Here is a 144179-nt window from a genome sequence, read left to right as displayed (position 1 = left end):
GCCATGTTTGCTGCAGTCTGAAGAAACTAAAAAGTAACGAACGCCACAGAGGACCGTTAGCAGAACCGTTAAAGAATTTGGCTAACGATCCCAAACATGGATTGATTTTGAGAACCGGTTCTAAAACAGAACCGGTTCTCGATGCCCATCCCTAGTAAGTAATGAGTGCGCATATGTAGGAAATGATTATCGGACTCAGGGATGAAAGGCTGGCGTGAGGGGTATGGTCTTCCTGTCTGAACTTACACGAAGCTTCATCACTATGAGAGCGGAACATGTAAACACGTGTTATTGTGTTCATAACATTATTGTCCTTCCTGTTCTGATTCAACAGCGGCGGGACTCAAGAGCTGATTGGCCCGAGTTGCGTAATTATTGCCCTAAGTTGAAAACGCCCCAAAAGCGGCGCCCGTAAAAATGACGCGTCTATCGCAGCCACACACGTCTGTACGTTGACTTTTCGTGGGATTCGGTCAAGTGATAAAATTGCGTTGCTTTTGGTGTGAACGCACCTTTAGGGCAGTTCAGGCAGAGGAAGTATTTGGTAGGTTAGAAAAGCATTGTGACATAGCAATGTGAAAACACAACGTACCAACATAATGTAACAACGTAACGAGCACTAATGAATTACAACTGCCTTTAGCATACTTTCTTACGCCCGTTACACAGCATGACAAAAAAATGACACCAAAATACAAAAAAACTTTCTTGCAAATATTATGTCGCGGGATTTTTCATTAGAAGTAGTGGATCAGGTTTGTGCCTTCAGTGTCAGGGTTGGAAGGAGTGATAGAGTTTGCTTTCTTGGTTCTTGGTACTTTGTAGCCTCTTGGTTGTTGTTTCATTTTTCATGATCCATTGATTTTTCTGTTCAAAGTGACAACGCTCAGAAATACATATACCTACAAGCGGATTAATCGCACAAGGAAAAAGTTTACCAACCATTGAGGGAACGAGTTCCTGGAATCAAATGTGGGCGCCACGAGTTCAATAGCTGACGGTAGATGCAACTTTCACGTACGTCAGTGACGAGCGTCGTCACCAGAAGGATTGCTACAAGAAACACAACAACAGCGAGCTCAGTTTCACAGCTGGATCTTGATGGATCGTGGAGGTCTCCATCGTGGAATATGCCTACTATGAACTATTCATACACTCTGTCATATTCATTGAATGTATTTAAACTCTAAATCTGTCCTTCTGTACACATCACATCTATTGCACCTGTCCATCCTGGAGAGGGATCCTCCTCTGTTGCTCTCCTGAAGGTTTCTTCCCTTTTTTTCCCCCCCTGAAGGGTTATTTGGGAGTTTTTCCTGATCCGATGTGAGGTTCTGGGACAGGGATGTCTATGTGTACAGATTGTAAAGCACTCTGAGGCAAATTTGTAATTTGTGAAATTGGGCTATACAAATAAACTGAATTGAATTGATCTCGTATCAGCCAGAAATTTAAGAAATGAAACAACAGAGAATGTTTGCAACAACCAACATGTCCAGGCCAGACATCATTTGCATTTGGGGAGAGGGGAGGTCGTTTAGAAGGAGCTGGGGTCAGGAGTTAGAAAAAACAAAAGATTTCTCAGGGTGAAATTAGCCCAGACGACAGGTCAACTAGCTGACAGTTTAGCCAGATTAGCCACCACTTTAAAGTGAAAGTCACCATACATGTAATGTTGCTAAGACTCCATCATTGGGCAACTAAACCCTATGGTAGGCCACAGTGGAACCAGGAAGTAGACTTGTAAACCAGGGTGAATTTTGACGACAGACATTTTGGGTCATACCATGACTGTTGGCCTTAATATTCTCTTGACCTTTGAGTATCGGAGAACACTTCCTCTTTCATTTGTTCTCTTTAAAAGGTTGATCCGGAGCTATTTCAGTGTACACCTCTTGACAATAGGCTAACCCTTCACCCGCGCACATTTGGTGCTTTTCTCATGATCTGAATGTTCTCGTCCAGAGGAAAAGCAAAAGGAGTGAAAAAAAAGCTTTAGCGTCAGACAATTATCTCAGCGAACAAACTGTGCTCTTCTAATCCGTCCAAATGAACCCAGGCGAGAGGAAAACAGGTTCCAGAGTTTGAACAAACCAAAGCTAGCGGCGGACACAACCTCACCGAAAAGATAGCCAACTACCATTTGATACAGACCGTCAGCATTCCCACACATCTGTGTTACAACATGACGAACTAATCAAGCACCATGGGAACGGGGCGAGCCCGGGAGCCATCTGCAGCCGTATGGAGGGTGGGACCGCGCAAAGCTATTCTCCTCACTACGCCTCGTTCTATTTCTAATAAGTCATCAAGTACCGTCCTGCAGGCCCCCTGAGCTGTTAAGCTGTTGCTCAAACATGATCCTTGCCATGTTAGTGATTTGCAGGACAATTGACCCACTAGGGATGTGAAAAGGGTCAGGCAGCAGTGCTTGTCCGGTCCACTACGTTAAAGCTGATACACAAGCAAGACCTAATCTCTCTCAGACTATGCCACTGGCCACCTAGCTGGGGATTAGAAACTCTGTTGCTTCACTTTCTCCTGGAGGACATGTGAGACCTCCGGGTCTGGACCGGGTTCAATAAGGGCAAGATGCAAATAGTCCGTCTGGTGTCACTTGTTACGCGAGTCATTCATGTCAGTTTAGGTCTTTTAGGGTCCAAGACAACTAGAAAATCAATCCTGTACCATTTCAGTATGCGGTGATCGACATGATTACACCACGTAGATGTAGATCCACCACCAGACGATAATATCTCAACAACTATTGAATGTATTATTATGGAATACGGTACACACATTTGTTTTCCCAAGAGGAAGCATCCCATTGATGTAGGTGGTTCCCAGATGTTCCCTCTAGTGCCACCATCAAGTCAAAACTTCCCTTAGATATTACTTTAGATATTATTATTATTAGTTATACTATATTTACACTATTTAAATGAAGTGGTGGGAAATTTGTATGAGGGAGTATTAGAAATGGGCAGTTGCATTAGAATATTCAATATGGAGGATTATCCATTTGAAATCAGAACGTACATCTGTCATAATTCCCCACATGCCATATTATTCTTTTATTATACGGACATCTTTGATGCATAGTAGTCATCACTGCACTATTTCTGCACTGCATGACCCAGGGATCTCTTGTCAAACACTTTTCTTCTGATTTACTGTTGATGAGGTCTGACTCTCTTCAGCTCTATTCATTCTTCGGTCTTCTTCTGCTCTGTTGATGCCAAACATTCATCTTTTGCTGCTGCCAGTAACTGGTGTGTTTTTTTTGGAAGTGCAAAATGTTTGTCTGCACATATCTCTGTTTCTTCGAGGAGAAAATATAAGATATAGCTGAAATTAATATGTTGTTGCAGCGCTGTTTACAGGCCTCGGGAGTAAATGGATATTAATTCATCCTCTTCCTGTTGCGTGTTGGGCAACACTCCTCACACTGTTGTGTGTGTAGTTCTGTGTGTTGGTCGGGGTTGCATCGTCGCTGCCCCGAAGAGAAACTGTGTGTGGCCCTTTTGTTTTGCATTTCATTCTCGACTTAGCGGGGCATGGAGGAGCAAGTCGAGAGCTGTTTACCAGAGTAAAAGAATGATTAACAATTTGAAAGGATATGTGCCATTTCATAATAGCGAGGCTAACTCGCAGCCAAGAGGCTCGGCTGAGCTCCAGCTGGCTCCGGGTCAGTCGGATGACATGCACTGTAAATGGTATACTGTATAAGTTTTGACCTGTCTGTCTCCTCAAAAGTCTTCGAATCAAGGTTACGTTTTTATATGTAAACCACAGGAATTGTGAGAAGTGTGATGTATTAATTTGAGATTGTAGTTGCAGTGGAAAACAGCAAATTCAGCTTCTGCTCAAGGACCCACAGGAGAGGTTTTCATGAGTCCACTCGATTAAAAGTACTTGAGACCTGATCCAGGAGTCGGATGAGCAGGCCAAGTAGGATTAAGTACTCTTGCAGCAATGCCGTGGAAGGTACTAGAGATGTTATGAAGATTTGCATGAATAATTACCTTCGCATTGAAAATGCGGAAGGTTATGTTTTGATCGCCGTGTATTTATTTATTTATTTATTTGTATGCGTGTTATTCGCATAACAAAAAAAGTTTTAAACCGAATCGCATGAAATTTGGTGGGATGATTGGTTATTTTCCGGGGACCATTTGATTAGATTTTGGGATCGATCGGGTCAAAGGTCAAGGTCATGAAAAGGTCAACATCTTCTTGAATCGCATGAAATTTGGTGGGATGATTGGTTATTATCCAGGGACCATTTGATTAGACTTTGGGATCAATCGGTTCAAAGGTCATGAAAAGGTAAAACTCTTCTTTTTACCATAGCTCGGTCAATTTATATCCAATTGGCATGCAACTAATGCCAAAATGTTCATAATTTAATGCCCAATCTTGTGATATGCGAAGGTATGCGCTCTACCGAGTGCCCGTTCTAGTTTGACATGTTTCTGCAGTTACAGTAACTGTAGATAAGGTGGTAGCGGCAGGATGGATGGGCCTGATTTAGAATTAATTTGGCTGAAATTGCCAAATAAGGTCAACATTCTGCTTCTGGAATCCTGGCGCACTTTGCACTGCAAATGTATTTGGTTGTTTTTCGTGCATTTTTCCAACAAATGTTCTGCAAGCTTCTGCAGTGTGTAGGCATCAAAACTACTTGGTTAAGTTTTGGCGAAGCTCTTAGTTTGGTTTAAAATAAGTTAGTTTGAAATTCGTGGTCAGTGGTGTTAATTCAGTATGGAAATTACTAATCGGAAACAGTATTAAATGGTCAGAGCAATGGATTTTGTATAAAGAGCGACTCCAGTTATGGCAAACAAGCACAGGACCTGTGTAAAACAAATATGACATATTTTACCTTAGTTTTGTTACTTAACTTCCGTCTATTGCTAACATCAGTTAGCTAGACTGTATTTAGTTTTTTACTGAAAGAACAATCTTTTCCAAAGCCTTACTTAAGTAATTTTCTGGCCTCAACCTAACCAAATAGTTCTGTCGCGTGAAAAAACCACATTGGACGTTTACTTTGAAAAGAGACTTAACGCAACTAATGGGCGGGAAACTGGCACGTCAGAATATGTTTAAGATGTCCTTAAATTACACTGACCCCAGCAATGGAATATTTATATTTTAAGGAGAAAATTGTTTTGAACAGAGTGTATAAAATATCTACAAGCAGTGTGAGTAACATGCACGATGTGATAAATACCATTTTCAAGCTGAATTTTTCGTGCTGAATGTAGTAAAGCTATGTAGGTGATGTGGTGATAGAGTAAATTGGTCCATTGTGTCTCCGCCTATTCAGAGGAGGTTGTTGTGTGGCAGCTCCATTCACATGTTTTATGAATTTGGCATAACTCTGACACTGATACTGACTATTTCGTCAGTGTATTTTGACAGTCATTTTCAGCCCTGCGTGCCTCCACAGCAGCTTTCAGTGGAGGAAGGCACCTGCAGGGCAGCAGATGAGATTGCTGATACAGGGGTTCCGGTTCTCCCCAACCTCAGTACCCCCTCTCTACAAACACCCCTGTCCTCACCCCTCGCACCTACATTTTGAGCGAGGGATTATGGGTTATTTTTCCCGTCCGTTTTGCCCCGCAGAGCCGCCGTCGGCCTTTGACTGGAGGGGCCTCTCCAAACACGGGCCCTGCCGCATGGGGTCTGAATGCTAAAACGTAGACCCCCTTCCTCCCTGACAGTCCCTGCCCCGCCGCTTGACGCGGTGTCAAGCCCAGGTACCGCGGAGGCTTAGCTCCTCTCAGCGCTCCAGACAGGCCAGATCCGGGCTTTGACAGGCTCGGTCTGTGGGGAGAGTCTGAGTCCAGACGCCGGTCTGACCCCGCTGCCCTCCTGTATGTTGTTTACCTTCAGGTGTTGGCACCTGCTCAAAGAGGGAAAGGAAGGGAAGTAGGAAAAAAAAGAAAAAACAGAGATGGCTGCTTCTAGCTCTCCCAGACAGGAATCAGAAATTGACAATGCTGGCGCTTAAACCATCCAGACCTTGTGCTATGGGGCTGCCTAGAACTGACTGGACCTTGACCATGGCTTAAGCAGGTTCTCCGGGCCAAATGGACCGGAATTCATCTTTATTTTTACCGTGACAAGAAAAAGAACAGTTTAATCACAAGTTTCTCTTTTACCGCTTCAAGGGAAGTAAAAGACACTTAAAAAAAAAAAAATTACAGTTTGTAATACTATTTTTTTTATTTTTTAAGTATATAAGGAATGGCTTTCAGGTTGTTAAGCATTTGAATTAAGTAACTCCAACCAAACCTTCAATTACTGCCAAAATAATAAGAAACTAGGAGACGCCACGCGGGCTCACGCTGAGCAACGTCCGTCTGGGCAGCACCGAACCGCCACCTCCTTCCCTCGGCCTCGGTGTCAACGCACTCTTTTTAATTCGCTTGATTTGATATAATTTCCCGCATTTCGTCCAACAATGTGACGTCCAAATGAGTATTCCAAAACACAATGAGGACCCAAATACATTTGTCCTCAAAGATTGGAGGTTAAGAAAAGACCAAACGGCAATCGCGGCGGATATATTTGCTCGTTGACGGCCTTACTGCACACTGCTCCATTCATGGTGAGCATCAGTGCATGAGTAATTATGGAGAATTATTCAACGGAGGCATAATTATGCAAAGTCTTTTAAACGACAGACAAACGTGCCGCATTATGTGCATTGTTTTGCAAATGCGGTTCACGTTTTTTCCTTATCTGTATCTTGCTCTGCAACACCTGTTTTCTATAATTAAAACAAACTTTGACATGGGATTTCTGACTGAGGCCATTAATAGAATCATAAATGCCAATCAACTTCGAGGGAAGGCTCACGCGGGATTTATTTTCATATGGACATTATCTCTTTTTTTGCCGCGTGGGAGGCGATTGCCAAACGAGAGGACGAGTGTGGACTTGAACGTATGCCTCTTGGAGACTTTAGTGAATAGAGTAATTTTAGAACCCTCACAAAAGATGGCTTCACTCACTCTTTTGCATGTTATTTTTAGAATTGTATGCCTTCAGCGTGTGTTTTTCCTCAATGACACCCACAATCCTGCCAATCCATCCTCGGTTACGTAGACACTGAAGTGCTGTTCGGAGCCTGTTCTTGGTGCCGCTCAAGTGTGGGGAAATTGAAATTCAATCACCCCCAAGAGATGTATAAACCCAGAAATATAACACATAATAACCCTAACCCTCATATGAATCCACTATCACCGGTTTAGTTTCTTCATAACTGATAACGTATTATAACAGCATATAAGTGTGTTATGAATCTATTTAAGAAAATTGTAAGCCGGTATACAACTGACATACATTACAGATGATTACGACTCTGGGAAATGTTATAAAGCAGTCATTATCTGTTGCTACCCCAAGTTATGGATGAGTGATATGAGGAGTTACAAACACTTTTCAAAAGTGTTCGCCATTCAATCTCCAAAAGAGACAATTCTCTCTGAAATGTCCAGATTTTTAATATCATAGCATTCAATTCAGTTTCAATTCAATTTATTTTGTATAGACCATTTTCACAAATTACAAATTTGTCTCAGATTGCTTTACAATCTGTACACATAGACATCCCAGTCCCAAAACCTCACATCGGATCAGGAAAAACTCCCAAACAACCCTTCACAAGGAAAAAAAGGGAAGAAACCTTCAGGAGAGCAACAGAGGAGGATCCCTCTCCAGGATGGACAGATGTAATAGATGTCATGTGTACAGAAGGAATCATTATACACAAATCAAAACACAGGAACAACACAATCAATGAAGATTACAGTGTTACGGGTTCGAACCCGCCACCTCTGCGTTCTGCTGCTGGAGTTCCAGTGCGCTATCCACTGCGCCGTCCACACGTTACCATTTAGACACTCAGGCTCATCTGAACCTTCCTGCCTGGTGACGAGCTGACTGGGCGTTGGCACTGCACACCTGCTCTCAATTACAAATCAACTCCAGAGACTACAAGAACCCGGTCTTCACTCCTGCTCCTCGCCAGATCATCCCATAGACTCACCTGGCAAGTACCAGGAGAGGCTTTGAGCTACATTGTTGCTATCCGTACTTTGTAGAGCTGTTTTCAGTGCTTTGCTGCATTCCTTCTGACACCTTTTTTCCACTCCAGACCTGCCGTGCCACGACCCCCTGCCTGGACTCTGACTACTCTTCCGAATGCCCCTAAGTATATTTTATATCTTATATATCTACCTGAATACGTATGCTTAACAACAGCCTGTGAGTTTTATGTATTCAGGTATATTTATAGATATATAGAGATATACATCTATTTGCCTGTTTGGACATTAAAACGCCTCGTTAGGCATTACCTCATTCCCTGCCTTCGGAGTACTGCATTTTGGGTTCAGACACCACTCAGTCCTAACATACAGAGTGTATGAATAGTTGGTAGGAGGCATATTCCACGATCGAGACCTCCACGATCCATCAGGCAGATGGAAGTAGAGTGGAGGAGTGGGCGGAGTCTCAACAGGGCAATGGCATATTTGGTAGTAGGCATATTCCACGATCCAGACCTCCATGATCCATCAGGCAGATAGGATCTATGGCGTCTCATAGGGTCTGATGGACCCTATGAGACGTGAAGTCAAAAGGACTCCAGGGAGAAAGCAGAGTTAGTAATGTGCAATAGAGATGAAAATTCATCCATAAGAATGAAGATAAGAAAGCATGACTTTCTTTATGTTCTTTCGTCAGGCAAATTGGCAACATGACGAAGTACAGAGTATACACAGTCACCAAACTGATAAGACTAAACACATTACCAATCAATAGTTATCCCACAAAATATACCCTAAAACAGCAAAAAAGTCTATATATATATGTTGTATTCTTGTACAATCTGTATGAGAATGTTGCAACTTTCCCAATCTGTTTATTAACAAGTGTGGATTAACAAAAGCAGCGACCACGTCCGCACGCCTGGTTTAAAGGAGTTATCAAAGAGGGCGTGGTTTAACTAAAAGGGGGCAGGGCTAACCGTCGTCAAAGGACATCTCTGCTGAGACCAGTGATGCCTACGAACGAAACAGGGGATGCGTTAGGCCCCGGTGCGTGAATCCGTTTACATGTGGGACTGATCGACGGGATCAAACCGGTACTGTGGCGTTGCTGCGGCGTTGCACTGGCACCGCTCGGCTACTGAGGCGCCCTAAATGAGAGTAATGTCGGCAGAACAGAGGTTGTGTATCCGTCTGGATTGTGCTGTTAATGGAACTCGAGTTTAAGTACGAAAAGGTCTCATCCCGTGTCTGACGATATATTCCCCCCGGGGTCAAAGTCAATAACCCATTACATGGATTAAAAGAGCCTCTTCTGTCCTTCACCGCTCACTACTGGACAGCAAATAGTGTCTGATTTATATTCATTGGTTTCCATCACAAAGACATAGTTGGTAAAGTAGCCTACGTGTCAAAGCCGTTTACTCGCTAACATATACTCCCACACGGAACAGGGCTCCTGCTGCTCGCTTCAGCGTTGCACTTCCTGACTCGCAAAGAGAGACGTAAAAAAAAAAGAATCCCATCTTGGAGGGAATCTTAAGCAGATGCATGGAATCAGGAAAATCCCCCCCCCCCCCCCCCGGATAAGCCGTTATGGTGCGACGACCGCTTTCTGGTTATGAGCTGACAACACGCTGCCTTTATTAAACACAGGTTCCATCTGTGACAGATCCAGCCCCCCAAAAAAGAAGGTATTTAAAGAGAGAGACGCACCGCAGGGTTGCGTCTCACACGATCGGGGGGCCGATCCGAACCGGGACGCGGGGGCCAATCACGGCGCTTAAACTGCTGCACCGAGAGAAGGCGAGATTCGTGCCTCCAATCTCGCCCTCGGAATTTCCGGTTCATGCTTGACAACGTATTTACCCGCTTGATGTGTGCTCGCTGCGCGGAGCTCTAACAGATTCACATTTATCATCACCCCCCCCCCCCCCTGCCACATCTGCGGGATCCAAGAATTCTTCCAGCAAAGCCGTGGTATGTTCACATCAAGCCAGGATAATCCTTTGAATATATCTGTGCTATGCTGTACGGATACATACTGTTTTTCCTCTTGTCTTCCTTTCTTCTCTCTTCTTTTGCAACTCCATTAAAAAAAATAAAAAAAAGGTTGGCAGTGGTGGTAATAGTGCTAATAATGAGAAAAGTGCTAATATGAGAAATGTGAATAATTAATTACGACGAAGTCCCGCGGCTGACGGATGTTGGGTAGGCAAACCGCTACCTGAGCTGACATCGTATACAAATGGATAAAATGAGCAGCGGGTATGACAACAAGCTGAGGGGAACTGGTTTGTGCCCAGTTGGATTATCACCTGTGTTGAACTGTGGGAAATGTGAAGAAGCGCATTATGCCAAATTGTGAAATGGAGGTAATTTACTGGTTTTGCATGTGCGCAAAAAGTAGTTGTTACTCCTGGGATCCGCCTGTAGGGTCCCGGATTAATCTCCTAAAACCCTACCGCAGCACTTTAGGCCCATTAAAAACATATCAGCGCTGCTCCTCAGTGAAGCAAACTCTCCACTGGTCCAATCTCCTCAGCACCCGGGTGCTTGGGATTCACAGCCAGCGTGTAACGATGCAACACTACAGTATCCGGACCGGGCGAGCGCCGCCGTGTCTCCCAATACGTCCCGGTGACCTCGGGAGTCGATATCCTTATTTGCTTACTTAGTGCAAGGCACGCCGCGCTGGCCACAGTTGTTAACGGCGAAGCAGTGATTCATTTAGCCAATTAAACTCAGGGATAATTAGGTGGAGACAACGAGGGAGCCGGGCGGGGAATTTGTCCGGTACGCAGAGGTTAATGATAATCCTCTTTGAGATAAGTGCCATGTGACCAATGGGAGCTCGAATCAGGAGAGAGCCCGGTCCGGCAGGCGGCGGCGGCCTCTGAAGTGCAGACGTTGGGGTGAGGCGAGCCCGGCGGCGGATTTGCTTTAACTCCAGAGTGTCGCGCTCATTACTGTGATGTCTTCTCCAGACACCTTTCCACTTATTTGAAGGTGTTTATTAGCACCATTTTCTGAGTACTTTTTTTTTTTTGTGTGGACTAATTGAACGAAAAGAGAGAGAGAGAGAGAGAGAGACACTGCAATGTTGTGGAGCGGGCTGACAAACATCGGGGGTCTTCTGCTGCTGGTTTCCACATTATTGACAGCAGTGTGTATAATGAAGTAATCATTACCGACTCAGACAGATTAGGTGCTGCTCTTTTTTCCTTCTCGCACTCGTTGGTTAAAAGAAAAGTTTGAGCGGTTAAATACAGATTCATCCTCAAAAACTGGAGCTACAAGGTCTTCACGTGAGACTGATGATCATTTAGAGTGATGTAGCCGCCTCGCGGCAGCGGAAGTTATACAATGTGTTAATATCTCTGTAAACATGTAAATACTTGTTTGTGCAGTTATGTCGTCGTCTATCCACGAAGCGTGCCTCATCGCAGCTGCTCAGGATCTGCTGTACTTTGCACAGCCGTTGAGTCACACACTACAGCCCAAAAAAACAAAACACCTTTCCTTTCCCGTAAACATGCTGTCTGATCACCCGCGTCATTACAGGCGGGTTTGAGTCAGAGCGTCGCGACTCAGGAAGGGATCTCCCCAGCGAGACGCATCCCGCATGTATCATCCACCAAAAACGCAAACACTCAAGACCTCGTCTCGGGGGAGCAAATAAATAAGTGGGCAATGGATTTGAACTACATTATCTTAGAACTACATTATCCATGCTCATGAACAGAATGTCAAACACCTCGCGAGAGACAGCGCCGCCGCCATAGAGGGGTGTCTCGGCTTCGCGGTGTGACCGCGTTAACTGTTGACCCCCAAAACGCTTTGCTCATGATCACGGAAACACAAACCGACCGTGTGGTTGTAACCGTGAACGCATCCGAGCTATTTCTAATCCACGCTCCTCTGTTCGTTATCTACGCCGAGCATTTGGGTGAGTTAACCGCGAGGATTTCGGCTGAAAGCCACTAAATGGAACACGGTCGTGGAACTCGAATCCATGGCGACAAATCAGACATTTTTGAAACTGGGAACACTTTTAATTACATTTTTAAATAGACGGTGTGGGCGTGGGGGGGGCATCCGTCCCTTCCTGTAAAAGGCTCTGTGGGTGGACCCGCTGCAGCCCAATCATAAACAAAGGAAGTGCTTTGCAAAGGGCGGCTGAATGCTTATTCTCAGGCGTTAACATGAACACAGTGAGCGAGCTTTAATAACCACAGCCATATACCAGAGTGGGGAGGAATGATAAGTATAAGTAATGCATTCATACATGTATAAAGAGCAGGGAATTCCTGATTGAATAATGCAAATTTACATATTCATGTTGCACTTATTAATTCCAAACCCATCCGCAAAATGATCCAACTGTGGGCAAAATTATGATGTGTTCCAGCAGTGAGCAATAAAATAAATGTGATTATTGCCCCTGATTTTGAATTATCTTTGTACAGTCTAGTATCTAGCAGTAACCATACAGCAGTGTCTTATGAATGGCAATAATAAGCACTGATTATTTTTTAAATGTGACATTCAGCATGCTCTATGCGCATAATAGCATTCAAGCAATGTGTTATGTATTAATGTGTAATTATGGAATGCTCTTTGTCCTTGTTTCTAAAAAGTGACGATCGAGTGGCATTTGCATCTTTGCTTCCCAGTCACATCTTGTGATTCATCATTTGGCTGCTGACGCCATGAATCCAAATAATTCAACAAATATTGAGCATATTGACGTCTTTCAACCTGCATAAGATATCCGGAGCTATAATAAGCACAGAACACTTTATTAAAATAAATGGTATAACAGGAAGTGGAAAACATCCAAGAAAACCAATCTGGCTGGAGATTGTTCCAAAGTCAGAGCTGCCTCTTCCAAATTTAATGCAACATATGTGTGGGTTGTCGAGTATATGCACTTGCATGTGCACGTGTTGTGGGTTTCTTTAATTTAAAAAAATGTAAACAGGAGAAAATGTCTTTTGCCTGTGTTCTCACCTGGCCTGATCTTCTGGACGGTGTCTGTAATGTGCAGATATTGCCTCATCAGCAACCTTTCCACGAGAATACTGCTGCTTCTGTGGCGCCTTATCAATATATGAATTACTTGTGTAAATGTGGAAGGCACTCAAGTGGAAGAAATGAGCCTCCTGATGGCTTCAAATGTCGATGGAGATTTATGAAGGTTGATGCTGGAAATGCCATGGGGTCATTGAAGTCACAGGGTTGATCCCCCTTCTGGGCTCATTCTCTGGGGACCATGAATGTGGACAGTATTGTCATTTCGATCTGCCTATTAGACTTTGAAATGTTTGCCTGATAGTGATGCTGTAGAAAAGGTCACGGAGGGAGGAGAGGGTCACCGACATCAGCAAGTATTGTCCTCTGGGGACCATTAAAAAGCCCATATCGGATTCCAGGGCAATCTGGCCTGTCGTTGTTGAGATTGTTGCTCGGACAGACTTACCGAACTACCAGCGTCACCATGCCCGATTCTGTTAAAAGACGCCTAAATTCCTCTCAAGGAAAGCGTCACATCTCCGTGACCTCTGGAGCACAGACCTTTTTTAAAGATGATTTTTCGTGACATTCGTGCTTATGGAGATATAAAGGGAAATGGGAAATAGAGCCACAAAATGTCTGACACTGAATATGTACTTACAGGCCAGAAAGTGAGCCACCGGGGCATTTCACCAGCGCCTTTTTATGGAGATTTTAGTCTCTCCTCTTCTTGCCTGCCTCTTTCCCACTGGACAAAAATAAATAAAACTCTTAACAACCATTAACATCTTTTACCTTCAGTAGGAAAGGTTGCCATCAGCATTCATTCCCGGGACAATTGCCTCTGCTGTAGTCACGGATATTTATCGGCTCCGGTGGGCGGAGGAGGATACATGACTCACGGGTGGACACGCTTATTTTAGCTCCTTTCCTGCTACGTTGAAGTGAGTATACGATAAATAGAAAAACTGGAAATTATTCTAATTCATTAACATACCAAAAAAGATTTGGACTACGCTCTCCTTAAGGTCACAAGACTCCGTTGACATAAACAGTGATTTTTACGAGAGACGGAAAATGGAACTCGTTAAAACCATCTTGGTTGCTCTTTCCACTGTTAATATAAACTCTTAATTCAGAGAGCTAGATTTGAACATCCTTTATATTTTCTCTTCAAAGGCACCAGCCTCTATTGATGGAAGCACTCATTTGAACTCGACAGAATCAAAACCCAACTCATCAAAGCTGTCTTAGTCTTAGTTTTTTTTCCGTAACTCTGGTTAAAAAAATAAAATTAAAAAAAGACAAAATGAAGCAACCTTTGGAACATTGTGTGATGCAGAATGAGACACAACAGAAAAAAAGCGACACCCATCTGGCAACGGGAAAGGAGGTAGAAAAACAAAACATGCATGTACATGCTTATTTTTATGAGAAAGTCAATGACTCGGCGGTTCCCAGAGCTCGGCTGATGACTTGATCTTTGGTATTCGCCGGTATTTAATAATATCTAATGGGAAAGCGAAGAATTTATGGAGCATGGGCTCCAAGACAAACTGCAGGTGAAAATAAAGTTGACAGAAATCTGATGAGATGCCTGAACCACTTAGTACCGCGAGACATCAAAAAGCGCTGAGCGATTGCATGTGACAGACGTCAGCATGGGACGTGTGGCATTTTTAAACAAGTGATCATGAGTTGCAACGCCAGACAACAGAGAGGGACGGAGACGCGTCCGCGGGTGGGACGCAGTCGACGCGAAAGGAGGGAACGCCGAGAGAGATATCTGTCAGGGTGTGAAAGACGAGGAATGAAGACAACAACCATGATGGCGGGAAAATACAGGAGAAACAACAGGTTTGATTCAAGGGGAAGCTCTGACAGGAACACGTGCAATAGAAGAAAAAAGATCGTGGCGATGAAGCATCGAGCACATACAGTTGAAGCGTTGTCACAGCCATTTTGACTTTTATGTCTTCAGGATGGTTTCACGCAGAGAAAGACTCTTGGTGGTGATCACATGGGCGGCCTTCAGTTCACATGCCTCACCTCTCACATCTCCCACCGCCACCTCGCTTCGGTATCAAAGAGGAAGTATCACCATTTGTTCTCCTGCTGCCTGGATCAGAAAACATGTGATTCATAAAAGCCATTCAGAGTTGGCTTCTCTTCCCGTGTCTCACATGCAGGCTCATTAGAGTATCGCACATCTTGAGAAGTACCGTTGCAAAGGTTCACCGTAGTTTTCTGAAGCCTCTGTTGCTCTCCTGAAGGTTTCTTCCCTTTTGTTCCCATGAAAGGTGTTTTTTCTATTTCTTGGGAGTGTTTCCTGATCCGATGTGAGGTCCTGGGACAGGGTGTCGTATGTGTACAGATTGTAAAGCACTCTGAGGAAAATTTGTAATTTGTGATATTGGGCTATACAAAATTTACTGAATTGAATTGAATCAGAGCAGACGGATTTTTTTCAGCAGGGGGTATTTTTTCCCCACTTTGTTTTATTTGAATAGGGACATTAATAAACACAGTCCCCTTTAAATACATCAATAAAAACATTTCTGTAAAGAAAGCCAATAGGCTATTTTTCATCTGTAGTCCCAAGAGGCTGATGTCACTAAAAACAGAAATAAAATGACATAAACAAGGTTTATACAATATTGATGCTTTTCAATGGGTGCACAAAATATTTATATTGACAATATTAATATACGTAGTATCCTCATTCAGGAGACTCTTAGGCATTGTCAAGTACTAACAAGACATGCAAAGACAGAGGGTCACAAATTGAAAACACACTGAAAGAGACAGGCGATGAAACGGAGTATTTCAAACACAGGCTTAATACGGGAATATTCAGACAGATGGCGTGATAAATTCCATATTTTTGGAACATTAAAGCATGTAAACACGTTCTATTAGAAACCCAGAATACAAGTGTGAACCTGAAACATGAGCATGACATGTCCCCTTTAAAATAGTTGTCCAGGTGTTTGAACAACAGTATTGAGAAAAATAAAAGCAAATTGTCACACTTTGTTTCTACCTAATGTATTATTAAGATTGGGAAAAATAGACTCCACATGTATTTTTTAAATGGCAGCAGCATTGTGTACATATTGTCGATATCTTGTGCCCCACACGTTTCCTCCAAAAATGAACTGTTAGAGTTTATTTTATCACACGCCATATAGTTATGCCTATTAGAAAACAAGAATGCCATGTCATATATATAATATATAGTGTTCTCTCAACTAGCATAATAAGAAATTCATATTCAATAAAAAGACTTTTGTCATCGGGACATTTCACTCAGAAAAAGCAGCATTTCAAATTGGTGTCGTAAGTATTCTTGATTCATTTCCATCAACAACAACAAAAAGTCGAGCATTTATGAGCTAAACCCAGCACTTTATTTTCATCCTGGTCCGAACTGGACTGGAAGGAGATGTTTTTGTCTCCATGATATTTGATTAGCTCATGGTCAGTTATGAGGACGCCTGGTGCCTGATAATGTTCCTATTGTTTGAAATAGCACCTGCTGAACGTCTCGCTTTCTGTGTTTACTTTTAATGTATTTATCTGGTTGATGAACATGAACACTTAGTCAATTGAAATAAAAAAACAATCTGCTTTTTTGTGTTACAAAGAAAAAGGTTCCCTCCAGTGAGTGCCGACGCTCGACTGTCTTAATAAACCGCACAGGTGTTTCCCGCCGTATCTCAATTAGCTGGATGTCTGTGGGGGAAACACATTCTCCGTGCTGTGAGAGCCGTGTCCGAGGGAGGAGGAGCGGCCCTCCGGTCACAACCCGGTGCCGGCGCTTGGATTCAAGCTCGCTCCACCGTTGCCTCAAGTCATCACAAAAAAAAATAAAAGACAGAAAAAAAAGCTGTGAATCTAGAAAGATCGCCAACGCCCGACAAGGAAAGCGAGGAGGCAATCAACACATTAAAAAAACCCACGGTATCCACCGCGCCGCGTTCTGCACTAAAGTTTTTTGGGACTCGGCGGCGGAGGGACTAATGGGATTATCATGAATATCATGTGGTGATGTGGCAGCTACGCTGATGACTAGCCCGAGGGTGTGGAAAAACAATTACTGTGCGAAACCACCAAGGGGAAAAGAGAGTGCGCATTTAAAAAAAAGAAGAAGAAGAAGACGAAGAAGAAGAAGTTTTTTTCCCTCCCTCCTGCCTTAATCTTCATAAACCTGCGTAGAGAGAGAGAGAGAGATGCTTGGGAGCCGGTGTGTTTTGTTAGCCGTCACGGGACGTCACTCACAGCTTTGACGGGTTAGACATTAACCCCCGAGCCACCGCGGTGTCGACCGCAAACTTGATGAGCTGTTCAAATGACCTATTGTGTTTTTTTTTCTCTCCTTCCAATGCCTTACCTTTTATTTCAAGGGAACAGGCTTTCAATTTAACGGCAAATATAACTTTACAACGGCTCAATTTATTTTCCTTCTCTCTCTCCACACACTATTATTAAGCAAAGCGCCCCCCCCCCCTCCCCCCCGTCTTTATTGTCCAATCCGATGTTGCGATACGTCCTCGGGGTCGGAGTGGCAGTGTTCGATTTCACATGTTGGATCCGACATGTGCGACGACGTGAGGCGCGATTGTTTTGGAGATTCAATTATCTGATAGCATTGTGTGAAGTATGGCTTTTACGATTATTGGACGTTCTCGTGAGCCCCCCCCCCCCCCCTTATCCCCCTATGTCTCTCGTCGATTCCCCGCCGCGGTCAGGCCTCCTCGGCCCCGTTTCTGAGCATCTTCCGGTATCATAAACCATATCGCGTGTCTTTATCTGCTCCTGTGTCTCGGCGTCTAACGTCCTCTCGTTCATCCTCTCAGCCACAAATCATACTGTCACTTTTTTTTTTGCTTCTATCTTTCGATTCCACGTCGTCTACTCCCCTCAGGTCCTTCTTTGAAATAAGACAAAACTGTGTTCGTCTCTTCTCCGTCGAACAGGCCCACCGTCGACACACACACACACACACAGCGATGCAGATCGTTTGGGCTTCATGTAACAACAGAATATTGTTGTTCGCACTCAAAGCAACACAAACAATGACAATTTGAAGAACTCCACAACGATTTGTCTCTTCAGAAACAATGTGTCTGTTCGTCAAGAGACAGTTGCAGGTGTGGAAGAACCTTTATCAAAATCACCTGATCAAAATGCATAATTATCAGACATGACATCACGTAAGCTGCTGGTGAAAAAATTATTCATGTGAGGTTTCGCGTCTATCGCAGCCACACGCATCTGTACGTTGACTTTTCGTGGGATTCGGTCGTGCGAAAAAATTGTATCGCTTTTGGTGTGAACGCACCTTAAGAAGGGCTGTTTTTGGTTTCTGTAGTTTTATCAGACATTCAGGGGGAAATGGTGCCGTTGGGACTATTTTTAGCGGCGGATAAATCCACATTCAGCATTATTTGGGGTGTGTGTGTGTTTTGGTCTTGTCGAGGGATTCGTTAACAATAAGAGAAAAACTGAATATCACCATTGTTCTTAATCTTCACATTTGATAACTTCATATTTGACTGAAGGTGTTTCTAAGAAAAGATGTTTATCACTTTGTGAATAAGCAGCTTTTATTTCTTTGTTTGTTAGGAAGGAAGCAAAGAAGGAGGTAAGAAAGGTAAGAGGAAAGGGAAGGAAGGGAGGTTTTGTTTCATTTAAAATGTCTCCTTGTCTATCTATTTCTTTGGAGTTTTTCATTTTTTGCATGTTTTTGGTCACAGAATGATCCTTTATGATTATAAAGGAATGAATAACTGTTACCCTGGGCGTGGTGACATCATCTGTGAGGTGCGGGGAATGAGCGACGTTTAAAATCTGAACTGTCAATCATCAGTGGTGTAAATGGGGATGGCATTACAACACATCATCACACCAAATGCCTCAAATGTAAATGTGTACTCGCCCCCACACACCCCTCGAGAGCCAGTGGTGGACCCGCCATGGATGGCGTGCCATAATTACGCCCATTCAAGCGTCTTTTATTGAAACAAACTTCCGTCTTCACAGCAAGTTGGGTTTACGGGACAAAAACTAGTGCGGCGTTTGATGCACTGGCCATCCGAGAACCGAGTCCTCCACATATTCAAAGATTCTGTACCGAGTGATTTCATTTACATGCTTGTGCTGTGCAGATGTTACAATCAGCGACTTATTGAGGGAGAAAAAAACACAATTTAATTCATTGCGCGGCTCACGGCGGAATGTTTTTCGTAAATGTTACTCAATGTGAGACTTGACATTGTGAATCAATCATTACCTTGAATGTCACATGTGACAATTCCACTTGTTTTTCTTGGATCTCTTGCTTGATGTATTCACGTTTTATCGATGGTTACAACTTCGAACTCATGACACACGTAAATCTATTGTTTCACCCAGAGGCCGAAACTGGAAGGAAACAAAGTGTCGGGGGTTCGTTTCCAATGCAGCCTGGCAGCAACACACACACACACACACACGTGTACTCTTTATACGGACACTCATTGACGTCATGCATCCTCTTGACCATTACCAGAACCCTAACTATCACAACTAAACGCATGACCCCAACCAGTGGACCCTAATACTAGGTCTAAACCCTCAAACAATGAACTTTAGGATTTAGGTTTTAGGATACACTGAGCTCCTATCTCCTCTTCTCTCTCTCCGAATGGATTTTCATCTCTCCATCACACATTACTAACTCTGCTTCCTCCCTGGAGTCTTTGTGACTTTACACTCACAGGGTCCATTGGACCTGTGTCATATGCCTCCTGCCATGGCCCTGCTGATGCAAATCAAGTCTTTTGAAAAGTGAAATATGTAAGTTATGGAGCAAAAGTTGGGTAAAATAAGACAACGCCTAGTCGGCTGATAACACATGAAGCGAGTGGATTCATTCTAGTTTAACTTCATTGATCCGTGCTGCTCATGAGACACATTTCACGAAAGCATATTTCTCATAGTGGCAGCGATGTCTCAGCCTGTCTCTCCGTATCCGGCATCTCATAACAGCTTTTAATGAACCCGTTCCTCTTGGAAGCGCTTATATGCATAGTGGTGGGATTTATGCAGGAAACATTGAAGGTGATGGGCTTCACACTATTTCACACTGGATATGTTTTGTGACAGCGAGCTGTAATGGATTGAAAGGTGCAAATCCGTATGGATTTACCATGGGGAAGTAATAAAACATGTCAGCTGTTTTCTTCTTCTTCTTCTTTTGTCAGGGGGAGTGGGCGACCCAGCTGCAGACCCTGGAAGACGAAACAGTCTTTCTCTGTTTTGCTGGATACGCAGACATTTCACCTAATCACAAATGTGTGGTTTCAATCCTCACCTCCCAACAAACGCATGAAACAAAAGAGGGGCTGAAAAATGGTTACGCTTCGCACTCGTTAATGGAAAAGTTTCTCCTTTTGCCTTTTTCTACTTTCATTTCGTTAAAATATGAATTTATGTTCATTTGTTCATCTTTACTTCCATATTAAGTTATTGACTGGATAAAAACGTTTACTCTCTCCTCCTCATATATCGCTTCCCTAATTTCCTGCATCTCTGTTTAATCTCCCTTTTAATCCTTCATTTGTGCTTGATTGCATATTAAACTTTTCCTCTCTTTTTTTTGCTTTCTGGCTGAATTGTGTTATTTTTGCATTTTTTTAAAAGACCGTCGAGGTTTTCTGTCTCGCCCACTCGTTGCTCACTTCGTCACTCTGGGAGACTGTGGCTACCAGTTGTACATGCAAATAAAGCAAATGTGTAAAGATGTGCAGCTGTAATGTTGTGAAATGGACCGGAAAGGAAAATAAAAAGACATTCATAAAATGTAAATAATCTAAAGTTGCCAAGGACATACAATACAGTATGTGCTCTTCCATTATCTTTATCAATGTTTTTTTACATTTCTTAATATACTGTTTTTTAAACCAAACCGACAAACTTCATCTCAAATACACCCTTCATCGTATCTTTCAGTGTGACCCCTCTCCCCCCCTTCTTTTTTTATATCTACATCCCAGAACAACAAACACAAGTCTTGCCTCCGTGGTTCTGACAGCCACGCAGATCCCAAAGTCACCCAAGTTAACAAGTGGCATATTATAATTCCGCCGCTCCGGGAAGTGGGCACGCAACAGTGACCTCTCTCTGCGTCAAAGTATACGCCGTCGGAATATTAATGCCGATGTAAACGTAGCCACGGGCTAAATTACAACGCTGTGCAACAGCATCCTCTACATTTTGATGAAAAAGGATGCCGGTGGCTCCTGGTGTCTGTTTGCAGTGAAGCGTCTCAAAGGTCAGCGTGGTCAATCGGAGCCATCACTGGGAGAGAGACCTAAGGGCACACGCATCCTACATGTCAGGGGGAAACCATGCAGAGAGGCCGCCGCCTCAGAAAGTGATCAGAGAATCTCATTTCCAAGGGAGACGTGAGCACACTGAAAAAAAAAAGTTGCTGTATTATTAAGTATACAAACTAAATAAACACAATAAAAGTAGTTAAAACTAAATGTTGTATATTTCACATACTGTTTGGCGGATTAATTAAAACAGCTGTCAGATTTTAATTGCTGAATGTTGCACGTATCTGCAAAATAGCTGTCAGATAAATGTAAAAAAGGTATAAAAAAAAGAAAAAAGGGGGAAATATAAGTCAGAAAATGAGATGAGATTTAACTTAAAAAGTGAGACGCGGTGTGTTTTATGGACAGAAACACCCCAGTGGCGTCTGGGGCGTCTCATTACATTAATATAAACCCACACGTGTGGGGCCGGCGTTAAAGGATGAATACCTGCTCCCGTATTCCACCTCGGCCGACGCTGATGTTCTGCAGCCGGAGCGAGTGGTGATGAGGAAGGAGTTTAAGGGAGGCGAGTGGCGATTGATGTTATAATGATAGCGAGTTTCACCCAAGATTGTATGTATAAAATAAGATTGTAGTGTCGTGCTGCGTTGTCTAATGCACACAACTCTCCATGTTTTCTTCTTCTTTTTTTAAAAACAAAGTATCTTCCCACATCGGTTCGTATGAAAGTTACTTCTCGTTTTTGGTGTTTTTTTCCTATGAAAGCCAGCAGCAGGTGTCAATTTCTCCTCGTTACATGCATACAGTAAAATAAACCGGAAACACCTCAGTTAGGGGTTTAGGCAAAACTACTAAGTCAGGTTTAGTTAAGTTCAGGAATAATTTGCCAAATCACTCCAAAAAAAATAATGATTGTGAAATTAGTCTTTGCACATGTCTCAGTCAGGTTTATACAACAAAACTACTTACAGAAAGGATTGTCGTGTAGGTAGAAGTAACTAGGGACGTGCTGTACCTGTAATAGCCTAAGTTACGTGACAAATAATTCAACATTGATTTATTGTTACAGATGGGGTGCGCACAGCTGTAAGATTGTTGTTTGTTGAACTTTAAGCTACGTCAGTTGTACTAATACGTCTAATGCCAACACGGCTGGGTTTGTATTTAGTTAAAGGCCAAGTGTGACACATTAGGATGCTACAGGTTGCTAAAGGTTGCATAAGGTTGCTACAGGACGCTAAAGGATGCTACAGGTTTCCAAAGGGTGCTAATCGGTGCCACAGGTTGCTCCAGGATGCTAAAGATTGCTACATGTTGCTAAATGATGCCACATGGTGCAAACAGGTTGCTACATGTTGCTAAAGGATGCCACAGTGTGCTAAATGATGCTCCAGGGAGCTACAGGTTGGTACAGGGTGATAATGGTAACTAAAGGTTGCTTCAGGTCGCTAAACAAATGCCACTGGTTGCTACAGGGTGCTAAATTTAGCACCTGTAGGTTGCTACAGGGTGCTAAAGGGTGCTAACGGATGCTACAGGTTGCTAAAGAATGCCACTGGTTGCAAATGGTTTCTAAAGGTTGCTACAGGGTGCTAACGGATGCTACAGGGTGCTAACGGATGCTACAGGGTGCTAAAGTTTGCTACAGGGTGCTAAAGGATGCTGCAGGGTGCTACAGGATGCTACATGGTGCTAAAGGATGCTACAGGGTGCTAAAGGATGCTGATCAGAACTCCTCTACCTCCCTCCCAGGCGAGCTAAATACATTCTTTGCTCGGTTCGACGTGAACGGCAGCCCGCCGAAGGCAGCGCTGCCCGAGGAGACCAGCCTGCTGATCATCTCAGAGGCTGACGTGCGCAGAGCCTTCAAGCGGGTGGACATCCGGAAGGCGGCAGGTCCCGACCACATCCCGGGGCGCGCCCTCAGAGCATGTGCAGACCAGTTGGCAGGAGTCTTCGCAGACATCTTCAACCTCTCCCTGTCCCAGGCTGTTGTTCCTGAGAGCTTCAAGATGTCCACCATTGTGCCTGTCCCCAAACACCCCAAGGTAACCTGCCTGAATGACTGGAGACCCGTAGCCCTCACCTCGATTGTCAGTAAATGCTTGAGAGGTTGGTCAAGGACTTCATTTGTTCCATGTTGCCTGCCACGCTGGACCCATGGCAATTTGCATATCGTCAAAACAGATCCACCGACGACGCAATTGCCATGGCACTTCACACCGCCCTTTCCCACCTGGAGGAGGAACTGTTGTGTGCGAATGCTGGTTGTGGACTACAGCTCAGCGTTCAACACTATTGTTCCCGCCAAGCTCGACACCAAGCTCAGAGGTCTAGGCCTGCACTCTACCATGTGCAGCTGGATACTGGACTTCCTGTCGGGCCGCCGCCAGGTGGTGAGGATGGGCGGTACCACCTCAGAGCCGCTGACCCTCAACACGGGAGCCCCTCAGGGATGCGTGTTGAGCCCTCTCTCTACTCCCTGTACACCCACGACTGCACGGCCATGCACAGCTCCAACGTCATCATCAAGTTTGCTGACGACACAACAGTGTTGGGGCTGATTACCGACTACGACGAGACAGCCTGTCGGGAGGAGGTTGGACCACTGGTACAGTGGTGCCCGGAGAACAGCCTCGTCCTCAACGCCAAGAAGACCAAGGAGCTGATCGTGGACTACAGGAAGCGGAGAGGAGAGCACACCCCATCTCCATAGACGGAGTTGCAGTAGAGAGGTCAGCAGCTTCAAGTTCCTCGGCGTGCACATCTCCGAGGACCTCACATGGACCACGCACACCACTCACGTGGTGAAAAGGGCCCAACAACGCCTGTATTTCCTTAGGCGACTGAGGAAATTCAACATGGCACCCCGCATCCTCAGAACATTCTACACCAGTACCATCGAGAGTGTTCTGACAGGTTGCATCACCGTCTGGTACGGGAACTGCACCGCCCTGGAGCGTAGGGCACTACAGAGGGTGGTGCGGTCGGCACAGTACATCGTTGGAGGTGAGCTTCCCTCCATCCTGGACATATACACCAAGCGGTGCGTGGCCAGGGCCAAACGGATGATGAAAGACAATAACCACCCCGGCCACAAACTGTTCACCTTCTACCGTCAGGCAGGCGATACCGCAGTATCAAGTGCCGCACAAACAGACTGAGGGACAGCTTCTTCAGTCAGGCCATCAGGCTGCTGAACAAGGACTGAGACCCTCATTAACACTACACACCAGAACATATTCTGTGAATATCTATGGCCATGGTGTATATTTTATTACATTGTTTATATATATATATATTGTATATATATATTGTATGTATATACATATATATATATATATAGTCTCAAAAAAAAGTGTATATTTTATTACATTGTTTTATATATATATATTGCCATGATGTATATTCTATTACATTGTTTTATATATATATTGTTAATACTTTCTTCTTTTTTTGTGTGTGGATATTGTATAGTTTATTCTCATTCTTATTCTTTTTTTAGTCTGCTACTGCTGTCGGGTGTTTTGCACATAAGAATTTCACGAACCGATTATACTTGTATAAAAGGGGATGTGACAATAAAAACTTGAAACTTGAAACAGGGTGCTAAAGGATGCTGCAGGGTACTAAAGGATGCTGCAGGGTGCTACAGGGTGCTAAAGGATGCTACAAGTTGCTAAATGATGATACATTGCTACAGGTGCGTCAATGGGACACCGACCACAGATCTTATTTGACGAGTTGGGAGAGGGAAATGGTTGGAAAGGAATTATAACTATTATATTATTATAACTGTATTAGGTTTTGTTCATGTTATTAAAATGTTACTTTACAGTACGGTGAAATAAAGAAATATTTCTCAACATCGCATTCACAAAAGTAAATTCCCAAAAAAAGGCTAACTCCAACTGCCTTGCAGGCTAACTGCAAGGCAGTTGGAGTCTTGCGTTCATCCTCACTCAACCATATGAAGTGAAAACAATCAATATTTGCTCAGCCTCTGTTCTGACATGCGCCATCCGCCTAAGATCCGCCATTACTTAGTGAGGCGAGGTTGCTACTGTGTGCCTTGTATCCGCCATGCACCGCTCACTGAATCGGGAAGAGCATCACAAATGGGACTTTTCTGTATTGTCACTACTGTGCCTCATCTTGAGAGAATCTGTAGGCAATAGCGTGCTAATACCAGGGACTTAAGTTCCAGCTTTAGTGGCTCAAATGTGCAATTCTTATTTACTGGACTGGTTTGTCTCCGGCTGGAGTTGATTTGGGTATTGTCTCCACCACAGCCCAGAAACACTTTTTAGGAAGCAATTTCCACATTGCAAGCGGAAATCGTTTGCACGTGCAAATGATCGCCAACACACTTCTTAAAGCAAACCGCCATAACACTGTCACCAAAAGGAAAGACCGCCCAGTTCGGCAAAACGTCAAGGTACATATTCAGGGCTCACTATTTTCTTTGGTTGTATTCAGACTTTTGTGTGCCTTTCAGCAACACACGCTAATGCCTCTGTCAAAAGAACACAGGGCATGGACTTTATTGCATGTTTTTTTCTTTTTTTTCAAGGACATACATTTTTTTTTAATGCCATTATCTCTATGCTTCACCGCAACAAAGTCATAAAGTCAAAACAATGCCCGTTGCCTGTTGGATGTTGTTGGCTAGAGCGGAGATAAGCATTCAAATTGACCTTTTTTCCCCTTCTCCAGTCGCAAAAAGCAACAAACAACACAGAGGTGATTTTGTTCCCCATACCCAGGTCCACAACAGCTTCATCTGTGTGTTGAAACATTCAGCCCATTGTGCGTGCAGCTGATTAAAAAGCGGTCGTAAAAAAAACAAATAGAGGACATCTTTTTCTCAGGGGGCTTGAGTGCCAGACAGGCAGCTTGGCTGGAGGCTGCGTCCGGGCGGCGGACAGCCGTCGGACAGCCGCTGCCCGGTGGGAGAAACGGGCCCAACATCGGCCCAAACCGAATGCTGTCAGCATTGGCAGCGCGGGCAGCTGAAGAAACAGTGAAATAAAACACCGTTTCTGCCCCTCATCCTTCAGATTTGAGGCGGCGGGGGGTGGGCTACCTTCTTCTCTTTCAAGACGCTGGAACCCTCCCGCGCCGGGGAGACGGTCGAGTAAATCGACACTGTTGCTGCATTTGGACCGGGGAGACATACAGGAACAGTCCGACATGCTCAGTACCTGAGCATGGCCATACGAGCCCCGTGGAGTCTTGTTAATCCTCTCGCACTTCATAAAATCTGATTTACAGCCCAATGGGCAGCTGCACGGTCCCATCGCTGCGCTGTGTGTTAGCGGTTGGAATTAACCAGAAGTCGATCGCAATATTATGAGCTCAAATCATCACTGTGAATGTAAACGGCTCATATTTTCATTTGAGCAAATGACATTTCATCTTGGTTATTTTAAAATTCCCTTGATTCAAATGTTTGTTTTTGTTTTTTTCTTCACAATGGCGTTTTTCCAACTTCGCTGTCGGCTAACGTAGCTCATGCTGGATGTGAATTGAGAAAGAAAACACATGCAAGTTGAAAGTTTTGTAAAAAAAATGTATGCCTCGAATTATAGTCCCCGACTGGGAATGAGCTGAACGGAACTTAAGCTTTGTTAATAGAACTACGGGCAAAGTTGTTATGCCCTATGAAGAGGCGAGAGACGATAACTGGGAAAACACCATAAACCAACCTCCACAAGGAGGGATCGTGATGAACTTTAAACTCATAACTGATAATGGCAGACGGTGGTTCCGTCATTTTCGGAGACTGAGGAATGTCACTGACGCATAAACGCCTTCAAAAGCAGGAGCTCCTGACTTCCTCGCCAACTCACGTTTCACTGTTCGGCTTTCAGATGTCTCGGCCGATTGGGAAGCCATTTTAATCAGCCCTACGTAAACAAACAACACAGCGGCATCGCCGCACATGAATGATGCGAAGTGAGGCAGACCACATGTTGCCCGTAAGTGCAGACGTCTGGCTATCTTCATTTGTCAACAACGATTTCAACAATCACGCCATTGTAGGTGGCTGCATGTGTGTGTGTGTGTGGGGGGGGCAGCGAAGAGCTGAGATTCCGGAATAACGTGAAATTGAACTTTAACCGCGTTGTCTTAAGCGAGTCAACGTCATTAATTAGCACTTCAGTTGACTTTCATTTGCGTGGCGATATTAAACTAAGACGATTGTTTTAACATGTGGTTCTGTCTTTAATTTGGAGACATCATGGCAACAATTACTACCGCTGTGTTTTTATTAATGACGAGAATGTCGAGTCATTTGAGGCTCCATTAGTTCTGTTTGTGTGTAATTTTTCATTCCGGCTCGCAGTTCTTCCCGTAATTACAGCAACACAAATATATATATTTTATTTCTGTGCTGCAGCAACAACAAAAAACGAGTTGGCTGTGAAATCTTCTTCACTCTGAAGTTGCAATATCGCACTTCCGTGACCCATTAAGTAAGTTTCAACACAACAAATTAAAGACCCCCAAAACTAGAACAACATTCCAGACAGAAATGTGCTGAACAAATACGACTCTCCTCTCTTTGAAGAGATTCTAATTGGATCACGGAGCAACGTGACGTTCCGATGCACCTCCTCGTCTCCCGATGAACCCGTTCTCCTAATTGTGACTTAAGGCACATGTGAGTTTTAAGCACTGGGGAAATTTCGTGTGGCGTGATTAGTCTTTTTCTCCGGCGCTTCGTGTTCTCAAACTTCACCGGGAGTCGCGCAAACCGTCTCCGCCGGGAATGTGATTACATCAACAAAAAGCGGTGTCAGGTGCAAATGGCTTTGAGCCGCCACACAACAATACCAGTTGAGTTTTCAACACTTGAGATTTCCTCCGGGACGGACCTTTCCATATTACAGATCTATAAAAAGAAGCAAATTGCCTGCCTGCTACAACCCAAACCGCCGTTTGACGAAGGGGGCCTCCCGGCCGCTATTAATGCTCTGGGTGGTGTTTCCCTCCGGATGGGGGGGGGGGGGGGGGGTGGCCCCTGACATGCAGACTTCAGACTGCCCCCCCACCCCACCTCCCTCTGCCTCCTGGACCCGCCACCGGCTGTGGACGACACTTACTGGCGCGGCCCGAGAAGGAAGGGTGCACGGGAACCAGATACAACTGTGTACATAAGTAGCTCCAACTTCTTTACACATCCCGGCAGCAGTCGGAGACGGGTAATTCGACCCTAGAGGGGAGGAAACACTGGTGGAGGAGTTAAGTGCTGCCTGCTGATGAGGACGCCGGGTGAATGTTTAACAGATTTCTCTGGAAAAAGAAGACAAATAGTAAATGGTTGTCTGTGTGGAACTTTAAATAAATATTATAGACAGTAATACACTTTCTTTTAGGGGAATTCAAATGTTGTGAGAGACATTTGGACCATCGCGGGGCACTTAAACTTTCCACTTGACACCGGAGCTGGTGATATTTTACAAAAAGGGAAAGGTTGGTCCCCTTCAGAGTCAGAAGATTCTTCTTTTCTTTTTTTACCTTTGGGTTTGCTAAACAAAGGCTGTATTAACAAGCTCCGGTGAGCCCAACATGGAATAAAGACACGTGGTGGCGGCGGAGGACAGAATTTGTCAGCAGCTGACAAACTATTTAAAAAGTATTCTTCATTAAATAAAGCACCACCCCCTACTTCCAACAACAACAAAAAGTCGAGACATTTAAATTGCCACCGTGTCCCTCGTCAGTGATGTCTACACAGCCGGAGGTCCTGAGAGCACTGGGTCCACGAGGTGAGTGTCAGTCCACAGTTTGCAGTAACAGCTGCGTCTTCTTACAGCCACTCCCTCGCCCGTCGTTGCCCGCTGCGACAGAGCTCCCGTTGGATCTAAATTTGCTTGAAGAGTCCCTCCCCCTCCCCCGGCACGGAGCTGGAGCTCTGACGCGAAAAAGCATCACAGCTCCAGCAGCGACCTTTGACATGTTGCACAATTACGCTTTCCCCACTGTTCGCCAATCAATTTGGCGGCGACAAGGCGAGGGTGGCGGCGTGGCGGCGGCGGCGTCTTCATTACCCTCGTTGCGGAGCATAATAGCTTTAAATGCTTAGTGTCACTCCCGTACGAGGATGGCGGGAAGGCTTTAATTAGAGAACGCCATGGCAACGCCGGACATGTTTAGGTTTCGGTACAATGATGTGAAACAGACGACGAGGAGTTGGAGCCATCGACGAGGAAACTGATGAAATCTAAGAACACGAAAACGTTGCGGGGTGAAAGACGTGCGGAAGGGCACGAAGCATTGGCCAGGACTCTGACGGTTGGATATGTCAGCAACTGAAAGGCTCGTCCAGTTTGTTGGAGAGATGGTCAACAGCAGTGCTGCCAATGGTGGACCCAAGAGCTCCACACCACAGCGATACAATGGACTCTCCTTCATGTCTCCTGGCCACCGAGGCTGAGCTCTGAGCACACTGAGCACATTGTTCCTATTGACAATGCTGTCGTTGTTTTAATGCATCCATCCAACATCGTTTTCTCATTTTAGAGGTCAATAAAAAGACACGATGAGTTGAGCATTTTCTTTCCATTATTGTTCGTAAGGTGTTTCGAATAACTTGAGTTGGAGAAGAAGAAAAAAAGTACTGAGGTGCTAAAGAATACCAGAAAATGATTTTTAAACCACAAGGGTGTTTTTTACATTTTTTTTCAGATTAATTTGCAGGTCAATACAATTTTCTTCCGAATGATTTTCTTCATGAGTTCTTTCACATGGAACGCAAGTATTACACAGCTGAAGGAAGCAGCGTCGTTTTTCCGGATTTTAGTGGATTTGTCTCGGCCAATAAAAGGCACTAACTTATCAGATCGCGTGGATAAGCTACGGACATATTCAAAGTGTATACTACAACACTCATGAGGATGGCTGTTGCTGCATTATACCACTTTGAAGACCCCTAATCATTTAAATAAAGGATTTGTAAGGGTTTGCAACTGCGTTTATGGGGCCAATGACATCACGTGACCTGGACTCTGTAATGCCATGATTTGGCCACTATTTAAAATGTGCTTTAAAGCGCGGCGCTCTTCCATGGGGGATTTACTCATACCAGATCCACGCCTTCCGCATTGTTTTACCTTTCACAATAAAAGCCCTCGTTCTAGAGAAAAGCTTGCAGTAACTTAAGCTATTCAACAATTTAGCTCAGACAGACGTCCAGATGCTGCCCTGGGTCGATAACAACCATGTAGTCGGTCCACTAATTGCACAAATCCATGGGAGTCTTTGAATAAGTGTTGCGACTGTGGCACAAATTCGCAAGCAAGTATTTTGTATTTTCGTAAACGCTCTTTTGTCACATCCTCTGATGTGTAAAAGGCCTCAAGGCTGAAAAAGACTTGGTTTCCAATCGTGTACTCGGCTCCTAAAATCCTCAGCATCACAACAGAGGACATTCGGGACCATGGGACCGACGCAGAAACGTCGCAGACGAGACCCGAGTTGTAATACTTTGACATATACTGGTTTAGTGATGGTGTAACACGGACGGTTTATGATAAAAGTAACAGTAATCCAGATTAATCCAACAATCATGAGTTGAACACCTTCATGCAGGACTCGGCTGTGTATGAAGGGCAAAAAGGATTAGCGGCAATGTGCATAATAAACAGGCCAAACCAACACACAAATACAGAAAAGCAGAGGTAAATAAACCTTGAAGGGGGTCTTTGTCTGCTTCTGTCCATTTTTATGTACACAGTTTATTAATCAATATTTGTAGCCATAATTACAGCTGTTTTGCATGTTGGGAGGTAATGGAGATGAATTAGTGACCTGCACCAGCATGCTGTGTGTGTAGAGCGATAATGAGCTCGGCTTTATGCTTTAATTTTTAAGTGATATTTTAAGTCATCCACGAAAGTTGGAAATGAGCTTTCGACTTATTAAATTGTGTTTGTTGTCGTTGTCGTCGTCGTCATTTATCTTTGATTCCTGTTCAAGACCCCCGGCGGTTCCTCCATCTTCTCGGGGGGGAAAGTCTCAGAAGCAGCAGAGTGATAATGAACCGAGTCTCTCTGGCTTAAGGTGACCTTCCACATTAAAAACACAATTTAGTGTCTCGCCATTTGGCTCTAACGTCAAACACGCCGCCACAAACTAGAATCCTGAGAGGCCAAAATATACCCATATGGGGGGGGGGGGGGGGGGGGGACACGTAGTAGTGGTGAACATCAACAACTGAAATAAATATAAATGAATGAACAGTGAATATGGGTGTATAGAACAGTGTGACGAAGGTGTATGACGAACATTCCTATGCTCACATGTCTCAGAAATTGAAGAATTGGTGCTAAATTCAAACATTTTTTTTAAAAATCCGCCCAGACATCCAATAAGACCATGCTGTGATTTCTTTTCAAAAACGTTTGACTTTTTTTTTTTTTGGTGATTGGATGGCGATGCAGTCTGGAAATTGTCAGAAAGCCCGGTATTGTCCGTACGCCGACAGTCTTGACCTCTATTTCGTGGTTCTAAATTTTCACGATGCTGTAATTATCAAGGTCAAAACAGGTCATTTTTATACGGTGACGCCGAGTTTCAAATAGTGGTCTCACTGTGAAGTGGCTAACATGGAGACTTGCATAATCACACATGAATATGAGTCATTGAATCTGAAAAAAGTCCCCAAGATATATAGCGGTTGCTCTCTAAGACCTCCGGAGGTCTCCGGTCCCCGATGTGCCCTTCCAGTTGGCCTCTGTGGTAGGTTGTCCCCTCCTCCTCCCGACCACTCTAAGAAAGGAAGAAATTAGTCGAAAATATGTAATTAAAATAGTGCAAAACTCAAATAAGCCATGTCAGTGGAAATAAGAAAGTAAAAAATTAATAACTGTTCTGCTTTTTAACTGTTTTGCTTTTTAACTGTTCTGCTTTTTAATTGTGTCCATTTTTAAATATGTTGTACGGCGACCTTGAGTGCCTTGAAAGGCACCTTATAAAATTAATGTATTATTATTATTATTAATAAAAACTAACACAAACAAACAGAAAATGCCTTTTGTGCAACAAAAAATGGAGCGTTTTTGTTGTCTTTAAAACAGGCCAATCAGAAGTCACATGTAGCAGATGGACGTTTAATAAAGGTGAGGGAACAGGTTTAGGAACACTGTGGGGGCTCATTGTGCATCAGAGGAGCGACTCCAACCGACACGGAATCCTCTTGTATTACGCTCATATGGCGTGTGCGCGCGTGCGTGTGCGTCTGTGTTTGTGTGGAGGACAGCCGAAGAAGAGCGTGCCTTTTTTTTCTTTTTTTTTCCCGAAAGAAAACAAAATGTATTTGAACCAAGTTGAGACGTTTCTTCCGCCGTGCGCGTACCACCAGCCTCTGAAAAAAGAAAAAAGGGGGAAAAAGCCCATCTACTTCCGCGCGCCCATTGGCTCCCGGCTTTCCAGACTGCGCGCAGCGATTGGACGAGCGCGCCGCCCGTCTGCTTGACAGACACCGCCGGAGCCACAGTCTCCGCCCAGCGGTGGCAGACGCTATTTGAGTGTGAACCGGCGGATTGTTGTACATAGAGCCGGTTTCAGTGGCGTCAATGGGAAGCACGCGAGGCGGTGGCACAGAGAGTTACGGTCGAGACTAAAAAAGAGAAGAACAAAAAAGAAATCCGCGGCTGCACCATGCTCTCCGGGTCTACCGCGTGTCTGTGGATTACGTTTTGCCTTCATTTGTGCTGTCATGTAGGCAGCGGAGGAGCACAGAACGCCAAGGAAGGTAAGTTCCCAAAGTTTGGGGCTCTCTTCTCAGCCCATCGCGTCGGAGGGTGAACGCGGAGCTCCGGAACCAGCGCAGAGGTGTCCACCATCCCGCTGCGGGCTCCCTCGCTTTCTTGTTCTGTTTCCCCTGGTTTGAAATTACGCACGCGACGCTTTTTTTTACAAATAGCTGGATGTTTATTTTTTATTTTTTACAATTGTGTTTGTAAAGCCAAAAGCGCCGTCAGAGCAGGCCGGCGGTGTGAGGGGGATGACAGCGCCGTCTGCTCCCGGGGCTGCTCGCGGAGCGACCTCTCGGGTTGTTTTTACGCACGGCCACCACGAAACGCCAGAGAACACGGGATTATAGACGCCGGAGCTGTTTAATATATCTATATATGTATTATTAGTTTTACTCCAGCGTTATCGGCACAACTTGTTATAGATTATCAATCCATCAAGAGACAACTAGGCAGGCTAATATCGGCGGATCGATGGTCCCGGCGGGGCTCGCCTCCCCGTGAAGTGCGTGAGCTGTCTTAAATCTGGACGCAGTTTTATTCCGGAGGGTTTATTTCCTGCCCAAAGTGGCGGAGGTTCTTAACTGTCTGTGTGAAGGGGGGGGGGGGGGGTGGGGACACACACGGCGGATTGATGCAGAGCCGTAATCTGCATCGAGACGCTCCAGCTGATCTGACTCAAAGCTATAAAACGCCTAAATAAGAGAGAGAGAGGGGGGGGGGGGGTAAAATATCGACAGATGGCTGGAAAAAAATGGCACTTTTAGTCGATGGAATTAAGTGAAATTATGTCATGCGTAAAAACCGAAAAGCACAAGTGCAGGTAATGGTTGGTGTTGTCACCAGGAGGACTACGGCGTTATAAGCGCGCGCCGCGTGGCTGTTATGAGCTGATATGAATTGTAAATCCTCTGGGTTTCAAATGCGGTTGAGACCTCCATACCCTGTCAAATATAACCGGAGCAGGATTATTTATAAAGATATATATTTTTTTACGGTGATGCGTCCTGGCTGCTGCCCCCTCTCACAGTGGAGCTGCATGCTGATATTAAATAAAACAACTTCATCTTTTGGTTTAAAAAATAAATAAATACCTCACCGTGGTTGCCGCTATGCGCTCCACGGAACGCTTCCGGAATATGAAACGGGCAGATTTGGACACATCTCCGTTTATATTCTTTATTTTATTAAAGCTGAACATGTTGTGGAGATGAAGCGCAGTGGCCGTAGTGTGCGTCGGGATGAAAAGCAGCTCTGACCTCAACGCAACAACTTCCACTCGTAATAATCGAATGTGTAAAAAAACCCAAACGCTTAAATGCGCTTAAATATGACGCGTAATGATTCCCGGCACGTTCTACTGCGCGTCTTTTATTGAAGGCTCTTTATTTAATCTCAATGCGCACTGTCAGTGTCTTCATTTGTCTCTCAGAAAGTTCCCCCGCAGACACGAGGACCTGTCTGCTGCAGTGCATCTCTCTCTCTCTCTCTGTTTGTGTGTATGTGTGTATATGTATGTATGTGTATATATATATATAACAAAATAATATATATATGTGTGTGTATGTGTATATATATATATGTGTGTATATATATATATGTATATATAATGTAATTTGTGTGTATGTGTGTGTATATATATATGTGTGTGTGTATATATATAACAAAATAATATATATATATATGTGTGTATATATATGTGTGTGTATATATATATAATATATATAAAATTATATAAGTGTGTGTGTAAGTATGTATATATATATATTACAAGACATTATATCTATATATATTTATTTATTCATGAATGTTCCAGCTCTAGCTGCTTCTGGTAGGAATTAGGTCAACAGGTGTATATATATATATGCGCTATAGGTATCGACGTGTGGCCCATCAGTCACACGCGGTCCCGGTGTCCCCGGTGAGATTTAACCACCTGCCTCTCGGTTCCCTGTCACTAGTGATTCTGCTGGACTCCAAGGCACAGCAGACAGAACTGGAGTGGATCTCCTATCCTCCCAATGGGGTAAGTCCACAGAACGCCCCTTATCTAGCCATTGTTTCTTCCTCCAGCCTCCTCTGTGGTGTCCCACATCTGTGAAGGGAATACATAACACTATTTAGAGGAGAGCATTGAGGACCAGTGGCCGCTAATCACCCCCCCCCCCCCTAACATAAGATAAAGAATGCTCTCCTGGCCTTTAGAGCGCAAAAGGGCCTCGGGCTACCCACGTCCAACCTGCTAGTCTGATTAACCCTTGTGTTGCCTTCGGGTCATTTTGACCCGAATCAATATTACACCCTCCCCCCGCCTGTTACCTTTATATTTACTAACATATTTTACCCTTTGGGTTCAATTTGACGCCAGCAATTAAAACCTCCAGAACATTATTAGAATTAATATTGTTTTCCAAGTTTAAGTGTGAGGCACTTTATGTTTGTTTGTTGACTACCGAAAGAACACCGACATTAAACATTGAATGGGGTCAAATTAATCCTAAAGCGGGGGGAGGGTGTAATATTGATTCGGGTCAAAATGACCCTAAGGCAACACAAGGGTTAAAAGCAGGCTGTGGGAAACCTTTTACAAAAAATAAATAAAGTCATGTCGAGTAGGAGCAGATCAACTTGAGCAATCGTCAAGAGACGTTTGTGCGACGAGAACAAATGAATCACCGTTCACGCTTGGCAATTTATTGCGTCCAATAAAGTCCGAAAGGACGACATATTTCTTCTGCCTCCGTCACATTGACGACGGAGTTAGCCGCCAATCGCTCGGCGATCTCCTCAAATCTACGCGTTCATTCCACGAATGTCTTCTCGTTTTTGTTGTTGTCTTCCAGTGGGAAGAGATCAGCGGCTTGGACGAGAACTACACGCCCATTCGCACGTACCAGGTGTGCCAGGTCATGGAGCCCAAACAGAACAACTGGCTTCGGACTAACTGGATAGACAAGGGCAATGCCCAGAGAATTTTTGTGGAACTGAAGTTCACCCTGAGGGATTGTAACAGCCTGCCCGGTGTGGTGGGCACCTGCAAGGAGACGTTCAACCTGTATTACCAGGAGACGGACTCGGAGGTGGGCCGGAGCCTGCGGGAGAACCAGTACGTGAAGATCGACACCATCGCCGCCGACGAGAGCTTCACCCAGGGCGACCTGGGCGAGCGGAAGATGAAGCTGAACACGGAGGTGCGCATCATCGGGCCGCTGTCCCGCCGCGGCTTCTACCTGGCGTTCCAGGACGTGGGCGCGTGCATCGCCCTGGTGTCGGTCAAGGTGTACTACAAGAAGTGCTGGTCCATCATCGAGAACCTGGCCACGTTCCCGGACACCGTGACGGGCTCGGAGTTCTCCTCGCTGGTGGAGGTGGAGGGCGCGTGCGTGAACGACGCCGAGGAGGAGACCGACAACTCCCCCAAGATGCACTGCAGCGCCGAAGGGGAGTGGCTCGTGCCCATAGGGAAATGTATATGCAAGGCTGGATTTCACCAGAAAGGGGACGCGTGTGATCGTGAGTACCCTTCGTTTATTCTTTTGCTCATTGTTGTTGTCGTTTCTTCTCGAGAAATAGCTTTTTAGAGATAAGTCAGCGGCGTCCTCGGATGTCACACCACAGAAGGTGCGGCGGCGAACGAGCGAATATTTGAGATTTGGTTATGCAAAGTAGGCGATTTTAAATTCGGCCGTCGCCGGTTGAATAGTTGTGTTGGCGAATGGGACGAAAGCGTCTGACCCGACAGCCGTGAATATGGACGAAATATCGAGGCCAGACGTCGTCGTTGCCAGTGCTAATTTAATAGCCGTGATTGTGTTGACACACTTGGGGATCCAACGAGAACTGGAGTTTACTCCCCCCCCCCCCCCCCTCCAGTGTCTTCCTCACTGGCCCTGTACCAAGACAATCACACAGGTCTAGAGGAAGTCCGGACAGTTTAACCCCCCCCCCCCCGTATTGTTGTTCCACCGCCGGAACCAGACGACCCCGACAGAAAGAGGCAAAACAAATAGCCGGCCGCCGCAATGTGGCGTTTGAGGCCTCAGGGATGTTCACGAAGGAGCCCAACAGGAAGGGCAGAGGCAGCCTCGCTCCGGCCTGCTGGCCGTGGTGCCGGATCGAGCCGCTACAATTAACAATAACGTGTTCTCTGTCACTCGGGGGGGATTATTTCCAGCGGGCACCTGACTTGAAAGATAAAAATCACCAGTGGATTAAAAAAATAAAAAATAAAGGGGGGGGGGGGGTTAGGTCACACAACTCAAGTGGCCTGCCCCCCTATGTCAGCTGAGCTGCTTCTTCTTCTTCCTCTCTCTCTCTCTCTGGGCACCCTCAATCTAAGCAGTTTATGAGGAGCAGCAGCCGGCAATAATAGAACGGAATGCGTCTAAGAACAAATTAGTGTCCCGAGCAGAGAAGCTTCTTTTTTTTTTTTTACGCCACGCCGTCATCCGTTGGGGACCCCGGTGAGGGAGACGTGTTCATGAAATACACGAGGCCGCGGCATTCGGCCCACCTCGAGTCGTCTCTGACGCTCGCGGGTTCGGCTCCTTCTATCGTTCTTGGTGGGGTTTTTTTTTAAAGGGAAGACGCCACAGCGCTGCTTATCTTCCTCTGGGCGGCTGTGTGACCGCTCCGCAAGTAAATTTCCCCCTGATCACGTGCACGGTTGCATTTCCCTGTGAATCGTGTCAAGTGAAACAAATACCGGCCGTGCGCCGGCCCGCCCCCCCCCAGGCTTGTTTAAAGTCTGCGTGCGGATCAGATTCCAGTCTCGACACACCGCACCTTCTTTCTTCTGAGCTTTATCTTTCCACCGAGGCACGAGAGGCCTTTTTTTATCATTAAAGGGTTAGTTAATCTAAATAAAATGAGCATCACGCTGCACCGTCAGCATTTCCTTTCCGGTGGCTGACATAAAAAAAATCCATTCGTTAATCCCCCCTCCACACACACTCACACTCACACACCAGAGCACAATCTCAAAAGCCATTCGAAGTAATGCTGTCGGCCTGAAACCCGTAGAGCTGCGAGTCCAAGTGCCCGCGGCCGCTTAGAAACGCGAACCCGCGACATTTGGACTGACTTGTCTCCTTTTTTTTTTTTTTCTCCCATGAAAAAGATGCCAAAAAATTAAGTGTTGTTTTGAACGGGCCGCAGTACACCACTGTGAACTTGTTTGTACAGATACAGAATGTGATGGAGGTAATCGTATGAAACTCTTTCTATAAAAGGGTTCTTAATGCCAAGTGTCTGATCAAAGGAGAGGGAGTGTGTGGGTGTGTGAGAGAGAGAGAGTGTGTGTGTGTGTGTGTGGGGGGGGGGGTGTTGTTTAGAAGCTGCTGGATGGCTCCTAAGGCCTCCGCTCGACTGTTGGAACACGTCTCGGTGTGGATCCGATCTCCGAGCCCAAATGGAATCCCGTTCAAATGAACTCCCACATTCCAACTTTGGAAAGTTGTGAGGCTTTCCAGATTGCGTTGATAGATTGCGACCTGTCACAACGATGACTCCGTATTGACTTATCGTTCAATATATGAGCCGGAGCGTATCGCCCGGCGCTCCACAGTGTGTTTGGGTTGAATCCGAATGCGAGAGCAGAGTTATTGTTGTTGTTGTTGTCTTATCGCGAATACATTGATATTCTGCACCTTGTGTGAAGGATTATTCTTACCATTGAGGAACTGATCGGCAGGATATTGTCTGTTATGTAATGAATGTGATGTAACGCTGTGCCAAAAAGGGTCCCGCTTAATTTATCCTGCTGGCTGTGCAATGACATTTGATTGGTTTGATTTATTCAGGATATTCCATTTTTTTCACAGTCCAAATTCCGACGTCTGAATATCCTGAAGAATTAAAAGGGTGTTGCTCTTTGACACATCGCATTCCTCCGATATTATATCGCGATCGGAATGTTGGCACAGAGTCGCGTCTCACGAAGACGACAGTATCGCGTCTCGGACGACTTCCGGGACGACCATGCGTCGGCCCGACTCCTGAAGACGGTGGCGCTACGATTTTCAACATGGCCGCCAGGTTGAGCTGTTCAAGTCTTGTCATTTGAGCCCCCTCCCACCCCCCCCCCCTCCTCCTCCTCCCCCTCTCCTCCTTCTGTGGGTGCAAAAGGCCTCCTCTGAAACCGTGTTGTGGTCCACCCATTCATCACCGTCAGCGATGAGGGACCCCTTGTCTCTCAGCCCCCCCCCCCATCACTGTCTCTCTTTAACTCTTTGTGTGGGCAAATCCTTGGCAGTAAATGTACCCCCCCCCCCACCCCCCCTGCCACCCGCCTGCTGCGTTCACTGGTCTCAGTGTAATGGGTGTTTAAAAAAAAAAAAAAAAAAAAAAGGCCAGTTGAAGTGTCCCCGCAGCCTGCCGCGCGCGGGGGGTTCTTCATCCTGCGACGCCGTGTGTGCGGTCGGAAAATAGCGGCCATTCATCCCGCCGGGTCTGGGTCGGCGCCGGCCGATGGCGGGGAAAGGGCCCTTTTGGGGGGGGGGGGGGGGGACATTGGCGCCTGTGTTCGCGCTCAATCCCGGGAATGTACGTTGTCCCTTTTCCTTTTTATTTTGACACATCGCGTCACTGCGGCGCTAAGTAACCAGAGGCCGGGAAATGATTAACGGCTGACCCTCGACCAGGGGGCGACGCGAGAGAGGCCTCTATCTGGTGGAAAGCCCCGATTTAAAAAAAAAACCCCAACCCGGCTCTATCTCTCTGCTATCGGAGCACGCTAACAAGAGAATTAATGAGAGGATACAGCATCCTGTAGATGCCGGCGCCATCCATCTCGACTGTCAGGGCGCTGGACAGAAGTTAGTTGGAGACTGATTGATTGATGATTTGAGCCCCCGAGGGACGGGAGGAAGGGGAGGGGAGGGGGGGGGGGTGACTGAGCTGTCAAGGGTCTGACCATGGCGGCTAACGTGTCCGAAAGGCACCAGGCGGCGAGTCCCACCTCCTGGCCTGTTGGGTGGGACTGGGGGGGGGGGGAGCTGCTGCTGCTGCATTTAGCATTTCAAATGAACGCCAGGAAGCCGAGAGACAGGAGGAGGGCCTCGCGCATCTTGGCGCTCGCCTGATTGATAAGGTGTGAATTTAATACGCCGAATGGCTCTCTTTTTCTTTTTATTCTCACAAGCGCTCCGGAGCTTAATTATGCAAACGGCAGGTGTGCGTCGAATCCGCAAGAGACCCAAATGGACCTAAATCACTCGAGATTGAAATAAATTGGTGACGGATGGGAGCTCCTTCCCGTCACCGCCGGTGTCGACTTCCCCCGCGGATGTTCAGCATTGCTCCACGGCCCAGGGCGCCCGCCTCTCGGCGGGTAGCAGTCCGGCGCACAGATGTGCCGTTCTGGACACACAGATGTTCGGGATGTTCCCACCGACACAGGTGGCGGGATCGTGAAAGGGATCAGGACTTTGTGACATGAGATATTGGAAAGGATTGGTTAGATTGAATCTGTTATGTAATAACATGCCAGAATTCTGAGAAATGTGAGGATGTTTAATGCCATTGTGTGTGTGTATGTGTGTGTGTGTGTGTGTGACAGAAAAAATACATTTTAATCTGTTGAGGCGATTAAAATGTCAGAAAATAATAAGAAAAGAAATAGCAAATAACACCATTGTCTCGTTCTTTTAACATTATTTTCGTTATTGATTACTATGTCGGCCATTGTCTTGCTGAATGAATACATTGATGTTTGGTTTAACACACATTGTGCAGTAGTAATGCCCAATTACACATTCCCATAATCCACGGCAACATCTGTGTAAGTACGACACAAAGTATTCACGTTAAAAAAGGTGGCACAGGGGGGTTTCTTATTTATATTTTGCTATTTTTGGTTGGAAAATATCTCTAAATCCACTTATCAACGACTCGCACTTATCAAAAGTTAGACGTCATAGGATTATTAGGGTTCCAAAAGTAATTTTCCTGATGGATTACATGTCTCTGAATTTGATATTTAGTACAAAGTGTATGATGATTGTGACATTAAAACATGAAATACTGTACAAACAATGTAAATAAGTAAATATACACATGTGATACTATAATGTATTCAGCACCTCAAATCATTTCCACACAGTGAAGTTCATTTTTCTAATTTGTTTATTTGGAAATATCGACAGGTACATATCCCAGTAAACATGTACTTGATATTTCCATTATTTTTCATCTTATTGTTAACATATACTAACAGACAACAAACCCAACCCACCCCACCCACTGGTAAAGACACCCAGAGGAACAAGAAAATAAATAAATACAAATAAGTAGAGTACATTTTGAGACAAAACTCACAATAAGAGTCAAATATGGATTTGAGAGATATTTCAGTAGCGTGACGACATCGGTACCGTTAATTCTTCTTGTGACGGCCCAATCGGTCCGTCAGATTGGCCGTCGTCTGTGATCACGAGCAGCCACCTTCTGTCCTGAAAGTTCCTCCAGGAAAGAAGGTCTCTGCGCTGTGTGGTCGGGACAAAGACTTTGTGATTTCAAAGCTAGTTTCTGTGGCGAGGACAACAATGGTTGTTCAAATTGGAAAGAAGAAGAAGAAAAAAAGGCCAATGAAAAGGTTGTTTCCATTTGAGCTGAAGTTGCTTTACCGAGAGCAGAATGCGGAGCAGAAGACGCTGCGGTGCTCCACTCGGATGCGTCCTCATGAGGAGGAACCGCAGTTACCTCCCGAGGATGAAGAGGCTGCAGAATGCTTGAAGTCTGGATTTCTTAAAGCCAGATCTCGTCAACAAAAAAAAAATATGTTTCCTTTAATTCCAACATCCGGTTCCCACTTTATTTATTTCTTCATTTATTTGTGTCGAGGAAGTAAAAGCAAGAAGAGGTGGTCCCCCCCCCCCCCCCCCCCCCCCAGTCGCCTGAGCCGGTGCCAGCGGGGCTGTTTGTGGGCTTTCCCGCCTCCCTGTCAACATGTCAAATTAAATACAAATGGCTCATTTTAAAAAAAACTCTCACCGGGAGGCTCGTTCACAAAGTCGTCTGGCTGGGTAAATATTTGTCTCAAAGTTACATTCATATATGAACCGCGTCGTATGCTGGAACAATGGCAGGAAAGCAGAAAGGGCGGCCGTGACTAATTATTTGCTCAGACTGGTTTCCACTCTGAAATATTATGAAATACTATGAGGGACATCAAAAACAAGTCTCCACGGGCATAGTAACCTGTTTTTACTCTTTAACACCCCATCCAGTGTCCAGTTTACCATCAATATTGACCGGATATATTCACTTTTTCTCATCACTGGACCCGTCGCAATAACTCACACTATATTGTCCCAACATTTTTTTTGCAATCTTAATTGTAAAGTTATATATTACAATAACAACACACTTATCCTCACTGGCCTACTCATTTTATAGTTGCTATGTCGCCATGCATCCCATATAATGTTACTTCTAATTAGAAAGAACAACAGTTGGCATATATATATATATATGCCAACTGTTCAAAGTAAAAGTAATATATATATATATATATATTGTGTGTATATATACTATATATATACACAATATATGTATGTATGTATATATATATATGTGTGTATATATATATATATAGGCATGTCAGTGATGGTTTACGTGACCTACTAAGTAGGGGCATGATCTCGTCAAATAAAAATGTTTTACGCAATTTTAAATAGTTTGGTATCGTGTCTCGACATGTTGCAAACATCTGAGATGTAAATATGACTCTCTATGCCTTAGTCATCCAACAAGTCATGTGCAGATAATAATCACTGGGTCAGCTTTACACAGCGAGGGTAAAAGTCTAAATGTAATGATTTTGTAGCAAGCTCTAACACGAGGACGAGCGCATTTCCACTGAGGTTCCTCAGCAGCAGTTATTGACGTTTTCCCTCCATGCAAATCTGCGATCTGAATAACTCTCGGTGGAGCAACGGCTTGTCGGTCGGGCTCGACGTCCTTATTTCTCTAAAAGGAAAGGTCTGCGTTTTCTAGGGCACAAATTGCGCCATCTGCTATTTCAAGTCGGCATGCAAAGAAAGAAAAAAAAAACCCAGTGATGACTCATCAGTATCCAGGTCTTGGAATCTGACCCGCCGGCCCAAATGCGAGGCCCCCGTGAATGGACAGAATCCCAGTAAACGGTCCTCGTTCTCACGCAAACAAAAGGCGCCGTGGTCAGCGAAACCGGTGAGAGACTTTGGGAGACCCCGGAGACTCTCGGTCCGATCGAGTTATTCCCCAAGGTGACACGGGGGTCCCGCGTGTGTCCGTGCGTGAGCCGGGTGGACGTTAACTTCATTCACACATGGCCGCGGACCAGCGCCACAATGGAGGCCCGCCCGTTGTGTTTAGTAACACGAGCGGCTCGGCTGACAGGCCACTGTCAAGACGGAAGATGGATGATCGCAGCAGTTGACCCCTGATCGCCAGAAGAGTCACCCCCCCGCTACCCTCTCCCTGCATGACAAAAGAGCCCCCCCCCCCTCATCTCCTCTTGCACTAACAGGTTCAGACGTCTCCATCGATCCGCGCCGTGCAATTCTAAGCGTTTGCCCTTTTTGGGTTTCTTCTTCTTCTTCTTCTTCTTTTTTTATTATTATTCAGATGTCTGGTTTTTTTTAAATCGTCCGCTCGCCGACGCTTCGAGAGAGACGCGATCGGACGGCCGAACTCTGTGTCGGAAGACAATGTCTTCGGTGTTCTGTGTTGCGAGGGTGAAAGTGATATGTGACCGGGGTCTGCCCCCCCCCCCCCACACACACACACACACCACCCCCACCCCCCACCACACACACACACACTCACTCTCACACCTGGACTCGTTGGTGGAGCAGCTCTGGGAGGCTTCAGAACCCCTGATTTTGGACTTCAATCTTCCTCTAAGAGGACAATCGATGTTATTGCGTAACTTCACACTCCCCCCACCCCGCCCACACACACACACACACACACACACACAGACACAGACACCTAAATCAAGCAGGGCTTACAAAGTGCTGCGGGGATGTTGTGTGCACTCGAATGACTCTGCAAAACAAGAGGGATCTAATTTTAGCGGAGCCACAGCGGGGTAATAAACAACTTTAGGGCTCATATAATTATTTTCTAATTACGTAATACCCGGCCTGTGATTTTCTAGAACGTTTGATTAATTGTTTGGTCGACAAAAAAAAGGTCAGAATAAAGCAAAAAAGTTCCCAAAGCCGAATGAAAATGACTCATTTTCTGTCAAACTTGAATATCTGCTTACCGTGGTACTGTTCGGGGGATATATCTCTATATCTATAAATAGCAGTACAGATTCAGCAAAAGCACACATTTTTGTGTATCAGGGGAGGACTGTCACAGCTCTGGGATCCGTGCTGGTGGATTGGGGTGGGTCGTGGTGGGGGGGGGGGGCGGGGGGGGTCAGTGTGGGTTGTCATTGGCACAATTCAGAGATAATGCTCAGTTGCTGACTGGGGACATTTTGCTCGGGCCGCAGGGGGCTTTGGGTCGGTCAGACCTTTGGACCCTCTGCTTTCATCCCCTGAATGCAGAGTCATCCATGTCCTTTAGCACGGCTCCCTTTCTTTCTTTCCCTCTTTTTTTCCTTTTTTCCAGAGCTAACCACCTTATCCCGTCAAAAGTAGCCGTAAGACTTAAATCCCCCTCCTCCCCTCCCTTTTCCTACTTCCATGCGAGTTAAATGAACTAAACAAAAGGCGACATTTTCCACGTCGCTGAGGATCCAAAGCTCCCTCTGCGTGATGGTTCAGAAGAGGCCGAGTCCTCTTCGGGAGGACCGTGGCGTCCAGAACCACGCAGTGAATCAGCAGGAGGGGCCGAACGAGAGCAAGCAGGTGTTGGAGCCGCTCGGTGTCAGCCGTCAGCCGAAGCCGGAACGCAGCAGAAGCAGCTGTGTGGAGCGAGCTCGTGTTTCCTCCACCTTCTTTTCATGTTTCCCTCTAAACTCTCGGAGATATCTTTGCTTGATGGTCGAAGATTGACGGTATTCCCGAGGGGGGGGGCGGGGACACACTCGAAAAGGCCAACGGCAACTTTAGCCTGTGTCTCTCGATACTGTATGACTTCACCCCTGGTGGTCAAAAGGAATATTACATGTAAGCTTCTTAAAGTGTATATATTGCCGTGTTGATGTGTCGGGGACTATTTTCTGCTGCGGACTGATACGCATGTGTTGCTCTGGGGAATGAGCCGTGTGAGGGAGTGCCTCAAAATAATATAATAAACATGCTTCGATACATTTTCCATGGTATCAAGGGTATATATATATATATATATACACTACCGTCCAAAAGTTTGGGGTCATCCAGACAATTTCGTGTCTTCCATGAAAACTCACTTTTATTTATCAAATGAATTGAAAATTTGATAGAAAATATAGTCAAGACATTGACAAGGTTAGAAATAATGATTAATATTTGAAATATTAATTTTGTTCTTCAAGCTCAAAGGAAGGCCAGTTGTATTGCTTATATCACCAGCATAACTGTTTTCAGCTGTGCTAACATAATTGCACGCGTTTTCGAATCAGACATTAGTCTTCTAAGGTGATTAGCAAACACAATGTACCATTAGAACACTGGAGTGATCGTTGATGGAAATGGGCCTCTATACACCTATGGAGATATTTCATTGGAAACCAGACGTTTCCACCTAGAATAGTCATTTACCACATTAACAATGTATAGAGTGTGTTTTTGATTAATGTTATCTTTATTGAAAAAACAGTGCTTTTCTTTGAAAAATAAAGACATTTCTAAGTGACCCCAAACTTTTGAACGGTAGTGTATATAAAGATCCTTAAAGAGAGGTCAGAAGCCCAAGTGAGGATAATGACTGCCATCAATAGAGGCATCTCTTTCCAAGTGATCAAGCGTTGCCATTCATTTCAGGTTAAACTCTTGCTGTCGGCGGCTGCAGCAGGCGCATTAGCTGGCTCTTTTATTTTTTTGCATAACTTCATCAAGTGATCTGGCTTTGTGCTTTTCGCTTGCAAACAAGCGAGCAGGCGCTTCCTTCAGGGCTCCGCGCTCAGACCCCGCATGGCCTCCAAACACAGGCGAAGGGAACGCTAATCTCCTTTCTTTTGTTTCCTGTGGAAAGCTACTTATCTCCCGCTAAGCACAGGTACCTCGGATGAATGGGCCGCTTGTCTGTGTGTGTGTGGAGTGGAGCGGCGGCCCGACGGAGTCATTCCAAGTATGCGTGAGGGGGGGGGGGGGGGGGGCGGATCCGGCACACTGACATCAGATCACCGTTTGAACCGGAGTATTTTTTTCCTTCTTTTTCCGCCCCGTCCGAAGGCCTTCCTTTCGTCGCGTGTTTGGAATGAACTTTTAGGGAAGAAGTCTCGGTTCTTTCGCTTTTTTTTGTTTGAGAATATCTGTCTGCAAAAAAACACACACACATAAAAACACTTCTGCTCAAGGTCTCTTTCTTTTATTCAATAAAAAAAGAACCAAAACACAACAAGAGAGATGTTGAGCACTACAATGGGCTCGAACGAAACAGAGTTAAAAAGTAGAAGTAAAAAAAAATCATATGACAAATAATAATCATCAATTTGATTCATAAAACATTTTTTACGGTACGCAAAGACACTTTACATGTTACATTCATCCACCGTAGACACAGCTACGAGGAGCAATTCAGGGATTAAGTGTCTTGCTCAAGGACACGTCGACTAGGGCGGGGATTGAACTCGCCAAATAAGAACAAAACTAAAAAAATGATTTATTCTTAAGCGTGCTCTTATAATACTCTGAACTACTTCAGACGGTGCAAATCTGCAAACAAAAATGTCAGCGGGCTCAATAAATAACGCACGTCTTCCTTCCAGGTGCACTTGATTTCTCCACAACCTTTGCAGCTCCAAACGTCCACTCGTCAGCCGCGGCAGCAGATGAATTGAGCCGACTTTTGGCTTTTCAAGTCGGAGAAATACGCTCGGCTAGGAGGCACTGGGCTTTTATTATTTCCCTTTTCTTTCATTTTTTTCTGTCTTTCTTTCTTTCTTTTCCCAGCTCCGCCCGCCTGTGTTTCCCTGACATTACTCACAAGATGTACGGCCTCTTGCGTTGTAGGGGTAAACAACCGCATGCTTCAGTCCATAAAAAGAGACGCGGCCGTAAGTTCAGCCTGCATAAAATGCTATTAAACAGATCCTGATGAATGTCTACACCCGGGCCCACCATTTATAGGAGGAAAACAACATAAGTCACACACACACACATACGCACACACGCACGGGCCCAGGGCTGCATTAATGCATCAGGAATGAGCTCGTTGTCGAGCCCTTGACATCCCTCTCACGACGCTAATTGAATGCCCTGGAAGTTCAAAAAAAATAAACAAGAAAAACATGAAGCTGGAGTAGGTTTTTTGTGTTAAACAGCATTTTTATGCTTGTCTGAACATTCAGCGGACACGGGGCATTTTTTGAAAATAACTGACAGAGAACGCTCATGACACCATTAACATGACGCCGTTTATTTTCCCACGTGTTGCGAAACCCCTCCAAAGCCCGCCGTCGACGTTCTGGTTTAGAACCACAGACTTGTCATGCAGGAAGTTGAATTAGTCCCCGTGACGCCCCCCCCCCCCCCCATCTTTTTTGTAACCAATGGATGGACGTGACCATATTAGGCGAGGGACACAGAGACGGTGGCGGGTAGAGAGCTGTCAATCACAGTAAAGCCCGCCCCCCAGCATACTATGCTTCACGGTCCATTTGACTCTAAATGGGAGCGCCGGAAAATAAATACACATCCGCATTGTCTTCACTCTCAAGGATCAAAAGCATGAGCTCCCCCATGAAGCCAGAGATGTGTCCCGATACCAGAACGCCCGGCCCGAAAAATGACGGAAAACCTTTTTTTTTGTCCGACGTGGAAACGTTTCAGATGATGCACAGACTCGTTCAGAGGTAGTCGGAAAAAAAGGCCGACTCGGCACGGGGCGTCTGAACCACACAGACGAAAGGGAGAAAGACACCGGGGGGGAAACGTGCTCCGACAAACCGCGGGCGCCGGCCTCCCCATCGGACCGGCCGCGTGTTGAGAGTCGATATTTATAAAAGACGTTCCCCTAAGCGAGCGCCTATGAGCGCTTGTTATTAATATATATATATATTTTAAATAAGAAAAATAAACTGTTTTCCTTTATCATGCTTGAACCCGCTCCACCTGGCATTCATCAGCCGTGTGTGTGTGTGTGTGTGTGTGGGGGGGGGGGGGGGGCCTGTCAGTCGCTCTCCTCCCTCTGCCTCTTTTATCACTCTAATGGGGTGCTATCTCCAGGCCGCTCTCCCTGGGTCTAAACCCCCCCCCCCTCACACACACCCTCCTTTAACACATCCATCCCGACACACGGGCGGATTTAACACATAATCAGGCCGGACGGGAGGGCAGCCGGAGAAGGTGTGTGTGGGGGGGGGGGGGGGGGGGGGCCTGACAGGACTCATCACTGCTCGCACTCCATATCCCAGCTGCCCTGCTCGGACCGGCTAGAATTCTGTAGGCTTTGGTCGTATCAAGGGTCGTGACCTTCACTGGATTTGTGTAAGTTGTAAGCAAGCGAAGAAAAAATTATCGCATACACAACCGATATGGATCACGTGCGCCCACGCAGGACACACGCGTCACGAGTCGAGGTCGCGCTCGAGGTTCCAGACTCTTGGATCGTAAGCGTTGTTTCTCAGCAATTTGACTTCACTGACACCGCCCACCCCCCGGGCGATGACACGGTTAAAGGAGAAAAGATACACGGGAAAACAAATCGTGGCACATTTGGGGATCCGGCCTGTCAGCCGAGGTCTAGATTAACTGGAAAAGGATCCAGCGCCTCCCAGACGAGGGGAATAATTATTTTCTATTTTGGCCAGGGAAGGGATATGTCAGGCTGTCGCAATAAGCAGTAAGTCACCCTCCTCCTCCTCCTCCTCCTCCTCCTCCTCCCTCTCTGTCCCTCACCCCGGAGTGTCATGACACTGCCAAAGCGCGTGAGAAACTGGATGCAATTCAAGAATGTTAAGAAGCTCAGCTCCGAGAGGGGGAGAGAAATAAACCCAGATCTTTAGAAAAATACAGATGTGTGTGTGTCTGCATAAGATAAGGAGACTTTGTTTTATTCCCTGGGTTAGTGTGTGTCTGTCTGTGTGTGTCTGTCTGTGTGTGTCTGTCTGAGTGTGTGTCTGTGTGTGCACGTCATGATTGAGATGCCAAAGTCACAGGAGCGTTTGATTATGTCTGTCCCGCTACTCCCTAGGACCTCTCCTCAACCCCGACTCCCCTTCCTCCCTCGGTATAAAATTGCTGACTGGAGCTTGTCCCCCCCCCCCACACACACACCCCTCCACCCCTCTGAATCAGAGTGTTTGACCACTGGAAGGTAAATTACAGATGCTGGGCTGTGCAGCCTCCTTTTCTTTCCTCTTCCCCTGCAAAAAACCACAAGCCGCTTCTCAGAGGACGGAATCCGTCTCTCGGCGTCGTAAATAAGCCGACTGTTGTGTCTGCCGCCGAGCTTCTTCTCTTTTTTTCTTCTCTTAAAGGGCCAGTGTCAACGAGGGCAAACCATTAGTCTGCCTTTATCTGTGCCAGAAGAGGACCAGGCGTAGGTAACTTAGGCCCCCTTCCTCTTCTCCTTCCAAGGAGTCACTCCTCATACACTTTCATCCCCGCCGATGTAATTACACGTCAGTAGTTCCAGCGCACGGTGTTTTAAAGCGCGTCGTGTTTTAGTCGCATAAGCCGACCTGACGCATGAGCCGACGACATATCCCCCCCCCCCCCGCCTCTCTCTCTCTCCCTCAGAGGGGAAGTGTCGCCAAGAGGGCGGTCGACAAAACAACCTCTCGCTCGCTAACATCCTCCCTTTCTCGGGCCGAGGGTGTTCTCCCTCGCCGTCTGGTGCCAGCAGCGGGGGAGTCGCCAGCACAGAGTCAGTGTTTAGCCGCTGGGACTGGCGAGCCGGGCCAAGCCGGGCCGAGCCGGCTGTGTTTGTACTGGTCCCTCAACGCTGTGCCAGCAGTGGGGAGATCTGCAGAAGCACTGAGTTGCCCTCTTGTCAGACAGGCGTTCGATTCTTTTTGTTGTTGTTGCCCTTATTTGACGCCGTGTTGCCTCTGTAAATATTTCATGGTGCCAAAAACCCAGTCTTGATAAAACACTGTGGATTTTTCTGTGCGCCGGGAACCATTAAGAGGGAAGCGTTGGATGACAAAAATAACTGTGTTTTATGGCTGTTTTTTTTGGTAGTGTGTGTGTGTGGGGGGGCGTCATTTCTATTTGTCAAATGACTGATCGGTGAGCATGGCGCCAGTTAAAAATGAGAAAAAAAGAAAGCCCGATGTGTGCCGATACCGGCCGTTCGAAGCGCGCCGGTTTCCTGTCGGTTCCCGTCCCCGTATGCCGCCGACAGCCACCGGCACGCCGCTTCCCACAAATGCATTTTTTATACGGAGGTGGTAATTGGCCTCCTGTGAGAAACTGTTGAAAATGGCATTCGTGTTCAGCATTCCACATTCGTGCCCGCCTGCCCCGCGAGTGCACATCCAGCTGCAGGGCGCGGAGCTCGATGCGGTTTAAAAAGCATCTCTCGGTGTGAGAGGAGTTTCTGTACGCGGTCGGTGAACCCGATTAAAATTTAACGAGGTCAATCTAAGTGTTTTGACAAGCTCGGATTTTGATTAGAAGCGCAGAGGAACTTGTTCCAGAGGTCTTTTTTGGGGCTCAATCACGTCCGATTGTCAGTGGTAAAGACCGAGCACTCTCATTGGACGGTGAGGAGTTGCCCCGAGCGATTACATCGCAGCACGCCTTTTGTCTGCAGTGTTCAGCCTCAAGACTGGACCCATTAGTCACTCATGTAGCGAATAGCAAAAGACATGGGAAAATACTTTGTTACCCTTTCAAAAAATAAATAATAAAATACCAGACTGACGCCGTGGAGTTTGTTTCCCGGGAACTGGATTGAGACGTTTCCCCGACACATTCTCTCGGGAGGTTTTGCTTTGGAAGTTGAATGTCAAAAACAGTTTTTTGTTGCATGTTCAACCACGTTTGATGGAAGGAGGGAGGCCTGGAAAAATAAGAGAAAGGAACAACATACTTCAACCAAAACCTTTAGCTTTTAAAAGATTTACATTTTTGATGTTTACATCTGGAGAACACATGCCGTTATTGATCAGTGCACGGCACCTTGAGTCTGAGTATTGGAATCGGTACGAATGGAGAGATAAAGCCACAAAGCTGCGTGGTAACCCAGAATGATCCAGTGAAGTTATACTTGAAACGCCCCCCCCCTCCCCTCCCCCTCCTCTCCTCCGCTTGTCTTAATCCCGGTTTTGGAACGCCGAAGTGGCCGGCGGTCACATCAGGAGGTAACCCGTCGGCCACGAGCTCTCAAGAAGAAAAACAAACAAACACGGCAAACAGACGAGCGGGCTTATCATGTGTTTAAACAGCCCCCGGCGTGTCCTTCTCCAAGCTGCGGGGAGAAAGCCCTCCGGTGTCTTTGCCACCATCAGGCGTGAGGGTGGGAGGGGTGTTTACATCGGGCGTCAGCTACGACGCGGCGGCGCCTTCCCTCGGCCCGTCTCGTCAGACGTGAAACAGGCTGCGAATAAAGCAGCCCGATGTGACGAGTAAGCGCCCTGGCGTGCACGTTTTGCCCGGTCAGCATTCGCCCGCCTGCTCGCTCGCAGGCTCTGTTTTCAATTACCGGCTTCGGAAAAAGGTAAAGAAAGAACGGAACACCTTTTTTTATTAAAGGGGAAAAGAAGAGGCGACAAAAAAAAAGAAGGTGTTGTTCCACCAGGCTAAATGGAGAATAACGGGGGGGGGGGGGGGGCGTTCTGGAAGTGGCACGACAGGTATAATTCAAATCCCTTTTAGCCCTCTTATTCCGGAACCTGTCACAGGCCAATATATTCCCCTCGGGGGGGAAAAAGAAAGGAAAAGAGACGGAAATAAAGAAATAGCAGAACATAGATCTGTAATGGGGGGAGGAGGGAACCTGGGTCACGACAACCTTTACTCATTTCCCCCTGTGGCTCATGAAAAATGCATTTTGGGTATAATTTGATAGTTTGTATGCAGAGCTGTTCACATAAGTATAGATTTCTTGCAGATTGTGGAAGGAATCATGCGGCCTGGATTGCATGTTTTCTTCTTTTTTTTCGGGGCAGGCCGAGCAGGATTAGTTCGACTCCGAGGCTGAAATAGCCCGACCCGGAATAGACATTTTACTCCTCACAAATGCGTGCGAGTTGCATTTGTGAGAAGTAAAATGGTGGGCGGGTGAACCATTTTGGGTGCCAGTGTGTAATTGGGACCAGCCCGAATGTTACGTTCCCTGCATCGCCAGTTAAGATTAAGTTAAGGCTGACGCATTTTCATCCCAGATTACGTTTTTTTTCACAAGCCTGGATGTTATACAAACACACGACTTTCACCCAGGAGGCCGAGATCAACGTTCACTCCTTTTAGTTTACGTCCGCGACTTAAAACGACGTAACCAAAGAAACGTATTTGAAGCAGATCCCGTGATGCTCTACGAAACATAGTTTTATATTTTAAAAAGTATATATATTTGTTATATTTTTTTGGTTTTGTGTCAATTTCCAACACGTGTTTAAAAACTGCAACCGTAATCCAGAAGATGAGCGTAATTGCAGTATGGCTGCACCGGGAGTGTAATTTTGTCGGAGACGGGGTTAGCCGTGAAGACGAGTCCTCCCTGATTGGCTACGTCTGTCGGTCGGCTGTGTTTACCGTCTCGGGCCAAAAAAAAGGATAAAAAACGATCCGCGAGCTGGACGTGTAAAAAGCTCATCTCCTCCGAATGTTTCCTCTCAGAAACGGGGACTTGTCATAAACATGTCGGACCCCTCCGCCGACCCCGGGATTCACCCGCCTCGTAATTCACCTCCCAGGAATGCTTCAGCGGGAGATTTGCGATGGTTCCTCTTCTTCTTCTTCTTCCACTTCTTCTACTTCTTCTTCCACTTCTTCTTCTTCTTCCTCCTTCTTCTTCTACTTCTTATTCCACGTATTCGTCTTCTTCCACTTCTTCTTCTTCCTCTTCTTTTTCTTCTTCTTTCACTTCTTCTTCTTTTTCTTCTTCGTCTTCCACTTCTTCTTCTTTTTCTTCTTCGTCTTCCACTTCTTCTTCTTCCTCTTCTTCCACTTCTTCTTCTTCTTCCTCTTCTTCCTATTCCTCTTCTTCTTATTCTTCTTCCACTTATTCTTTTTCTTCTTCTTCCACTTCTTCTTCGTCCTCCACTTCTTCCTCTTCTTCTTCGTCTTCTTTTTCTTCTTCCTCTTCTTCCACTTCTTCCTCTTCTTCTTCCACTTCTTCTTCTTCCTCGTCTTCCACTTCTTCTTCCTCTTCTTCTTCCACTTCTTCTTCTTCTACTTCTTCCTCTTCTTCCTATTCCTCTTCTTCTTTTTCTTCTTCCACTTCTTCTTCTTTTTCTTCTTCGTCTTCCACTTCTTCTTCTTCTACTTCTTCCTCTTCTTCCTATTCCTCTTCTTGTTCTTTTTCTTCCTCCACTTCTTCCTCTTCTTCCACTTCTTCTTCCACTTCTTCTTCTTCCACTTCTTCTTCTTCTACTTTTTCCTCTTCTTCCTATTCCTCTTCTTCTTTTTCTTCCTCCACTTCTTCTTCTTTTTCTTTTTCTTCCACTTCTTCTTGTTTTTCTTCTTCTTCTTCTTCCACTTCTTCTTCTTTTTCTTCTTCCTCTTCTTCCTATTCCTCTTCTTCTTCTTTTTCTTCCTCCACTTCTTCCTCTTCTTCTTCTTCTTCTTCTTCTTCTTCTCCTCTCACTCTGCTCGATGAAGGCCCTGGGGGGAAGGGGCGGGTCGAGATGTGAACATGCCGGTTTGTTCCGTCATGCCCCGTTCTCCTCGTGATGGGTGTTCAGGTGTGACGCGACGCCTCTTCCAGGCCATGTTTGCACAAGACTGAATTAAATATCACCCGGAGACGTTGTGAACGCGGCTTAGCCCGGTTCATCAAACATAAACTGACAGTTCCAGGTATCTATTGAGTTTCTGGTGAAGGGTGTGAGTAATTATTTTTTGTTTTATTTTTGACCATGCCTGCTCGGCTGTATTTAACCATTACCGACTGCGCATATCTTGGTCATAATCCTTTGAACCAAAATGTAAGGGCTCAGATTCTTTTTTTAAACTTAATTATAGGGAATTCAAATCAATTTATTTTGCACAGCCCTGAATCGTGAAGTCGCCTCGCAGGGCTTCTCGGCTCGGTCGTCCTTGTAAATTAGAATTTGAGTCATCAGTTGAAATAAGAAGGTAAAACAAAATACAAAAAATGAATACATTAACAATCTGTACAATGACGTGCAAGATGATGAATGCAAAGAAAGAAAAAAATGTCTCTGGCACAAATGAGTTTTGACATTTAAAAAAAAATTATTACCTTTTATTTAAAAGGGACCATGTACAGTTAAAACATAAATGTCACCATATGATGCACTGTACCAGATTGTAGCTACAGCTCATTTGCATATATATTCCCTTGACAGACCATAACAAACATAAAACAATAACCAATTGTCTCTCTCAACATTTGCTTCTTTTGCGATCACGAATTATTTGAAAGGGACTCAAAACAACAACATAATATTATTCTAACACTGCCCTATCCCTATTTGGTTTTCTTCTTCTTCCTTTGAAGATTGAATAGGACAAATTGAGACATTGAGCACCTGTTTTTAATTTTTGCAAATTACATGATGCTGGGATTTTTTTGTAGGAACTGATTGATCACCCGACACATAAAACTGTTTTCTCTCCTTGCATTGACCCTCATCCTTTTTGTCCCCCCCCCCCTCTCTCTCTCTCTCCAGCGTGCGGCCGTGGCTTCTACAAGTCTTCCTCCCAGGACCTTCAGTGCTCTCGCTGTCCGGCTCACAGCTTCAACGACCGCGAGGGCTCCTGGCGCTGCGACTGCGACGACGGCTACTACCGGGCGCTGTCCGACCCGCCGTCCGTGGCCTGCACCAGTGAGTCCCGCCTCCGTTCCCTCGGCCAGGCAACCGCGGCGCTCGTTGGGATGTGAATTTAAAACGGACGCACATGCGAAAGGAGCGGAGAAAAAGAGAAGAAAAAAAACGCACTCACACACTCACACTTCCCAGAGCAGACCGGTTCCGTCAGTCCGCATTGGCCCTGTGAAAAGCCCCAGATGTGCTCCGTGGCAGTTCTTCTGCCTCCCAGTGTGTCGTTATAATTATGTTTGCAGGCTTTGCGTGTCTGTTTTCTGTCTTCGCCGGTTGCTAATGATGAGAGGAGCAATTTGCCATTTCCCGTCTGAAAGATTGCAATTACAGTCGGCAGCCGCCCCGACGTCCTCGCTTGGTCCCGGGCCAGTGTGACAGCCATTGATGGCTTATTTACACAGGCCTGGTGGCTGGGTGGGTGGTTGGGGGGGGGGGGGGGAGGGGGTCTGATTTGCTCCAAATCCATTCTCAAGTGAGTTTATTTCAAGGTGCTCCTGGATGGGTCACCCCCCTCCACTCCCTCCCCCCAACAGGGAGTGTCACACTCCAGCAGGCGATGTTAGCACTCTGCTTTATCTCTGGAGGTAAACAGCACCCCCCCCCCCCCCCACACACACACAAAAAAAAACCACCATAATCTCTGTCCCTTATCGGAGCGCCGGCCTCATTCTACTGAAATCGCAAGACTCACCGGATGGGACCACACGCTTCTTTCTGGCTGCTACATACTTCTTCTCCTTGCTTTAGTTAAAAAAACATGATGTCATTTTTTTATTGACACATCTACAATTGTGGGACGAGAAACAACAAGACACAGATATGCGAATGCCGGTAAAACGGCACACCTTGTTCTCATCCCAGAACACCCAATGTAGGCCAAGTCAGAATCTCCAGTGTGTGTGTGTGTGTGTGACAAAGAGAGAGACTGCTGGTGAGATCTTCTGCAAACTGTGGAACGAGCAACACGTTGACTTGTCTGTGCATTCAAATCGGAGAATTAAAAGACAGGATTACACAGATTGGAGTTTGGATTTGATAACGTGAATATCCCATATCAATGGATTACTGCGTATTATCGCCGTCTGGTGAAGCGGCTCGTTCCTGCCGTACACTCGGGTGTGTTTCGTAGTTTTTTTTTAAAACGGGCCTCGGTAGAGCTTGCGCCTTCTTTTTTCTCCGATTTTTTTAAAATTCAGTTATCAGTCGGAAAGAAAGTAATGTCTTTGCTGGGTGGAGGTTCATTAAAGTGAGAAAAAAACAAACATTAAAACTGCGGGCAGGAGAGGGGGGTGGGGTTGAGGAAAAAGTAGATCATTACTTGGACACGAAAGTTTTCTCTCTGGTTGTTAATGAGCTGTGGTTTCCCAGAAGCATTATCTGTCGTCCAAATACCAAGCTTCTATTTGGCATTTTTAGCTGTTTCTCTCAGTTTTTGGACAATTGGGAAGAAATGTGCTCAGCATTCGGGTCCGACTCAAACCGCTGCCTCAGCACATGAGCAAATGGACTGTCCGGAGAGAGTCCGCCGCGGGCTGGAGTCACCACAAAAAGGAGCCGAAATAGTGTTCCTCTGGAGAACAGACATTGTTTAAATGCTGCTATTAAGTCTGTAAATCACGTTTTGATACATCAATGCCGAAGGTGGTGGAGAAGGAGTGGACGTAGTCAGCGTTTTGGTTCGTGGACGACAGCGTTGGTGGACAAATAGTAGGTTACTGACAAAGTGTGCCACAAATCCATTTCAATCAGGAGAGACTGGTATTGAGAGTTTAACGATAATTTATTACAATTGCATATTGAAATAGTGTAAAGTCTTTGGCTATGGTCAGAATCCCCCCATGGAGTCCAGACACTGGCGGTGGTGTAGAACAAGAGTTGCTGTAATGCTGATTGGTGGAGCCTGGGTGGAGGAGGGTCGCATCGGTTTGAGCTGAAACGACAACTGACAGCAGCAGAGAGGAGAACATATTTAAAAAGATTGCCAAGGACGCTGTGATTGGTTTACAGAACTGCACTGCCTCCTATTGGTTCATTCATCGTGCACGGCACCCCCCCACCCCCGCACAATCAACTGATGGTGTAATCCCTGCCAGATTAAGAGACTGTTTATGAATAAACCAGAGTGTAAAGAGTCTCTTTCTGACTGAACTTTTGCTTTAACTACATTCAGTTCTCTCTATTTTTTATTTTCTAATGTTCACATATAGAAATAAATACTAATATCAAAAAGCGTTCACGATATTAATACGTTTGTATTTATTATTACTATGAGTTCTATACCCAAACAAGTTTAAAGCCATTTTAACAACAATGACTACTAACAGAGTTGAGAGTTGACGATGGTCTTGGGACTTGCCTGTCTTGACTTGGGACTTGCCTGTCTTTCCTTAAGACTTGGGACTTGCCTGTCTTTCCTTAAGACTTGGGACTTGTCTGTCTTTCCTTAAGACTTGGGACTTGTCTGTCTTGACTTGGGACTTGCCTGTCTATCTTTAAAACTTGGGACTTGCCTGTCTCTCCTTAAAACTTGGGACTTGCCTGTCTCTCCTTAAAACTTTGGACTTGCCTGTCTCTCCTTAAGACTTGGTACTTGTTTGCCTTTCCTTAAGACTTGGGACTTGCCTGTCTTGACTTCGGACTTGCCTGTCTTTCCTTAAGACTTTGGACTTATCTGTCTTTCCTTAAGACTTGGGACTTGCCTGTCTCTCCTTAAGACTTGGGACTTGCCTGTCTTTCCTTAAGACTTGGGACTTGTTTGTCTTTCCTTAAGACTTGGGATTTGCCTGTCTCTCCTTAAGACTTGGGACTTGTCTGTCTTTCCTTAAGACTTGGGACTTGTCTGTCTTGACTTGGGACTTGCCTGTCTTTCCTTAAGACTTGGGACTTGTCTGTCTTGACTTGGGATTTGCCTGTCTCTCCTTAAGACTTGGGACTTGTCTGTCTTTCCTTAAGACTTGGGACTTGTCTGTCTTGACTTGGGACTTGCCTGTCTCTCCTTAAAACTTGGGACTTGCCTGTCTTTCCTTAAGACTTGGGACTTGCCTGTCTCTCCTTAAGACTTGGGACTTGCCTGTCTTTCCTTAAGACTTTGGATTTATCTGTCTTTCCTTAAGACTTGGGACTTGCCTGTCTTGACTTGGGATTTGCCTGTCTCTCCTTAAGACTTGGGACTTGCCTGACTCTCCTTAAAACTTGGGACTTGCCTGTCTTTCCTTAAGACTTGGGACTTGCCTGTCTCTCCTTAAGACTTGGGACTTGCCTGTCTTTCCTTAAGACTTTGGACTTATCTGTCTTTCCTTAAGACTTGGGACTTGTGTGTCTTGACTTGGGATTTGCCTGTCTCTCCTTAAGACTTGGGACTTGTCTGTCTTTCCTTAAGACTTGGGACTTGTCTGTCTTGACTTGGGACTTGCCTGTCTTTCCTTAAGACTTGGGACTTGTCTGTCTTGACTTGGGATTTGCCTGTCTCTCCTTAAGACTTGGGACTTGTCTGTCTTTCCTTAAGACTTGGGACTTGTCTGTCTTGACTTGGGACTTGCCTGTCTCTCCTTAAAACTTGGGACTTGCCTGTCTTTCCTTAAGACTTGGGACTTGCCTGTCTCTCCTTAAGACTTGGGACTTGCCTGTCTCTCCTTAAGACTTGGGACTTGCCTGTCTTTCCTTAAGACTTTGGACTTGTCTGTCTTTCCTTCAGACTTTGGACTTGTCTGTCTTTCCTTAAGACTTGGGACTTGCCTGTCTCTCCTTAAGACTTGGGACCTGCCTGTCTTTCCTTAAGACTTGGGACTTGCCTGTCTTTCCTTAAGACTTGGGACTTGTCTGTCTTTTCTTAAGACTTGGGACTTGCCTGTCTCTCCTTAAGATTTGGTACTGGCCTGTCTTGACTTTGGACTTGCCTGTCTTTCCTTAAGACTTGTCTGTCTTTCCTTAAGACTTGCCTGTCTTTCCTTAAGACTTGTCTGTCTTTCCTTAAGACTTGGGACTTGCCTGTCTTTCCTTAAGACTTTGGACTTGTCTGTCTTTCCTTAAGACTTGGGACTTGCCTGTCTTTCCTTAAGACTTGCCTGTCTTTCCTTAAGACTTGGGACTTGCCTGTCTCTCCTTAAGACTTGGGACCTGCCTGTCTTTCCCTAAGACTTTGGACTTGCCTGTCTTTCTTAGAGACTTTAGACTTGCCTGTCTTTATTGGGGACTTGGGAGTTTTTGTCTTGATTCTGGACTTGTCAGTCTTAAACTGGAATTTACCTGTGTTGACTCGAGACTCAGCCGTCTTGATTTGTGACTTGCTTGAGGAGTTTTCATTCTTGACTTTGGACTTGTCAGTCTTGACTTTTGACGTGGGACTTGTTTGTCTTGACTTGGGACTTGGAAGTTGCCTGTCTTGGGACTTGTTAGGACTCAACTAGGGGACTTGAGTGCAAGATTTGAGACTTACTTGTGATTTGCCAAAACAATGGCTCGGGCCCACCCGTCCTTTTCTTTGTCTGTCACAGATGAACATTCCAATGGTTTAGTCTTTTTTTCTGATTATCTTCGACAGAAACAGAGTGCAACTCAGCAGGAGAGATGTTTGCTGTCTGCTTGTGGCGAGATTCCCTGAGTCAGCCCTCCTAATGATGGTGTCTCTAAAGCGGCTGAAGTGGTATTATCCCCTAACCGTCACTTGTGGCTGCGGCATCTGCTGACAAGAAGAAGTTACTGAAGAGGCCAACAACCTTTGTTTTGTCTCACGGCCCCCAGACAAGTAACAAATAAATATAATAAAATCTGACGGGATTATTTGTATGAATTGAAAATGAGTACCGTCTGGTGGAGGAAATCCAGGACCACAATTTGAATGCACGAAGTACCGACTAAAGGGCTCAGATTGGTCCGTCGAACTCCGTGGCCGCCAGGCACAAACAAGGCCATAACTCAAGCTGAGCTAATTTGAGGGGCGGCCCGATTACCACAAACCACCGGTCTCTGTGTGTAGCGGGGAGGCGACCGAACGGAACCCTTGTTCTCAAAGACGGGGTCCATTACTCACTTCTCCAACTACCCGATCAGACGGTAAAGCTTCAACGTCTCCCGCCGATGGAGGACAAGGACTCGCGTGCGGTAGAAAAGTTCCCGCTTCATTTTGCCGTGTCCTCTGGCTGTTCCCCCCTCTGGGTAATCACCTTGGCCCAGTGGCGTAGTAATTACTGAAGTTGCCTAATGCACACTTTCCATTATTCATTTTCATTAACGCCAGGGTCTACACTTAATGACCCCATATGTAAATATGTATTTTCAACATTTCCTTTTTCTTCACGCCGCTCTCCGTACGTTCATCGTCGGATTAAGTCACCGTGACCAATCGTCACTGTGATTTCTCAAGACTTATCCAGAACAGGAGTGAATTTGTAATTAACATGAATTTGCACTGCCTGAACAAATAAGTGTGATTGACAGATTTGTATTTTTTTTTATTTTATATATACAAAATTTGCAAAGCCCCCGTACTGCAGGCCTTAGCAGAACAGTGAGGTGGAGCTCTGGCACACAGAGATTAAGGAAGTGTCGATGCGGATTTGAGAGGAAATGAGACGGAGATATAATGTGGGGTATGTGGAAAAGACGAAATCGGCGCTAAATAAAGATGATGGGAGAAGTTTCAAAAACATATAGCTCCGGACACACTGTTTCCCATGTGGTGTGTGTGTGTATGTGTGTTCAGAGAAGGGGCAGACGGATGAAGATCTGTTGTTTTTTTTGGTCCACGCCATTCATATGCAAAGTTGGGAGAAAATGAGAGCCAGCCATGAGGGGGGGGGGCATTTTCTCCCCCGGGGACTACACACAGGCCCGGGGTCGTTTACAGGTTGGCGGAGTGGGGCATCGATCACGCTGCAGCTCCGAGCGGCGCAGGTGCAGGCTTTCAGGGCCGGGAATGGCGGTTTGTGAGAAGTCCTCTTAAAAAATGTGCCACCTCGACAAGTTGACGTCTGTTAGAGAGGGTCCGTCCCGCCTGAAGTTGCTAGGGGGTCTGATGGAAGGGTGGTGTGTCAAAGCCTTGTTGTTGTTATGCTTCCATGGCTGCACCTGTCTGATAGTGGGACTGCCCCGTACATATCCTGTGGTCAGGGCTGGATGAACCAACAGCGAGGCCCAGGAGTAATTAACGATTCTAACGGTTGACACAAGACCCTTTAAACAAGACAGGACCTCCTGGGGTCCAGGGCCTCGGGGCAGTTAGTCACGGGGGCCGGTAGGAGATTAATCCTGCCTACGTATCCGCACTTCATCGTTTTCTTAGCATGAATAAAAGCTAAAACTACAAAACAACTGAACCAAAGTGATCCTTTTGAGTGCTGGGGAAAGTGTCACCAAAAAATTAACAAATCGTCTTTAAACTGGGGCATAATGATCATAAATTATGCTGATGGAAAAACATAATGCCTCCCCGTCCGTGTCCTGATCACGCACATGTAAATTCTATGTAAATTGCCTTATGATTTTATTCCTCATCATGATTATGAGGGAGGGGACAGGGACAGGGACATGCAAATATGGTTTATGAGCCACTTCACTCACAATCAGATGACCTTATATGGGGTGGCATTTAAGAGTTTATGTAAACCACGTGCATTGTTTAAACACCGTCTTTGTGATGATTTTTTTCCTTTTTCAATAGAAAAAAAATAATGACTGCCCATGTGCCATCATGGGAGGAGGAGGGGGCAACACACATTTGTAGAGCCAGGATTAGCTCATGGGAGATTTGAATGCCACTCCCCCCCTCCCCATCCATCCCTCCACCGCTCCCCAATTAGAGCAGAGCTGGCTATTAGGTTGTGGAGGGTTAAGGCCCCCCCCGAGCACCTCTCAAGGCAGATAAGCACCGGATTCTTCTCTCCTAAACTCGGATTTACTCAGGTCTCACAACTCTGCAACGCAGAGTAGAGACGGGGCTTTGAAACGTGACCTAAAAAACTATCTTGATGCCGCACTATATTTTTCTTTATGGTAGATTATTAGATGTAGTGGTAGATTATTAGATTTAGTGGATGCTTCTACGCCTTTACGCACTTTATTTACTCTGCTAAACCACAGGTTTGGCTTTGAACATCGTCGCCACGTCATCATGCAGCATGCGGTGGCAGCAGGCATGGACTTTTTTATCTGTCGTCACAAATGCGTGATACGCGCATTGGGAAGGGGGGAAGCCAGCTAGTGATTGAGATGTTCCCAGGCTGCGGGGCTCCGGCAGGCTAATCCGTGGATAGAAACTTAACTCAGAGGAGAGGGGTGAGAGAGGAGAGAACATGAAAAGATAAGAGAGAGAGAGAGGGGGTCGGGGGAGGCAGTGAGAGTCGGAGAGGAGTAAAAAGAAATGGGAAGAGCGACAAGCCCTTGAGCTGTAAGGATGAGCAGGCAGACATACAGGCTGCGGGTGAAGTGGGGGCAGAGTTTCATCCGGAGGAGAAGTACCGAAAGAGAAGATAGAGGTTCAGCATGCTTCTGAAAAGTGGGCAGTACGATTGTGTCATCTCACCACGTCACCGTTTTCCCCCCCTCCTTCTTTATTTTTATTTGTTTGTCATTTCCAGACGTGACATTGTACACAAATGTTAAATGACAAAGAGAGACACCTCGTCCTTCCTCTACTCTGCAATTATTGAGATTGTCTTTTTTTTAACGGAAACTGAGACCTCCTTTACAGCTTGTGTTGACATGCGTCCAGATTTGATAGACACCTGGTAGGTTATTAATATGCCCTCCAGTGTTCCACATTGAGCTCTAATTGAGATCTGACCGCCAACCAACCGAATGGTTCGAGTGTGTGAACCCGGCAGACCAGGAGTGAGGAGAAAACTATACATACAAAAACGCCCACCAAATATGGCAGCACACAATGTCGTTGCTGGTTTGTAAATTTTTGACCCACATCTGCCCGCCGGAACCCCTCTAGTCGGCCCGACCCCGGCACATCACATCCGCTAAATGTGGATTGATTGGATCACAACCCAAAAAACCCGATGACCCGAAACACATTTGAATGCAACGTGTCATTTGGGAAAAAGGATATTGGACAGAAGGTGATCTGACAAGCAAAAAAAGATAAAGAGATTTTCATAAATCCAGATCCAGGGTCAGTCCAATCTCGTGTCCTTTCGCCTCTCGGCGCCCGAGATCTCGTTGCTGGAAAGATTCAGACTGGGAAAGTACTTGTGCGAGTGGATGTGCTCGAGGCGCCGCCATTCTCTTTTTTTCTGCGAGGTAGATTGTGGTCGATTGCCGGCGCCTATCGGCAGTCGCTCCACCTGCCACAGGTGTCTCTTTCATATCTCTGCCGGATAATTATGAATATGGATGTCTCTTCGTTGAGCCCCTCGGTTCTAAAGGCCGGAACAGGGGAAAAACAACCTAAGTGCCGTATTAATGAGCCTGGATATTGTGGTAGCAGTTTTGGGCTCTGTGCATATGCATGACCCATTTTCTTAAGTTAATGTGACAAATTGAGCGAGTGGAGAGGTCCCTCCCCGAGATTCCGCTTAAAGAGTATTTTCCTGAGAAAATGCAGAGCATTTAAAAAAAGAAAAAAACCCTCCCAGGAAACTGACTGAAGATGTTCTTCGCGCATTCATAAACAAAGTATACAAGTCATATAATCTTTACTGCGTTAGGGTGGGGTAGGGGGGGAGTTAATTCATATCAACATCTGGGACCATAAAAGCCAACAGCCTGGAATTTGAGAGATGAAAGCAACAATTTGTTATTCAGTGTTTTACGAGATGAGCTAATCTCACCGCCCGTTACGTGGACGTTTACAGGCGAGCGCTTTGTGGTCTTGACGGCGAGGAGCTATTCGTTATTGGGTTCCAAGGGAAACTCTAGACGGCAGTTACAGGGCGGTGATAATCCAGGTCTAAATCTCGTCCATAAATCCTGTGGGCGAGTCCCATCTTTAAGTCTCTTTTTTTTTCCGGGGGACGTTAACTTTAAGTGTCCCGCTGCCTTTATGATATAGCTCTCCGAGGCAACCCTGTAAAGCCGTCATCTCGTGCTGGGGTTCGCCGTGTATTTGTGGAGAACTGGAAGACCGTGTAACCTCCATTTCAACCGCTTTCATTTGACGCCCGTTAAAGAATCGGTATGTAAACAAAGCCCTTAGTCCGCCTGGATGAATCAGCGGCTATGTTTGAGTGCACGAGTACACTGTGAAAAAGAAGAAAAGAAAGTGAAAAAGGTCAGGCAGTTTCAGCTTGATGGAGTTTTGGATTTTTTCAGGATTGAACATATATATATTTTAAACCCATTGGCTATCCGCTTGTTGCGAAACAGCAGACGCACTGGCTTTGATCGAGTGCCAGGTTTGCCCCCCCCCCACCACCCCTCCAAGTGGCCCAAAGAACAGATTGCAAGTAGCTTTGAAGCTCGACGGCAACTGAAACAGTACTTACCGATTTGCCCGATTCGATTTCATCGACATAACGAGTGGCTGTAACTGGATTTGAGAACGCCAGTGAGAAACTCGTGGAGTCGAGGTTAGCTAATAAATGTCGAGTCACATTCACATGAGTCGCTAGAAAGGCATCGTCTCCCGAATAAAGCAGCTTCAAAGTAAGATCACTTCTGTGTCACGCCGCCTCATTATCTGGCAGCATGATCACGGCCGCATGTGGCCGGCGCCGCGTGTGAGTCATCGCGGGCAGAATGCGGTCGCGGAGACGCCGCGTTGTTGCAGGAATGACCGCAGAAAGAGGTGCCGAGTACTTTGCCAGGTGTCTCATGCGTGTCTGTGGACAGATGTCCCGGTGCCCCAAAAAACCCATTTATAGTCGACGAAACGCACACACTTTTTTTGTCAAGCGATGGATGTTACCGTTGCTCCCCACCGCCCCCACACACACAGACGTTACGCCAGCTGGCACAAGGCTGGTGTTATGGCGGGTGTGATTCCCATAGCTAGATGGTCTCCAGTTATGTCATTGAAGTGCTCTGGCACATGAAATAAAAATGACAAAAAAACACCCTTAAACTAAGAAAGAAAAAAAAGACTGTCTGGAGAGTTTCAAGCCAAATACAAAGACGCGCCGGGATGCAAATAAGCTAACGGTTGTTTTCAACACGTTAGCAACATTTTATGAGTTCAGCAAGCGCTCAGTCAACTCATTAAAAAAATGTATATCCATCATTTCTACTTACAAGACAAGAAACTCTGACCATGAATACAGAGACTATAGAGTGATAAGGAAAGACAGACGTGTGGCTGCTATGGAGCGATTTCCCCTTTGAAACTCTGGGCTCCGTTTCACAGCCCTCCAACACTGACCTTGTGGCTGCCAGAGCTGACTTCTTTTCAGTGTCGGCTACCTGTACTGGTCTTATTATAATTGAGTGTCAGTGTTTGGCTCGAGGGCTGGATCTGGCATGTCCTGTAGTGTGTGTGTGTGTGTGTGTGTATATGTGTGTGTGTGTGTGTGTTCTTCTTTTCCTGCTCAGAGTACAGTAAAGCACAGATTCAGTCACTTCACACTCTTGGCTGTCACTTTCCTTCGGCACTCAGTTGTTTCATTCTGGCTTTCTTTCGTGTCCACCTCTGACAGGACCTCCCTCCGCGCCACAGAACCTGGTCTACAACATCAACCAGACCACCGTCGGCCTGGAGTGGAGCCCGCCGGCCGACACGGGCGGCCGCAACGACGTCACCTACAGGGTCATATGCCAGCGTTGCAGCTGGGAACCCGAGGAGTGCGTGCCGTGCGGGCCCAATGTGGGATACTCTCCGGCGCAGTCGGGATTAGCGGACACTTACCTGAGCATCGTGGATCTGCTCGCCCACGCCAACTACACGTTCGAGGTGGAGGCCGTCAACGGTGTGTCGGACATGAGCCGCACGCAGCGGCTGTTTGCGGCAGTCAGCATCGCTACCGGTCAAGCAGGTAAGAGCTTTTTACACCACACTAAACGACACGTTGTAACTGGATGGTGTCATCTGTTGTTACGACACTTATCCCGCCTTAAAAGGGCATATTTGTGTTTTCACATCTCTTTTTGCTGGTGGATCAAACATACAAGGTACAAGGTGTTCATCTAGGATTCTTTAAAAGCAGAGCTGCCAACTTTTCAAAAAACCTTGGAGTGAGATTTTGTCGGGGGTGACCAAAATGTTGCCGCGCACGCAGCCACACACGTTGGTGGCTCAAATATCAGGAAATTTGAATTAATGTGGCGTTGTACCCATGTTGTACCCATGTTGTACCCATGTTGTACCCATGTTGTACCCATGTTGTACCCTGCATTCTGGCCTGGCAAAGGTCTTTTACGAGGCATCTTTGCTCCCTTAACCCTTGTGTTGCCTTCGGGTCAATTTGACCCGATTCAATGTTTAATGTCGGTGTTCTTTCGGGAGTCAACAAACAAACATAAAGTACCTCACACTTAAACTTGGAAAACAATATTAATTCTAATAATTTTCTGGAGATTTTAATAGCTGGGGTCATATTGACCTCAAGGGTAAAATATGTTAGTAAATATAAAGGTAACAGGAGCGTTAAACATTGAATCGGGTCAAATTGACCCGAAGGCAACACAAGGGTTAAATAATTAAAATGTTTTTTAATAACTATACTCTCATTTACAAAAACATGCCTAATTCTATTGCACAAATGTCCTGTCTTTATGTTAAATTCTTTATAATACATCTTACTTGTTCAAAGAGCTGTTAGGACATTTTTTGAGAGGGTCCTTTTCCTAGGCCTGCAAATAAAGTGATAAATGCTATGTGGGCAGCCTTAACAAACAATGCTATGATGTTTTGAGCATGCACTATACCAAGAGGTGCTCTCCTGCTGCTTGTTATGACAGCTGAGTTTACATCACCACACAAAATCACACGCACAAACACAACACATTATTTCAAGATTTAAAGTTTAAGAGAGTGAGAACATTAACAGGGCTCTTAAGTTTTGAAGACAGGCAAGAGTGACATATCTATCCAGGATGCTTTATTTTCATTAGTTGCTGGATTAAATTTTACCCAGATACAACAGATACGTTTTTTTTCTGATTGGCTATTGTGTAGCCCATTTCTTTTTTTTTATTGGCTGTTAAGTGGCACCTCACAGAAGAACTCCAGGGGAGCGCTTGATTCCTCCACGGCGAGGGTAGTGCGGCCAGCTCATGTTTGCGCGCTGCGGCACATTAAAACATTAGATAGCCGAGAGTTTTTTCAGCGTGAGAAATACGATGTGTGGCGGGAGTGCGTGACTTAAGACCGAAATGCGTGACTGTCACGCTCAATGCGTGACACTTGAGAGCCCTGCATTCACACACTGTAGTCTCTGCTCGTTGTGTCTGTTTGAAAATCTTCTTCTGTTGCTAACTTCGGGACTCTTTGGGGTAAATAGGATGTCTACGCAGCGAATAGGTTTATAGATGCGCTCCTTAGAGCCATCTATCGTCGCAGAGTTTGAAAAGAAACCAACGCGCCTCGGCCCAAAATCAGAATTTCTTTTGCCGTGAGATATTGGTTGTGTGGCGTGAGAGCGTGTGAAAACATGCAAAAGCGTGTGTCACACGGCGAAACCGTGAGAGTTGGTAGCTCTGTTAAAAGTGCGAGCTGCTAAGCTAGGCTAACCATGTCCTATTCTTTTACCCAGCAAAAATGACGTTCCCATACAACTAAACTGCATTCTTAATTACGTTTAGAGGGAAATGTACTTTCTCCCGGATTTGAGTCACAGTTGTTAACGCTGTAAATTGAAAAATTAAGAAAATGACAGTTTGGCTGTAGAAGTATGTATGTTGGATTATTTAAGTTACCGACTTGAGAGGGGTAAAAAAAAAAGAAAAAAAGTCAACGTTGACTTTTGGTTTCACACAGGACATGAACGGCAGTCTCCTGGGTTCAAGTCCTGTGTTTGTTTGACCTGTCCAACCTAGTTTCATCCGAGTTTCATTGATGCTTTTGTCCGACCCACATAAAAAAAGTGAATAACCGCACACCACAAAATGTTCCCCTAAAATGGAGTACATATTCGGCTTGCACCAGTCTGTGCACAGTTCACTCGCCGCTTCAGCTGAGCGAGCATTAGGCGACTGGCAATTTAATTTTGGAAAACATCTCGTATGCAAACTACAGTAATGATTCTCCATTAGTATTAATGACCGTAGTCTGCTATTATCCAGTAATATATCCACTATGCATATTACCCAGATTAACGTAATATGTGCATCAGCACTACAGTAGCCAACATTATTAGCTTAGCCACGATGCAGACTCTCAGTGGTACCCAAAGAGCTTTATTTGTAGCGCAGTCTCGAGGGAACGCGGTGTGATTAAAATGCTATATTTTGTGGTGACAAGCTCTGAAGCCCTTTTTTATAAATTCATTATTTATATGGATCCACCCCACAAGATTACTCTTTCATGATCGGGCATCCATGAAACACACTTGGCCCAAAAGAGTGCTCTGATCTGTGGTGATTAAAAGAAGAGAGAGCTGAAGTTCTGTCTGCATACGCAACCGACGTCTCTCTCTGTCCTCGTTTCCACGGAGAGTTCAGCCGCTTACCCGCCACACCGGGAACAGTTTACAGACACACGGTGTGTCACGGTCGACTCGACGTCCGCATCTGGGAGAGGTCGAGAAAGAAAAGGGGCATTTAAATTAACGGATGTGTGTCGGGGATGATGCATTTCGCCGCGCTCCATTTGTGACATAGACACACGCTGGAACATGTCTGGCCAAGGGCAGGAGGATGGCGGGGGAAAGGAGGGCAACCCTCAGGAGAGAAAAAAAAGACAGAAAATAAACAATTAACGCAAGCTCTTTGAGAGTCACTCACGATTATACGTGGCACTTTGACAATAGACAATTACTCAGCTAACCCGGCGGAATATTCCGCCATTAACCGTCGTGAAGGCGAACGACGTGCTTGGCCAAGATGGTGTCATGTTTATTATTTTGAGTAAGTGGCCCCATTTAAAGAGCTATAACACCGTAATCAGTGTAATGGGTCAGCGGGGATGAGGCAGCTCATGATTTTGTTGGCTAATTCCATTAAATTCTGTCAGCCATTATGTGCCAATCAATAAAAATGTGCTAATTTTCTTAAGAAATAAATAAAAGGACATGCCTTTGGTTTTCTCAAAGTGTTTTGGGGTCTACAATTACGGGAAATGTCAGTTGCGGAAAAAGCTCTTCGAGCTCCGGCTGAAGTGCAAGTCGATGGTCGACAATCGGTTGATATTGACGGCAGCGCGACGCGTCTCCCTTGTTTCCCGCCTCGGGCGGACATTAGCTCTACTCTGCCGGGCTCATTGTCCTGCTCGCCGGACCCTCACTGTGTCCAGCACTCTGTGGGCTGTCAGGGAACGCTTGAGCGCTTTGTAATTGGACTGCCGGAGCTTCCTAAAACAATCGGGCCCCTTCCTGAGCGAGCGTGCAGGACCACTCGATAAGAGATCGACTGCATTATTAAAGCCTTTATGGCTCATCATTCAGAATTGATTAACCTTTCACGTGGCGAGCCCCATTGCACCGAAAGAACCTTTGGAACAAAAGAGAAACGGGGAAGAGTTGCCCCCCCCCCATCTCCCGCCTCCTGCATGGTTAATCGCGTGCACGGGCCCCCGTAGCTCGGGACTGGAGGGGATGAACGTGTGTGAACGCAGATGGCGATCCATCTGATGAGGAATTCACACCTCCCCTAATTACACCAAAGGCGAGGCGAGGCCGGAGCGGCAACACGAGGTGCTGAGTGCTTATTGTTCCCAGAAACCTAATTACCTCTCCGCTCCGTCTTAAATGAGTTTAAGTGGAGGCTGCAAGTTCATAAGCTTGATTTCTCCAGCTCCGTCCTCGCGGCGGTTCAATAGAGATTGTTCCCCCCCCCCCCCCCCCTTTTCTTTCCTCCCCGCAGTCGTCACGTTGAGGATTTTCCCCGTCTTCGCCGCCGGCGTACGCTGGAAGTTACGAGCGCGTTTCAATCAGCACTCCATTGTGAGCCGCCCCTCGGAGGCCCTCCGGAGGCCTTAGCTTTTCCTTAAGCGCACTCCTAAACAGGGCCTTTTGTTCCTCCGGCACACTCGCGAGCGGGCACCGCTCATAGATTAAGCGTTAATATTTATTCAAGCGGATGTTCACGTCTATGAGCCAGAAGAATCGCTGTGGAGAAGAAGGGCACAGCGATAGGATTGGAAATTGGTTATGGGAAAGGCTACAGGACCCGTGTGTGTGTGTATGTGTGTTTTTACACGACCAATGAAATGGGGTTTAGGTTGTGATCAGCAAGAGGTAGAAACAATATAATGGGTGAAAGGAAGAGCCTGTGGAAATTGATTTTAATGTTGACTGCCCGTGTTAGCCAGCAGCACAAAGCCTGTTATGATCAGATAGCAACTTGTACAATAGTTGAGCTCTGATGGATCCACAGATTCGGCGGCGGGTGAGTCACAGCAGAAAAACAGTGCGTGTGACACAGCCAATGGATTATTTAGACTTGCCTCACACGGCCCGGGTCGTCATTTCCAAAACACACTTGGATAAGAAAGAGACATCCCGATTTCCCCATAATTCTGACACGTCTCGGTGTGAAGCCCTCTCATATTTGTTGCACCTACCACACAAGGGGATGTGTCTTGTGATCTCTCACTTTGTATTTTTTTTTTTAAACGTGTTTTCTACTGAAGCCTTAATAGAGTGACTAAAAAAAGCCAGAATTGTGTCCATTTTTCATAATTTGTCAGAATTATTTCCGATGTTCGCAGACATCCACGAATATTAGTAACTCTCAAACCTGAAAGGTCGAGTGTGTGACGCTGTGTAGTATGAAGTGCGGAGCTGCTCCACGGACGATTGATTATGGGTCAGAGTAGCCAGAAAAAGCATGCCGGCTGGAACACTGCAAAATGCAACCTTGATGCAGTCGTATTGAGACATAGCAAATCCTTCATTGGCATATTACATAGTATGAGACTTTTGCCATTGGAACACCTGTAAACAGTCTGAACCTGAAAATGAGCATCACATGTTCACTTTAAATCAGGCTTTTTGTCGTATACCTTTTTTATAATTACATCCTTTTTCCCACCAGAATTAGCATGTATATTTTTTTCAAAACACAGGAAAACAGGCTATGAATAGGGGATCAATTCCTCTCCCGTAAGTGCACAGTTAGTGCATAGTGAACATGTTACGGTGGCTACTTCTTTCATACTTCTGTTAATTATTTAGTCTTTCTTTCAAACACTCAGACCGGAGTGAGTTTAGGATTATTGATGATTGGAACCGTATAGAAAGACTTTCAGAGACGGTTCTGATGAGTTGTGTTTTACTGGTTGAACGTGGTCTTTCTGTATTGTGACTTTTCCCGAGAGCATATTAATTGCTCGTTTTGTGATTCCAATTGTCCCAATTGTTGATTTAATTTATTACACAATCGCCCCAGCTCACATTCACGTCATGCTTCCATCCCTCTGGAGCGGAGCTGGAGCCGATAAACACCTGCGACTTCTGCGGAGCCGTTTGTCCCCGGGAATGAATGCCGATTGTAACCTTTCCCACTGAATACAAAAGACAATGTCAGTGTGTGTTGGTGTTTTTGTTGTCTAGCGAGAACGGCGCTGTAGAGGAAACACCGTTATCTCTTCTGTTTCTTTCTCGCCCCGTCTTTTCGCGACATTTGTTTTTCCAACACTGCGACTGAAAGCCGGCCCACGTTACACTGCAGTCCCCCCTTCAGATCAGACCTAATTAAACATTCAAAGAGAACATCGGGCCTTTTCTCTTCAGTACAAGAATGTGAGCGAAGTGTGTTTTTTTAAAACTTTGATCGGAAAAATCCTCCGTGCCCTTGCACAGCGTGAGGAACCTTCCGGTTCAGAGGAGAAGATGTAGCGATATACATCTAGTTTCTTGCCTACCATTTGACAATTACTTATCAATTACTTAACCACTACAAGAGAGGAGTAATGGTCGTGTGAATAATACATGTCGGGTGGGAGGGTTAAAATCGACACTACCCGGTGGTAATCTATATGGCCACGTTATTGACACCTAATCATCACTAAATGGATCTCGGTGAGTGCATTTGTGAAGGTAACACTCGGGGAACAATAAGGCCATTGATTTATCCCTTTTTGTGTTCTAATCTGCCACGGTGGCCTTAAACAGAGGGATCGATTCTGAGCAGTCCCCTCTGACCGCTGCCAGCCAGTGTCATTTTCTAGTTTCAGCGGATCCTCCTTTGTAGCATTCGTCCCCGGTTTTACGTTACCTGGGAGCCCATTCTCTCTCCAACCCACCCCCCCACACACCATGCTCGCGGTAATTTGATGAGAGCCGGGCAAAGCGGCGAGATTCAACAGCTGCAATAAAACTGTGGTGGTCTCAGAGCAGCAGCTCGGAGCACTTAACCTGTAGCTTTTCTGTAAATGCCTCCTGATTTGTCTGTCACCCAATCCGTCAGCAATGAATAATTTTCATGGAAGGTGCACTTTAATTACTTTCCCATTTAAATGGCATTATCGTGGCCTATCTGGGTAATTAATCTCACCAAGTATCCTGTTTCAGCCTTTTATTGCTAGGCAGACGAGCTCCCTAAATCCCCCCCTCCCGCCCACCCCCCCTAGAATCTGCCATGCTTGAACGGGCCCTCCCTCATTGAAGCTGGCGTAGCCTCTTTCCCCTTCACTCGGTTCCTATCGCATTCATTGGACGGTCCTTTCTTTCTGTGCGGGCGGCCTGTCGGAGCTGTTTGGCCGCCTTGGAGAGGACACATCCGTGCGGCGCCGTAGTCGAGAAAAGGCGTCGCAGCCGGTTCAGGGGGCCGATGGAGGCAGATATCTGGTGTTGTTATTCAGCATGAGCTTTTCTTCTCGCCAACAAATTGCGTGACAAGATTCAAACCAACAAAGAGTGCGCCTCAATGACTAACAAGTACCGTGGGTGTTTTACAGCTTGATCCATCTTATTCCTCTGTGCCTCAGAGCTCCATTGTTTTCTAAAAAATTATTGAAAACAATCAATGGCACTGGTTGAAACAGGGTACACACACACACACACGTACAGTGCTGTTGGTTCTGTCCTACGCACCGTCCTGCTGCTGGAAACAACACAGAGTGGGTTAATCAGCCACTAAAAATAATTAATGCACTCTTTGAGATGAAAAGGTACTAACTAGATCCGGATAAGGTTCCCTCGCTTGTCCCCAGAGGAGAACCTTTGAGTTATTGGTCGAACCTTTTATAAAAAAGGTTCCCAACTGGGAATATTAAGGAATGTGCCTAGAACAATCCGTGAAAAGTGCCATCCAGAACCTTCTGCGGAGGTTTTACCCAGATCCTTTACATCTTCTAAGGGTGCTGACAAGATCCTTTTTTGATTATTCAAGTGTTTCATCTCAAACCCACCCAGAGGGTATTACTGAGATCTAAACTGACCCAAGGGGTTCCACCAAGAGGCCTTTTGTATCCCAAGGGTTTTTATCTCAATCCACCCACGAGGTTCTCCCAAGAACCCTTTCATATCCCAATGGTTTCATCCAAACCCACCCAGGGGGTCCCACCCTGAACCCGATTCACATTTCAAGGGTTTCATCTTAACTAACCCACGATCTTCTCCCAAGAACCCTTTCATATTCCAAGGGTTTGATCTAAACACACCCACAAGGTTCTCCCAAGAACCTTTTCATCACCCAATGGTTTTATCCAAACTCACCCAGGGGGTCCCACAATGAACCGTTTTATATTCCAATGGTCTCATCTAAATCCACCCACAAGGTTCTCCAAAGAAGCTTTTCATATTGTAAGGGTTTCATCCAAACCCACCCACAAGGTTCTCCCAAGAACTTTTTCATATCGCAAGGGTTTCATCCAAACTCACCCACAAGGTACTCCCAAGAACCCTTTCATATTCCAAGGGTCTCATCTAAATCCACCCACAAGGTTCTCCCAAAAACCCTTTCATATTCCAAGGGTCTCATCTAAATCCACCCACAAGATTCTCCAAAGAACCTTTTCATATCGCAAGGGTTTCATCCAAACCCATCCACAAGGTACTCCCAAGAACCCTTTCATATTCCAAGGGTCTCATCTAAATCCACCCACAAGATTCTCCAAAGAACCTTTTCATATCGCAAGGGTTTCATCCAAACCCACCCACGGTGTCCCACCAGGAACCTTTTTAGATTCCAGGGATTTCATCTAGAACATTGAACATAAAGATACAAGGGAACCTCAAAATATACCTTTCGGCATCCCTGTAGCCACACGGCTTGAGGGTCTGACCATGTCCTGACCACACTTTTCTGTACATATGAGGACATCTACAATGTGGTATGCAGACTGCTGCAGATTCTGGTTTATTTTTTTGGAGTAGGTAATTTAATACAATCAATAAAAAACAATCAGCTGTAGAAATCACTTTTCACATCTCAGCAATAATCGTGTCTAGTACTTCAAGAACTTTTGCAGGGATCACAGAGATATAGATATTACAAAGAATACAAAAATGGGAGTCAGCATCCAGTTGTGGAACAAAGGAAAACCAAGACATCAGCGAAAAGAGTTGTAAGATGAAGACGTGCCGTTCGGACACACACTCATAAATATCCTCATTGTTCCTCTGCACCAGCAGCTGAATAACAGGTGGTTCTGCTGGCCGGGCAACCGCCAGCTTCCCTTTATTATGATGTTAAAGGAATGGGAAGAGGTTTTTCCCTTGACTCTTTTCTCATTTTTATTTTGGTCTCAACCAACAGAAACTCTGCTTCCAACCCTGTTTATTTGGGGTGTGGATACCGTGTTATTAATGCAGTACATTTGGCAGGGAACGATATTATTTCATTCTGAAAGCTGTCTGAAAACATTCTGATGTTTCCGTGGCCCAGTTGGGAATATGTGGAAGTTTAAAAAGAGAGCGCTGATTCGCATTCAGCTTCGTCCTGTGGACTGTGTGTTTGTGTCCCTCCCCCCCCTCCTTTTCCCTCGGAGCAGACACAAGACACAGCTTTAATTATTCAGACCTCTGCGAGGCAACAGTGAGAGATTGAGGCAATGTTTACCTTCCCCACAGAAACTCAGCTTTTCACTCAGACCCTCACCTTTCTGGAATCACTTCTTTTTCTCTCACAGACGTCAGCCGCTCGCATTTATCAGCCGAGACATTTGACAAGTCATTTAAAAAATGTATGCATATATATATATATTTATATATATATATATAATTTTGTTGGGCAGAGGTTGGCCACTAAACAAGTTTCCCTCAGCATCGTTGCACTTATCAACGTTTTGGGGGGGATATTAAATTTGCGTTTGCGCATCCCCCCCCCCGAGCAAGAAGCTCGGGGAAGGAAATGTTTGACGGGACACGTACACTCATGTTAGCGGCATTCCAGACCGCCTATGTGCGGAGACACTGCTCTGGAGCCTGGCAGTAAAACATTTTTTGGGACTGTTGACAGTATTTTCTGATTAATAGAGTGATAGAGCTATTACTGCTGCAAACACCATTGCTGTAAAGAAAAATTACAATTTGTAACCTGGTTTAGTCCAATGTTTAGATTTCTGCTCTGGAAATATATGCTAATTAGCATCCTTCAGCATATTTAGACTTTCTGAAAGATTCTAATGTTAAAAACAACAACGACTTAATTGCTTGAATATATGTACTCAATTAGGAAGTTCCATGGTGATTTATGTTGTTTTCTTTGACTATTCACCCGAGTCAGAACAAATCACAAGGGTGGTTTGGGTTTTATTAGTCCAGTTTCTGAGGTACATATGTGACCCTTTAACCTGTGACGCCCCGATAGTAAAACGGAGGTTATAGGAATGTACATTTTGTCCTGTTGAGACTCCGCCCACTCCTCCTCCCCACCGCCATCTGCCTGATGGATCGTGGAGGTCTCCATCGTGGAATATGCCTACTATGAACTATTCATACACTCTGTCATATTCATGGAATGTATTTTAACTCTAAATCTGTCCTTCTGTACACATTACATCTATTGCATCTGTCCATCCTAGGAGAGGGATCCTCCTCTGTTGCTCTCCTCCAGGTTTCTTCCTTTTTCCCCTGAAGGGTTATTTGGGAGTTTTCGGGGTCCGATGTGAGGTTTGGGGGCAGGGATGTCTATGTGTACAGATTGTAAAGCACTCCGAGACAAATTTGTAATTTGTGAAATTGGGCTATACAAATAAACTGAATTGAATTGAATTGAATTGACTGCTGATGGATTTTGAATAGCTTGGAGCAGCAACTGAACCGCGAGCCAAACCGCACAGGACCAGACTGAGGGGGCCGTCTCAGGGCCACCGTCAGGGTGACGGATCACGAGCGCGGAGCGTTCGCTCAGTGAAATTACAGACCTGAGGGGTAGTTGATGAGAAATGTCACTGTCGACAAAAATGGAACTCTAATGTATTCCATCTCAGGTGTGTTGGACACGTATTAATGTCTCTCGGTGAGTGCCACTAATTAAAGGAATCGGTGCGGCAGATGAAACCGTGGGACAAATAACAGTGTGACCCGAGAACAAAAGAGCCGCAACCAGCGCGTATATATTTAGCAGCGCGAGGAAGGGGTATTTCTTTTCAGCATATTATGAAAAATTATGATGATAGTAATAATAATGGAGGTCAGAAGCCAGTAGATGAGGCCAGTAGATTTTCCCTTTCTGTTTTGGCATTGTACAACTATGGACGAGCATTATGGCCACGCATATGGAGATTTTTAAAATATTTGTTGGCTTTATTTGTATTCTACATTTCCAAGATCAAAGTAAAAAATGTCATAATGTTAAGAATAAAGTCAAAATGTCAAGAATAAAGTCACGCTTTCTGTACATGTTAACCATCACCCAAATGTTTAAATTTTGAAAAATATCGTCCCAATCAAAAATAAAGGCCCAAATGTTGGGACTACACTAAATCTAAATCAAACTACAGTTAACACACAGGCTGGAATGCTCAACATTTTGAATTCATCCTTGAACTTTACTTTTTCCTGGACCTAAAACTGATCCAAATACCAAGACCATTATCAGAAAAAATGCATTCAGTTGGAAAAGAAAACATAAAAAATAATTCTCAGGATGGACGATAATTATTGTTTATAGACATTAAAGCAGAGCTCACGGTGACTTATTATAAGCTTTGTGAGCAAACCAAACCAGAAATACAAGACACCGTTTCTCAAAATCTGCATCCTTGCTTCCCTCACTGAGAAGTTCTGGGCTGAAAACTTCAGCGGCCATATTTAAAGTTGCCCCGTGTGTTCTCGAGCGTTGACCGGTCAGTGAAGGCAGCTGGCTTTGGCTCTAGGAATGCAGCCGCTCTCCGGCTTACTGCCCACGGGGTGACTAAGGCCTCGGTAAACACCAAAATACTTTCTCTCCCTCTCTCTCTTCATCCACTCCCTCTCTTCTCTCATACACACACACATATATATATATATATATATATATATATACATACCACACACACACACGCCCTGTCAGCATGCACCTGTGACTCCCAGAGCCTCTCTGTATATGGGACACATGCTCTGGAATGTCCCGCCGCTGGCTGCAAATGGCTCCGGCACTTTGCAATAGAGCCATTCGAGTGTTTCATTTCCTGCCGAAGGAGTTAAAAGGACTTCCAAGGGTAATAAAAGCCAAGCAGGGTTGCACGCCTTAGGTGCCCAAGAGCAGTGAATTCCCCCTACTGGAAAACACACACAGACACACAATGCAATCCCAGGTCAATAGCTAAACTTTGATCACTGATTCCCGTAGGCAATGGTATTCTGTCCAGTGGTGCAGAGGGATTGTTTGTAGCCGAGCATGTGTTAGCACGTTAGCCGGAGAGGGAACATTTCATCACACGCACAAATCCCTTCAATAATTTATATTACATCGGCTTTTAAAGAACAATATTTCAATCGGGAAGAAGGTAGGGCCGAGCAATGCAGGTTCCATCCTTCCATGCGATGAGTCCCGAGCACCGTACTTGTGATCAATCACGGGCTCTCTTAAAAAAGGAGTACCCTTTTTAAAAGCAGATTTCAAGTGCTTGTGAGTAGGAGTAGGTTGCCTGATTAACGAGTGCCATTCCTCATACCGCCCTGCGCTCGTAAGATGGGATTTCCAAACATTCCTGAAGGTCGAGGTCGGACCTTTCCGTAACGACGGTGGTGGATTTATCTGCGGTGTTGAACTCGCCGTTGCTCGTTTTCCAGCGCGTGACCTGGATATATGTGCTATGCCAGAGCGTCCTCTTTTTCAAAGTGTTGGGTTCGTCTTCCCTCTCTCCGAGGTCTGCGGAATGGGTTACGGTTTGCGTTGCGGCTGCAGGGTGTGTGGGGATTTCTATCCTTTTTCTTTTTTTTGTGGGAGGTGGAAGGGGGGAGGGAGGTTGTCTGTGAGCATTGCTCACTGGTGCTTTGTGAGATGAAAAGAATCGAGTCGGATTGACAGCTCGACTATTTTTTCTTTTTCCCGTCTTTCATTGTCTCATCAGCAGACTGTCTCCTGCAGTGAGGAAAACTAATTATGTCTTCAAACCCCTGCTTCGCCCCCCTCCCCAGCCCTCGCACCCCATCCCCTTTTATTCAGATCATCACACTTGGAAATCATAATGAGTTTGTGGCAGACCACTTTGGCTTTGGAGAAAGGAAGAGAGAGAAGAAAAAGAAAGAAGTAAAATAAAATATATTTTTTTCCTCCGAAAGTCCGTTTGCCTCCACTCAAACGAGGCCGCCGGCAATTACGGACGACCATTTGACCCTCAAAAGCTGTCCCCTGAAATTCTTTCAGGGCCTTTTACCGAGACTCGGTTCAGTCCTGCACACCTGCTAGCTTTCCTCAGCTGTATACGGCTTCTGCTTTAAAACCGGCGTAAAACACCTTTTTGTTATCAAAACAGAGCGGGCGGATGACAGCCATCTGGCCGGCAGCTTTTAATCAGTCGGTATAAAACAACGGTAAAAAGATTACGGCGGCCGAGGATCCGAAATGGGACGTCGGGGTTGCGCTGTGGAGCAGATGGCCTTAACATCTGGGCTCGGGGTGGTTAGTGGGGGCGTGAGGCGACGCTGTGACAGGTTAACACGGCCAAGAGTCCCTTTGTATCGGATGATCTCCTTCACCCGGCTGCCCTCTCTGCTCATTCCGCCGCATCCTTGGAAAGCCGGAACAAAGAGTTCGTGGAAAGTCTTCCGGTCGGACCGAAGGCGCCGGGCGAAATCCTGCTGGGGTGCAAATGATTGCCCATTTAACCCCTCGTAACGCAAGAGGGTCGTGGACAAAATGCCCAGTGGAAGACCACTGTGTTTTAGCTGGAAATAGATCAGTTACCTGAAGAGCAACCGCTGACGTGCAAGGGATTCTGGGAAAAAGAAAGCTTTTTTTTAGAGGAATAAATAAAAGATGACAGATGGTCTCTTCAACAATGGCTGGAGGAAGAAACAAATAATCTTCAGCTTTACAAAAACAAAAAAAACGCTCCAAATTATGACCCCATAATTGACCGTTCGTTAAGCCCCGCTTCCCCGCTGCTCGTCAAGTCAAGCTGTCAGCGTTACCATGGAGACCTCACTGTCACTAACCACCTCCTGAAGAAACATTATCAGTGGAGCGTAGATGTGCTAACCTTCCCGGGGTAACTATCCCTATGATGCAGCGTATGAGACTCTAAGAAGCAGCGCTTGTAGAGATGCTGCACTATGATTAGCCAGTCCGTGTTTCCGGGGCGGGGCTTAGCAAAAGGTCATTTCCCTCCCCCCAAAACTTATTTTTGATGATAGATTTTTTTACGGTTGGGTTTTTCTAACCGAGCAGCCGACTGTGTGAGATGTTGGCGCTGCTCTTCTGTGAGAACCGTGTACCGGAATTTATCCTCCGAAGAAAGATTATGTCTAAATGAAAGTTGGAAGAGCCCCGCGTCCTCGGAGACCGAGCTCATCCAATTTGTACATTTCTTCCTCAAATCATCTCCCCAAAGCGCTGGCGACTCGCTGCCGAGTAACGGCAAAAAGTATGTCGCAATGTGTTAAAGGTGCATTCTGGCAATAGATATTTTTTTGGGTTGTTTTTCGTTTAAAGGCCCGTGGGAAAACTGCAGTTTTTTGGGGGGGTAAAAACACTCCTCCAGTGCTCAGGAACAGAGAAATAATCACTTATTAATGTCCCGACGTCATCTGGTTTTGTCTATTATGCGAAATTAAATTATACGCAGCTCGCGAGAGTCGACGCCTCAATGCACCGACTGGGCTCGTCAATCTGACACACATTACAGATAACATCCTCGGCTGCCTGGGTAGAATTAAATCTCAGTTGATAATGCAGGGGATGAATTCAGTGTATCTGTAAAGTCAGTACCCCCCCCCCCCCCCCACACACACACACACACACACACACTCCCACTGAAAGCACCGTATGCATTGGTGTGCTGCGGGAGAGGAGAGTTCGCCCCCGGACTGCCATCACTCCTTTTTTTCCCCCCCATTTTTTCCCCGTGTTATTTTCTCACCTCATAATAACTGGAGGTAGAGCTCGCTTTAGATTGTGTGAACATGTCTGGCATTTGCATTCGAATGGCTCTCCGCGCTCCAATTAACTGGTGACAAAGTGGATCGGGGGCGACTCTCGGCAAACACGCCGGACGTCTGACACAAAGAGGCAAAAGCCGCTGTCAGTCATTGTTCCCTCGGAGGGTAATTGGGATGACAATCCCACACCCCCACCACCCCACCACCCCTCCACCGAAAAGCAAACTGTTGCCCGGCTAAGTCCCTATCAGACGGAGATCACCAATTACAGTAACGGCAAATCCAATACACAGAGGCGGACGGCGACGCGGCACCTCGATCAGGACGTCGGGCTTCGCCTCTCAATTTGCGAGGCCGCAACTTTAAGCCGCTTTCAGCTATTAGCTCGCGGGGAAACTTTGACATTATTTTTTGTGTCTCGTCCTTTCGAGACTTAACTTTTTTTCTTCTTTTTACGCAAATTGCAACGAAAGCTTAGCAGTCAACATTTATGTCACGGTGTAATGTCGAGATAAAAGTTGGATTGTGCTTGTGAAGATTTTATGTTTTTTCCCCTGAAAATAGAAGAAAAAAAAGCTTAAATAGGAATCTAAATGATCTATATGTAAACAAGTGTGTGGTTGATGCTTTGACCTTTCTTGCCCTGTCACCTGCTGGCTGCAGCCAATCAGGGAGGACCTGTGGCATCAGTCGCTGTTTAACCAGCTACCGTCAATCTACAATGGTTTGGAGCCATTTGATGGTCCAATGCACTTTGAGAAAAAAGATATTAAACTAAAGTATCCAGTTAGTTAGTCAGTCAGTTCTAAAGTAGGGGATGTTTACTCATTTCTCTACTGAGAACATTACAGCAGGAAAAAGTACGCTTACAGACATTTTAAAGGGAATTAAAGTCCCCCTCCGGCACACACAATGGAGTGGAGAAAAAAAGGCTCCATGACAGTGCTATGATTACGAAAATAAATAAATATATACATCTATATTGGGTTTTGAGGGCTCCGACCGATAAAGCAATTTTGGGGGGGGGGGGGGGTTATTACATTATATTTAGCAGCTACCTTGACGCCTGAGTGTTTTTTTACTTTGAGGGACTTTCTGCAAAAAAACAAAAAAACGGCATCCGATACAAATTAAATTCCCTCATCGGCTTGTAAATAAATGCTGCCGAGGCGGAGTGACACCTCCACAGACTCATAACCCCCTAAACCTCCTTCCATCACACGGATGTGTGTGTGTGTGTTCGTTCTGCCCGGGGGGGGGGGTCCTCTCCTCGTCGGCAATCTCCATCACAAACAGCCCCCCCCCCCCCCCTCTCTCTCTCCCCTGCTGCTTTCTGAGCCTGAATCCACACCGGCTCGCTATATAGATATGAATGAGCAAATTCTTCTTGAGTTTAATAATGACGGATTAACGCAATTCAGACTTCAGCTTTGTTGAGTTTTTTTTATCCCTGTGTGACTAATGGGAGGTATGTTAGACCCGAGCGCTCTGCTTTATATGTATATATATATATATAATAGTTCTTCTCCTTAAAGAACCACTGTGACGCCGCTTTTCTTCCCGCCTTCTAAAAAGGAAAATAGAACGCTGTAGAAATATAAATCTGAAAACTTTAATCAGACTTCAAGGAGGTGCAGCGCTTTCCACAGGTCTCTGCGCTCAGCACACAGTTTCTCCTCTCTTTCATTTCCCCGGCTTCCGTCGTATTAAAGCCGCCCTTCATAAGCTCGCCACAAAGCCACGAAATGAGAAGACATTCTCCAGCTAATAGAGCCGTTACACAAATATCCAACACAAAAGAAAAGAAAAAATCCCTTTTCCGGATCGCTTCATGCCACGAGGTGCCACCTGTGTTCTGTTGCTCGGCTCTCCTCCGTCGGGTCTTTTTGAAGTCCTTCTCGATATCGCCGGCGTTCCCTCTCCCGGCTTTCGCTGATGATCTCTGACATCTCATTAGAGCACCTGTTATTCATATTACCCCGGCACTAAGGCGAAGTGATCACGGTGCGGATATTGTGAGGTAAATTCCTGTAACCAGCCGGAAAGAGAGCAAAGGAGTCATTACGGAGTCCGATGTGTGCGGTTGGCAGAGAAACGGAGACGTTTCTGCTGGAACGGGGGAAAGTAGACGCTTTGAGATTGTTTCCCGAGATACATTTTCAAAGCTAATTATCTCGCAATAATGACATCATTAGAATGATAGTGAGCCAGCGCTCAGGCTGTTGAAGAAGGCGGCTTTGTACACACACACACATGCACACACCGCCGTGAAATCTTCACAGGTTTTTATTCCTCTCACAGAAAATAACTAATATGGTCCAAGAAGCTGCAGGTGTTTCTCTTTTTTTCTTCTAAATAAACATCTCTGCTGAGAATTACGAGTGTAAACATAAGCTTTCAAGGGAAATGCAATGCTGCAGATGCTCTGCGAAGCTGTGATGTCCAACATCACGGAATATAAAATATTCTAATTATTCTTTGTGTGTGTGTGTGTGTTGCTTTAAGTGGTGTCCTACATTCCCCGGTGGTTTGCCTGAGAGCTGGTGTGAGCTTGTTGCTGTCAGATGTGGGTTTAAATGCACAGGTGGAGAGGGGAAAAAAGGGAAAGTCGTCACCATGAGTGGAATAGTCTGGTGGCTGCGGGGGGATTGTGGTCTTCCTTTGCGCCCGTGGACAATCTGGTACCTTCCGTCTCCCTCCTGATTGGATACCTGCCCCTTGTGATGGCTCAGCGTTGCTGGGAAATGGCCACTGGAAATGATTTTCTGAATGTGCAATCGTTCTGTCCCAAAAAGAAGAAAAAAGAAGCCATCCAGTACTTTTTTTCTTCTTTTCTTCTCTCCATTATAACGTCTGCCGAGGAAGGTGATGTTTTTCAGTTTGCTAGTTGTTGGTCGAGGTAGAAGCCGTTACCTTTGGGCTCCAATGGCCGTGGTTCTAGGTCGGCAGGAGTTTCATTCTGGGTTTGTTTGGTTGGTTTCTTTGTCTGTTTGACAGAAAAAAACAATAACTACTGGCCAACATTTTTTGGTGAAGCTTGGTGGAAGGGTGTCGCGCCGGGGAGGAACCCAAACCACATTTTGGAAGGCGGATCCACGAATAGTGTAGTTATTGAAAAACACCCCCAAAATATGGTCTTTTTGGGGCCGACGAGACATTTATTCGTTATGTAAATGCTTTCGGGAAGATGATCCCATTCGGCTCGATGGCACGGGACATGCTTGTTCTCTCGCTCTCTGTCCCCGGTCAAAGGTCAGATTTGGTCATTCCCGAAGCCCCTTGTGTCCCCATACCCGCAGGAAAGAATGGCCGTCTGTGGTCGCCCTCCTTTGTCTGACGACCAGGTGTCACGGCATTGCTGGGCGTCTCTCACCATGCGGCGAATCTCACTCTGTGCCCGGTCACTCACTCTGGAGGGGCGAGGGGGGGGGGGAGATGGGGGGGGGGGGGACAAAGGACAGCGGACGTGGCTTTTGTAGGGTACAGGGAGCCGGGGTGGGGGACCCGATCCGTGCCCGAGTTCAGCCGGGCCACCTGAGAGCGGGCTTTGTTCTCCACAAGCCGACGATCACTCAGCGCGGTTTTCGGCTGAAAGAAAAAGACGAGAAAAGCCTGTTGCGAGGCTTCAGAGGGCCGGCCGCGTCGGCCCCGAGTCTGGTGGGAATGATCAGTTCTCATTAGACTCCGCTGCTTCTTTAGCACCCGCAAGAAACAGCTTCTCCGCCACACCGGATAATAAATCATCGTCATGAATTTGATCTACGCCGATTGTTACGAGCAGCGAGTTGTGGCAAACCAACACATTTTCTGTTTGGTTTTTTTCTGTTGTGGGGGGCGACGACACACATGTCCCACACAGAAGTGGAGTCGCTGCTCGTTTCTGCCTGCGCGTGGCGGCCATTAATCACAATCAGTTTCGCCGCTTCCGTAAGTTAACAGAACATAAAGAGGGGAGGAAAAAAAAAAAAAAAGCCGCTCCGGAGGTCAATCACGGAACGGATCAACACGTCCAGGCGCACACGAGCTATCGCCCCCGTGAAAGTGTTCCTCCGGGAAAAGCGCTCGCTCGTGCGCGTGTGTGTGTGTGTGTGTGTTTTTTTTCTTCTTCTTTTTTTTCTCGTCGAGCGTTCGTGCGCTGCCGTCTGGTTGCATTCTCGCCCTGTCATATGCACTTTGTGTGCGCATAAAGAAGACATCAAGTGAGCTCACAGCAGACGGATGAGTGATCGAACGGCTCGCCGCTGATGGCAGGCGGAGAGAAAGAGGCCAATCCCCCAAAACTACAGTCAAGCCACTAAGTAGGTTTTTGTGCAATCTCTTTTTTCTCTCTCTCTCTTTCTTTCTTCTTTTCTCATTCTGTCTGGCCTGTCTGAAGTGTCTGGCCAGGGTGTGAGGGAGGAGGGGGGGGGGGGGTTACTCATCACGAGCGTGGCTGCCAGCATCAGGTCGTCCCCTTGATTACAGGGCGGCTGCGGCTGCCGAGTCGGCTGGGCGTTCCGGTCTTATCCCTCGTCACCAGGTGCATTTTCTCCGGCTATTTCCTGCAAATGCTCTCGGTCGACTCGGTCGGATGACTTCGGCACTTCCTCCTCCCCCTCCCCCCCCCCAGTCGCCCGCCACTTTCGCTACTTTTTCAGTATGGAATTAGGTGTCGAGACATGTATTGTGAGAGTGGGATCCATTCAAAATGGTATTTTTAATACCATTAAAAAAATAAAAATAGAGCCATCAGAATCCCAGGAGTCCTCGTCGAGAGGTTCCTTTGAGGTGAATAACACATTCCCACTAATTGTTAACCAATTCTGAACTAATGGACACGTCGCCTCCTGTTCCATCTGTCCACATGACGATATGATATCTCAGAGACCAGACTCACATTCTAATTCTGGAATACTACTTGCCCTGTTGGCTGTTGTGTATTTTCACACTAATTTCGTATATCGTGTACTATTGTAACGCATTTCTTACCTGATTGGCCCATTTTCATGTTGGCATCTCTACAATAAGCAGTGACCGTGGTCACCCATTGGATTATGGACTGCGAGAGAAGTACAACTAAATACTGAATTAGACACAAAATCGTGGAATGAATTCGCTGCTCGCGGTTCAGAAAAACCAAAACTCGGACAACTCCCAGACCGGACAACGGCAATCACACGGTAGCCACGCCGTAAAGCGACACTGCTTCATGGTCTATTTGACTCTAATGGGATCATCACTTACGACATGATCATGCTGTATTGAATGAATTGATGGATCGAGACCATAAACTCATCTTTACATGTTACTGAGGTGATAAATCATGAGAGAAGTCGTCATTTTCTCATAGACTTCTATACAATCTGTCTTTTTTTCGCAACCCCCTGCTGGTTATTTGATAGAATGCAGGTTTAAGGCGCTTGTGCAACGGCTTCACTTTTCAGAACCTGAGGCTGCAATTGTGCTGGAATTTAAATTATAGTGGAGGAGCATGCATTTCCCAAAAATGGTTTGTCGGTCTGTCGACTACACAGTGGTGCCACAGCTTTTATTCAGATTTTTGACTGAGGTGCCTTCTCGTGAAATGAAACACCCAAACGCCAGCAGCCATTTGCTGGAATAAACAAACCTGGCCGTGTCTTCATGTGGCTGAGGCCCCCCCCCCCCCACCTGTTGACGGACTGCGTTCTGCATTCGGCCCCTCGCACAACTGTCCCCGGCCACGGGGTCACTTCCAGTGATCGTCGGGCCCTGATCTGATTAAGCCGGCATGGCGTCTCGGAGAGAGATGCAGCCTGGCCGAGATCTGTTGGCAATCAGCGGCGTGTTGGACGCGACCGCTCTTTGCGAAATTACAGAGGCGGCTGGAGGGGCCGTGGATATGATTTCCCTGGCATGCCGCCTGTCCAAGACTGTGATTAAAGAGCATATGAGCGCTGATTAATACCGTCGCCGCCCCGACGACAGAGCTATTTCGATAATAAACGGATGTTTACGATGCCAGCCCTCAGCGATCGTATGTCCCGGCTTTCCGCAAAAGTGGCGGCGGCGGCGGCCGCAGCTTTAATTTGAAATTTGAATATTTCCCATGCCGGATGCCAAACATTAGATTTATTCGGCGATAATAAGGGAATGGGAGCAGCTGCCTCGGTGAGAAGAGAAGTGCGACGATGGGGGTTGAAACTTTGGGGATAATAGCCGTGCCTCGGGATCTAGACTCCGGTGTGCGCCATCGGTCCGCCGCGCAGTTCGCATTCCGCGAATTATCTCGCCTATCAATCCCTGCGAAGCTCAGATGTCCAATCAGGGCTTCAGATTGGAGCGCGAGGGGCCCCTCAGGCTGTGCGTTGACATTTAAGGGATGGGGGCGGGAGGCCGGCCGGCTGCTTAGCAGCCCCTGTAAATATCCACAGCCCGGCCACCTCGCCGTAATCATCTCCTTTTTTATTTTTCTACTCCGCAGCCTTTGTTTTATGAAGATAAACGATAAAACCACCGTGGATGCAAACGCATATCTCTGCTTCGCCCGGGCGCGTATTTGGCGAGATTCGCCTCGCAGCTGCTCGCCGTGGAAAAGGTCAGCGGGGCGGCGGATAAGCAAACGCCAAGCGTGTACATTATAACGAGTGCCGGCGCTTTCATTTCTCATCTGGCCGGCGTGTTTGTTTCCGAGCGCACTCTTTCCCCGACGGTCCACACGCGGCGATAGCATCATCATAACACAGCTCGCCATCAAAACAGGGGGGGGGGGGGGGGGGGGGGCGTGGAACAAAGGACCATCTGGTCAATGGATTCCCGCCGATCTCGGGATAAACTCGGTGGCGATACGAGTCGAGATATCGCGGGGCCTCTGCGTCATGTAGCCGGGGTTTTTAAGTGGGTTCGGATGGGAAAACGTTTCAACGTCTGCGAACGCCACCTGAGGTTTTATTCACCAACTCGCCGAGCTCTTTCCCGGGAATGGCGGTTAACTCATTAGCGTGCAACCTCCCAGAAAAACGAGCCCCGGGAGGGGGGGGGGCTTATTACAAACAACTGGGCCCCCGCCTTTCTTAAACCAAGGTCCTCAGTTCATTTTGCGTGGCACAATCATGCGGCAACAAGAAAACCAGAGGTGCCACTTTTGCGATTTTTGAAGTTTAACCATTTATATATTGTCACATGTAGCTCGGTAGCTATTCTTTTATTACAGCATATCAGGCAGAAAATTCTGCTTTATTCTAGAGCTGCGATGATGAAATTAGCTTGAAAATGTTAACGATGTATTTACGACACAATTGCAATGATACGGTTATACAAGTATTCATTTTTCCCCCCGCTACCTACAAAACACGCCATCGCCACTGTTGCTGCTGTAAAAACGCTGCATAATTGTTTTTATATATCGGCATTTGAAGAAAAAAAAAATGTTCAAAATGTTCTCGAACCAAAGTCATCGAATGCCGATATCTAAAAAATATATATATGCATCGTTTTTGTCGTGAATCAGAGAAACAGCAAAATGGTGGAAATAAAAGGCACACAGTGTGAGCCGGATTCCTTTTCGGGCACTCACACACGCATGTTAACCTGTCTCTTTTATGAAAGGACCCCCCTCCCCCTTCCTCCCGAGATGCATTTCAGTGCCCTGTGTCAGCCATCATTTCACCATTACTGGGGTATGATTATGCAAATGTCGGCCATGCTACAGTGGTGTCGGGATGACTCTATTCTTGCTCTGAGGTGAGAAAAAAAATAAAAAATAGATATGCCGATTGCAGCCCCCCCCCCCCCCTCTCTGATTCTAGCTTCAGAAAATCAGGGAGTGTGCACCGAGTGGCTGATGATAGGCTGCCAGCCCGGCTCCCTAATTTGGACAAGCCGAGTGCCTAGTCAGTAAGTGGGATCCACGCTGGCTTGACAATTATGTAACAAAGCTGACCCGTGATTTCTGCATCTGTTACAGCACCATTTTGATATGATACAGGAGGGTGGGGGGGTGGGGAGGGGGGGCGCAGAGCGACCACCACGCGATAAAATGAACTCCCTGTCAGAGGAGGTATTGGCAGGGGCAATCATGCACAGTGCGCCCCGTGTGTGCATGTCGGCGTAGCATGAATGTAATCCCCCCCCCCCCGACCTTCCACTGCAGTTCTGACTCTGTACTTAAGCTGTTAGGTGTGGGCGATGCACTCAGCAAATCACACACCCGACAAACATTTGCTTGCTTGAGCGCGGGGAGGATTCAAGGAGAGATTCTATTAGGCCCCGAGAAGCCGTTCTCATTCACACCTAATGCATTTGACTCTCCGGCCAAAACACACCCAGCCGTCGGTCGGTGACTGTCGCGCGTAAGAGAAACAAGATGAACACAGCTTCTTCGGAAAAGTCAATTCGACTGGATACCTCTCTGATAATTGATGGGAATATATATGATAGCGGGGTGCTTGAACTGGGAAATAATGAGGAACTTGACGTCAGTGGTGAAAGCGTCAGAAAATGTATTAATAATCATCCCATCACCTCTGGAGCTGTCAGCCCTATGGAACATGAAAGACCCGGCCCAGGCCTCCTTCATATGAGGCCCGGCTAATTGCTTTCAAACAGAGGCGCCTTTGACCCTCCCGCATGGTCACTAAAGGTGTCCCCCGCCTCGGACCGGCATTGTTATGCAGCCGAGCATCCCCCCCGTCCTCTGCCGGCCTCTTTAAAAAAAAAAAACCTCTTATTTTCAAACGTACTTGGTTCAAGGTTTTTTTTTTTCGCGCCTCCACCAGAAGTGTTGGCGGTGAATAGGAATCGTCGGACCATCCGAATGTTCCAGAGATGGAACCATTATCCGCTGATGGGAGGACACGCCGCAGCCTCACCTGCCGTTCTGGCCTCGGGCCACGTGATCTTTGTGAGCGCGGAGCTTGTAAAGGAATTGGATCGATGGTATTGGGTGATATACAAGGGTACACGGTTTGAAAGTACCTTTCTCTCTGAAAGCCGCCGGCAGCGCGAGAGCAGAGAAGGTCGGCGGGCCAGAAAAGACAAAATAAATACACCCGCTTTACGGTTGTGGCGGTGTGGACGGATACAAAAAAAACGGGCGTTTCCTGGAACTGTTTGTTCTTAGAGCGATGGAAAAAGTTCCCGACATTCTTTGAGAAGCTGCTCCGAAGCTGTGATCCTGACGGAGCGAAAAGCGCCGCTGACTGCATCAGTCCTCTCTTTTTATTCGATTTTTTTTTTCTCTCTCTCCACGTTTGAGTCCAAAGCGAAGGTGACACGTTGCCGACGGGAGCCCCGAGAGCGAAGAAGCTTGTCACACCCATACATTTTCATCCAGTCACTGGACGAATGGCCTTCAGTGCCAAGCTGCAGGCCAGTTTCAGTCTCACACACACACACACACACACAGTTTCTACGGGGGTTTACAAGTAAACCGCCGCACACCCACGCAATGCACCAACATGCGCAGGCATTCCAGCTGTAAGAAACCAGCTGGGGGTCACAGGAAATTTGGTGAAATTATCTGGCTGTCTTGATATGCAAATTGCATCCTCCATGCCTACTCCCCGCCAGGAGAGCATTACAGTGAGAGGAGCAGACAGCCGTTTGACTCGGGGTGGCGGGGGCTGACTGCTCAGATACATTAGCGTGTTCGGATCCAGCGACCCACGTCGAATTCTCAACTCATGCAAGTATTTTTCTTTCTTTTTTCTTCTCTCAGCCTGAGCGAAGTCTTTATTTTTTCGCTAAAGTGGTTTTCATTTAACCGTGAGCCAAACGGCTCGGCATTAACCTTAAAGGGTCATCACACCAATTGTACACGCGGCCAGTCGGCTGTGACTCTGGTCTTTTTTAATGTCTGAGAACAAAAATGAAAAAACTGTCATCTCAGTTCAGGCTACAATCCACAGAGAGCCTGGGTTTCAAACACTGCGACTCTACCGTGGACAGAACTGTTGGGGGCATTCTGGGAAACGGAGGAGCCGGACGTTGAGGAAGCCGGATCCCTTGCGAGGGACTACAAGTCGGAATGTCTCAAATATATCTGGATCTTTTGCCGCTTGCTGGGGCACCAAAAGATCCCCTTTGAACTTCATGTCTCGTGATCCCCGATCAAAGAGAACTATTTGTATTCGTCACCGAGATGCCGACATTTGAAGAGCCGCCTCGTTCTGCCCGGTCACGGGAGTCGCAACACGGAGTCGCAGTAATCTTGATTAACGGCGAACCTCGTTAGTGTCGAGCCAGCCAAACCAAACTGTCGCCGGGCTTTTTTCAGTTTCACGGGCTGCTGGAGATGATGTGTTGAATAAAAACTGGGAAAAAAAGGCTTCAGTCTAACAAGCACAGTCCCCTGAACGGTAAAGACGCAGCTGGTGACGGAGGAAGCTGAAGAGTACCTATGCAGCTTGTTAAAGGCAGCACTGGCTGATGTGTGAACTAGTTGAGGTGGTGGAGGGCGGGGCAAGCGTATTAACCCTCCCGTTACCTTTGGGGTCAATTTGACCCCATTCAATGTTTGACGTCTCTAAAAAAAAATTATTGACATAATTCGTTTTGCTTCATATTTCATTACTTTTCCTAATTTATTGGGGACAACTGGGAAAACATCAAATTCACATGATGATATGTTTTCACTGTCCTGGACACAACTTGTACGCATCGGTGTTCTTTGGGGTCAATTTGACCCCAGGCTGTTTTTCACTGTGTAAAACATATAAGAAGTATCAACTTTATTTATTTATTTAAAGGGCTATTTAGGTAGTCATCAAACAAACATGATGTATGACACTTAAACTTGGGAAACAATATTAATTGTAATCATTTTCTGGAGGTTTGAACTGCTGTGGTCAAAAAGGGTCAAAGATGTTAGTACATTTGAAGGTATTTGCCCATATTTGGCCCAAAGGATTCTTCCTGTGGATTGTAATTATTTTCTCTCGGGAGACATTTTAATCTCCCGTTTTTTAAACTGAAAACCTTTTTTTAAAGCGGCGTCTGAAGTCAATGGCGGCGGCGGAAGCGTTAAAGATGCACGGCGGCGTCCTGGAAACTGTCGTAATTATTCTATGAGTTTATGGCACCGGTGCGGTCCGCGAGGCAATCACGCGGGCGGAGGGAGGGAGGCGCTTGTGTAATGAACTACTCTCCCCCCCCCCCCCGCTTCTTGCTCCTCGCCTCGGAGTCCCCCCCAAGAAAAAAAATAACGGCGGCTGAGTGAAAGAGGAGGATATTAAAACGCGGCGCCTAATGCAATCGGATGCAGAGCGCGGTGGCGGACGGGCCTCTGGACCGGTTATCTTTTACAGGAGGAGGTGTTGAGGGGCACTGACACATTTTCCAATATTGCAAAAATGAATGCACAAATGTCCCAAACAGTCTTTTTGAGACCGGCATGACAATTATAGAATTTCCCTTGCAGGTATGAGTGAGAGTCTGACTAATCCAGGTCCTTAATGGACCACTTGAGTGAGCCACAGGGGGGCAAGGGGGTGTAGAGGATCCAGAGGAGCAGGTTTTACTTTCAAGTTAACGAGGAATCGCGAGTTACCGCTTTTTCCCCCATTCTGAAATTCTTATTTTAAATAAAAATCACGATCGCCCTTTTAAGCCCCGCGTGGCACGGCTCTAATGCCGCTCACTGATCTCATGATCTCTGTGGAAACACGGGGGGCCCGCCGGCTCCGCCCCATGGTGGGGGTAAAGGGAGTGGGGGGGGGGGGCATCGCCGCTTCACAGCCGCCCGGCCAAAGGGGGGTAAATGGGACAGACCTGCCGCCTGAGCCACACTCTGGGGGGGGGGGGGGGGGGTTGGTGGGTAAAGGTGGCTCACCACGCTGAACGCTGGCTCAGCGCTTCAGGCATTAAACCTGCCGCCACTTGAACACTATGCATCTCTGCTAATTATGGGGGAGTTGTTAAAATAAAAAAGGAAGGGCCAATTAGCACAGCGGAACAAATAACTCACGTGTCCACATGTGACATTTCAAAACATTGATTTGAGGAAGTAAAAGGCCAACGTTGGAGGCAGAAAAGATCAATACCAAGTCCCAATCAATTGATCGATCAGGCACTTTATTATCATTTTTGCAAGCACAACAATATTGCAGCTGCGTCAGCCTCAAGTGGTGCATTGCATAAGACTATACTGATATACAGTGGGTACGGAAAGTATTCAGACCCCTTGAAATGTTTCACTTTGTTTCATTGCAACCATTTGCTAAAAAAACAAAAAGTTCATTTTATTACTCAGCATCCCATGTTGACAGAAAAAACCAGAAATGTAGATATTTTTGCAAATGTATTAAAAAAAGAAAAACTTAAATATCACATGGTCGTAAGTATTCAGACCCTATTTCTACATTTCAGTTTCCTGTCAAGATGGGGCGTTGAGCCTACATTAATGAGAAATAAAATGAACTTTTTGATTTGAGCAAATGGCTGCAATGAAACAAAGAGTGAACAATTTCAAGGGGTCTGAATACTTTCTGTACCCACTGCATACTAGATATAGTTATGGCACAAAAGGAAATTAAAAATACAAATAAATGTAGTTTGAGACCAAAGACACGGCAGAGTTGCTTCATGGCAAGTGTAGGATGGAATTGAAAAAGCCAAATCTGATCCCGGGGGTTGGGTAGTTTGAATATCAAGTGGGAGGTGTGAAGCTTGAGGAGGGATGTGAATACTTCAAATACCTCAGGTATTTCAAAAACCATAACTGTGCCCCCCTCCCCCGATCTAAAGCAAACCCCCAAGTAGAGCGCCAGGCTTTAAGGCAAATGTGACACGGTGGTCAAACGGTGGAATTACAACCTCCGGGTCCAATTAGCCTGCGAGTGGGCCTCTAACTTCGTAGTTTTGTACCCTTGTGGAATGATTTGTGTCCACGCCAAGTCCTCTTTAGATGAAAACCTGTTGGACATTTCAAACAGGCCCAAAGACACGCATGTGACTCGGCAACGGGAACCCGTCCACAGCGGGTCTGGTCCGTGGTGGGAGGCGGTCCAGATTAAAGCAGAGTTGGGTTTGGGTCGGATCAGCAGCGGCGGCTTCGGGGGTGAATCAATGGGCTTGTTTCGGTACTTACTTCTCGAAAACAGCACCAAAGCTCTATTTTTCTTTCTTTATTGATTGAATTCTATAAGAGAAGCACAAATCCCAAAGTCTAACCAAAGATGTTCACGTTATGGTCCAGAAGGAGATTTGTCTTCTTTCGCCCGAATCGCCGATCAATCAGTAGTTTGATTCCTCTGCTCTACTTTTAGATGAATAGAGCAATAAATTCAGTCCCGAACGAAGAATTATAAAAAGATGAATGCATTCCCACAGCTTGGTTATAAAACCACTGGGCCCAGTATGCAACAACATTTTCTATTTGTTCAATAACTGCTCGAGTCCAGGAGTTCCTCTCAGATCCTGACCGAAGCCGTCTGCAGGGGGATGAAAGCAAATGTCAGATTAAAGCAGACAAGAAGCATCATTTAGTGCCCTTAAAGCCCTCAAACACCATTTTAGGAAAACTCCATATATCAAGGTGGATGGAAAGGTGGGGGGGGGGGGGCTGGATGAGGTTAAGCTGCACTAACTGCTTGTTGTGACTCGCGGAGGAGAAACTCAATCGCCCCCTCTGACCGTCCGCCCTGCGCCGAGAAAGGATCCATTGTTCCTGTGTTTTGGGCGGATTATGAGGGAACGTGTCACAACAGCAGGTTCTTTATTTATTTGATTTTTTTTTGACAAGGTCTTGCTTGTCCGCTGTCAGGAATGCTGATGAGGACTAATGAGATTCTAATCCAGGCGGAGTCATTAGTGGCAGGGTCATCTTAAAACAATCTGTGGGCGGGGTCAGGCTCCATCAGAGGCCCGGGTCACTGAGCATGGCACTTCCAGGACGAAGAGGCTTTTGTCTCCTGTTGGATGTTGTTCAGAGTTCAGGCGTGAGACTGTACGTATAGTTTCAGATTTTGAAAACACACTTTCCCCCGCCAGTGGATCAACATGAGCTTGTTCCCTTGTTCCCGTTTCATCGTTTTGTAATTTGCTTCCAAAACAAATCTTCCAAATTAGTAATTCCAAGAATTCCTCGCTCCGTCATCCCTCCTCTTCGTCTCTGATCCGTGAGAGACACCCCGGGAAGAAAGAAAAAAAGAAAGAAGGAAGAAATCCAAGTACAGCGTCTGACAAGTGGCTCCCACTTCAGAGTCCACGTCCTCCCCGGGACCCCTTTTTTCAAACTCGCTAAGACGCGTTAATTAATATGTTTTTAGCCCCGAGAGCGCCATGAGTCATCACGATTTCACAGTGTGTTTACAGAATGGATTTTTGAGGTTGTTGAAAGCGCAGATTACTATTTTCTGGTATTTTTTTTCTCCTTGGGGTGAGGTTCAGTAAGCCAAAAAGCTTTCCTTGGTTTGTTTTCTCTCTCTCGCTGGGGTCTTTAAGAAAAGTGCTGTAAAAATGATGGTGATTAGAACCAAGAGGGCGATGATGTAAAAGTTGATGGAAGTGGAACCACAAGCCGAGAGGCGCAGCTGCACAACGAGAAGTACGACTCTTTTTAACAAAAGTATATTATTTTCAAGAACTTTCAAGGAAGAAATTTGCATATGCTGAAACAAGACAATGAAAAACGAAAGTTGGTTTTGCCTTGGAAACCCTCTTTTTTTTTTATAAAAGAATATCCGCCCGGCAACCATTTCATTTAAAAATACCTTCCTGATTTGCTGACATGCCTTCCAGTATTCCTGTCACTCTCTAGTAATAGCACACCAAAGGTTGAAGGTTAAATTATATTCATTATATGTCTTTGTGTGGTAGTATTACTGCGTTTCTGCCCGGGTCCTTCTTTCTACATAAGAGTTTTCCTGTTATAAATTACACAAATGTTTCATTTCATTTCACTGTCATATCATTTGTCTGTCAAACAGAAATAAGTTAATTTGTAAATAACAAGCCACATTTAAAAAGCTCAAGTCACTGAATTTCCCAGAATAAAATGTCCTGCAAATATTTCAGAATTGTCGGGAACAAATAAAGGGATTCTTTCCACCGGTAGACTTGAGAGGGCTTTTATTTTGAAACAGGAAGTATTGAGTTAAAAGTCTTTTCATGTTATTTTCAGGGCTACCTTTGCTGAGGACCACGGTGCACCACATTGTACCAATCAGAATAAGGACAGACTGGGCTTTCTTGTTGTTGTGTGTGTGTGTGTGGGGGGGAGAGTCATGTTAACAAGTTCTAGCAGAAACCCCAAATATACACGCAAGAACCTGAACATGACACGTCCCCTTTAAATTCCAGCTCAGCGTGAGTGTGAGCCTGTGTGTGTGTGTGTGTGTGTGTGTGCATTCACCGTAAGCCAAAAGAAAAATGGAACTGTGTGTATCTCTGTGTGTGTGTGTGTGTCGGTGTGTGTTTGCACTGTGAATCTGCAAATCTAAATGTGGCAGCAGTTAATCCAGGCAGCCAGACACTTCAAATGAGTCACGCACAGAGCCGGAGACAACCGGTGTGCATTAGACTGATGTCGGAAGGTTACAGGTACGCCCGTCTCCCTCTGGGAGGGTTTCTCGATAGACCTGTCATCGGGGAGAGAGAGAGGGAGAGGGAGCTCGTCTGCTCCCTCCCCGCTGGGAACGCTGACAACGAATCAAACAAAATTTCCATCTCACGATCCACATTCTCCCCCACATGTTCCACCGTCTCTTCTTCCTAAACATTGGGAAAGCACTGTGAATATGCTCACTGATACTCACTGAAACTCACTGATACTCACTGAAACTCACTGATACTCACTGATACTCACTGATGCTCATCGAACTGTCCTTGTCCCAACAGCTCCGTCCCAGGTCAGCGAGGTCATCAAGGAGAAGGTGCAGCAGCGCAGCATCCAGCTGTCCTGGCAGGAGCCCCAGCAGCCCAACGGCGTCATCACGGAGTACGAAATCAAGTACTACGAGAAGGTGAGAGAGCGGCAGTCCGTTCGCCGAGCGTCGCCTCGTCTCTCTCTCTCTCCCGCTCCACGTACACTTCCGCCGACTCTTCATTTTGCATTCGACCTGCGCCGCCGGCGCGAGTGGAATTCACAAGGTCCCCCCCCCCCCCCCGCAAGTGCCTTCCTTTGTCTCGTAATTGCAATAATGAATGAAGATGCTCATAAGATTTTAATCAGGCCGCAGTCCTTCACAGCCCCCCCCCCCCCGCCCTCGACAATCATACGCGTGTTTGCGCACACACACACACACACACACACACGCAGGCCGCGGCTGCCTCCAGAATTAGTCATATGTCACTGTTATGTCCTGTCCTCTACCTCTAGATTATACCCCCCCCCCCCTACATTTCAAGCCTGAGCACATCAGCTCTTTACGGCAAAGGTTTAATGGGGCGAGTTTAACCAGCGGAGCTCCGATGAATCAGTCTCCTATGTCACGTACCGCGGCTGTGGTCGGCAATAGTGGGAAATAGGAAACAACAACTACCCCCCCCCCCCCCCAAAAAAAACAATCGGAGTCTCCAAAACATTTAACGACTGACGGGCGAGTACACAACACGTGCATCCAAATGGATTTCCTCTCTGATGACCATTCCGTCACGCGTGTTAACGGCGGCCTGCTTGTAACGCCGAGGTTATAATCGTACTTGTAATGTACGAGGATTTTCTTTTTCCAATTATGTTAATTCTGAAAGCCGGTATTCAAAAAGGGGGATGGGTATTCGTTTTTTTGGTATTTTTTTTTATTTCTGTGCTACAGCTTAATAGGCTATCACGGTTCTTTCATCATTGGACACACTTTCATTGATTTGATTTTGTATTGACCAATCAGGTTTATTGCCTCAACGTGTGTCGCCTTAAAAACGCCATCGAGCGGTGAGAGAATCACGGCGAGGCTTTCCACATGAAACATCTGAGCTTCCTGAATGTTAGCTGAGCAGAGCATCTACATGTGGCACTGATGGAATTATTTAATAATAATGCTAATGACACATGATGCTGGACGTATCAAGATGGAGTGAAGTGGTGAGAGCCTAAAGAAAGAAGTCATGTGTGTGTTGCCAGCCTGTTTTAAAAAAAGGCCTGGTTAGCAACAACTCGTTTAGGACCAATACGCCTTGCACTATTTTAGAACACATGATGATATCAGTGTGTCAGAGAAATAGGGAAAATATCAACTATCAATACATTTCACCTGCAAAGATAAATCAATGATTACAATTTGAATTTTAAGTTTTAAGTTTCCTTAAAGAGATTTTAAAAATCGCGATGCCCTCGCGATATATCAGAACCTCTTCCTCATGATACGTATCAAATCGCCAGATTCTTGCCAATTCACAGCCCAGAGAATCGATTTTTGAAAAATGCTTTTGAATGGTTTCATCTCCATCCCCTGAAGGCTGTCCGCAGTATTAGAGCCGCAGAGTGGGACTCGGTTATTCACCTGTTGGATGTTGTTTCATCCACGTGGGGACACTCTCCCTTTTCTTAACCCTCCTGTCACCTTTACATTTACTGACATATTTTACCCTCGGGGTCAATTTGACCACAGCAATAAAAACCTCCAGAAAATTATTAGAATTAATATTGTTTCCCAAGTTTAAGTGTGAGGTACTTTATGTTTGTTTGTTGACTACCTAAATAGCCCTTTGAATATATAAAAAAGTTGATATTTCTTATTTGATTGACACGGTGAAAAACAGCCTGGGGTCAAATTGACCCCAAGGAACACCGACGTTAAACATTGAATGGGGTCAAATTGACCCTCTGGTAACAGGAGGGTTAAATCAAACGTGGTTTATTCCTCACGCAGGACCAGAAGGACCGGGTCTACTCCACGGTGAGGTCCAAGTCCACGTCGGCCACGGTGAACAACCTGAAGCCCAGCACGGCCTACGTGTTCCAGATCCGGGCCTTCACAGAGGCCGGGTACGGTACCTTCGGACCCCGGCTGGAGATAACCACCCAGGAGGAGGCCACAGGTAGGAATGAGTGCACCACCGAGTCCTCCTGCATCAGTTATGCCTTCATGTACAGCAGGCAGACAGACAGGTACCAACACATTGTTTAAAAATCAACCCAAACATCGACCTTTTGTCAGTTTTCACTAGATTTATTTGTGGAATACCGTCAACAAAGACTTAGAGATGGAAAATGACGAGCACAAGTTAGGGACTCCAAAGTGCACAAAAAAACCAAATAGGTAGACTTTTTTTTTCTAGGTAAACCTTTTTCAAAAGCTTAAAACATTTTGTTTGAAATTCTTCCCAGAAAAGATGAGCACCAGAGTATTCGTTCATATTTACCACCGTGATAAACGAGAAAAAAACTTTTACGTGGGTGGTCATACAGTTTGAACATTCCTCAATCCTTGATTAATTATATATATATATATATATATATATAATATATGTATAGATATACATATACTGTATCTATATATATATATATTTATACATATATATATATACTCTATATACAGGACTGTCTCAGAAAATTAGAATATTGTGATAAAGTTCTTTATTTTCTGTAATGCAATTAAAAAAACAAAAATGTCATGCATTCTGGATTCATTACAAATCAACTGAAATATTGCAAGCCTTTTATTCTTTTAATATTGCTGATTATGGCTTACAGCTTAAGAAAACTGTAAAATCCTATCTCATAAAATTTTAATATTTCCTCAGACCAAGTAAAAAAAAAGATTTATAACAGCTGAGTGTTTGTCAAGGCTCAGGAAACCCTTGCAGGTGTTTCGAGTTAATTAGACAATTCAAGTGATTTGTTTAATACCCTACTAGTATACTTTTTCATGATATTCTAATATTTAGAGATAGGATATTTGAGTTTTCTTAAGCTGTAAGCCATAATCAGCAATATTAAAAGAATAAAAGGCTTGCAATATTTCAGTTGATTTGTAATGAATCCAGAATGCATGACATTTTTGCTTTTTTAATTGCATTACAGAAAATAAAGAACTTCATCACAATATTCTAATTTTCTGAGACAGTCCTGTATATATATGTATATATATTGCTTCAGTCAATAACAGTCCACCGATACAAAAAAAAGTAGAAAAAAAATACCCTTTTTCTTCTTTTTTTTATTTAGACACATGAATATCCGTTTATACTATTTAAATGCTTTTGGTCTGCATGAAAGTTGAAAACTGAAGGTACCGTTTCACCCGTCTGATTATCTTTAGAGTAATAACTGAGAGCGTCAGAATGTCTCCAAACGCACCGACGCCGAGCACCTGACAGGGTGAGAGTCTGACCATATATATACAGTATATATCTATGTCTATAGATAGTGCATCGGGCCCCTGAAGTAAAAGCCCGGGGAAGTAATTTGCGTGCGAGCAAAGCAAACAGAAATTGCTGACAACTCGTCATGGGAGAAATCAGCCAGCGCGAGGACAAGCTGCCGAGGTGTCGGGAGGATAGAGTCATTTAAATGGAATCAGCTGCATTAGCTCTGCCCCGAGTACCGGGGAGTTGAGGTGGGAGACGCTGCTCCGAGGTGTTATGGATCATAATGGCACTATAATATATATATATATTATCGTGGAGTCGTGTGAGATACGAGGCAATCAAACAAAGCAAACATTGTGTGTGCTTCTGTATGTGTGGGGGGACAAAAACTTCCTCCGTGAGTCTATTTATTATTATATTAATTATGTTTCCTCTTATTATTACCCCCCTAACATCCAACCTAACACCCCCCCCCCCCCGCCCTCCCTCCCTTGCCTTACATCCAATATTTCTGCATAAAAAGAAGAAGGAATGAAATAGAGGACACATTAATTACTCTGGCCGCATGCAGAGCGTGTCCATGTGACAGTGTTGCAGTCCGGTCAGAGAGTCCTTGACCGGTGTGGCCCACGAGAGGGGAAACCTGCTTCTAACCCCCCCACCACACACACACACACACACAAATAAAACAAAGAAACAACAGACAATTGGTGGGCTATCCACACTGGGAGCAACTGATCGAATGACAGACTGCAAAAACACACACACACACACACACACACACACTCACACACTCAGTTGGCTTTACACAGCTCTCTCGATAGGCAGTGCCGGAGCTCCGTACGTGGAAACAATCCAACCTGAATGTGTCTTTGTTTGAGATGAAGGGCATCGCCGGCGCCGTCTGGGACCATTAAGCCCACTTTCTGAAACAGTGGAGCCGTGTGTACGAGGACGGCTCAGAAATAGAAGCAGTCCCATCTCCTCCTCCTCCTCCTCCCTCCTCCTCACCCTCCTCCTATTCTGCTCCCTCAGAGGGGAGGAGAGGGGGGTCACCAATCCCCCCACGCCTCTCGTCCGGGGATCAAACAACTTGCGGTCGTTTGATGTGCCGAAGTTCTCACTGAGCGTTCCTGTCTTTTTTTTCTCTCTCTCTTTGCATGTCTTGTGCGTGTGTGTGTGTGTGTGTGTGTGTGTGTGTGTGTGCGTGTGCGTGCGTCCCGTCAGCGGCGATCGTCTCCAGCGAGCAGAACCCCGTCATCATCATCGCGGTGGTGGCCGTGGCGGGGACCATCATCCTGGTGTTCATGGTGTTCGGCTTCATCATCGGGAGAAGGTACGCTCTCGCGGGCCCCATTGACTCTCCACTCCTGTGAGTCTGCGCTTGTCATATTACAGCCCCTCTCTCTCCCTCCCTCTCTCTCGTTGTCCCTCACGGGGGCCTCCGCGCCCGCGGTCGTCCTCTCACGCCCACACACACACGAGCACGAGCATGCACGCACAAGAGCGCACGCACACCCATCGTCTCGTGGCATGCTGTGCTAATAGGTTGTGTTGCCCCCCCTCCCCCCTCCCCCCTCAGCCCTCCAGCTCTGACAACATTTTTAAGCATTTTTTTTTTGCAAAGCCATTATGAGACAAGCACTCTGCATTCCTGTGTGTGTGTGTGTGTGTGTGTAGGGGGGGGGGGATCTGGAGAGCGGGATGAAGAGTGGCACATATTTTTGGTTTTTCTCTCTCTCTCTCTCTCTCCCACAAAGCACCCGTCCCCTTGTCATGAGCATCATTCCATCACTTCATCATGTTTTCATCTGCACGGATGGCATTTTGTCAGAAATTACTTCTAATGCTGCGGTTCATCAGGAGAAGCCTTTTTCATTGTGTATGTAAGGGAAAAAACATAATTTACATATATACACTACCGTTCAAAAGTTTAGGGTCATCCAGACAATTTCGTGTCTTCCATGAAAACTCACTTTTATTTATCAAATGAATTGAAAATTTAATAGAAAATATAGTCAAGACATTGACAAGGTTAGAAATAATGATTAATATTTGAAGTATTAATTTTGTTCTTCAAGCTCAAAGGAAGGCCAGTTGTATAGCTTATATCACCAGCATAACTGTTTTCAGCTGTGCTAACATAATTGCACAAGGGTTTTCTAATCAGATATTAGTCTTCTAAGGCGATTAGCAAACACAATGTACCATTAGAACACTGGAGTGATAGTTGATGGAAATGGGCCTCTATACACCTATGGAGATATTTCATTAGAAACCAGACGTTTCCACCTAGAAGTCATTTACCACATTAACAATGTATAGTGTGTATTTTTGATTAATGTTATCTTTATTGAAAAAACAGTGCTTTTCTTTGAAAAATAAAGACATTTCTAAGTGACCCCAAACTTTTGAACGGTAGTGTATATATATATGTATATTATGCAAATACATCGCAGCCCGATGAGGCGCTGCCGTCTGTCTCGTTCTCCCTCAATACTCAAACCAAATTATAACATGTTTTGTCTTCATTAGTCACATGGACACAACATGGGAAACTATGTCTCGGCCGGGATATTAGAATATCTGTAAAAATCTGTCAATTTTTTAAAGAAATACATGACATAAAATGTCACATGGTCATCGCTGCTCTTCTATTTCTAAGACGACGGCCGGCTCTCTCGTATGTACAGAGAATCATCTGGTAAAAAAAAATGCTTATTGTATTTTTTGATAAATCTATAGCCCAATCTATTCCGAGAATAAATAACATGACAGAGATTTCATTCTTGATCCTGGAAACCGTATATTTGCCACACACACACACATCTTCATCTTCAAGGTCAACCCACCGGCTCTCTCCGGATCCCTGAACAGTTTAGAAACGCTGAAGCCTGTAAATCAGAGTTCTGCTCGAACAGCGGGGACGGAGGCTGCGCACGAGTCGCTTCATCAGCACTCGTGGCTCGGTCCACCTTTCACACGTCGTCCGTCTTTCTTTTCTTTGTGCTCAAAGAACAACTTTGTGCTGCTCGACGGGAACCGTCGACGCGTGGATATGGCAAAAAGAATGTTGAGCCGTCCTCTATGGCCGCATGCATTGTTGGATGTGTGACGTGATGGGATATTGGGAGCCAGGCTGGAGGGGCTGTCGGGGTGGGGGGGTGGGGGTGGGGGCTGGTGGGGTGGGGAGGGTTCACAGCTCCTTCAGCTAGGTTCCTCTGAGGATTTGTCATGTGCTGCTTTAGCCGGCACATTAAGATTCTTGTAACTTAGGGCGTTCGTTTCCTCTGCACAATCAGTTGACTCTGCCACCCTCTTCCTCCCCCCCCCCCTACCCAACCCCCCCTCCCCCCCCCCCACCCCCTGTGCAGGCACTGCGGGTACAGCAAAGCGGATCAGGAGGGAGACGAGGAGCTCTACTTCCAGTGTGAGTGTCCGAAGTTCATGTGCGCACACACACACACACACACCTACACACACACATGGGCCACTGCATGCTAAGCAGGAAGAGGTGCCTTCATAAAAAAAGAAAAACATTAGCGCCCACAGGCACGAGCGTTTGATGCCGGTTCAATTGATTGGAGTCAAACGCGGGGAACAATCAGGCGAACATCTGCCCCCTGATTGGCCGGACGGCCGGACTCCGTACATGGAGATGAAGGCGTCGGGGAAACAGTTTGTTTGTTTTTTCACTCGCGCTGCATTCAGGTGGCGTCGGGACATTTGGAAAAAAATATCGTTATTTCCCGACTGATAAAAATTCCCGCGAGAAGCGAACGCGCGTCGACACAACACGTCTTCTTTGCAGCGTCCGTGTCACAGCACGACGTTGCATATGATTTTTGTTTTAATTTGAAAAAACAACAACAACAACAAATTGTTCCACATTTGGTGCCGCCATTCTGTGCCACGTTTACCATTTTAAATAATGAGTTTGAGGCCACGCGGGCGTCAGGAGCTGGTCGGCGTGAGTTGGAGGAGGCGTGAGGATGCGGGTTGGAGGATAACAACCGGAGGTGATACCGGGTTGGAGTCCCGGTACTCGGGAACCTCCATCTCGGAGCTCGGCCGTGTGGAGGGGGCCCCTCCCAGGCCTCCTCTGTCAGGACGAGCGGGTCTTCTCTTCCTCCCTCCGCCGACCCCTAATGATGCCCTTGGAGATGCAGCTGCAGACTGGCTCCCCGAGAGGAGCCGTAATGATCCACGCTGTAGGCAAACTGCTGATGTGGGAACAAAAAAAGGGGTCAAGGAGTGAGAGCGGGGGACAGAACGTGTACGGCAGCGCCGGCGAGTCCGGCTCGGCCGACGCTAAGTGTCCGAGGAAGAGCCGTGGGTGGGGAATAAGTCAAGTCGAGCGCCGGGCTCCTAATGGAGCGATACGCATTTTGTTGCGTCGACGGCGTCGGGATGGGGGATAGGGGTGGGGGGGGGGGCATCGCCTCTCCTCCGCGGAGAGACGGGGGGGGGGGGGTCCGAGATACTCTCGGTCCGGATGAGCTTGCAGTTTCTGTTTCCGTTGGTCCGATGCGCTACAGTCTGGAGCTCATTAAACTTTACAGTTTAACAGGTCGTATTGTTATCCGTGGAATTTAAAATGCACAGCGGAGCGGCCCTCCCCCGAGTGGATGCGTTTGCTTAATAGTGCAGAATGTTGTAATTTGCTGTTAATTTGTGATAAGTGTAAATTCCCCCCCCCCCCCCCGCCATCTCCTCCTCCCGTCTCTGGCCTCCGTGTTTGTTTTCCTTATTGGTCACAAACTGCTTTCACAGCGTGATCGGAGAGGGAAAAAAAGGACTGCCGCGATGTAGTTTTCTACTGCGTCTCTTTGAGAACTCGGACGGAATATTCAACGATATTCAGGATGCTCCTGATCATTTGGTTTACTTCTGTGCTGGAAAATCAAGTTCATTTGAACGGGTTTACCTCAGGACTTTCAGAAACGGGTCATTTGTACATGAACGTCAGCGCAATGGAGCCTGAACACACCACACCGCTCACACCCTCTGTCCTGTGAGGCTCATGTAGGACGCAGGGAAGACCAGCCGGACGCTCCAATCTGGACTCCTTCAAAATAAAATCACGGATTTGCGGAACTTGATTTAAAATTGTTTTTTCTAGTGTGAGCAAAGAGGGGTATTTAAACCACAAGAATCCAAATAGATGGTTGTCAAAGTGAAAGCTCTACAATATAATTATGATTGTAACATTAAAGAGGACGTGTCACGCTCATTATCAAAATTATACTCATTTTCCTTTATTATTAAATCGTCCAAACGTGTAAAGAACAACAACATGGGGGTGAGGGGGCACTTTTGAAACAATTGAAGACATTTTTTTTTTTTATGATACAACATTATTAAGCAATAGAGTTTTTAGCTGTTTATAAACTTCTAATAAGTAGACATCCTGTGTGATGAACCCATGTGGCCGGCGAGACAGATTCTACTTCAGCGAGGTGGTCTCAATGTGCAGGTTACTCTCTGCTTCCCATTTGGTGATGGATTTTATTTTTTTGCACGGCTCCAGTTTCATAATAATAATAAGACATCAAATTTCTATAGCGCTTTTCATAATACTCAAAGACGCTTTATATATATATATATATATATATTTTGACAGTGCTCGCCGACCGCTCAGCAATCCCCTCTGGTCTGGGTAATCGTTTCGCCTGTCAAGTGCCCGCCGGTGCGTAGCGTGCATATTTATTCATAACAGTAATCCTCTTACCTTTCTCCAGTTAAATTTCCAGGCACCAAGACCTACGTTGACCCCGAGACCTACGAGGACCCCAACAGGGCCGTCCACCAGTTCGCCAAGGAGCTGGACGCCTCCTCCATTAAAATCGAGCGGGTCATCGGAGCAGGTGAGCGCCGCCGGTCACGGACAGATACTCACACCTCGGGGCACGGCTCCGTGCTTTGTCATGCCAGAGGAGGGGGGGTGGGGGCGGGAGGGAGGGAGGAGTTCACGTGTGGGCCACGTCCTGTAGAGGCGAGTCACCGAGATCTTTTTCCACAGCTGAGAAATCGCTGCCACATGGATTTTTACAGAGGCGGTCAATGACAGTATCTATGCAGCACCAGCGTGTCTTATTATAGGTCCTGGTTGCATCCCTCGAGTGTAACAAGACGTCGCACTCTGCACAGCTGCTTTGTCTCAAAATACACTCGTAAATGTGTCATTGTCAAGTGCTCTTTTTTATTTTGTATTATTATTATTATAACCCCACACACACACGCGCGCGCGCGCCTCACTCACAAACCCGCGTTGGTCCCCAACACAGGAGAGTTCGGGGAGGTGTGCAGCGGCCGGCTCAAGCTGCCCGGGAAGCGGGACATGTCGGTCGCCATCAAGACGCTGAAAGTGGGCTTCACGGAGAAGCAGAGGCGGGACTTCCTGTGCGAGGCCAGCATCATGGGCCAGTTCGACCATCCCAACGTGGTGCACCTGGAGGGGGTCGTGACGAGAGGTAACGTCACACTCGATGAGACGGTTTTAACATTTATTTTATACAACGGGGGGGAAAAAACATTGTTTTTCATTCACTGGTCAATTATTTAACTATTTTTAGGCCTTTTTTTGCTTCCACAACATGACTTCTGTCAGTTTAGTGGAACGAAAGCATCCAAAGTATTACTTTGTGTTTTTGCTTTTGTTTATTGTTCCTAAATTCACCAAGTCTTACCATTTAGATTATGCTTAATATGCATATTTAATCAGTTTTATGGTGAAACTTATTTTTTCCTACTTTTTATATCCTGTCCAACTGAGGTTGAGATTACTGGCTCTGACCTTCTGGTTTCATCCCTCTCTGTATTCTGAAGGTTTTTGACTGAGGGGTTTGTTCATTTATAATTCATAGCCTCATTTAAAGAACATTTTATATCTAAAACCATGGCCAAAACTGATATTTGTATTGTTATTTATAGAGTCATCAAAAATCTGTAAAAATAAATACATTTTAAATCTATTTGGAGCCTGGCTAAATCCAATGTTCAGGATTAAAAACATATTTAATGAGCAATAGCATCATCCTTCTATTTAAACATGCAATAAAACAATAAAAAAATTGTAATACATAAGAATACTAGTATTATGGAGTTTCATGGCGGTAACTATTAATTAGAACGATGATCCTATTCACTTGGGGTGTCTCCCCTTAAAGATGCTCCCAGATCACTTTCATCAAAGCATATTTAGCTTTGGGAGGTAAACGCGTTGTAGTCAGAGTGATATTATATCTGATTAAATTAGCCACAGTCCTTGTTTAACATTTGCTCATCCAGACACTGTAATAAAAGGAGCAGATGGTAATTTTTTATTAAAAGCCAATACGGGCGGCTAAAAATAACTCCAAAGCAGTCCCGCCGTCGTTGTTTATCGTCACGCATTTATTTAAATTATTTGCGAGCAAACAAAATCTCTGCCGCTGAATTGATCGTCCCGTCTCCCCTCTCCGTGTTCACCAGGGAAGCCCGTGATGATTGTCATCGAGTACATGGAGAACGGCTCATTAGACGGCTTCCTCAGGGTGAGTGTCACCTTCGGAGCGCCTCTTGGAACTTTCTCCTTTCTTGCCTCCGCTAAGCGAGCCGTGCGTCGCATTAGAAATCTCATACATCTCGTGAGTCCTGTACGTTTCCCACATGGCTGACCCCCCCCCCCCCCTCCCCCGTGCAGAAACACGATGGTCAGTTCACAGTCATCCAGTTGGTGGGGATGCTGCGGGGCATCGCGGCGGGAATGCGATACCTCTCCGACATGGGATACGTCCACCGAGATCTGGCTGCCAGGAACATCCTTGTCAACAGCAATCTCGTATGCAAAGTGTCCGACTTCGGCCTGTCGAGGGTGATCGACGACGATCCCGAGGCTGTCTACACAACAACTGTGAGTCAATTAAAGCGCTCGCTCTCTCTCTCTCTCTCTGTCTGAATCCTCTAATCAAGTCTGTGCATAGAAATAGAGCAGGGGCACTGGTGCACGGCCAAGTGGTCTGCACCATTTTTGTTACATTTTCAAAACAAGATATGTGTCTCTTCCCCCTTTTTGTGAAGGGTTTATGAAACACTTTACGAACGCTTTTTAAATGAGTTATAAGCCGTTAATAAGAACAACTGCAGGTGCTGGAATATGTCTTTGCTTATCATCCACGTACACTGAGTTTATGTAAAAATAGGATTTTTTTTTTTTTTTTGCATTCAAAATATAGGACAATAGCATATTTATGCGAAAGCCACGCCGCAACAAGCAATCACAAGCAAAACAAAAACAAATCTGGCTATTATTAATGTTCATAATGAATTCATTGTAAGGCGTCTTTCAGGCAGAGAGGACAACACATGTGCGGGTCTTTGTTTCTTTGTGTCCTCTAACACATAAATTAAGTCATTTTGTCTTTTTAAACTGCTTGGGGGGGGGACAGTCTTCTGAGGCATTTTCCCCTCAAATGCACACGCCAACAGGTCAACGTGCCAACGCACTTCTAATGAAGATGAATGTGAAGTAGCAATTCATAAAAAGGGTCAAAATGAGTCATAGTCTGGTTTCAATAGCAGATACACTGAAGCCACAGCCACCTTGTTGTTCTTATTAATGATTAATAAATGAAACATGAATACATGATTTACTATGCCTTCCTAAAGCCACAGATTACATCATGTATTAACGCTTCGTCTCTGTGTTCTCTGTGACCATGTGTGTAACTGTGAAACTCTCTCTAATTGATGTCTTTAGGGGAAGATGCAGGATATAATGCATTTGATCTTTACTCCAGCCTCTGACCTGCATTTTACTGAACAGGGCGGCAAAATACCCGTCCGATGGACCGCGCCGGAGGCCATACAGTATCGAAAATTCACCTCCGCGAGTGACGTGTGGAGTTATGGCATTGTCATGTGGGAGGTCATGTCCTATGGGGAGCGGCCCTACTGGGACATGTCCAATCAAGATGTAAGTTACTGCTTCAAAGGGCAAAAAAAAGAATGAGACACGTTCTGATTTTTAAAGAGCTTACCCGATGAAAAATACATTTCAAGATGTGATTTTAAGGAAAGATTTAGCAATTTTCTGTCATTTTTTTGGATGGGTTTCTGAACCATAAATCATCAAATAACAAGCTCGTAAAGGAGAGTCAGTACAGTTTGAGAAAACAACATTTTTCTTCAGCAACTGTCATCGGAAACGTTGCTGTTGGGATTTCCCCAAGATGTATCCCTAATTCATTCCACTAAAAACATAAATACCACCAACAAAACTCCCACTTTGTGGTTCTCCTGCGAGTCTGAATCCATCCGGAGGAGAAACAGACCTGCAACGGAGTCCTGAGAACGTGGGTTTGATGGCGGCTTCAGTGTAAACAACAGGAGTTGAAAGAACTTGTCACACGGAATTTTTTTTTTTTTTAATTCCAATGCCCCTAAAAGTTTTAGAATAACTTATGGTAATTGGTACCAGTGTGAGGAGCTGCGTTGAATCCATTAAAGAGACGGCAGCTCGAGCGCACTATTCCGTTTGCGTTGCGTCTGGACATTGGCGTCGAGGATGTAAAGACATTGACACGCTCTAAATTTAAAAAAGGTGGCACAGGGGCCCTTGGTCCTTTACCAGTCAGAGCGGGTCGAATGAGAATATGTTGTGTGTTGCATTATGGGAGGTGGAGGATCAAGTATTTTCCCGAGCTCGTGTGTAAATGTCAGGATATCTGCTGCTTTGATTTTTATTGTTATTTTGTTGTATCTGTGTCTTAGAAACAACCTCCCCCCCCAACACACTTCATCAAGTTCCATACAATAAGTTTAATTATCCCCTTTTAAATGTGTAATGACAGCCGTCAATGAAACCGGCAAAGACCACCGTACCGCCACTTATTGCAGGCGAGGGAATTCATTCGCATTTCCTTTATACACATAAAACCTAACTAGATTCATGTTGCATATTTACAACAGTAATGAGTTTTTTTTTTTCTCAAATAGAAGCAAGTGAATAAAGTCAAACCTCATTCGCGCGCAAGACAATCGTAAAACAATATTTCGTCTTCATCAATGCAGCTAAAAAACTAGAACGGGCACTCGGTAGAGCGCATACCTTCGCATATCACAAGATTGGGCATTGGATTATGAACATTTTGGCATTAGTTACATGCCAATTGGATAGAAATTGACCACGCTATGGTAAAAAGAAGATTTTGACCTATCCATGACCTTGACCTTTGACCCGATTGATCCCAAAATCTAATCAAATGGTCCCCGGATAATAACCAATCATCCCACCAAATTACATGCGATTCAAGAAGATGTTGACCTTTTCATGACCTTGACCTTTGACCCGATCGATCCCAAAATCTAATCAAATGGTTCCCGGATAATAACCAATCATCCTACCAAATTTCATGCGATTCAGTTTACAACTTTTTTTGTTATGCGAATAACACGCATATAAATAAATCCACGGCGATCAAAACATTACCTTCCGCATTTTCAATGCGAAGGTAAAAATATAAAATGAAGAAGAAGAAGAAAAAAATCCATAAACGTACACACAGCTTCAAAGCCCCATAATCTTCTCCCACCTGACTGATGAGGTTGTGAAATATCGAATGTCAAGGGGGTTCTTTTAGGCGCTGTAATTGAATCAGAAACTGTATCTTTCAAAGTGCCTCAGCGTCAAGTAAATCGTGAGAGCCGACTCCTGACATTGACCTGACTTCTTCTTCCTCAAAGAACACAGTCCCACAATTCTTCTTCTTCATCTTTTCTCTTCTTCTTCCAAATGTCTCAAATTGCCATAATGATTCACTCACCCGCAGTTCTCTGAGTGCTGTCGCCAGCCTTCCACTCCAACTCCCACTGAGGGAGTCCGACTGCCCCGGACTCCTCCAAGCTGTCCCCTTATTGTCGGACGTTTGGCACAATTTGATTGATGGTGGATGGCGAGCTTGTGCGGGGCCTCACAATTTTCTCCATGGCGCATTGGTGTTTAGCACCCACAGCAGCAGGCCCAAACATTATTAAGATTCTCCGGCGGTCCAAAGCAGAGGCATCGCTGATTGAACAATCGGGAGGCGGACAGGGCATTAAAGAGTCAACGTGGCGCTACTTGCCAGACGTCAATGTCAGGAATATTTCTGCACTTCGTCAAGATGTCATCTGAAGAATGTTATTTGCAATTTCCCCACCTTTTTGACACCTTTTTTCACCCTCCGTGAGTCACTCTCGCGTGAGCGGTCCGGCCTGAACCAGCTGATGAAAAATATGCAAAAGCGTAGACACAGAGCTCTTTATCCACAATAAATAAAAGGGAAGCTAATCAAATCAAACCAAAGTGCCCGCTGCACCGACTGCTCTCACGTCATTGACTTTTAATGAACTGTGCTAAACTGCATGAATGATGCAGAGTGACAATAGATTAGGTTTATAGGCACTGTGAAAAGATTGTTTCTATTACTCTTATATCGGCTTTTGTTTACTCACATGCAATATATAAGGGGCTTAATTCTTGAAGTGGAACTTTGTCATTGCATAACCTTAAAGGTTATCAGTAAAATGTCAACCAATAAAGACAGGTTTAATATAATCCTATCTCCTAAAGAGTTGCTTAAAAGCTTAGCTGCAGGGTTCAGCACTAGCTGAAGTGAGTCCAGCGAGAGGAGAGCTCCAGTCCTCCAGCAAAGGCAACAAAAAAAACTGATATTGTCTTTTCAGGACCAGGAAATGAGAGAAAGTGTCTGATTTGGCTTGTCTGAATAAATCTCAAAACGTTTTTAACATGACCATTACATGAAAGTCCATTTATGTATAGCATGCTGGATCTCACATCCTTTGTTTGGGCCATTATACGCTATGACTTATTATAATAATCATCTTCATCAACTTCACTAATGAGATATAGGGGCGCGGCGAGTATTCAACAAAGGTTTACAACGGAGCACAATAGACAAAAACACAAGCCAATAGCTGAGTTAGCCATTTACATGAACGTAAAAAAATTCATACAAATATCAAGTTAAGCTGCTAATATAGTCCTCAGAAGTGCCTGTCCACCCTCTCCCACCACACCTTTGTTGTTTATCACATGTCTGAATGTGTGGCTGCTCGTTTATACCCTTCTGGTGCTACTAAAGGCTATTTATAAAGGGTTTAATGAAGGTGTAACTGAAGGCGGATAGGAGTTTGGGGTTAGGGAGCTACTAATGGATGGTACCAAAGGGTTTGGGGTTAGGGGAATAGCATAAGCTGATACCAAAGTGTTTTGGGGAGAGGGAAGTCCAAAGGGCTGACTCTTAGGGGTTAGTGTCAAGGGTTGGGATTAGAATTGGGGTGACGTTAAAGGCTGATACCAAATGCTTTGGGGTTATGGTTTGGACAAAAATACCTTAGGGTTAGGCAGATACTCAAGGCTGGTTCATGGACATACAAAAGGGTGGTACCAAAGTGTTTCGGGTTAGGTAAATACTAAAGGCTGATACCAAATGGTTTTGGGTTAGTTTCATGGACATACTAAAGGGTGAGGTCCAGGGACAGGGATGTCGTATTTGTACAGATTGTAAAGCCCTCTGAGGCAAATTTGTAATTTTAGATAATGGGCTATATAAAATAAACTGAATTGAATTGGTACCTATGGGTTTCGGGTTAGGTAAATACTAAAGGCTGATACCAAATGGATTTGGGTTAGGTTCATGGACATACTAAAGGGTGGTACCAAAGTGTTTTGGGTTAGGTTGATACTCAAGGCTGATAGCAAATGGTTTTGAGTTAGGGTTATGGTACTACTACCAGAGGGTTTGGGGTTATGAAGATACTAAAAGGGTGTTTGCTTAGATTTCAGTAGGTACCAAAGGGCTCGGGGTTTGGTTGAGAATGACACTAAGTGCTGATACTAATGACTCCATCTGTTTTAATTTCCCAGGTCATAAAGGCAATAGAGGAAGGCTACCGTCTTCCAGCCCCGATGGACTGTCCACCGGGCCTGCATCAACTTATGCTGGACTGCTGGCAGAAAGACAGAGCTGAACGTCCAAAATTCGATCAGATAGTTAGCATCCTAGACAAGATGATTCGCAACCCTAACACATTGAAAACGCCAGTGGGAACATGTACAAGGTGAGAAAACCCCCCTCAAATAAATCATTTTAAACTGTCGCTTCACACAATACACAATTTGAACTTTTTATTTTAGTGCATTAGTGGATGATCCAAAGTGTCTACCGGATGATTTAGCCTCTATAGTTCACAGATGAAAGATAAATCTCTGGGGATCGATACCACAAAGCAGCTTCCATGGCTTTATGGTCAATAGCAGGGCTTTTAAATCAATCTCTGTAATGAGTTCTTGGTACTTTAAAGTGCAGTGGGAACTTCAGACCTCACTCTGACGTTTGTCAGATGAATTCTATTTGCAGTCAGAGCTTACGTCCGAGAGGTTAAAGCTGCTTAAAAAGCGCTTTATTAAATACGGGGAATATAATACGATTCAAAAGATATTGACCCCAAAAATAAGTTTTCAGAAGCAAGCTGACACGCTGCATGTCTTTGTGAATGTTCTTATTGATTGAAGCCTCCAATCAGTTTGTCGTCCTCCCTCTCTTTGCAATTTGCCGCCCCGCTGGATGCCTTTGGTCGTCCCTTTGTCTCGTCTCCCGGCTTGATTGTGTTTCCAGCGGAACCGTTTCCTTTCCACGCGAGACATAAACACCGTTCTGTACTCATCCCGCAGACCAATTAGTCCACTGTTGGATCAGAGCACACCAGACTTCACCGCCTTCCGCTCAGTGGGAGAGTGGCTGGAAGCCATCAAGATGGAGCGATACCGAGACAACTTCACGGCGGCTGGCTACGGTTCCCTGGAATCTGTGGCCAGGATGTCAATCGAGTAAGTAGATGGGAAGGCCTCACGCGGTTCAGCATGAGTAGAGGACATTAATACCAGCCACACTTAAGACTGTGATCTCACCTCTACTTCACTTCCATCTCAACATGAGTAAACAAATCTACTTTTTCTTTTGGTTGTATTTTTGCCTCCAAGCAGAGTTTTGCTAGACCACCACCCCACGAGGTTCAAGAGTTTCTGGAATTATCATACATCTTCAATCACTGGCTTTTATCTACCCAAACTGTAGAGATAAGCTTCTATATCGTCCATGATTTAAACTCTGCATATACGATACATTCTGACAGCAAATCAAAACAGGAGCAAATCAATGGACAACGCCAATTCAACCGGCCGTGTTTATGCGTCCTGACAAATTCGATGAATGTACATTTCCACATCACTAATTCCATCCCATCAACAACAGAGGCATTCTATACAAACACTGCTTTACTGCCCAGAGTGTGTCTTTACGTCAGAGAGAGTATTTACAATCTTTTCTAGTTTGTGGTTGTTGCATAGTTTCCCTCAATGAAACACGTGACCAGATGTTTCCCATTAAAAGCCTTCTCGGGGATCGGAGTTCCTCCCCATCCTGGTTGGCTTTTAAGGCAAAAATCCACAATCGTGGATTCATTTACGACGGATGGAAAACAGCAACTTATCGGAAATGTATTGGTTAGAACAGAGTTTCACAGCGTGGCACAGTTGTCCTATAAATAATTTCATAACACTGACTTCAAAATAAAAGCGTCCATTCGTTGAACGTGATTTGACACATTTCCAAATTTAGTCAGCCTGTCAGGAGTAAATAATTATACAAATAATGGAATTAACCATTATGAGTATCACATGATGAATACAAACTTTGATAATTAAACCAATAACCACTGCTTGACAACTATTTCAAAATAATTTAATTTTGTTAATAAATAGTCAGGAATACATTTCCAAAGACGGATCTGAGGGCCATTGAGAAACGTCCTGTTTCCACAGAACAGTTTCACTTCAGAATAATAGCAGACCACCTCAGTGTTCAACACTATCAGGACATTCTGGCCCTCTGAAAGACCATAAGTGAGCTGTGTCTCCTCTAAATTCATGAGAGTTTGCCAGAATGATCTGCTAGCATCAAAAAGTTATGTTATGTCAGAAAATGTGGTGAAAAAAGAGCTGTATATCATTCGTCCCAGCCTTAACATGTGCGTGAATACAGTTAGTTTAGAGCATTTAATGCATTGTTTCACTCGTTGTAAAGTTCTTATTGGTGGTGTTTCACACATTACTATGTCGTGTGTCCTCATCTCATGGACTTGTGTGAACTCTTAAAAAAAAAAGAGGCATTCTTACGAGTTGACAGCGGCTGAATGTGAGCGTCAGCCCGTCTGTGGTCGGCCTTTAATTGTCACGTTGACCATCAGACGTCAACATTGGTCTCCGCGTTGCCTCCCATGAAATACTCGAGAGTTCAAATGAACTTCCCAAGATAAAACAAAACGTCAGATCTTATTTCAATTTTGTTGGGGTAGATTCATAAACAAAAAGCCTGCTGCTAACTTAGCGTCCTTTTATTTGGTTTTAAATGGTGCTTGTTTGGCCCCTTCCTGGTCCCAGTCACTGATGGATGTGTTTGTCTTGTCTTCCTCAGCGACGTGATGAGCTTGGGGATCACGCTGGTCGGCCATCAGAAAAAGATCATGAGCAGCATACAGACTATGAGAGCCCAGATGTTGCATCTCCACGGCACGGGCGTCCAGGTGTGACGAGGGTTGCGGCGTCGGACAAGGGGACGAAGGAAAAAAAACAAAAACAACGAAAAAAAACAGAACTTATCTGGAGCAGTGCCTGGGACGTAAAGCGGGAGGATCGTCAAAGTAAAACGGACGTCTTGGTGCGTCCGACTCTTCCGGCTCGTGTCTGGACTGAAACTATTCCTTTGTTCCTCAGTGAAGGAGTGCGCTCCGCCTTTCCGAAAGGCACTAAAGAGAGGACAAAGGGGGCAGCGGGAAGAACTGCAACACACAAAGAAAGACAAAAAGAAACTACCTGGACGAGATGACTATCTTTTCACTTTTCTTCTTCTTCTTTTTTTTATTTTTTTGAAGAAGAGCTGATGAACTCAACCATATATCAAATGGCGCATTGGAAAGGAGTTTGACACCTCCCTCTTTTTTTTCCTACCATTTTATTAAAGACTTAAGTGCACACCATGGCCATGGATTACCTTTAAAAAATGAACAACAAAAACACACAAACAATGTCTCTCCTTGCGGTGCTTTCACTCTTTATTTTGCATCCGTCTGCCACAGTGACACATTGTGGCCTACGCAACAAGTTGTTTTCTCTCTCTATATCTTCTTCTACTTGGACTTTGACAACAGGGTAAACTCTTTTATCCAAACGCAGCGGGAACTTTTTAGGCTTAGATTCAAAAAGGTACTTTATTTCTTGTACTGCCGACACATGCTGGACTGTTTGCAGTGACTCGTGTTTCCCTCCATGTGCTCTGTGGAAGTGAAAACAGTACCCTCTCTGGACTGTGTGTGTGTGTGTGTGTGTGTGTATGTGTTGGGGGGGATTCCGACATCGTTTTCAACCTCTCAATGGTTTGTGGTTGTTTTATTTTAATCAAGGAATTTCCTGAAGAGTGCAACACTGAGGAGGCGAAATATTCTTTCGAATCACGAAAATCAAGACTTTTATATCAGAGTAGCAATATCCTTTGTCCTAGTGGTCGATGCAGGAAGTGCAGAACGGTTACACGGTCACGGCGCCGCCTCTCGTCAGCGCCGATGAGCGATTTGATCGAAAATGAAGCCCCCGTCGGTTTCTTTTCTTCCCGTCATCATGTTGCACGCGCAGTGTTTCGTTTTCGGTGTGTCGTCGGAGCTGCAGAGTACAATTTTAAAAAACGTTGGATCCGAGAACGTTGTAGACGTAATACTGCCTTAAAAAAAAAGCGTTTGATTAAAGTATTGCCGCTATTTTAGGCGCTTCAGAGGCAATGCTTTCTGCGTTCATTTAAAAGGGTGGAGGACAAGCTCCCTGTTTTTATTTTATTCTTGTTTCTTGTGGTTGTGACGTCTGTTTTTTATCTGGAACTTGAAAACTGGTGAAATCGAGCGTGCGCAACGCCGTTTGATGCCACGAGTGACGCGGTCGGCGATAACGACGGACTAAACAGAGCAATAATTTACCAGGTAGAAATCGTCCTCGCCTGAAGAATTTATTTTGTTTTTTTGTTTTGTTTTAGAAGGAGCTAGCTTTTATTTCACGTTTGAGACAAACCCTTTGGAAAACATTCAGTCACCGCCGGAAACGAAAGGAATGTACCGCTTTCGAGAAATGGTCGGTGCCAAGTCGCCAAAAGAAATAATCACGTCGTCGGTTTTTTTGGACCACCGCGATACGCTAAAAACGCTTGGTGGGAATCAAACGTCCTGGTGTGGAAAATGTTGAAATGGGGTTTTGGCTGAAGAGATGAAAGAGGCGCCATTGTTCGAAAATACCCCCCTGAGATAAAAGGTGCCACTCAGCCACGCTGACATCATCTTCCCCGGCGCCGTTGTCCAGAAATCAAAGAGCCCTCTTCAGGGTTTCCAGGTCTGGAAATTTAATACCAAAAGAGACGGAGCTTCAGTTGCACGCGAATCGCGCCATTACACCCCATCCCTATCCCACCACCACCACCACCCTCAGCTCTGTAGACATGCCATGTAGAGATCCCTTATTTATCCCCGTGTCTCCGCCGCTCGTCCCTCAAAAGGCGTAGTTGATGTGACGGAACATGCATTAGAGTGTCTCTCCAGATTGCTCCTCTTTTCTCCCCGGTAAGTTTTTTTTGTACAGCGCACAAGAGACGAGGTAGGGGTGGGGGGGGGGGGGGGGCTTTGCAGGAGACGTGCTTAAAAGCCAATCAACCTATTCTGTGCCATCTGTCTCCACTTCAAAGCGAGAGAGAGGAAGAAGAAAAAAGGTTCCAACGTTGAGTGTGTTTTCGGTGCAGTATTCTTTCGTGAAAAAAGACGTCCATCCATCCATTCAGTCGGCCACCTCAGGAGCGGTGTGGTGTGTTCACGGAGAAAAACCATTACAACCACGTCTCCTACCCGCCGCCGTAACCTCAGATACATCTGTGGATTCAGTATACATTTATGTCGACCGGTTTCATCTCGAATGCATAGAAAAAGCTGACGGAAAGTGAAGTAGCCATTACTAGCGTTCTTCGTTCTCGTGGGTACCTTTAAGAAGGCAAGAAAAAAAACACTTGCCTGCCGAGACGTCGATGAGTAAAGTCGGTTATCTTAAAAAAACGGATGTGGAAACCAGACGCGTACATTTGTGTGGACGTGCCATCTCACTTGTCGGGCTGGATGCCGATGACCTCATCGACCTCTTCGAAGTCACAGACCCTTTCAGAGCCAAAGATCAACACAAATAATCCAGGGACTACAGATGAAAATTAGCTGCAGCTACAATCTGGTATCGTGCATCAAATGGCGATGTTTATGTTTTGACTGTACATGGTCACTTTTTAATAAAGATAATAATTAATAATCACGCACATCCGGACGACTTAACGAAATTAATCAAGTGCTGGTTGCAGCACATTTGGTTGTCAGAATCGATGTTCCCCGAGTGGCCTCGTCGTAACTGGTGGCTTTCAGCCCGAATGCTTGGTGATCGGTGTCGATAATAAACTACGATGAACACGTTTTTCCGCCACCGCACCTTTGGAGCGGCCATTTTGTTTTTAAACCCAATGTAATTAGTTTGGGTCGCTTGGTGGATCCTCGGTGGTTTCCCGCTCCGGCATGGCCCGATGAGCTGCTGCACTGCTCCACACATCCGTTGCCAAACTCGCGTGCGTCATCATCGCTTGTATCGGATCACTGATTTTAAATGTCAGATGTGGAGGATCACACAATGGAGGGATCGTAAAATAAAATGGTTTGGGGGAATGCACCTCAGGAGTATTTTCATCGTCAGATACTCCAGTGAGCCTCTTAATATCCAATTAGCGAGCAGAAAGGACGACAGAATATCCAGCAAACATTCACATGCACGTCGGAATCGATTCATTTATCAAGTTAATTATTGCCATGAAATAACTGTACTTGTTTCATTGTCTGAAAAACGGAGACAGAAGAAGAACAAAAGTGGATATTAGCTACTAACAGTTGAGTTTGGCTGCGGTAGTGATGAGAGGAACCAGGGGGCTTGACCGGGCTCTGCCCGTGGTACCGTTTTAGATGATGGTAAAAGGTTTTATAGTCATCAAAAATGCATTCTCTGCCGATTGCTTTCGCTCCCTTCTGAAACACTTGAGGAATATATAATAATAAAAAAACACGTTACCACTTTTTTACCTTCGCTGCCTTTAACAAGTGAACGTAAATGTCATTCAGAACATAGCTGGATCCATTTCCACTGTGGGACTCACCTTCGTCAGGAGACACCAGGAATTATCCCCGACCGGCTCTGAGTCCCCCCCCCCCCACCACCACCACCCCCATGTCACACACTCTCCCCTTTATTCATACAGCAGAGCTCAGCAATTGGGCCTTGGCCAGACCTTTGAATTGAATACCGGCCTGAAGTCATTCAGTCAGCACAAAACTCCCCGGTTCGCAGGCGGCTCTCTCCCCCCACCCTTCCACACTCCACTCCACTCTGATTTTAAAACCGGCGCACCCTGGAGGCCCCTTTACACCCCAGGGTAGCATGCCTCTGTCCTAATTTTTGTTTCCTCCCGTTCTGGGGAAACAGCAGTTTGAGCCACATTGAGATTAAGGCCGGGATGCATTGGATTGGATTTCCAACCCACCCGGAAACCTTCACCGCCAGAAGTCACTTTACTGTCTGTGTTTCCGCTTGTGTTTTCATCCACATTTTTTTAAACTTCAGGTCGCTTCAACTCTGGACAAGAACAGTTTTGTCGTGGCTAAAAAAAACAAAAAAACCACACACACAAAAAAAGAAGAAAAAAATATATATATATTTAAAAAATGAAAAAAAACAGGATGTAGGTTGGTTGGAATCAGGAATAGCAGATAGAGTACGAAGTTATTTTTCAAATTTTTGTGGTTCAACAGTTGGAAATTGGTTCCGGCGCCTCGGTGGAGGCGGTGGATCGTTCCAAAGAGTGCAGCGCTGTTGATTGTGTCAGAGGGAGGCGAGATTTGAGGGGATCTTTGTATATGTACTAATTGTAAAACTTGTACATTTTATTTATATTGTTTTTTACACATACTACTCAGTAGAGAGCTCTGAATACATTGAAAATGCACTATATTTTTCTATCTCGCAGATGAATTATTGTCAACCACCAAGATTTCAGTTGTACAGAAGTTTTCTTTTCAGTTTTTTTCATTTAGGACCAAAGACAGCTGATAGGATTTCCATCTTTACTTTTGACTTTGTTTCTGATTTTTATTTTTTGCGTTTTTAGTTTGTTGTACAGTAATACAAAATGTCAATTTATTATTTATTTTTCTGTGATGAAAGTATTGAATATCCACTGGTCAAAAGTATTTTCCCCAACAGCAGAACTGTAAAATCGTTCAATTAGACAATTTCTTGTTACATAGACAATTCTTTTTGCTTTGTAACCTTTGTAATAGACTGTACATATATTTTTGGAAATATAATACAATCTCTATAGAAGTTGTGGATGTCCTTTGCAGTGTTTTTTTCATCTTTACTCTGACTCATTTTCATAACTAATGTTGTGTTCACTTTAACAGCGAGTTATTTTAGGTTAATACTGTTGAGATCAGTATTCCTAGTACATTTATTATCCATGCTATCTATGGCCATTTTGGAACAACACGTTTTACTCACAACCACCTGACATTATTTACAAAGAATTGCCATTTTTATTATTGAAGAGTTTCAGAAAGCGTCTATGTTCTGATACCACAGAATCTGAGGGTGGCATTTTCTAATGAAGCAGCATTTAGAAGATGTAACTTATGAATGTGTTCTCAGTCATTATTAAGAACACATGTTCCACACAGAATAATTTTATTATTAATGATTTATGGATTTGATGGACTCAAAATCTTTCGACTGTTTTTGTCCCAAAACCCAAATTCTCAAGACATCAGCTTGGTCTTAATTTCATAACCAAAACTATTTTTTTCTAGAGTGAACTTTGCATGACATGAGTTCATTTAAAACAACCTCCATAATAATGTCCTGTTATATATAGAAACATTGACATTATTCATTTGAAAGCTACAATGTTGGGCTTTTCTCACCTCGCTCAGCCCTAGGCTGAGGGAGCCGTTGGCCCCGGGCGGAGACAGCTGACGCATCGCCACAGCCCTGACACGTGACGGAGGAAGCACCGAATTATGAATTTCCGGAAGGTAAAAAGTAGTCATGTGTTTATGATCATTTAACCCAACATTTAACGAGTAGAAGTGCAGTGTGAATGGTATATCCCAGGACTTGGGTCAACTCTGGGTGAACAATGTGCATGGGAACTTAGCCCAAGGCCAACTCTCAGCCCAGGGCGAAGGATCGCTTAAGTATATGCCAAGTGAAAAGCCTATTTATGAAATGTTCTTGCTCGACTGCATTTACAATGATAACTTTACTGGAAATTGTCCATACAGTTAAATGTACTCTTTGAGTAATGTAGCCCTGTTTTTTTTTACAAATGTGAATGCTGGCAGAGGTCAAATATGAGATTTACGAGTAGCACTTAGCTTAAAACCAACACAACAACTCAATGAATAACAATTGGAACAAACTCACTTATTATTTCCACAGCATCAGTGTAAACATTGTGGAGCACAATGTGAAACCCAAGCGGCGGTAACAATGCTGGAACACAAATACAATTGGGCATATGTCCATGAGTAAGTGACCCCAGTGCATGCTGGGAAGGGTTCCCGACACACCTATGTCCCAAAAGGGCAAATCATCTCAGCTCCAATCATATGAGGCTTTGTTTTCAAAATAAGAGCTTCTCTATATAATCTTATTTTACATAAAGAGCTTAGGTTACGTAACATGTATACCTAAACCCAAAGCATGATTTGGAGTACTTTTAGGACTGGAGAAATATTTCTGATTACCATTTTTATTTGGATGGCGGACGTGCACGAGAATACCACACGCACTCTGGTGATGCAACAACTTTTCCTGCGGCTGATTCCACATTACACCACTGATTGACAGGCGGCGTCAGTATCGGGCACTAAAAAACAGCCAAACACTGTGCCAACAATGGCAGGGAAGAAGAAGAAGAAGAAGTGGAAGAAGAAGAAGAAGACATGCCATCAGACATTTAATCAATGCATGATTTAAAGTCTTCAAAACATGTGCTTTGCAAAATATTTTATGAGCCAAGAAATGTATTCAACAGATATGTTCTATTATTTATTGTCTTCCTGCAGCTGCCATGGAGGTTTGGACCTGCTCGCAAGCTTGTTTGCACATGCATGCGCGATAAGGCTCTCCAAACAGTCCTCCAAACTCTCTTGTTTTGTTCTTTCATCTTCCAGAAATTCCAGTTCTTTGAAGGAGCTTGAATGGATCTCTCTCTGATCATGTATTTCAGCAGTTTGAGTATTTATTTGAGTAAGTCCGGTTATGGCTCAACATGCCGTCTCCAATTCTGCTCCACTTCTCTGAGTGAGTTAGGATTACACATGAATCTGGCCTCCGCCCATGTATTTCTCTGTGGCTACGCCTCGCTTCCCATTAGCTTAAACTGCAGTCTTATCCCGCTTAATAGATCATCTGCAGAAGTATTCCCGTCTCGATGCCGGCTCGTGCTCTGGTGATTTGTCTCTGGGTCTGAAACTGGATACGTAATCATAAAAAAAAGGCAACGTACTCTTAATCTGTGACCAAAAGTGGTCCACTTGACGCTGTTCCTTCTTTTTTGTTTGTCAAAGAAATATCAGGATTACATCAATTAGATGGTTTAAGACAAAGTTATACTTCCCCTGTACGCTGGGGTCACTGTGTGAAAAGTTTTAATGGTCCAAAGGTGTAGAAAGACAAACATTTTATATCACGGAGAGCAAATTATTTCTTTAAAATTAAAAATAATTGGTGAATGTTTATAAAACCTTCACACTGATAAGGATTTTACAGTTGAACAGTTTACAACCACTGTGTGTGTGTGTGTGTGTGTGTGTTTGGGAAGTAAGTAAGGATACACACACAAAGTTATGCACTTGGAATAAAATTGATGAAAAAAAAGAAACTGTCAATTGCTAATAAAAAAACACTGCACGAGATATCAAACCGATAAAAAACAAAACAGATAGTCAGGCGTTACCGTTTGCCAGCAACAAATTTGGAAAGGCGACAACATCTCTTTTCAGATTCAGGGCCGGATAATCAACCAGACCGACTTTTAGAGATACTTTAACTTCTAACTCTCACATTCTCCCACGTGCCAATTTTAACAAGCGCATTAAAAACAGCTGGGTGGAAACACACTCGATGTTCTCCCCTGGGGAGAGAATTTATTTGCTTTGCTACATTCACGTAATAATGCATTCCACATGAGATGGTTCATTTAATTGTGTTAAAAAGGCTTTTCGGGAGAACTTGTCCGAGCTCATCATCAGAGACAAAAGCCTGCTATTGATCCAAGGCCATGCGCGTTAAACGTCGACACCTGCAAATCTTGGCACGCTGTTCTGTGAAAGCTTCACACAGCAATGTTGATCAAAGATGGTTTTGCGATATGCCGCGAGAGTAAAATACAAAGAGGACTCTGTGTCGTTTTTATTTCTCTCGTATCAGGAATTGATTATGACAGAAAAGTGTCTTTTCTGGGCTTGTTCTGTTTGCATGTGGTGGTCCTTCTCTTTGTTGCCTCAGGTTGAGCACGTCAGACCAGACACGTACGTAAGTTAGGTATCTAAAGTAGGCTACGGACGTTATGTAAATCTAACCAAATATTCTTGTTGCTTAAACTACAATGTGAAGATCTCAACTGTGTGAGTTCGAATAGCTCTTGCTCGTTAAGATTGGTTTTGTAGTCACGGTATCTGTGCCAGAGCAGATACCGTGACTACATAACTATTGCAGGTATGCCATTACCCCTTCATACAAAAGGAAAAATAAAGCTTTAGTTTACTGCAGATAAATATTACAGTCCTTTATGACACCATAGTTGGCTTATCAACACCATGTAATGGATCGCATATTGGCTCTTTACATAGCAAAATGTAAAGATCCAATATTTACATCTTCCCCATAAACCGATGCACTGCCACAGAAAAAACAGTTGAACCTGGCAGACTGCCAGAGGAAGATAACGGGGAAAGAAATCATTTGTATTTGGCAATTCTGCAATAATCCTGAGCCCGGCTTCGGCATTATTACAGTATCTGACATTTTGCAACGAATTTAGAAGTCAACCGGGTATATGGAGATGAATGGTTTTAAACTGTGTAAATTGATTAGGAGGAACGTGTGGGCCTGACTAATGGTTTACCTGTTGCAGTCCACAGGGAAAACAGATCACGACCCATTTAGAAAACAAAGGCTTTGCTTTCCACCGCTCAGGTGTGTCCCTTTGGGGAAATGTAATGTCTTATTTACAGATGGAACAAAGTAGACTTTAATCTGTTGCTCTTGTCTTGAAGAAAAATTGAGGTGATTTCTTGGGAAAGGGGCCCTGTATCCTCAAAAGGATTCGGTGCTCCATCAAAAGTTTTGCGATCGACTAAACTAGAGCATCAATCCATTCTCATTATGTTGCGGATATTGTTGAAAGTTTCTTAATTCCAAAGTGGTGTTTGCTAATCAGACCCAAGTTGTAAATACAGTTATTTTTGCATCCGTGCAAAATTGGAGAAAACATACCCCTCCATCCCCAGTCCCTGGACATTGCAGCCAGCAGGACATTGATCCTAAAAGCAGGGTACAAGGCCCTGTGAGAACCTAATATGCGAGGCCCTGTTCATACTGTTGTGTTCTTTCGATATCTCGAGAACTGTCCACCCTTTCGACTTTCACACTTGGCCCGGGGTATTGCGCCAAATCCAAGGCTGTGCAGGGCTTTGTCGACTGAGTCAAGCGTGTTGTCCGCAGTGAGCCAATAACACCAGCGCTACCACCGTGTGATTTGTGCACGTCGATGTCTTGCACGTCACATTTTTTCAAACAGTTGTTTTTGTCATTAGTATTTTTCACACAATATGCAAATGTAACGCAGATAAAAATGTGATTTTCTTTTGGGAACAAAGTAGATGTTTTTAAGCTTTTGCACCACAATAAAAGGCAACAACCAATTATGATGAGCGCAACTGGTTGAGTTGCCCTTATTGTTACAAGGCTAATAAAAACAACTCTGAGGTTTTAATATCCGCACCAAGACTGCAAACCTTATTACTCCATTTTATTACTCCAGATCTACTTCTGCCATTCTTACCTTTCACAATGTACGAACCTGGAAATATATTTGCAGGCAAGTTATGCAAGCATTTCTAATGTTTGTGTCGTTACAACCCCCGTGTGTAAAGGTCCGCCAAGAGTGCTTCTAAAACTGCCTGATAATTAATTTTAAATTAATTATTTAATTTATTGTATTATTCATTCACCAGGGACAGTGAAGCTCAATAAACATTTCAGTTTACACTTCAATGTAAACGTGCCAGCGTTAGCTAGAGAGCTCATTTTCATCTACAGTCTCTTGGGAAGGTTGTCACAATTTAGTGGCCCAATATTATCAGTATAATTCAACAGCAAAAAGTATAGTACAAGACAATAAAATACATAAACACATTGCAACATTTGCAGATTTGTAATAACAATGAGAGTATATAATGGCAGGGCCAGAGGTGAGGCGGTATGATCACTCGTGATTGGTTGGTTACAGGTTGGCCTCAAGCGAGCAACGGTTTCCAAAAACCTTGAGGCAGAGACATCTCAGATATATAATTATGGTCCAATAACGCCAGGAGACACTCGGGGAACAGTGAAGACCAACTGAATCAGGGCATGGTAGGTACACAGGAGGGAAACGCACAGGGCCGGAAGTGGTTTTAATAGATGTGCGTTCTTTAAAATGGGGGAACTCAGCATAAATATGTAAAATGCATTTTGTATAGGACAATGTATAAAAAGGGTTGCACTGTTCAATTGACGTGGTCATACAGAAAACACACTCAAATTGACTTTAATTGCATCCTGATAACAACCACAACCGCACGGCTGTCCCAGCGACCCATTGGAGGGTTCCATCTCCCTGTGTGAAGAGGATAAGGCGCTCTCTGATTCTCCAAACAGCACGACTTTGCCTTCAATTTCACTTCAATCGTGTGCGTAATCCTCAGTGAGAAGCTACTCAGGCTCTACGTATGGGATGTCAACAAAAATAATCTGAAAATCAAACATTGTCTCTTGGCTTAATCTTCTCTCTGGTTTCATCATTAGGAGGGTAAACATATTTTTCAGTACAAATCGCTCGCAAATTCCTCCGAAGGCGCACAATTACGCCGGATGTAATTAAGAACCGTGAGTGACAAGGGCATCTGAATGCTAACTCGAGAAAAAAAGGGGTACATTCTAAGCAGTGGTGTTAAATCATCTGATGTGATCTTCTGATAGGAGGTTGGTGATCGCCGCACTGGTCTGGCTCATATCTCCTACGAATTCCCCGGCGTTCTCAATGCCGACTTCAAACGGACGTGCAGGCCTGCCACTACGGGGGTAGTAATTATGATGAGACAGAAAAGATGTGAAAAAGTCTTGACTTTCGCCTCACGTCATCATATGATTGATCTTCTGCACTGCTAAAAATAACGTTACTATGGTAGGAAGAAGCGAGATGCAACACTTGTTAGCTACTTCCATCATCAGCTGCATAAAAAAGCATGCTTTGTATTGTTTAGGCAATTTTGCAAACTTTGCAAGTTGGAAACATTTTACATTTGAAAATCTGGCTTTCATTCTCTGTGTGCACCCATGTGGTGTTGAATTGGCGCTCAACATCCACCGATATACAAGGTATCTAAATCGGTATCGGGAAGGAAAACATGCCATCGGATTTCTAGAAATAAGTGTTCAATAATAAATCTAAAGTCATCAAACGGACCAACACAACTTTTCCAAAGAGAGAAACTTGCCTACTGTAGACACTGTTATTCAAAAAGAATAGCATTAAGTACACCACAAGTTGTTTACAATTATTTCATCCTGCCAATTTAAAAAGATTATACGTTTCAAATGCAAAATCCACCTTGAAAATACGTACGCCGTCCTACTTTTTTCATGCCGGAACCAAATTTCACTCTGATTAAGTGTTGCAGCTACATCCCGATTCATCAAATGTCTGTATTCAGAGTGTCTCTGGACGCTTTGGGCTGATTGGGAGTAGCCCTGGCTCGTCTTGGATTCACGGGGTCCTCTTTATGGCCTGCGGTAAGTATTCTAAGGAGGCAGTAAAATATGGCTACCCCCACCCGCCCCCACAACCGCTACTATCCGCAATCCCCAAGGTGGACGATCAGTTCCGCAGGCTGGCAAATGGCTCTGTGGGAAAGGTTGATGGATTTGGCAGATTCAATGGTTTCCTCAAAGACACAGCGGAGTTAGAGTGAGCGATGGTGCCTTTAGCTGCCATTAGCTTGCTTACTCGCCGAGAGGAGCTCAGCTTCGCTTCCAGCCCAGCACATCGCTCATTAAAACAAAAACCCATTGCATAAACTAATGCACTACATGGAAATGGTTTTACAGGATATTGATGCCGAGATAATCGTGACCGCAACCGCTATGTAAATGGTTTAAGTGTTTGCATCCTGTCACGCTGTAATTACACTTGTTTGTGCTATTGCCATGATATCTTTGTCTCATGGTTTAGTGGTACTTCAAACCAAAACCAATCATCACTATTATTACAGTAATTCTGCTTTTTCACACCAGAGATGGAATATAGAATTCTCACGGTTTTTAATGTATGTTTTATTATACTGCGTATTTTTTTTTTTTTTATAGTATTCCGGCATGCTCTTAAATCTCTCACAGTAATGGTGTGAAATTGATTTGCGATAAAATGAGATCAGATTAATCTTATTGATCCAACTTCGGTTAACTAAATTGGAAAAAAAGAAAAAGCAGATGTTGTACAAAGAGGGAGAGTGACATTAATCCACTACATATTTTTACATGGGTAATAGTTGTTTGCTGCTATATTAATATCCTGAATGTTGTGTATAGAACTATATGATAATTCTAACAGAAATAATAATATAATTTGGTCGAGAATAGTGTGAAGGCTTGATTTCCAAACAGGAAAAGTGGGCAATCGCCCCAGAACCCTGAATCTACTTTAAATAATTTTATTGAAAATTAGTTTTTTAATCTGTAGCTCACTATCAACAACATGAGGAGGGCCTTAAGATGGGTTCTATTTCCTTACCTTGTCAAATACTGACCCTTGGTCTGCGGCCCTGTGCCACTATGTGGCCCCAGGTAGCCCAATAGCATCGGCCCATCTTTTCAAAAGATTTTTCCAACTTAATTTGACTGTTTTCTAGGTTTACAAAAGTATTTGGTTCGGTTTAGGAAAATATTGGGGTTTGAATATACCCATATGGCCTTTCTAATCTTTGGGTGACTAAACTGCAATATCTAGCACAACTTTCAATGCTATCATACATTTACCGTGGAGTACATACGCATAGGTATGTATTCTGTTGGATTTGACGTCAACCTGCTTTTCATTTCTAACCACCCGATCTTGGGTTTTGCTGTCACCCAAAGCCCAGCGATCAGTTATGGCTCTCCTACCGAGCGTATGAAATATTTATAATGGTGTACTTCCTGTTTTGAAATGGTGACGGTCTTGCTGTGTTCTCATTGCTGCCGTCTTTCCCGACCTCAATAGCCGGTAGATGAGCTTTTGTTGATGATCGGTCTGAATGGCTTTTGTATTAGCACGGAGGGATTTTTGGAAAACTTCAACTGATTCACTTGGGTGGCAATAATGCAGTGACATTTGGAAACAAACCGAATAGTTTGTGTTGATATTCACTCTAATTACAAGTGCTGAATGTTTCGTCTGATTGGAACTAAAAGTGGACAGAATGACTTTTGTGAAATGCCGGTTCATCCACAACACCACTGTTAGACCTCGGTGTGGTACCGGCTCGGCTGCCTCCGACAAACATGGAACATAAGGCCATGTGCCAGGTTTTTTTGCCACACGGTGTAACAGTTTAGCTCCACGCCTTCCTTTTTGTAATAGTTGTTTTCATCCTGTCACACCATCTCGTCAATCCAACTCCCCTCACCTGCCTCTGATCACTCCCTCGTTAGTCCCTCATTCCCTTCACCTGGTCCTCACGCCCTTCTCACCTGCAGCCCATCCCCTCATTAGTCCCTCACTATTTAGCTCCCTCACTTCCCCTTGTCCTCTGCCAGATTGTCTTGTGTTTTTGTGCCAAGTTCTCCAGCGTTATTAGATTATATTCTTGACCTGCCTGTTCTGACCTCTGATTCTCTGCCCTGCCCCTTTTTGGACTTGTTTGCTTCTTCGACTGATCTCCCGGTTTTGACCCAGCCTGTTTCCAACCAAAGACAATAATCTTTGTTACTCCTGTCTGAGTCGTGCTATTGGGTCCACTAATAGCGTCGTGACACACGGGAGTAGTTCAGAAGATAAACTCCAATGATTCCAAGCAGGGTTTGAGTAATTGCAGTGTTTTTGGCATCGATAAACACTTAAAACTTCCTGTAGTTACATTAACATTCTGTGCAAAATCAGCCAAAAATACTGCAGGTCACCCGAGCCTCCTTCGCCCAAATAAGGTAATGAGGAAAAGACGCCAAGTCCAGGATGATTCATGCAGAATTGATTTCCACATAAACGTATTGCTGTCAAAGCCATAAAAAGAAAAACGGATCAATATGATGTTATAATGTGAAAAGTTTATTATTCAAACCCTTTCATCTTAATTTTAACCACGTATTTTAATATTATATCAAGGTATGTTGATTTTATTACTACAGTCAAACATGTCATCTTATGTGAGGAAGCTTTTGTTATTATAATGTTATTATGTTGTTATGGCATATGTAATATGATATATCATTGTTATAACAAGATGTTTTTCACATAATAAGACCCTTCTTGTTATAACCATGTATGATAACACTTTATAATAACTGCACGCAATGAAGCATTATTTATAAAGCATTGCTCCACACTTTATAAATGATGCATTTGCCATTTGTGTTATATAATGCTTCATAGCGAGCAGCTATTATAAAGTGTTACCGTTTATTTTTGTTTGTCTACAATATTTGGTCGTTTTAGAGGCAGCCTCGAGAAGTCTCTTTCTGGTCCTATTGCTTAAAAACACTTCATAATAACTAAACGCTGTGAAGCATCATATAATACTTTATTGATTTATTATTTATAAAGTGTGGAACAATGCTTTATAAATGATTAATTAAGTGTTAACTAATGCTTCATAGCATGCAGTTATTATACAGTCTTACCCAATATACTAATCAACATGTTATCGTAATACATGATAAGTTATTGTTATAACAAGATGCTGTTCACGTCATAATCACATATGTTCATGTTACGACATACAAACATGTCACATTATAATAAGAAACTTTTACTGTTCTAACAATATAGTCGAAGCATGACATAGGGTGTATTTCAACTCTTTTTGAAAAGTGTTCATCGCATATCAATTTGAACAATTGGTCCACCTCGAGCACAAAGTTCATTCTCCCTTCAGGCAACGCCGGCATCCTGTCAGCAGAGCGGAAACCGGTCCAATAAGGACCGATCAGTAGCATCCCAGCAGTCCGGAGCAAACAAGAACGATTCTAGTCACTGTGTGTGTGTGTGTGTGTGTGTGTGGAAGGTCATGACATGCCTGGCTGCAAAGCACCCTTCTTACAGGGCAGCAATGTGAGGCATGAAGTGGCGGGGAAAATCACAGCCTATTGTAAAATGGTGCTGAGCGGGAGATGTGTGCGCCAGCATTGTGACACTATTATCTTTCCATCTGACATGAGATGCGGCGCATTATTCACGGAGGAATGAATAGACGGGAGGATCTCGGAAAGGGCCGGGTGGAGTGGAGACGGGGCAAAACCAAAAATAATAGATGAGTATTTATGCGAGCCGCCGTCGTGGAAGCACTGCCAGGAGATTACTTACAAACTGATATATAACGTGCGTGACATGCCATCCCTTTAGGAATGATTAGACGCTGTAGATTCTGCAGATTTTCATCAAACAAACAGCATTTGTTCACAGCTGTCCATTCCCCTCTGCTTTACATCTTGCAAGGGCACATTTGCAGATAGCCTTGGAAAAGCTTCGGAATAAAATTCTGCCACAATTCACTGCGGCTCTCACACTGAATGCATAATAGTCCGGGGTCCTACTGGCAAAGAGCTGGTTTGCTGTAACCCCCCCCCCCCCCCTCATCCTTTTGCAGGAAGCTTACTTTTGAATAAACCCAGCTGATAGACGCACAGCGCCCCGGTAATGACGGCGCTCGGCTAGAATGCGCTATAGAGGTCGGCAAGGCGCCGGGGATTCAACCTTTAGGAGCCGCCACCGCAGCAGCCCGTCGGGGCCCGTAGGGTCTCTTTACAGACCGGGGGTGGGCAGGTCAATCCGCAAAAGCCAGGACCCAATAGGGGTCCCTAATGGGGCCTGTATTGATCCTAGCATGTTGTTCACCCCATGGGTCTAATGGAAAAGGCTGAAAAGAAAGCTCTCCACTCTTAGAATTTTGATCACACACAGGGAGCAGAAGTGTTCACTTTGTCGGACAGAAACTGGCCTGCAAGGCGTTTTGTTGGAGTAACTAAGAGGTGAGCTGATATCGTAAAAAAAAGAAGAAGAGCAGCCGAGAAAGCTCGCGGTGGGGAAAAGCCGGCAGCCCCCCTTGAGTGCTTACAGACACTGCCTATGATGTATAGCCTTGCATGTCCCCTAACGACCTTGACGGCATATATTGAATGTAAACTAAGGTTGCACGGTGTGTTTTGCGCACGGTGCTAAAAAGAGCTGTCGTCAGCCTCGGAGGCCAGATAAACGACGACCTCTGCTTTGATTCGGATCGGGCCGCTTGTGTGGTGCAGCGTCTCTTGTACACCAGGAAAGTCTGCACATTCAGGGGACTCATTCACATCCAGAGCCAACGTTCCGTGTCGAACGCAGGAAGTGGTGTACCGGTGTATGAAGATATTTGAGAGGTGTACAGTTACAAGACGGATTTAAAACAAAGTCTTTTGCATTCGATTGGACCGCTAAAGAGTGGGCGGGCTTGTAATGTAGACCGTCACAACAAAAATATACATATTTCCAGACTACTCTATGTTTGCCAATCAATTCCTGTCCATGCAGCTAATAGAGCGTGTCACTCGTCAAGCAACATCGACCATCCAACACAATTTTGCGAGATTTCTCCAGGATGCAAAATTTTGAGGACGTTTCCACATTTTAAGTGTGTTTGGTGATTAATCAGCATCATTTGGGCTATGATGTCAGGAGGTTGGCTCCTTGACCGTGATTATTGACTTGACTTTCAATCGATAAGTGTTTAAAAGTTGTGAATTTGGCTGCTGAACTTTTAAAACTAAATTCCCCGGGGGTTGGGGAATGATGACCCCCCTCCCGACCCCTGTGGTGCCAAAGAAGGCCAGCTCATAAAATCCGGATACATCTATAATAAAATGAAGTATCATAGTTTCTAAATCACTTTTCAAAGAACTCACTTTTGGATCCTTTTCAACTTGTTCAGCTGGCCGACATCCACGTCTTTGGATTCATTGATGAATGTCATCTCGTATTGCAGCGACTGCAGATGCACTGATTACCAAATTAACCTTCAGATCGCCATTTAACCGTAATTGTCAACGAGAAAATGTTTTGCCTGCAATCGCTCGGTTCTATTTCAGCCGCTGGCGCAGCTATCCGCTGCGGCGCACATCTGCAGAGGGACAAGGCAGACGCTCTTTTTTTCCTCCCCGAAAAAACATCCTGGAGTTCGATTGGATCGCTCGGCGGTGATTTACGGGGTACAGTAAACAAAATAGACGTTTTGCTGCATTCTTTCCAAAAATAAAGAGTCAGACATGACATCACACAGGGCGGGCAGCTTCATTTCCCTTTTAGTGGTTTAAAGCATGCAATAACTGGCTTAGTGGCCGCCTTCCAGCAACTTTCCCCGCAGTTTGACCAGTGATCTTTTCCACCTGCTATCTCGCAATGTTTTGGCATCAGTGTTGAAGAGGGTTTTGTTCTTAGTTCTTTTCAGAGGAAGGCTTCTTCGGCTTTTCCAAGTTTAAAACAAGAGGTGTTTATCTCACAGAACATTTTGAAGTGAATATTCTTTGAGTGGAATAAGTTAAGTTTATTATTCACATTTTTATTTGACACTCATTTTAGAAAAATTGCTCTCGGATCTCTTTTAATTTCGCCTCTCAGTCTTATTGTATGAGCTTCACTTGCCAGTCGCAGTCTCTCCTCAATCACCGTGCCAACGCAGGAAGTTGCATCATGTGCCGTGTGAAGACGTGGCTGTGGAAAGTTGAGGGTGTTCACGTGTTCATCTGCAAGACCCCGCGGGGTTCCACTCACTGTTCCACCGCAGGCAACAGGTCACATGACACAGTGACAAACAGACCGGATGAAGCCAAAGGGAAAGACAAATATTTTATTTCTCTCTTATTTTCTCTCTCCGGTGCAAAAGAGTTGCATGGGAGAACCACAGAGGGCTGTTTGCATCTGTTTCCAAAAAACTAAATTCAAACTCCTTATGAACAGCTGAACGGTGTTGGGGGGTACAAACGGCTGAAATAATGCCCCATGAATGCAGCATCCATCACACAAAGGATGAAGGATGATGGATTGAGCGTGAGAGGGGGATCCAGCCTCCTCCAGAGCATCAGGAGAGGTGAGAAATGGATGCAATTAACGCTGTGTCATTGGTTGCATTATCATGAATACTGCAAGGTGAGGGGTAATTTGTATGATTGATAGGAGTCTCTGACCACAGACTCTGAATATTAGTTCCCACAAGGCTTTGCAGTTGGGGGCTATTGGGAGACAAACAAAAAGATAATCAGATCGAAAATATCGAAGAATTGTCTTTCTTGAATGTTGAGAATCTCTTTGAATAATACATTTATTAACCGTTTAGAGGTATGCAATGACCATCCTAGTAGGAGTTGGACAGATTTACGATGACTTAAGTGAAAATAATGAATCTAAATACACACGTTGAGTTAGTAAAAGTCTGGTTTGAGGCAGCGAGGGGGTCACGTCCAAGGAAAAATCCAGTTACTCAAGGATAGTTTAAAGTGGGGTTGTATCGTAGACTGTGTAAGTGGACATAGTCCCCGTGACATCAACCATTGGTTTGTGGACTATGTTTTTCAATGACCCTTCTTTTTTTGTAATCTTGGATCGTTGCTTTTTCTGCAACCATTAACTATATATGGACCGCAGAGGAGTGACACCTTCGTGAAGACATTTGACCTCTCATTGACAATTTACCACTCATTGACACATGCATTCTTAAACCAATGGTGGCAGAGCGGCCATGCAAGGCGCCAGCCTACCCATCGAGGGCCACCAAGGGTTCAGTGTTTCGCTCAAGGACACTTCAGGAATCAAACCTCCATCCTACCACTCCAAGTCAATACTAAAAATCCACAGCCCTATGGAGAACACACTAGGGGGAATTTGGTGCTAGAACTGGAGCTCTATTGGAGCCTCAAAAGTAAAGGTGTATGTATACATTTTCTTTATTTTTTATAACTATATTAATCTGTAGTTATCTGAACAGTGTTCTCCTTGTTAAGCCAGTCTGTCTCCCATGCAACCCGTGAGACCAGCGTGCTCAACGAAACCATCGCCTCTATCTCCATCTGCACACGAGATTACGTCTACGTGCCGTAATTAATCCTCCAAATTAGATTTTTGAGCATTTGCATGAGTGATTACGTTAGTGTGCGGCATCCATATGTTCCACCTGCATTAATTGCTTGATGGCAGCAACAGGGGGGAGGGTATGTGGGACTTAAGTGGAGAGCTTCCTCTTTAGAGGAAATGCATGCGGCCATGGCGGCGTCATCTCCAACCTCCAAGGAAACCGCATTTCCTTTCTCCTTAACGTCTGAGAGCAGAGACGCCCCCCCTCCCGAAGACGCTGTTCACCCTTTGTCAGACTTTATACACAAGGTCGCTCCAACGGAGGAGCCAAGATCAATTGTATTCATGTCATTTCCGCTGACGCTGCCGCCTCGTAGCGGGCCGGTCCGCTCACTCCTGTCACCACGCACTAACTCAGCCGCCCGGAGGATCCTCTTGATCTCCCGCACGTTCCGCCAGCTCATTTCTCCCTTGTTGCTCCTGATTTGTCTAACAGGAGTGTAATTTTCCATTTTTACAACAAAAAAAAAAAACAGACAACGCCATATGTCTCATTTGGCAGAAGCTTCTGAGCTTTTATTGTGTAAAGTAGCCACAACTGAAACCACATATTTAAAGGGATTGTGAAAGAAATCTGTTTGTGGCATTGAAGCGTCTTCTGTTGGACCTGATCCCGAAAAAGTGAGATTGCAACGTAAAAGTCCAGGGTTCAAGCCGTCTCCTTGGTGACCTTTGTGAATGCACCACAGGATGTGCCAATGAAACAAAAAGAAAACGTATCCCTTAACTGTGCGAGCAAGCAAATTGCGTCTATGCGTCTGTGCTGTTTGCATGGATTTAAATGATTTCATATGCAGAACATATGTACTAAATGTACCCCTTTCTATGTGAATGATTGTCAGTGCAAATTTAGCCTAATTCACAAATATCAGTACTGGTAGCCAAACACGAAGTCACTGAAATTATGAGCATATTGGTTTGTACAGGAACTGGCGGCCCGCTTATTCCCAAGCAAAGTCTACTTAGCGAGAGAGCGAGATTGATTTGTGTTGGTACTACAACACCACCATCATATTCTTGATTAGCGCGAACATTTCAAAGACCAGGCCTGAGAAGCCGACACCTAAATAATAGGCTACAATATATCTAGAAACGTCCTAATATTACTTTAGGCCCTACGCCACAACAATATTTATTCAGCAGGACCCTGCCCCCCTCTCAACCTCCCCATCAATGGACAGCGAACCATATTAAATTGAGTGCCCTCCTAATCAGTAAACACAACATGAAACTCATCAATATAAGAATGTATGTCAGCAATAAGTCAAGACAAAGCTGTCTTGACTTATTGTCTAATTACCAACATTAATTCAGAACCCGTCATCAGCGACAAATGGTAAATGGGAGTGCCCTTCTGATCAGTTAATACATTATGTGTATGAAAGTGTGTATGTGTTTCTAAGCGTCATTTATAACAATATTTAAATACTAAAATCAACATTTCAATGCTTTGCGACTTGTTTTTGTGCAAGTCTGTTCATTGCGTTTAAATGAGTTGTTCCTAAATAATTGCAGACTACGCTAATACTATTAGTCATACACTATTTGTGGATTTAGATTCCAGTGGTGGATGCATATGATTGTTTTTGTGGGATTAAAATATTTCCATTAACTCTAAAAGTTAAAAAAAAAACACATTTATTGCAAAAGTTATATAGATCATATCTAAAATGTAAACACAATTATTAATAAATAAATGTTTACACAGTGCATACAGGATTACAGCTACCCATCAATGGTTCTGTTACCAAGGGGAAAACACAGCCAAGAACAAATGACAGAGTGGGAGCAATCCTGAGGCCATCATGTAAGATTACATTACATTACATGTCATTTAGCAGCGACTTACAATAAGTGCATTTCAACCTAGAGTACAAACTAAGAACAACAAGAATACAGGAAGTAACATTTCCTCAACATAGTCGAACTACAAAAGTACCATAAGTAAGTGCTATCTAAGTGCAGATAAGTTTCCTACCCTGGAAACGCATTAACCTATTTATGTTCTAAAAGAATTTGATAACTTTATGGTATTTAAGATTGGCCGAAACAATCACGCCTTAAAAGAACGTAACACTTCTCCCCTCTCAAGACTCCAGCTTTGGCGCCTATATGGAATTTGAGAGGAAGGAAAAGCTCTGAGCCATACATAATGTAAGTTTAGTGTATAATACATGATGTGAGTTAAGTATATGATACATGATGTGAGTTAAGTGTATGATACATGATGTGAGTTAAGTTTTAAAGGTGCATGGAACAAGTCGTCCGCCACACGGTATCGTTACCCTCAATGTGTCGAGTGTCCATGTGCTAAGACGGCAAAAAATGGGCCCACCCCATGAGTCCATGATGTGAGTTCTGCAGAGAGCGCAGTGGTCAGTAAATACCACAATTGGCATTCCTCAGTCGAGATAGAAAATAAATGTGCTGCAATGCCAACATTTTTGTTTCCACAGAGTCAGATTCATTTGGTAGGAGTGAAACTTCTTGGAAAAGAAGCGAACTGTTCGTCCCACACCTCATTTATCAGTTTGAAGGAGTACAGCACCTGCTCCACTATGGCTCACATCCACCCAAAGCTTGAAAAGGCTGATCCAATCATGGAGCTAACAGAAGTGCAGCCAAACACGGCAAAGCTTTAACGTTACAAGTGAGTTCGAGGAGCAACCACAATTGAGAAGAAAAACAGAGCTAATAACTGATCAAACCTTTTTCGTGTTGGACCTTCTTCAACAATTGCTTGTTGGCATGTACGTGCCACACATTACCCACCACCGTCCCAAGATATCTCAAAAGCTGCTTTTGCAGACTCACATTTTGCACATTTTCAGGCAATTTTCTATCCGAGGCTCGTTCAAACAACTAATGAATATGACTCAGCTGATGCTCCCAGGTATGACTGTAAACCACTACGCATTACTCAGGACTAAATCCCATGACTGACAGCAGATGGGGAGGAATCAGGCGTAGTCACAGCATTTACTTTGCAAGATTCTATTCCAACGTGGTGACTTATCCGATTCTTCTGCTAGAAGAAGTTGGCGCGGCAATGTCTTTTTTTGAGTAAGCACTTCACTTCGCCGTCAATGATGTTTAATTTCTACACGGACTCGGTAGAATCTTTGACGAATTGGTTTTGTATCGCCCAAGTCGATATTGTGATCAATTAGATTCGTTTTTTGAAGACATGTCCCCATAAAGATGGATAACTTTTTCATCTGTTCAGCCAACTATCCTTGAAGCAATTCAGAGTTCTTGAAGCGACCAAGCAGTACAGACTCATCACTTCTGAGGAATTTGAGAAATCAGACAAACATAATATGATTTCAAGAAGATTATGGTTATGGATTTGGTTTCATCTCCTGCGGTCCGCAATCACAATTAGGTAGTTTAGTTCAAACAGCTGACGAACCACAGGGACTCCCCAACAAACTTTGCCCGTCATGGCGACCCCCACACCACAATGTTACTAAGGGATCATGTTTGGTCATTTCGGAAGACTGCTCTAAATACTTCAATACCCCATGAGCTCCCGTGTTGTATGACCTAGAGGTCATCAAACATGCGTATTACAACAAAGTTTCAAAATGACAATGATGTTTAGGCCTTGTGTTACATGTGTAATCTCACAACTGCAAATGTATGACGCCCGACAGAGAACTGTGTTTAATGTCCATATGTGATGTTTATGACTATCAGGTCTCTGTGCATTCCTTTTACATTTTGCAGCATATAGGAGAGGTACGCATGCAACGTTACATTACATAACTCTATAAATATGCAGTATTTAACTGTTGCTTTACTCTGGCACCGTTTCATTTAAACAAAAGAGTTCAGCTAACAATCGTAAAACTTTGTTAGTTTTGAATAGCACCGATCAAGACCAACAATAGCAAAACAGCAACAAGGGGGCAACAGCATTTCTATCCTGTTTGTCATTCAAAGGAGCTCCAGAGAATGGAGGGAAATGGCATCATCGAGAGGGTAACACAGCCCACGGACTGGTGTGCACCCATGGTGCCAGTCTGGAAGAAGAGCACATGTAAAACTTGCATCTGTGTTGATCTCAAGAGGCTAAACAAGCCTGTGAAAAGAGAACAGTATATCCTGCCTTCTGCTGATGAGATTACACCAAAAGCTGAGTGAGGCCACTGTCTTCTCCTCACTCGATGTCACCGGTGGGTTCTTCCAGATACCAATGCATCCAGACAGCTGTAATCTCACTACCTTCATTACGCATTTTGGCAGATTCAACTTCAAGCAGCTACCGTTCGGAATAAATAACACACCAGAAATCTTCCAGAGGAAGATGATGGAGACCCTGCAGGTGTTGGAGGTTGTCGAGGTCTTCATGGATGACATTCTGGTCTATGGCGCCACAGAGAAGGAGCATGACGGTCGCCTGGAGAAGGTACTGCAGCGCATAGAGACAGCTGGTCTGAAGCTCAATCGTGAGAAGTGCTCCATCAGGCAGAGTCGGCTGCGGTTCCTCGGGCATCTCATTAACCGGTCTGGAATCCGGCCTGACCACGACAAAGTGGAAGCTATTCGGGAGCTGTCACCACCAGTAGACGTGCAAGAGTTGAGGATACTGGGAATGGTGAATTATCTCGGAAGATACATACCCAAACTCTCAACGGTAGGACAGCCGCTGTACGAGCTCCTGAAGGACAAGAATACATGGACATGGAGCCACGCACAACAAACAGCTTTGGAACACATCAAGGAGCTGTTGACAACTGCACCAGTAGTCGCTTTCTTTGACTTGAGCGGGTCCACGGCTGTGTCAGCTAACGCAAATAGTTATGGACTGGGGTGTGGGGGGGGCACTCCTTCAGCTCCACAGGGAGTAGTGAAAACCTGTGGCATATTGCTCCAGACGCCTCACTGAAGCAGAAACACGTTATGCCCAAATAGAAAAGGGAAGTTCGACAGATACTTCAATGGACTGGAGCAGTTCAAGCTAATCACTGATCACAAGCTGCTAGTGCCTCTCACTAAGAGTCAGCGTCTCCTCATGAGGCTCATGAGATTCAATCCAGTATGGTCCAAGGAAAACTGATCATCGTGGTCACCCTGTCACGCAGTCCACTGGCCAGCACAGTGTGCAGAGACAAACACAGTAAGATGACATGCTACGTGGCTAGTGTAGTAGAGGATCCCTGAATCTACAAGCAATATGGATGAAATCAGAATGTTTATAATAGCCGAGACCAAACTACTGTCAGTTGTGAAGCTCATTAAAAAGGGATGGCCTGAAAACTTAAGCAATGTGCCCATGGACGCGAGAGAGTACGTCGCAGTTGCAAGACCCATCTAGCCAGTCGTTAGTGTTCACTAATTCCCAAACACATGTGTGACAGGTTGGAAAACATGCTCTCTTGAGCAGGTTAGAGAGTCGGGTGATGTCATGGTCTGTGGTGCTAAAATGATTGTTCATAAGGTGTTGACAGTTGTGTTGTTCTTACATTGTTTATTTCATTCTTTATTGTGCAAAATAATATATAATAGTGTAAAGATATAACTGATCTACATGGCAGTCTTGATCTTGAGTCTGTGATCGATTGGTTTAGTCTCCGCCCACATACCTAGAGGGAATCACAATCTTTTCCTCACTACAGTAAAACCCTTGCTGAGGAAAACGCATCAAATCAATCTTGTGATTATTGATTCCCCCTTTTTAGGTATGTTGTCGATTATGAATGACGTTAACATGTCGGTATGGATGTAAGATGTTTCCTGATAATGTTATTGGTCTGTTTTGGTTTCTTACATTTTTTAGTTTTAATGTGAATATTGAAGTGTGTGTGTGTGTGCAATACAATGTACATGTGTTCCCGCCTGTTGACTGAAATTGTAGCTAGCTGTGTCAAGTGTAGCCGCCATTTTGTGATTCACAGAGATCAAGCTATTTTGTTTAGGTATATATGTATGTATATAAATAATTGTGTTGTCCAAATAAGAGTACAGTATAGCCCTTGCTGAGGAAAATACATCAAATCACTCGTTTATTTATGTCCCTTTTTTAGGGGTGTAACGCATACTATTTCTGCTATTTAAAAAAAATAGCGTGGACGATTAGAGTGATACTGTTTACGATGAAGTGATTTTAATTAGTAAATTTTTCAATGTTAGGGCCGTACAATTATTGGTTAGGAATTGCGATCATTATTTCGGCTTCCCGGGATCAATTGAACAGGATCACTTGTGCCTACTGACATCCAAAATGCGTCCTCGAGGCTTTGATTTGTACATGCTACACACAAAGGGAAAGCAGTGCTGAAAGCTGATAAGGAAAGTGCTATTGTTTATGTATACATCATCACAATTATATCCAAATATCGTGATCTCGAGTTGCGCGTCAATTTTGACTTCAATTAAAAGGACCTTTTCTCTGTATTTCGATTCTCAGTTCAGTTCAGGTGAGGAAAATAAAGTCCTCACAAAGAATTCAAGGCAACACGTGGTGAGATATCGATACACAAAATGGTCATTTCTCTCTCTCGTGAAGTGATCTTTTACCCCGGATATCAAAGCGCTACCGACAGGCCCATAAAAACTGCTCTTCAACCAGAGAGGAGGGAGATTATCAAAGATGCTCTGTCTGCTGGACTTTGTAAAGCCAATCCATTTTTTATGAGAATACAATACTGGCGGCTCAATCAGCATGCAGCACAGCATGCGGGAATGCAAGCTGCTGATCTCGCTGCTATTTCTGCCTTCTGCCGTGTCTAAAGATGACTTTCCAGAGCACACTGTCTTCTGCTGTGCTGTGTAGTTCAGTCGCAGTATTGACTGAGTGTTTTCAGGCATATTAAATCCAGCGACAGTTCCTGAGGTCAGGGGGTATCTGGAGAAGCCGCTGCGTCCATGTCGGACTGGATCACAACATGTTTTAACGAGAACAGTTCCACCACTGGAACTCAAAAGGTTATTCCCCTATTTAAGGGTATTTTGGATGTGGGTGTTTTATTGAGGAAAGTAAAGCAAGAGACAAATAAAGAATGGAATGTTAGCCAAGCAAATTAGACTTGGATTTCTTTTTTTGTCAGCTTGCAAGTCCACTGAAGAACTTCTCTATTCAGCTATACTGGTAACGAAGTCAATATATGTGGCTTTTATATACTGCCATTAAAGGCAGAGCTGTTTCATCTCAAGTAAGTGCTAAAATACTGCCAGGCTGGTGTGCCAAAGAGTCTGTTGTAGATGAGAAAGGGAATCCGTGAGTTTTTTGGGGATGGGGGGGGGTTGTTCCCTGAAAGTCCTGCATTGGATGCACACAGTTTGTTCTGGATACAGATGCTAATTGCATTTTAATGTATCATTAAATATAAACCCATAAATCAAATGGTAGCACAGTAATTGGGGTTTTAGAGACTTAGAGTTCCCTTAGGAGAAATAATCCCACTTTCAGAGTGTTCCGAGCAGAGCTGGATTTCAGGGCAAACACAGATAAATGGCCAGCTTTCCTGTCCGACCACGGTTGTTTTTACTGGGGTGCCGAGGACTGATGGAAACAGCATGGACCGGATCCAGGATCCTCCGTGAATGACGGCAGGCAGACAATGGTAATGCTCCCACCGGGGACAGACTAGCCAGGATGCCAGCAGCTTTGAATACAAATTTGAATGCAATCTGGTAAACCAACAAGGACACACGCAGGTTAAACCAAGCTGATTTCATAACTGAAACAGAGGCACATGTGATGGTGTGTGTTGCGTGGGCGAATGTTTTTTATTGGAGTTACAAGACAATGTCGGATTGGCTTTCTGCAGATCGGCGGTGAGCGAAAGCTGCAGATCCTACTCTGACAATCTGACTCATCTAGCAGATTGGACACACTTCAGTTTATTAAGTGTAGGACGAAAGGATATTTCCAGTATGACATGTAAAAGCCAAGCACATGTTCTCTGACCTTTACTGTAAACATCATCTGCAACATTTCCATGCACATTTCCTGTAATGACGCAGATTAGCAGATGTTTAGAACTCAGCCGTTCATAAGAGCTTTCGCACTTCCTTCAAACTACTTAAAGCTAGTAGGGGGAATTTTATTTCTTTTGTTGATTTTGCTGCTACCTGTGGACAAAAGGGGTAGCGTTTCTACCACTAGTAGTGTGAGCCGGATCTGGGTTGGGGTTCTTCTGATGAATGGCTTCGGCTGACTGCGAACATTAAGAGTAAGTATATACAGTGGTGTATAGTAGCGAAGTAGAAGTACTTTGTTACTTTACTTAAGTAGTTTTTTTGGGTATCTGTACTTTATTTTACTACTTATATTTCTGTTTACTTTTACTTTTACTTCACTACATTTTGCAATGAAAACTTGGTACTTTTACTCCGATACATTTCCCCTGAAACAGTATCATTACTCGTTACTACGGAAAAAAATAATCATGAGAAACATCGGGGACTGTTGTGGAACACGCCGCAGCGCACCTGAACGCGGCACGAACACCAGGTTGGGGATCAGGGGTCCTTGCCGCGTGTTTTCTCTTCCCAGTGATGTCCAGGATGCTAGCGAGCGAGCGGCTACAGATACGACTCATTTCATGTGGAGCAGCAATGGAAGCTACTCTAACAACCACGGGGACCAAGATCAACGTCCGTGGCCATATTTGGGCGAACTCTTTTCTTTTGTCGGAGTGAAAGTTCCTTCCTACCGGATGAAGTGCCTCTTATGCCGACCGAAAGCTACGGAGATATGGCCTTTAACAACTCACCAACCTCAGGAAACACATTGAGGTAAATTAAGATTAATCCCATGAGCATAACGTTAATGTTTAGTTTTGATAATCATCATAAACCTGTTAAGATATCTAGCAGTGTTGTCCTCGGATTGGAGTATTATATCTTTGGGGAATGGTATTGTGGGTGTGAGGTGGTCCTCCAGGTGGTCTGATTTGGATATGATTAAAATATTAATAAACCTCACACACTTCTGTTGATGAGTGAAAAATTATTCATTTAACCAGTTGTTGCATCTGTATAAAGTATTTGTAAGTACTTTATTTTTGTGTGGGCGAATGTTTTTATTGGAGTTACAAGACAATGTCGGATTGGCTTTCTGCAGATCGTAGCTGCAGATCCTACTCTGACAATCTGACTCATCTAGCAGATTGGACACACTTCAGTTTATTAATATTTCAGTATCACATGTTCTCTGACCTTTACTTTAAACATCATCTGCAACATTTCCATGCACATTTCCTGTAATGAAAATTAGCAGATGTTTAGAACTCAGCCGTTCATAAGAGCTTTCGCACTTCCTTCAAACTACTTAAAGCTAGTAGGGGGAATTTTATTTCTTTTGTTGATTTTGCTGCTACCAGTCAGTAGCGTTTCTACCACTAGTAGTGTGAATCTTTGGGGTTCTTTGATGAATGGCAGTATATATAACAATCTCCCTGATGGTTTTGTTTCCTTATGTAGGTA

The 144179-nt window shown here is 45.0% G+C and overlaps 1 protein-coding gene across 11 annotated transcripts; it reads left to right on the top strand.

Annotated features, from left to right (window-relative positions):
* The first annotated feature begins 33009 nt into the window (after window positions 1-33009).
* On the top strand, window positions 33010-120458 carry epha7 (eph receptor A7). 11 transcript variants are annotated; one of them, XM_056428325.1, is made up of 17 exons: window positions 33010-33167; window positions 35130-35194; window positions 36012-36681; window positions 55055-55210; window positions 65782-66117; window positions 96508-96632; window positions 98478-98646; window positions 101146-101254; window positions 103293-103348; window positions 105672-105785; window positions 106206-106391; window positions 107392-107453; window positions 107603-107812; window positions 108725-108874; window positions 112829-113022; window positions 113636-113791; window positions 115437-120458. In XM_056428325.1, exons 1-17 carry the CDS (start codon window positions 33074-33076, stop codon window positions 115549-115551), a joined length of 2967 nt encoding a protein of 988 aa, XP_056284300.1. In that variant the 5' UTR covers window positions 33010-33073; the 3' UTR covers window positions 115552-120458. The 11 variants fall into 11 exon arrangements, with proteins under 11 accessions (XP_056284300.1, XP_056284295.1, XP_056284299.1 ...); XM_056428320.1 differs by having other exon boundaries at window positions 108659-108874; XM_056428324.1 differs by having other exon boundaries at window positions 105660-105785.
* The last annotated feature ends 23721 nt before the right edge of the window (window positions 120459-144179 follow it).

Source organism: Pseudoliparis swirei, chromosome 12 (assembly GCF_029220125.1).
Source record: "Pseudoliparis swirei isolate HS2019 ecotype Mariana Trench chromosome 12, NWPU_hadal_v1, whole genome shotgun sequence".
In the NCBI taxonomy this organism is placed as follows: domain Eukaryota; kingdom Metazoa; phylum Chordata; class Actinopteri; order Perciformes; family Liparidae; genus Pseudoliparis; species Pseudoliparis swirei.
The sequence above is the reverse complement of the archived record's forward strand: the minus strand, read 5'-3'. Positions and strand labels throughout refer to the sequence as shown.

What these genes read in the sequence shown, in the direction of transcription:
- epha7 (XM_056428317.1), top strand. Translation starts at nt 33,074, where the DNA reads ATGCTCTCCGGGTCTACCGCGTGTCTGTGGATTACGTTTTGCCTTCAT. An exon ending in GAAAGGGGACGCGTGTGATC is followed by an intron (nt 36,682 to 55,054) that starts GTGAGTACCCTT and finishes CTCTCTCTCCAG; the next exon opens with CGTGCGGCCGTGGCTTCTAC. An exon ending in CATTAGACGGCTTCCTCAGG is followed by an intron (nt 107,454 to 107,602) that starts GTGAGTGTCACC and finishes TCCCCCGTGCAG; the next exon opens with AAACACGATGGTCAGTTCAC.